This window comes from Nelusetta ayraudi, unplaced genomic scaffold (genome assembly GCF_046127955.1).
Source record: "Nelusetta ayraudi isolate G7.1 ecotype Tasmania unplaced genomic scaffold, CSIRO-AGI_Nayr_v1 ptg000059l, whole genome shotgun sequence".
Taxonomy (NCBI): Eukaryota; Metazoa; Chordata; class Actinopteri; order Tetraodontiformes; family Monacanthidae; genus Nelusetta; species Nelusetta ayraudi.
Window position 1 is genome coordinate 452,897 of NW_027466109.1, and position 107,104 is coordinate 560,000.

The 107,104-nt window shown below is 46.3% G+C and overlaps 11 protein-coding genes across 28 annotated transcripts; 6 read left to right on the plus strand and 5 right to left on the minus strand.

The window, feature by feature from the left end:
* Positions 1-761: 761 nt before the first annotated feature.
* Positions 762-4,852, minus strand: nmu (neuromedin U). Its single transcript, XM_076039399.1, has 8 exons — positions 4,579-4,852; positions 3,995-4,050; positions 3,874-3,921; positions 3,718-3,771; positions 3,516-3,545; positions 2,039-2,092; positions 1,906-1,948; positions 762-1,290 (listed from the first exon to the last, which is right to left on the minus strand). The coding sequence occupies exons 1-7, from the start codon at positions 4,718-4,720 to the stop codon at positions 1,913-1,915; spliced, it is 420 nt and encodes a 139-aa protein (XP_075895514.1). The 5' UTR covers positions 4,721-4,852; the 3' UTR covers positions 762-1,290; positions 1,906-1,912.
* A 4,862-nt stretch (positions 4,853-9,714) lies between these two features.
* Positions 9,715-18,694, plus strand: exoc1 (exocyst complex component 1). 6 transcript variants are annotated; one of them, XM_076039590.1, is made up of 21 exons: positions 9,715-9,817; positions 10,515-10,646; positions 10,735-10,865; positions 11,226-11,385; positions 11,659-11,676; positions 12,213-12,400; positions 12,499-12,726; positions 13,306-13,438; positions 13,559-13,668; positions 13,984-14,052; positions 14,556-14,705; positions 14,809-14,917; positions 15,454-15,498; positions 15,803-15,966; positions 16,060-16,173; positions 16,485-16,564; positions 16,680-16,908; positions 16,994-17,177; positions 17,276-17,475; positions 17,950-18,144; positions 18,245-18,694. In XM_076039590.1, the coding sequence occupies exons 2-21, from the start codon at positions 10,523-10,525 to the stop codon at positions 18,395-18,397; spliced, it is 2,784 nt and encodes a 927-aa protein (XP_075895705.1). In that variant the 5' UTR covers positions 9,715-9,817; positions 10,515-10,522; the 3' UTR covers positions 18,398-18,694. The 6 variants fall into 6 exon arrangements, with proteins under 6 accessions (XP_075895705.1, XP_075895707.1, XP_075895708.1 ...); XM_076039592.1 differs by lacking the exon at positions 15,454-15,498; XM_076039593.1 differs by lacking the exon at positions 13,984-14,052.
* A 181-nt stretch (positions 18,695-18,875) lies between these two features.
* On the plus strand, positions 18,876-26,869 carry cep135 (centrosomal protein 135). The gene is made up of 26 exons (XM_076039598.1): positions 18,876-19,096; positions 19,417-19,549; positions 19,651-19,841; positions 19,936-20,103; positions 20,252-20,393; positions 20,507-20,591; positions 20,690-20,818; positions 20,924-21,139; positions 21,224-21,289; positions 21,405-21,555; positions 21,648-21,881; positions 21,975-22,126; positions 22,213-22,350; positions 23,371-23,448; positions 23,549-23,700; positions 23,793-23,908; positions 23,984-24,138; positions 24,257-24,312; positions 24,413-24,581; positions 24,796-24,906; positions 24,989-25,174; positions 25,258-25,467; positions 25,555-25,757; positions 25,868-25,972; positions 26,308-26,463; positions 26,594-26,869. The coding sequence occupies exons 2-26, from the start codon at positions 19,440-19,442 to the stop codon at positions 26,613-26,615; spliced, it is 3,501 nt and encodes a 1,166-aa protein (XP_075895713.1). The 5' UTR covers positions 18,876-19,096; positions 19,417-19,439; the 3' UTR covers positions 26,616-26,869.
* Positions 26,870-26,961: 92 nt separating this feature from the next.
* Positions 26,962-29,540, minus strand: chst14 (carbohydrate (N-acetylgalactosamine 4-0) sulfotransferase 14). Its single transcript, XM_076039596.1, has 2 exons — positions 29,073-29,540; positions 26,962-28,267 (listed from the first exon to the last, which is right to left on the minus strand). Exons 1-2 carry the CDS (start codon positions 29,364-29,366, stop codon positions 27,440-27,442), a joined length of 1,122 nt encoding a protein of 373 aa, XP_075895711.1. The 5' UTR covers positions 29,367-29,540; the 3' UTR covers positions 26,962-27,439.
* Positions 29,541-32,473: 2,933 nt separating this feature from the next.
* On the plus strand, positions 32,474-47,938 carry cracd (capping protein inhibiting regulator of actin dynamics). 5 transcript variants are annotated; one of them, XM_076039220.1, is made up of 9 exons: positions 32,474-32,682; positions 40,899-41,058; positions 41,283-41,409; positions 41,561-41,716; positions 42,098-42,313; positions 42,391-44,644; positions 45,264-45,454; positions 45,554-45,716; positions 46,123-47,938. In XM_076039220.1, the coding sequence occupies exons 3-9, from the start codon at positions 41,368-41,370 to the stop codon at positions 46,281-46,283; spliced, it is 3,183 nt and encodes a 1,060-aa protein (XP_075895335.1). In that variant the 5' UTR covers positions 32,474-32,682; positions 40,899-41,058; positions 41,283-41,367; the 3' UTR covers positions 46,284-47,938. The 5 variants fall into 5 exon arrangements, with proteins under 5 accessions (XP_075895335.1, XP_075895337.1, XP_075895332.1 ...); XM_076039222.1 differs by having other exon boundaries at positions 32,475-32,682; positions 42,101-42,313; XM_076039217.1 differs by lacking the exon at positions 32,474-32,682 and adding an exon at positions 35,785-36,631 and having other exon boundaries at positions 40,896-41,058.
* A 91-nt stretch (positions 47,939-48,029) lies between these two features.
* Positions 48,030-54,925, minus strand: aasdh (aminoadipate-semialdehyde dehydrogenase). 2 transcript variants are annotated; one of them, XM_076039216.1, is made up of 14 exons: positions 54,406-54,923; positions 54,217-54,337; positions 53,742-54,025; positions 53,462-53,654; positions 53,134-53,375; positions 52,639-52,745; positions 52,362-52,534; positions 51,398-51,674; positions 51,211-51,323; positions 49,985-50,642; positions 49,720-49,883; positions 49,123-49,248; positions 48,877-49,008; positions 48,030-48,449 (listed from the first exon to the last, which is right to left on the minus strand). In XM_076039216.1, the coding sequence occupies exons 1-14, from the start codon at positions 54,642-54,644 to the stop codon at positions 48,045-48,047; spliced, it is 3,234 nt and encodes a 1,077-aa protein (XP_075895331.1). In that variant the 5' UTR covers positions 54,645-54,923; the 3' UTR covers positions 48,030-48,044. The 2 variants fall into 2 exon arrangements, 1 of the variants encoding a protein (XP_075895331.1); XR_012928425.1 differs by having other exon boundaries at positions 48,311-48,449; positions 48,782-49,008; positions 54,406-54,925.
* Positions 54,926-55,448: 523 nt separating this feature from the next.
* On the plus strand, positions 55,449-58,227 carry LOC142897244 (uncharacterized). Its single transcript, XM_076039409.1, has 7 exons — positions 55,449-55,627; positions 55,761-55,863; positions 55,976-56,007; positions 56,079-56,163; positions 56,303-57,767; positions 57,852-57,894; positions 57,984-58,227. Exons 1-6 carry the CDS (start codon positions 55,556-55,558, stop codon positions 57,862-57,864), a joined length of 1,770 nt encoding a protein of 589 aa, XP_075895524.1. The 5' UTR covers positions 55,449-55,555; the 3' UTR covers positions 57,865-57,894; positions 57,984-58,227.
* A 10-nt stretch (positions 58,228-58,237) lies between these two features.
* ppat (phosphoribosyl pyrophosphate amidotransferase) lies at positions 58,238-67,790 on the minus strand. Of its 3 annotated transcripts, none has more exons than XM_076039411.1 (12): positions 67,589-67,790; positions 66,892-67,234; positions 62,798-62,864; positions 62,459-62,665; positions 62,220-62,332; positions 61,977-62,122; positions 61,710-61,782; positions 61,457-61,608; positions 60,318-60,445; positions 59,998-60,219; positions 58,953-59,073; positions 58,238-58,874 (listed from the first exon to the last, which is right to left on the minus strand). In XM_076039411.1, exons 2-12 carry the CDS (start codon positions 67,017-67,019, stop codon positions 58,705-58,707), a joined length of 1,527 nt encoding a protein of 508 aa, XP_075895526.1. In that variant the 5' UTR covers positions 67,020-67,234; positions 67,589-67,790; the 3' UTR covers positions 58,238-58,704. The 3 variants fall into 3 exon arrangements, with proteins under 3 accessions (XP_075895526.1, XP_075895527.1, XP_075895525.1); XM_076039412.1 differs by having other exon boundaries at positions 67,660-67,674; XM_076039410.1 differs by lacking the exon at positions 67,589-67,790 and adding an exon at positions 67,335-67,567.
* Positions 63,434-70,811, plus strand: paics (phosphoribosylaminoimidazole carboxylase, phosphoribosylaminoimidazole succinocarboxamide synthetase). 2 transcript variants are annotated; one of them, XM_076039402.1, is made up of 15 exons: positions 63,434-63,872; positions 64,044-64,550; positions 64,658-64,717; positions 64,804-65,415; positions 65,642-65,719; positions 65,936-66,084; positions 67,792-67,834; positions 67,934-68,131; positions 69,014-69,192; positions 69,302-69,481; positions 69,573-69,686; positions 69,782-69,865; positions 69,990-70,170; positions 70,263-70,421; positions 70,511-70,811. In XM_076039402.1, exons 1-15 carry the CDS (start codon positions 63,449-63,451, stop codon positions 70,675-70,677), a joined length of 3,135 nt encoding a protein of 1,044 aa, XP_075895517.1. In that variant the 5' UTR covers positions 63,434-63,448; the 3' UTR covers positions 70,678-70,811. The 2 variants fall into 2 exon arrangements, with proteins under 2 accessions (XP_075895517.1, XP_075895518.1); XM_076039403.1 differs by lacking the exons at positions 63,434-63,872; positions 64,044-64,550; positions 64,658-64,717; ... (1 more) ...; positions 65,642-65,719; positions 65,936-66,084 and adding an exon at positions 67,593-67,667.
* A 437-nt stretch (positions 70,812-71,248) lies between these two features.
* On the minus strand, positions 71,249-89,217 carry osbpl1a (oxysterol binding protein-like 1A). 4 transcript variants are annotated; one of them, XM_076039406.1, is made up of 29 exons: positions 88,881-89,216; positions 87,375-87,504; positions 86,836-86,921; positions 86,685-86,759; positions 86,431-86,542; positions 86,186-86,271; positions 85,460-85,604; positions 84,962-85,029; positions 84,848-84,886; positions 84,027-84,100; positions 83,836-83,899; positions 83,625-83,726; positions 83,154-83,282; positions 82,962-83,043; positions 82,081-82,187; positions 79,555-79,717; positions 78,426-78,615; positions 77,608-77,683; positions 76,714-76,848; positions 76,066-76,163; positions 75,797-75,979; positions 74,876-74,983; positions 74,566-74,655; positions 73,567-73,693; positions 73,298-73,399; positions 73,092-73,215; positions 72,895-72,985; positions 72,196-72,216; positions 71,249-71,896 (listed from the first exon to the last, which is right to left on the minus strand). In XM_076039406.1, the coding sequence occupies exons 2-29, from the start codon at positions 87,496-87,498 to the stop codon at positions 71,794-71,796; spliced, it is 2,904 nt and encodes a 967-aa protein (XP_075895521.1). In that variant the 5' UTR covers positions 87,499-87,504; positions 88,881-89,216; the 3' UTR covers positions 71,249-71,793. The 4 variants fall into 4 exon arrangements, with proteins under 4 accessions (XP_075895521.1, XP_075895522.1, XP_075895520.1 ...); XM_076039407.1 differs by lacking the exon at positions 72,196-72,216; XM_076039405.1 differs by having other exon boundaries at positions 71,769-72,216; positions 88,881-89,217.
* A 239-nt stretch (positions 89,218-89,456) lies between these two features.
* impact (impact RWD domain protein) lies at positions 89,457-106,186 on the plus strand. Of its 2 annotated transcripts, none has more exons than XR_012928435.1 (11): positions 89,457-89,651; positions 90,765-90,893; positions 90,992-91,044; positions 91,170-91,232; positions 91,422-91,507; positions 95,344-95,493; positions 95,798-95,892; positions 96,645-96,718; positions 97,272-97,362; positions 99,098-99,270; positions 99,301-100,054. XR_012928435.1 is itself a non-coding variant. In XM_076039414.1 (11 exons), exons 1-11 carry the CDS (start codon positions 89,604-89,606, stop codon positions 105,682-105,684), a joined length of 987 nt encoding a protein of 328 aa, XP_075895529.1. In that variant the 5' UTR covers positions 89,458-89,603; the 3' UTR covers positions 105,685-106,186. The 2 variants fall into 2 exon arrangements, 1 of the variants encoding a protein (XP_075895529.1); XM_076039414.1 differs by lacking the exons at positions 99,098-99,270; positions 99,301-100,054 and adding exons at positions 103,371-103,505; positions 105,622-106,186 and having other exon boundaries at positions 89,458-89,651.
* Positions 106,187-107,104: the final 918 nt, after the last annotated feature.

Below are 107,104 nucleotides of genomic sequence, written 5' to 3' on the forward strand. Positions count from 1 at the left end.
AAATGTTGATGCCACCATAGCTTAATAGCACTACCCTGGGATTGTTTTGGTGGGAAAGAGGCTTTACTTTGCTGTCATTTACCACTCAGATGTTTCTACATCTGTGGAACTTCAAGGTTTACCCTGTGTTAAATAATAAATGACACCTTTTTTATTAGGGTGTCACAGTGGTGTATAGTGGTCCCAGAAGTGGGTATCTCTTTGATGCCCTTCTTTAAAGCAACGTTGAGAAGTGGGTATATGTAATGCTGACTGAGATAAAAGTGGGTATACATCGTATACCCGTGTACACCCTACACTACCACCACTGGGGTGTCATTTAAATGTGAGGATTATCATACAGTCAGATGTAGAATCTCCCAACCAAAACAATCTGTATAAATATTTGCAGGATTTATCTCTAAATCTACAACAGAGAGACACATAATCAGAACCAATACAAAATAAATAAATATAGGACAAGTGATTGTGGGCTGAAACATGACTGTGTTGCTGTGCTTGTTTCACTATCAATACATTTTAAACTTCCATAGATTATCTCTAGTTTGTAGATCACCTGTTATTCTGCAATACAATGGTGACATCTACTGCTAGGAAGGTTAATTACAAATTCTGTACAAAAATAAAATGTTTCTATCATTTAATTTTTCTATCAAAAACAAAAAAATCTCCATTTATAAGGTGCTGTTTTTAAATTAGCTCTAAAGTTGTATTTCAGTTTCAGAATTCTGTTGTTTTGGGAGGTGGGTACCCATCCCAATATTAAATCTGTTTATAATGAGTTTATAATATAATTGCTGGCCCCAGATTTTTTTTTTTTTTTTAAGGTGTGAGTGATCAGAGACAAAAATGAAGTGGTTTATTTTTTTAACATTCTAATAATATCTGAGAGTGTATGACATGGATGAATGAAAAGTGTTAAAAGTGTTGTGTTAGATTACAGCATGCACATTAAATCAATGTTCAATTTATAATTTAATAAAAAATCAAACCAATATTAGATACTGATGTAGACAAACTGCATTATCTGCATTTATACACGTACATACGTTTGGTGCAAATCAAATGTACACATCTATACTTCACCATTATGCAGCAGTTTTTTTTAATGCAAATGACACATGGAACATAAAATAAAGTCCAGATCCATGGATAGTAATTTAATCATGTTGGGTTACAATGCAGCAGAGGCTATGATTGAGGTTTCCCATCAGGCAGTTGTTGTGCAGCAGCTCCAGTCTCAGGGGTCTATGTGTGTGTCTGTACACTGAGCTTCAAGTGGTGGAGTCTCTAGTAACAGTGGCACATATGATGAAAGGACACATTTTTAAAAAATGCAGTAAACACAACTTCTCATGCTTGCAGTCTATTTATAATAGTGATAACATGTCAGCAGGACAGCAGCAGCAGCACAGTGGACTGCATGAAAATCACCAAAGGGATTTAAATAATAACAATAATAATAATAATAATAATAATAAAAATAAAAATTAATTAATTAATTAATTAATTAATTAATTATTATTATTATTATTATTATTAATAATAATAATAATAATAATAATAATAATAATAATAATAATAATAATAATAATAATAAAGCTGTGATCAATTTTAAATCATTTGAACACCCAGATGCCAACTGATACTGATGCCAAAATGTATAATTATTTAGAATTCAAATGTTTTGGTTTTCAATAATTCCAATCATAGCTACAATTAATTAACCATGTTATGTGTTTATGTTTCAGAAAAAATGTCTTTAAAAGTGCTATTTAAAAAAATACTAATTATATGTAATGGGACAAAGTTTAAATCTAATAAAAGTCACAGCTGAGTTTAATTAGGAGTCACTTAAAACAAGATCAGAGAGGTGTTGCCTTTAAACACCAACATTAGAATTACCTTCACTTTACTCATACTCTAAGGATCGTCTTCCATTTCGTGGCTGTGGGCGAAAAAAAAAAGACTTTAAATGTTTGCGATATTAATTTGAAGAAAGCTTCAATAATATATTTTCAATCAAGCGTTCACACACCCGATAGAGAAAGTAGCCTCTGCTTTGGATTCCCCCAGGTCCTTGAAGTTCCGCCTGTGTAAACACACACACACACACACACACACACACACACACACACACACACACACACACACACACAAAAATAAAATGCAGAATTTTATTGTGATTAAGAATCCCACAGCAGAAACACGAAACACGTCAACACTCCACGTCTCGCACTGCCGTTTCTCTGCATCCACCCGTCAGCCAATCACAGCGCATCATAGTAATGGCGAGTTCACCTGTCAGCCGCTCTAATTTTAGCCTGTAATTGCCAGCAGCTCGAAAGAAAATAACAAATGTGCATGGGATTGCTGCAGTGTTGAAAGGAACAGCAGAGTTATTGACTTGTGAAACATGTAAAGACTTTTACTAAATAAAAAAAAACAAAGAACAACAACCATACTATTTTGCGCTGTAACTTGCTTCATCATGTGGATGTTGGCTCCAACAGCCAAAAAAAAACAAAAAACAAAAACAAAAAAAACACACCTTGCAAAGCAAACAAACACTCTAAAAAGTGTGGAGAGGATTGCAGTTGATTGTTGTTCCTCAGCTCATGAACGCACAGCAACAAGCCACACAAACATAACACTTAAAGCTTATTTTTCCTCATGGAGGATATTTCTCCCTGGCAGCCAAACACATTTCATTCTCGTGTTCGCCTCCCAGCAGCAGAGAGAGACACACAGAACGGCCTCATATGTCATCACAGAAAGAAATCTGTGGGTTGTTTTTTTTTTTGTGCTGAAGTGATTCTGTATTGCGAGGTGCTTTGTGGCGCTGCAGGCAGCTAACTGCACAGAGGGGAAAAAAAATCCAAACATCATATTTAATTCTCACGGCAAATCACTGTGTAACATACAAAATACAGTTTTATTAATGAAATATGCTTTAATATGACACTTCCCTCTTGGAAACATTAAATTCCTTTCGGAAAAGAACCTATTAGGAGGGAATCTACACTGAAATGTTAAAACAAGTTTGGAAGTCTTCAGAGCAAGTTGCTATATTGGAACCAAACATGATGCAACTGGTGCAACTGAGACAAGGGGCTGGCTGCAGGGTTACACCTCGCCATCCTGCACAGTTTTTCACTGCAGCTAATTTTGCATGGAACTGACAGGCGACGGAAGGGCACAGTGGGCCGAATATTTTTATAGTTGTTGATGAGTGCTGTGTCAATGTGAACCTCTGCTGTGCACCTGCACGGACTCAAGTGAGGGGTTTAAAAGTGGTCGGTCGGTTTGTAAGACAGAACGAAGGGAGGAAAGAAATTGCCGTTTGAGTTCTTATTTTAGGAAAAACATGGATGCAACAGATACACAATTGGTCACTAAATGTTGTCCTCAGTTGTGCTGCTGCAGCTCTAGTTTAAGTAGTAGTAGTAATAATAATAATAATAATAATAATAATAATAATAATAATAATAATGATAATAATAGTTTGCACTTACCCTTTTACTGTTTTCTCGCACTTTTACCTCCTGAGAAGACGAGGGGACTCAGTTAATGTCAGCGTCTTCTTTGCGCTGTAAAGCTTTAGCTCAACAGTGAACATTTGCGTGAGCTATTCCATGTCTAGTGTGTGGTGTAAAAGCAAAAACCCCTTGCTGTGACAATTGCCGGGATGTTCGGAGAGACGGTAAAGAATCGTACCTTTGACTTCTGAATGAGCATTAAAACACAGAGTTCTCCCAAAGCATCAGATGTCTGGACAAATTTAGAAAAGAGACTATCACAAAACAATAGTATTATGATTATGAAATGTGCCAGATTAAGTGAAAACAGCAAAAACAAAAATCACTGGCTCACCAAAAACTTTGGGTCTGCAGAGAGGTAGAATGAGCAAACAGTGTCCAGCTGCAAATAGGACAGAGAAGGATAAACTAGTCTGCAGACGGGAGGAGAGAAGGATTAAAACAGAGTTGCCTACCTGGTTGAAGACCTGCGTCTGATCTCTTGTGGCTTTCTGAACTTCTGTTGGAGCACCTTTTTATTCCACACAGAGCAAAATCTAGTCAATAAAACAGAATCTTGTAGATGAAGTTAAAGGCAACTGGACTGGTCCAAGATACCAAAAACCAGTCTGGTTGCCTTTCACGTCATCTTCCAGACTATGATGACCTGGTCTACAAAAGACTACGGCAGACTGTGCGACTTTTCAATGACACACTAAAAAATGAACCTGTGAGAGAGAAGAGCTGAACTCCAATTATCTGTTCATGGGGTAAAAGCCTCGACGTGGAGAACAGAGGCAGTAAATGGTACCGTTAAATGATGGAATATTGCCGGTCAGTGGAGGTCTACGTTTTTGCACGTCTTTTTCAGAAAGACAAAGACAAACCCATAAGCAATACAACGTTTAATCAGGCGCAGCAGATGATCAATCTTAGATTGAACACTAGTAAAATATAACAGAACAAATACAACGCATAAAGCATAGATATTTATGCAAAATGTAAAGTGTTTACAAAAAGTTAGATAGATAGATAGATAGATAGATAGATATAGACTTACAGTGGCAGACAGGGATGGTGAGGAGCAGCAGGGCAGCCGCCACAGTGATGCTGCTGCTGCTGCTGCTGCTGCTGCTGAGGCTGCTGAGGCTGCTGGAGGCTTCCCGCTGCGCGCCTTGACTTTGGCTCCTGAAGTTTCTCATCTCTTTTGCTCGAGCTTTTTTCTTCTTCTTCTGCTTTCTCCGTCTTCTCTCTGCTCCTTGTTCTTCTTTTTTATAACGGTTACTTTGTTCTGAGCGCTCGACCTGTGCTTCTCTTTTGACAGTTTGTCGTCCCCACGTCAGAGGAAAATGAAGGCTGCAAGTGTCAGACGCCCACCTCTCAGCCCCTCTCCCCTGCACGCGGGCTCCACGACGGATGGCGTCATTAGGCGCGCGCAAAAAGTAAGTTTGCGATATGATCACCAGGGGGGGTTGGAGGTGAGTCAAATGTCATTTTGAGCCCGAACATTTTTGTTTTTTTGTTTTTTTTTGTTCATCTTATTTATTAACGGTCTTCCGGTTAGAAACTGTTGATGCGTGAGTTGTTTTTCCCTCAAATGTATAATTTGGAGTGAGTTGAGAATTTGACGGTGACTTCATTGACTCCATCATGCCAACTTTAAGAAGTAAGATCATTCTGACAGTGGGGGGGACAACATATGAAAAATGTTCTTGTTTTGGCGAGGATAAGGTAAAATGAAAAGAAGTATTCCTAATTCCCAGTGTTTGATTTGATCAAACACAATCTTGACTTTTCATCCATTCCCTTGTTGTTCTTTTTGTTTGAGCTGTCTAATTAATAAAAATGAGTTTTTGTGTTGGAAAAAAGACATGAGTGTGTCATGGTTATTTTTGGCACACATTATGACAAAAAGAATGATGTAATATTTTTCATTCATTAAGCCTTTTCAGTGAAAACATCCTGTTCTCACAGTCAGATGGAAAAGGTTATTCCATGGACAAACTTAGCTGTTGCCAAATAACACTGTTCAAAAGTCTACACTATGAAAAACAAATATTTATATAGATTTTGTTGTAATGGTTCTAGAGATATATTGTAATATTTTGAAGATGTAATAGATCATATAGATTGTGGGTTTTTTTGTTGTTGTTTTTAAAAAGAAAAAAAAGAAAAAGAAAACTGGAATACACATCATGTTTCCATGCTCATAGACTGGTTATAAATGACACATCATAACACACAAATCTTTATTTCTTCTGGGTGCAAAAAGTGTTTTTTTTTTTTTTTATTACTATAATATCTCCCCATGTAGTGCTGGTGGCTGGAAAAACACAACATTTGGCTTGAACAACTGGCAACACGTCACAGTTTCTAACTTTTGAAAAACACAGCAATCGCATTAGCAGCAGCAGACTGAGTAATCAATTGGCAATGTACAATTCCACAGAATGGTCACACTCATCCACGCCCATATCCCCCTCCCACACTAATTATCCTTTCCACAGCCTCCTTTGTCACCGGAAGTTAATGTACAGGCACATAACAACAAAACATAAAGAAGTTCTATTTCTCTCCCGTTGTTGTAACTCAACACTCACTGTCAAGTCGTTTGAGTGGCGACAGGGCACCGTGTACCTACACATGGTGTGTCACTTGTTTCCGAAAAGGCTCTTGGGAAATCCTGAAATGTTGTGACCTTTATGGAGGTTTTCGTGAGTGGCATTTACATTTTTTTAATTGGTTTATGTGCAGGAAAGACCAAAGGTATTGAGGGAAGATTACAGTATGCAACTACGACTCTTCAGCTCTCTCACAGCCAGAAATTGTGGCAGATGGTGTGTTCTAAATCAGACACCCATGTAATAACTGTATGTTATAATATGTTATAATCGTAATAATTAGTCTTGTACTATTCACACAGAATGTAACCGTGACGTCATCCGTGAATATCCAGGGAGGGGACATTGAGATGTTGCCGGCTGGGTCTTCATCTGAACAATAGAGGCTGGCTTGGACAGACAATGAAACTGCTGCAGTCTACAGGAAGTGACAGAGCAGTTAAGAATTAAATTAATGGAGAGCCTTCAGTGACAGACTCCTTCACCCAAAGGTCCTTCCTTCCTGCCACAGTCCAACTGGATATTATAATTATTATAATATGCACCCTAAATACTGTTTGATATTGTTTATATTATTACATGAACAGTTTGTGTTTTCTTTTTTTTGCATGCGTTACACCTCTCTGTGTATACTTTTCTCTACTTACTGTACAAACACAAGTGCTCTGTTGCTTTTGCCACAGAAATTGTGGAAATAATTATGTTTCAAGTAGACTGCATGCTGCTGTCATTGTTTTCCTTGTTTCCATCCACACCCAGCCTAATAGAATATTATCCATGAAAGATCCGATCTGAGATGAGGAAAATGTCTGGCAGTGATTAAAAGTTTGGACATGACAAATTTGTTCATTTGTTCTCTCGTCAAGAGTGAGACGTGGTCATATTTTATGAACTTCCTTCAGGTCGCCATCCCTTCCTGTGTTGGTTTTTTGCTCTGCTGGCAACTTCATCCATTTATTTTGTGTCTTCATTTTCACTCCCAACATTTCTGCCTCTGCGTATTCCATAACTCTCTCTGCCTTGCCCTGACCTCGTGAAAAAACAAAAACAAACAGGAAAGTGCTTTTACAAAAGCATGTAGGCACATACATGTGCACATTTTAAACAACATAATTACGTTAAAAGATAATCAACCACCATCTGACGGACAAAAAGGTTCACTTGCCGAGTTGTTCATGTAATAGCAGCTCTGACGCTTGCTTCAGTTTGGAAGGCTGGTCTGTTCTTCCCCGATGTGTAATTTGGCGGTGATGAGGTAAGTCTTCGCCTTTGTTTGGGGTCGCTAATGCGAGCATTCTGTGTTTCTGTGACGTGGCGTATCTACTGATGCTATCAAGTGTCGTGATTATATACTTTTAGAACGGAACTGAGGAAACCATTGCACAGGAATCAAGAGAACTTTTAATGTGCGCTTGGGTCCAAAGGTTTTTATTTCACTACAGTTGCATTACAGAGAAGACTCTGAGACTGAACGCAAAACTTCCCATGTACAGGCTGAAATCTGAACATCTGGGTTTATTATTACATTCTGAAAATGCAACAAAAATGCACCTGAAGGAACACTGACGATGCCTTGTTGAACATAATAAAGGCGCTGCATTTTGCAAAATTGCCCTTACCAGCAATAATGTGCGTCTCTATCCTGCCAGCGAACGCCACAGAAATTAGTGCAGCTCCATCTTGCGCTCCTTATGTTTGCTCTGCTTTTCAATAACCTCTACGTGCTAAAATGCACAGTCAAGTGCATCTTAATTTTATGAAATCACAAAGGGGACAGCTACTCCTCCCTGGTTATTAACACCACCCCCAATCTGGTGTTGGCTCAGCCCTCCAAGACCTGCCTTGTGTTTGTCTCATTCCAAGGATGTGGAAAGTCTAACAAAGCATCAGTTTCCAGCAGGTTTACCAGTTTTATTTTACCTGTTGGCTGTAAACAAAGTGCTAAATATGCTTGGTTTTCGGAGACACTTAGTATTTTGAGGTAAATAACTCAAAACATGGGACCTTTAAAGGCTCGCACTAAATGTCATCCAGATAGCAACTGAAACGCTTTCAGAAACGGGGAGGGGGGGGGGGGACAGTGTGAATGTCAAATGTAGATTACACAGATGTAATCACTGTCCCCCTGGCACTGTGAAAAGCCCTTTTGTTTATGAGTGACATCTGCATGTCATCCTCTGCGTGTCAACGGGAGGCTCCCTCGACAGCAATGACACAGCAGCAGGTTCATCTCATGGGATCACCTCCCACCCACAACAGCCAATTTGCATGCCAGACTTTCATTAATGCACATGCTAACAATAATTCACATTTTTTGCCAAATTATAACAGGCTGCATTTATTTCCATTCCTAGACACCAGGTGATTTTTTTTTTCTCTCTGCCAGCCGCTACCTGTTTGTAGGTGCATCAGCACAATAAAGACCTCTGACATTTACAAAACACATAAGCATTAGATCTCAGAATAGCAGAAATGGTGGGTGAATCATTAAGAAAGCACAGAACTTGGCAAAGCACAGATGTTGAGGGTTCTGTTTATATGACTGTGTTCCATAAAAACATTTTCCTATAAAATAGCAGAGAGAATGAGCAAAACAAATGCTTTTAAAATGGAGCACCATACAATGAAATGAAGACAAAATAATCTGCGTTTTAAATAGACATAGTGAAACAAGTTTATCTGCTGGACCATCAATGTTTGTACAAACGCCAGTAAATTAATTAATTTAATCTTGATGTTTTTTTTGTTTTGTTTTTTCATTGATATGAATGCAATATTATTTGAATATGTGAGTGAGACAATATGACTTTTGTATACCAACTCATTAGTTAGATAAAATATACTGTATACCACATATTTATAATTTGTTCCTCTTGGACCCTTGTGAGCTATGTCACTGGCAGCAGTAAAAATTGAAACATATGAAATATACAAAAGCTATATTGCTCATTTGGGAAAATCATTGTTGTTGCCACAATGATTTAAGGCCAGCTGGGATATATCGAAGACCTATTTCAACTTGTTTTTCAGATGCTTTGCCACAATGTTGATAATCTGTATCAATAAAATCTTTTGGCTTTGATGGTCTAGTACATTGTCACATAAAAAACATGAAAACACAAGGCACCAGTTTCAACACGAAGAACTCAAATACGGATTAAAAAAAAAAAAAGCTAGGGGGATTGACTGTAACTTTAAAATGGAGAAACAGCGTCCCCTTCTGCCCAATAAAAGACTAACAATTGCCTCACGTTCAATCAACATGTTACTGGAAATACTGTTTGATTTGATTTTTTTTTTTTTTTTAATGCATGTTAGAACAAAATATTAAAAAATATATATACAATGAGGGTAAATTACAAAATATTGAGCTATTCTTGCTGTTTTCAAATAAATAAATAAAAAGACTGGGCAAATAAATATTTTAAAGAAAATTACTTCTTTGTAAACTGATATACATACACACACACACACACACACACACACACACACACACACACACACACACACACACACACACACACACACACACACAGTAGACACGTTTGAGGTTGAGGTATATTTGATGAGTTTTTTTTGACGCGGTTGACGACGTTGCTTTCACATGACATCCTGCTCTGTGGACCCGGAAGTGAGAGGGCGGTGCTTTGCATCCGGCAGTTGGACTGCTAAAACAAGGTAACCTGTGTCTAATGTTAATCTTCCTGTAACGAGGACATTACTCAAAGTGTTTTGATCAGAGTGCATCACAGGTGGATCGGGTCAGTGCGATCAGCTGTGCTAACGCTTCAGCTATCAAAATAGCGATCTGAAGTTAGCTCTATTGAGCTAGCTAGCTAGCAACATAGCTAGAAGACAGATAACAACAGATGCCTGAGTGAATTATAGAGCATAGTATAAGGGCTCCTGGTCGCCTTTTTACTGACTCGGAATTTGAAAACTATTGTCACGACTCCTGGGATAAATCCGAACCTTTTTGAATAATAATAATAATAATAAAAAAAAACACCCTGTGAGGTAGGCAGTATTCTTACCCAATGCGAAACTCACGAATGTAAATACAACGGAAAACACCTCATAGCGTGAAATCCCGTACGATAACGGCAAAAGAAAACGTTCGTATTGGCATGTTCCCATATAACGCGGTGTTGTTAGATCGCTTACCTTTAATTGCCGACAACCTAATGTGGCATGTTTATTGTTTTTGTTTTTTTGTTTTTTTTGGTATTTAATGACTTGGGTCTGCGTCACTGGAGCCTTGGATGACAGACATATTTGAAAAATGGGCTTAATATCTGAGCACAAATTAAAATTTGTTGCTCGGCATTGTTTTTGCCGTTGGATCCCTGCTGAATTCCTGATGTACCGTCCACAGCATCCACCATGACAGCCATCAAGCACGCTCTCCAGAGAGACATCTTCACGCCCAACGATGAGCGTCTCCTTTGCATCGTTAATGTCTGCAAGGCTGGGAAGAAGAAGAAGAACTGTTTCCTCTGTGCCACAGGTAGGCAGGCGCGCAGCGGCCTTAGACGAATATTAGCAGCAATCAAACAAGGCTGTGTGTGTGAAATTGTCTTGCCTTTCTGTCTAAGTCACCACGGAGAGACCTGTCCAGGTGAAAGTGGTGAAGGTAAAGAAGTCTGACAAGGGGGATTTCTACAAACGGCAGCAGACGTGGGAGCTCCGAGATCTCACAGAAGTGGATGCCAAAGATGCCAGCAAGGTGAGAACAATGACATGTCTGTACTTTGTCACATTAGACCTCAGCGTCCTCGGGCTGCTCCAGGCCGAGGGTGCAGCCTCACGTCCTTTGCAAAAAAGTTTTTTTTTTTAATTTGTTGCACCATGCTAACTTATTTCCTTTACCTGGTTTGAAACCAAATCTCCTCTATGCCAAGTTTCAACAGGTGTAAATACAGATTTCACATGTAGGTTACTTTTTAAAGTAGGTGAAGGCCGGCAGTCACAAAAAAGGCAATAAAACAAAAGTGGGCATCAAGAGCTGCATTCTAAACTCAGTCGAAATCTGGTCTGCCTCCCTCATTCACGTCTCCTTTGTTGTTCTTTATCACTCGTCATTTAGGAAAACCCTGAATTTGACCTTCACTTTGAGAAGGTGTACCGCTGGGTTGCCAGCAGCACTGCAGAGAAGAACTCCTTCATCTCCTGCATCTGGAAGCTCAACCAGCGTTACATGAGGAAGAAGCTGGAGTTTGTGAACGTTAGTTCTCAACTGCTGGAAGGTAAGAGAGCTGCTGCATCTTTTTCACTTTTCCACGTTGGATTATTGCATTGACATAAAAGGCCTGTCTCTCTCTGAAGCCTGTAAGCCTTCGATCTGATTCAGCCCGAAGCTCTGCTGGTTTCTGCTGAATTCTGTCCTTTTTTTTTTAACGGCATGTTTTTTCGAATGACGTATTTGAGCTCCGCTGCTCTGTGTCTTGATTTGTGGTTTGGCTTTCTGTGTTAAATTCCTCTTTATTCTTGCTCTTCTCTCTGAAAACTTCTTTGGCCAGAACTTCCTAAAGCGGAAGGTTGGTAGGACTTAACTCCCCCCCCCCCCCCCCCAACCCCTCACCCCTCCCTGTCTGATGTAATCTCATAAACGTTCAACCATCATTGTCATTAGTGACTCTCACCTCCTCGCAACTCCTTATAAATTGTTTCAACCTAAATATGGACGGGCATGATCCATTTTTTTCATCTTAACACATTTATTTTTCACTTATATATGTCACATATGTCAGTCAGAGTACTAGCTGACGTTCTAAATGTCTGTGCTCTACATCTAATCCAAAAGGTGTGATGCATTGTAGTAAACATTGCCTCAGAGCACAGTACTGTTAAAATGTCATTTAATTTAGCCAAATTGATGTTATTTGTTTCCCAATGCACAGTGAGCGATTGAGAAAGTAGTTTCAAATGGTTGCACAATCCATCGTTGTAACAGCCATTCCTTAATCCATGTGGAGCGTAGTGTAAACGTCAGTGTTGGTGTGCCTGGGTTCGTCCCGCGGTGGCTGCAACCATGTCGCCCTGACGCGTTTTCCTCTTTTGTTTGTGGCACCAGAGTCGGTACCGAGCGGAGAAAGCCAGAGCGTCGCGGGAGGCGACGAGGACGCTCTGGATGACTACCAGGAGCTGAGCACCCGCGAGGAGCAGGACATCGAGGGCATGATGGAGATGTGCGAGTTCGCCATCTCCAATGCCGAGGCTTTCGCGGAGCAGCTCTCCAGGGAGCTGCAGGTTCTCGACGGGGTGAGCGCAGCTGCGTATATGCTGAGCACAGTTGACCCCTGTGAGATCGATGAAAGCCGACTGGTATGAACCCTTCCTGCTGTTTCCCCGCTCCCAAGGCGAACATCCAGTCCATCATGGCTTCGGAGAAGCAGGTGAACATCCTGATGCAGCTGCTGGACGAGTCGCTCGGGGAGGTGGACAACATCGAGGGCAAGCTGAGCAGCTACGAGGAGATGCTGCAGAGTGTCAAGGAGCAGATGGACCAGATCTCGCAGAGCAACCGCCTCATCCAGATCAGCAACACCAACAACGGCAAGCTGCTGGATGAGATCCAGTTCTTGGTGGTGAGCGACGCACAACGCGCTACGTGACTTGTGATTTCAAGGGGACGTGCCATAAACTGATTTATGTATTATTTATTTTTTTGCTCCAAATTTTTTTTATTGATTTTTCTACACAGAAGCAAAATTGAGCAGAAATATTACAAATATAAGCATCACAAAACCCCCTTGCTCCAACAGATTAAATAGCCTTACAAATATACAAATATTACAAATATAATAAATATGTATTTATACATACAAATTTATAAATACATAATAGTTTTAATATATAGAAAAAATTATTAAGTAAAGAAATAAAATAATAATAGTTAAAACAGTATTTTACTTAAGTGAATAAAACAAAGATCAAAAAACAACCCCCCCAAAAAAAGGAAAAAAGACAATCAAAAATGGTCTTTATGAGTTTCAAAATATACACAATACAGGATCAGTCACATAAACCATCAATATTAGTGATACCTAATTTTCTCTACATAGTTTAAGAAAGGTTTCCATGTCGTATAAAATTTTTGAACACATCCTTTGGTAGAATTACAAAAGGATTTATTTGATGATGCCAGTCTTCCGTTCCTCTCCTAGAATTACATGGACTTGTCCAAAGGACACATCAGAGCCCTGCAGGAGGGAGACCTGACTTCTCCCAAAGGCATCGAGGCCTGCATCAACGCCTCAGAGGCCCTCCTGCAATGCATGAACGTGGCTCTGCGGCCAGGTGAGCTGACATCCCTGCACTTGGTTAAGGAAACGACTTCAATCTGATCGCGGGATCGTGTTTTATGTGCACGTCCGGTATTTGCCTTTGCCAATCGTGTGTGTCGCTCTTCACGCGTAGGACACGAAAAACTGATGGCTGTGACGCAGCAGCAGCTGCTGTTTGCTGAACTGAGAGACTTTTTTGCCCGCCGCCTCACCAATCACCTCAACAATGTTTTTGTTCACCAGGTAACACACACACACACACACACACACACACATATGCATAGTCATGGGCTAGTTACTGCTTTCAATGCGGATTTAAAAAGGTCACATTTTGTCGAAACGTTCAATCCAGCAGCCAGGCTTCTATTCCGGTCTCTTCTCTTCCTGTCCCGCCCACTTCACACTTCCTTTTCAAGCTCGACACTTTTCCCCAGGTTTCCTCGTGTCACTTCCTTCCGGCTGTCTCCCCACCTTGTTCTCAACTCTCTTCCGCTTTTTTTCCTGCCTGTGCGGCTCGAGCCGAACCATCCTCACTCTGCTCTTTGTCCTTCGTCTCAGTTCAACCACTTCAGTCACTTCAAAATGACCCTCCCTCAGTTTTATAGGTCCTCCCGTCTGTCGCTGCCAGTGAGTACAGCCACACTGCTCTGCTACCCGCCCACCTAGTCGCCTCCTCGCTAACGTTTGAGCTCCCAGATGTCAACCCCAACTCACCTCTCATTGCGTCAGAGGCTCTTTTAACGGCTTGCATCGGACATGCAGTGTATAAACCGCTGAGGGGACAGAGCCTGTTGTTCTCCTCCCCTCATCATGTAACAGCTCAATGCTATTTACGAGGTTCTGCAGCTAATATGAAACTCTGTGCTTGTGTGCTTGGACCGCATGTCTAACAGGCAATGGAAACTTAACATGGTATCACAACAAGAAGCATTTCAATTAGGCTTTGCCCGGGAAAGGAGTGGGTTAAATTTGAATTAGTCATGCATTATTTAAAAATGAGGCGTCCAAAAGTTGAGGTGACATATCATCGTTGAAATTAAAAGAGTCATACGTGCCGTGTGCGTTCAGGTGAAGCCAAGGGTTTGTCTGTGCTAAAAACCTGCACTGCTTCCCCTCGCCGTGTTGCTCAGGGCCACGACCAGAGCGCCACGCTGTCGCAGCACACCGCTGACCTGTCCCTGCCCAAACACAGCCCACTGCACCGGGACCTGCTGCGCTACGCCAAGCTCATGGAGTGGCTGAAGAACACCCACCGGGAGAAATACGAGGGCCTCTCCAGGGTCGGTGGCGTTACAGGAAACACTTGTGACAATAACTTATCCTGTTTGTCTGCTGAGACGAGAAGACAGATGTTGTTTGTCCTCTCCTTGTCCTCCTCCTCAGACGTACGTGGACTACATGAGCAGGTTGTACGAACGAGAAATCAAAGAATTCTTTGACGTGGCCAAGGTAAAGATGGCAGGAACGAGCAAGGAGGCCAAGGGGAAGTTCGGTAAGGGCAGACTCTCAGGGAGCATTGCAGTGCTGACTTTGACCTCGGTGTGTGTCTCTGCCTCGTCCTTGTCCTTCCTTCCTTTTTAAATTTAACTCAAAGGCAAACGTGTGTAAACATTTTTATCCACTTTTTATGGCACCACCACTTGGAGCTGAATGGCTTTCTAACTTACAATAACGGGAAACAGTTTTTATATTTTGTTACATATTGGCTGGGGGGGGGGGAAACTGCACGTTATTGTTAATGTTTAGTATGTGGCGGTGTTTCTTGGTCAAGATTCTGCTCCTGTGGAATCTTCTGCTTTCATCGTTCTGTAAAAGCTTTTTTCCTTGCTGAAAACAACAACAGCAAAAAAAATAACAACAACGAGCGTTTGTTGCCCAAGTTGTCATGTTGAGCCTCTGCGGTGCACCTCGGCATATGTGTAACTACATCTAACGGCCTAAGCTTCTGTCCCCTATACCCATGCTGCATGTTTTTTTAAGCTTAACCTGTCTCTGTCTCTGATGCCTGCCTCTTTTAACTGGCTGCAGCCACGCTTCCGCGGAAAGAGAGTGCACTCAAACAGGAAACGGAAAGTAAGTACCACATTTAGATGGAGCCGTTCTACCGATAATTGTCCGCTCGGTACCTTCCATAGATGCACTTAGAGGAATCCTTTGCTGAAAATCGCCACGCTGCATTTCATATGGACCTCACTGTGCTCACCGTGCATCCGGGCACTTTGCTCTGGACTTTCCCTTTATGGCAGAATGCGTCGCAGAACATTTTCCCTTTCTTTTTGTTTTGTAAGAATAATAATTTAAAAAAAAAGCTAACCTCTGACTGGCGTGATGAGTCCACGCCTGGCTCGTGATGCTACGTGTGCCGTGTCACTTGCAGGCCTCCACGGCAGCTCTGGGAAGCTGACAGGCTCCACCTCCAGCCTGAACAAGCTGACGGTGCAGGGCTCCAACAGCCGGCGCTCCCAGTCGTCCTCGCTGCTGGACATGGGCAACATGTCCGCCTCTGACCTGGACGTGGCCGACAGGACCAAGTTTGACAAGGTGACAGAGCCAGAAATAAATGAGTTGCTCAAGCTCAAAACGCATTGATGTCGCGCAGAAAAGATTCACCGAGGTTCTCCTTTCTTCTTGCAGATATTCGAGCAGGTCCTCAGCGAACTGGAACCCTTGTGCCTTGCGGAGCAGGACTTCATCAGCAAGTTCTTCAAGCTGCAGCAGCCCCTGGCAGTTCAGCCTCCACTCGCCCAGGTAGACGATTGAGTTTGAATGTGATTCATGTGGTTCCATAGATGTGACGCCTGCATTCCTAAGATCAGGTTGGAGTTGGAGGGACTTTGACTTTGAAGAAAAGCTGCCCGTCATGCAGTTTGTCTCCCTAAAGATGTTCAAATCACTTTGCCAACCTGGCTGACATTTCGACCATCATGCCAGAATAAATGAAGCACATCGTTATTTTACTTTACAAGACAAGTTCGACAAAGGGAATGTTGTGTTGGCCTGAAAGTGTGATATGAGACAGTTGGAGAGACTGAAAGTCCGGATGTTTCATGTATTCTCAGCCTGAAACGGAGGACCCAGACGGCAGCACGACATCAAGAGCGCCTCCCCAGTCTGAGCACAGACACTCTTTATCATCGGAGTGAGTTGGATTATTGCCACTATCCATATCTTCCCTGACAGGCTCTGTTCTTTTCGGCTTCCCCCTGCGGTGACCTTATTGTGTTTTTCCTTTTCGCCACTCTCCATGACTCAAGGAAAGACATGGTGCGCGTCATGATGAATAAAATCTTCCAGTGCATCGAGACGGAGCTCAACAGCCTCATCGCTCTAGGAGACAAGATTGACAGCTTCAACTCGCTCTACATGCTGGTGAAGATGAGTCACCATGTATGGACGGCGGAGAATGTTGACCCCGCCTCCTACCTCAGCACCACTCTGGGGAACGTGTTGGTCACAGTCAAGAGGAACTTCGACAAATGCATCGTGAGTAGAAGAGAATTTGAGTTTTCGGACACATTTAACATTGATTGGAAAATGTTATGGTATTCAACCCCCCCCCCCTTTGCAGTCTGGACAGATTCGACAGATGGAAGAGGTGAAGATTTCCAAGAAAAGCAAAGTTGGCATCCTGCCTTTTGTTGTTGGCTTTGAGGACTTTGCTGAGCTGGCAGAAACAATCTTCCGTAACGCAGAGCGCCGGGGGGACTTGGATAAAGCTTACGTCAAACTTATCAATGCCGTTTTCATGAATGGTGAGACCAAACAAAGGCTGCTTAGTAACTTTACTGTTGATTAACATGTGTGCGATGCCTCAAATCTACTAAAAAAAAACTGCTTTGTCCTTAACTAGTGGAAAAGGTGGCCAGTGAAAGCCAGAAGACGCCGCGGGACGTAGTGATGATGGAGAACTTCCACCACATCTTCTCCACGTTGTCACGTCTAAAGATCTCCTGCCTGGAAAAGGAGCGGCGAGACGCAAAGTACAAGTACACAGACCACCTGCAGTGCTACGTCATCAACTCGCTGGGCCAGCCTCTGGAGAAACTCAATGTAACTCCACAAATTGTGTTCTTGGATATAAAGTTCCCATATGCAAATTTCCCTTACTGTTAAACTAACGCTAAAACCTAGCTATCCTCTAAACCTGTCTTGACTAGAAATGAGAAACGCCCATCGTTCAGCTCTTGTGCTTTCACCAATTTATGGAAATATTGTGCTAAAAGACACAGTTATGGAAGTAAGTCTTTTGTGATGGCACGCGCTAAAACCACCTTCAGGATAGTGGCAACACTTCCAGTCAATTGTCCAACAAAGCATCAAATTAGCTAGAAGCTAAAACCTAGCATTTTAGCTGGAGGATGCAGACAGACGGCTAAATTTGCTGTTTCAAGAGAGCAATGGGTTTGTTTTCTACTCAGAAATATACAATACTTTATTAAAAGTACAATATGGAATCTTTTATATGAAAATGTAACCTTGTTCACTTGATTATGTTTTAGTGACACTGTTCTGTCCATCCTGCAGCATTTCTTTGAAGGCGTTGAGGCCCGCGTAGCGCAAGGTGTCCGCGAGGAGGAAGTGAGCTACCAGTTGGCCTTCAACAAACAAGAGCTGCGTAAAGTCATCAAAGAGTATCCTGGCAAGGAGGTGAAGAAGGGACTGGAGAACCTGTACAGGAAAGTGGACAAACACCTGTGTGAGGAGGAAAGTCTGCTGCAGGTGAAGGAAGAAGACAAAATTCATCTCATCCTCTCATCACGAGTGTCACGTTTGTCTTCTCGATCTCTGACCACTCGCACTGTCACTTTTGCTCCACCAGGTGGTGTGGCACTCTATGCAAGACGAGTTCATCCGTCAGTACAAGCACTTTGAAGACCTGATCGGCAGATGCTACCCCGGATCTGGAATCACCATGGAGTTTACCATCCAGGACATGCTGGAGTATTTCTCCAGCATTGCTCATTCTCACTAGTCCAGCCTCAATGCACTTTTTTTTTTTTTTTTTTTTTTTTTAATATATATATATGTATACAATTTAAGCATGCTGTTCATGACTGATGTTCTCACAGCCGATGCCCTTTTGATGGAATGTTAATGAATATTTCCTCTGTGTGTCTGTCAAAAGAGATTTGTACAGTGGCGAGCGGGCCAGAGGTGTCTGTGCCTGTTTTCTTGAAATCAACAAACTCTACACTAAAATACTGAGTTTTTTGTTTGATCCTATTATGCTTTATGTACATAATAAACTGCTGGTTGCTCACCCGTCCAATTTTTTGTTTTTTGCCTTTTGTGTGCACCGCATCGTGGAGCGTCCTTTTTTTTGCTGCTTGAGCTTGTTGCTTAGTGAAGCGCAAACTCCGCCCTCCGCTGACTCTTAACGGACGGAGCCGGCGGACAAAGCACGCCTACCCTGGTGCTGCTCCTCCGCGGTGTCGACTACCATGGTGACCAATACAAACCGGCGCTCTTTTCAAACGCCTTTGCCGCGGAAACATGTTCTTGTAACTTCGCCGACCGTCTAAAAAGAACTCAACGCCGAAAACAGCGTCGCGGTCTTAAGGATGGCTTCATCGCACAAGTTGATGCTTTATGCGGGGATGTTTGTTTCGGTGATGTAGAACCGAACTGACGTTAGGAGCGCCATCTGTCAAGGCGAGCGGGTCCAAGAAACGTAAGCTGAGGGGAAAATCTTTCTGGGCTGTAACTGAGGCCAGGTGCCTCGTTAGTGATACGAAATTTGTGTAAACTACAACACAAAAATGTATTAAGACCCCAGCCAGCGCAGTGAGCGAGGAGTTCCCACGGCAATGCTAATGTTTGGTCTAGCCTGCATGCTAACTGTTAGCCAACAGAACTTTACTAGGAAGTTAGTCCGGAGGGGTTTGTGACGTTGCCCTCGTAACCGTGTAAACAATGGGGTCGTTTGTAGTAAATAATAATAATACTATCCCACAAACAATTATTCGTCGTTTTGTATTGTTTGTATCGCAGCGACACACCGCCGAATCAAAGCGATGAATGGCGCCGAGAGGAAGTTCGTCAACTTGCGGAAGCGTCTGGATCAGCTGGGCTACAGACAGCTGCTGGACATCGAGTCACTGCCTCTGGTGGAGAGGCTGTTCAGGTGAGCCCTTCAGCCTCGCTGCTACCTGCTGTCCCTTCGTGTGAGTCAGTGCTACTACCTCTGATGCACGTCGGTCACATCATACTCATTTGTCATTTCAGTGACCTGGTCCACACTACCGAGAGTCTGCGCAATGCCAAGCTATCCGCGGGCAAACCTGAAGCAGGCGGCGAGAACCACGACTCCCTTCTGGAGCCGTACAGGGCAGAAAATGCTCGGCTGGTCAGGGAGAATAATGAGCTCCATCTTGAGCTTCTCCGGGCGAAAGAAGAGAAGGAGCGTGCCACCAGAGGTGAGCAAGTCTTCACTTTCCTGCATCTGCAGGATGGAGTCCCTCGTGTTCTGAAAGCTGCTCTGCTGACTTGCACATCCCCGCCCTGTTTCAGAGCTCAAGAGCCAAATCAGGAAGCTGGACCATGAGACCTCTGACCTGAAGTTTTTAAATAATCAGTATGTGCACAAACTTCGCAGCCTGGAGAAGGACGGCAAAACCAAATCTGAGCGCATCCAGCAGCTTCAGGAGAAGAACCTGCAAGCTGTGGTGCAAACGCCAGGTAGGCAGCTCCTGATCAGAGCTGTAGAATGTTTAATGGACTTGAGTGGTTTTACTCAAATATTCAATCATCTCATCTAAGGAACACGGTCGCCTTTCTAACGCTGACGACGGCTTGAAAGTGTTTTTTCTGTTTATTCCTCAAAAAGGTGGAAAGAAGCACAGCTTTCCTTTCAGACGTCAGAAAATGCAGATCGATGAGCTTGTGCCCCCACCGTGTACGTCAGGTTACCCTGTGTCACAGCCGGATGATCCATATGTGGCCGACCTGTTGCAGCTAGCAGACGGAAGGTTTGTTTTCCCCTGTGACTGAAGAGCTGAGTCGCTGGCAGGGCTGTGACCTCTTTATGAATGCTTGCATTGTAAGTGTTAAGGTTCAGCACTTTTGTTTGTCTTTCCTGAAGGATCCACGAGCTACAGGAGGACATCATAAAGGTCAGACTTGAACTGGAAAATGCTCAAGAATGCATAAAACATCTAAACTCCCAGGTAGGAAAGGAAGAAAGTGGATCGTTTTTAGTCTTGAGTGTTATGAAGGTCTCTGCACAGATGATGAGTTGTGCGCCTGTTTACTTTGCTTCTTTGAGGTGGGGCTGAGAGACAAAGAGGTCGAGCGTCTGAATCACGCACTGCAGGGAGGGCGACCTCAGGATGTGATTTCCCTCGAGGCTCAGAACGTCAGCCACGAGAAGATGATCACAAATCTCAATCTCCAGGCATGTGCAACAGTTTCAATATGGTCAATGTGGCCCGAGAGTTTAAGACCTCATCCACTCGTATGTGGGTGTTTGATTTATCAGCTTCTGCTTTGTCTCTTACAGTTAGAGTATCTGCAGGAGACCAACAGGACTCTGGAGGAGAAGGTCCAGGGCTTGCAGCAGAAGAAGAAGCACGTCTCCACAGAGGTGGCCAATCTGTCGTTGAAGAACCTGGAGCTGTGCGAGGAGCTCACCCACATAGACCACCTGGCCAAGCAGATGGAGATAGACAAGGACCGTGTGCTTGAAACTGCAGACATGGAGCTGCAAGATGCCAAAGTAAGACGGGAGGACGGGAAGCATTAATGAGAGTAAAAGTTTGATTTGAGACTTTGCGAAATGTTGCGCATCTTTGCCTGACAGAAAGAAATTCAGAGGCTGCAGAAGATCATTGAAGACTTGGAGGACGTCATCACTACAGTCAGACGGGTGCACATTCATCTTTTTCCTTTATATCAGTCTAAATTTGCCAAAAATCATTTAGATTCTTCCAATGGAGCGGATCTGTATTTTTACACGTTCTGTGGTGATCAATTAAACACAGGAGCAATCCGAAGGCAACTTTGAAAGGGACCGTCTAAGAGACCAGTTGATGGACCTGAAGGAGCGGAATGAGAAAACGGAGGGGCTGGTGAATTATCTGGAGGACGAGAAGAGCCGGCTGCAGGACAAAGTCGAGCAAATGATGGCTGACGGTAGGTTCACCCCCTTCTGGTGGAACGCTGTCCCTGCAGAAGCTCCTCGCCGCTGATGCTAACATCTCCTGATCTGTCACCCGCCTCCAAAGACAAAGACCTGGTGCTGGAGTTGGAGTCCATGCGGGAAAAACACGGCGTGTGCAGACGGGAACGCTCCCCGTCACGCCTGGATGCGTTTGTCAAGAGTTTAGAGGAGGAGAGGGATTTCTACCGGCAGGAGGCCGAGCGCTACAAGAGAGGCTGCGGTTTCGGCGACCAGGATCTGAGCTTCTGCCGTAGTCCTCACTGGGGCAGGAGTCCTCGAACCAAAGCCCCAAAGGCAAGTGACGGCACCTCTGACATTCTAAAAATGTGTAAAATTGTCTGTTAAATTCCATGTATGGAATTGCAACCATATTTTTTTTCTCTCCAGGGAGGCCTTCCAGATGGGGATCTCGTCCACGTGGTTAGGGAACGAGACGAGCTGAAGGACGCGCTGCTGGACATTGAGAAGCACATGGAAGACATCCAGGACAACGTGAAAACCCTCAGCGCAGAGAGAGACGAGTTCAAAGCCCTGTTCAAACAAGTGAGGCTCCAGTGTGTCGTCTCGCCTACCAGTCCGCCCGCCTTGTCTGACGCTTCTGACGGCTAAAATGTCCCCATCCACCGAAGGCACAAGAGGACCTAAAGCTGGCTCGCAACCTCGACGCGTCGTCCGATGTGGTGAAGCTGAAGGAGGAGATCAGACGAATAGAGTTCAGACTCCAGCAGATGGGCATCGAGAGAGACGGGCTGATGGACAAGCTGAAGGTCTGTCCCGCTGTCGTGTGATCGTTCTTATTTCCATGCTCCAAAATTGATCCTGTGGTTTGTCTCGGTACAAGCTAAATCAAGTAATAATAATAATAATATTAATAATGATAATAATAATTAGGGCTGTCAGCGATTAGTTAAATACAATCCATAACCCGTTACATTATGTGGTTAAAAGTGCCTTGAAATGCAAAATAACTGAATTTTATACATGCAATTCAAAACGCGATTAATCGCAGTTAACTATGAAGATTCTGCGGTTAATCACGATTAAAAAAACGTAAACGTTTGACAGCCCAAATAACAACTCATTTTATTTATATAGAGCATATCAATAACCCAAAGTTGCTTTATAGAATATAACAACACATAGGGTACAGGATACAGACAAAAACAAGCAACAGCAGTACCACAACATACAAACAACAGTACATGTAGAGTGTTAGGGGTAGGGAAGGTCAAAGGTTTGGGCAAACAGGTAGGTTTTTACACGGGATTTGACAGTGGAGGAGGATCGGGGGATGAGGAGTTCAGATAGGCAGGGGGGCACCAGGCTGTGTACGACTGTGTTGGTGAGGAGGAGTACTTTGAAGATGATGCGTTGTTGGACAGGGGAGCCAGTTGAGAGTGAAGGACAGGAGCGATGTGCTCAGAGAACCAGGTGTGGGTGAGCGGGCGGGCAGCTGAGTTCTGAACAGTCTGAAGTCTATGGAGGGAGCGAGCAGAGATGCCAGCGAGGAGGGAGTTGCAGTAGTCGAGGCGGGAGGAGATGAATGCGTGGATGGGAGATTCAGTAGCAGGCGGGCGTGAGGCAGTGTTCGATTTTGGCAATGTTGCAGAGGTGAAAGTAGGAGGTTTTGACAACGGGGTCAACATGAGGAGCAAGGGAAGTAACAGCACAATGTTTCAGTTTTTCATTACTTTCTTGAAATCAAAGGTCATCTTTATTTCAGTGGTTGAAAGCGTTGCCGTTAGAATGAAAATAAACATTTTCTACGTATGTCCGTCTCTCTGCAGGCCGCTCAGACATCTGCGCTCTCAGACAGACAAGTGGAGCAGAGACGGATTCTGGAGCTCGACAATGCCGTGAAGACTGTGAGTGAAGACACTCATCCATTAACTTGTTGTCAAAGAGCGTTTCGGCCGCAGCGTTTTCACCTGCCGCCTGTTGCCTGTGTTTCGTCCCCGGCTGTAGTTGGAGCGCGAGCGGCAGGACCTGCGCTCTCAGGTGCGCCTGCTGAAGGAGTGCGGCGACGCCGCGAAGGAGGAGCTGAACGCTCGCTCTGCCGCTCAGATCCACACCGCTGAGGAGGTCGCCCAGAAGAGGGCAGAGTCCAGCGCCTTGAGGTTTGTGTGGACCTGATTTTCATTCCGTTTCGCTGATGGGCGGTTGCCAGGTGTGTGATGAATACTCTCCGTCCACCCCCGTCTTTCTGCAGGCTGCTACACGACCAGATGGAAAAGTCACTGTCGGACGCCCAGCGCAGGCTGTCTGTGAAGATGAAGGAGCTGCAGGCTGCGCGCGAGCAGATCGAGAGCCTGGAGGTCAGAATGGGTGAGTGTCTGCTGCACAGCACCACAGTGTTTTTTGTGTGTACTTCTGTTTTGACGTTTGTTTCCCCTCCAACAGGCGAGCTGAGTCAGCACGGCACCAGAAACAAAGATGAGGTGGCCTCTCTCCACAAGTCCATCGCCGCCCTGGACAGAGAGAAGGACGCTCTGCAGGATGAGGTGGACCACAAGACTGAGAAGGTGGTCGCACTGCAGGAGGAGAACTGCAAGAAGGTACACGAAGCTCAAGACCTGCAACACCGTGTTCACTTCTGCTGATTTAACTTTGAAGTAAGATCTGCAGCCATTTCTCTCAGTAAAAACCAGTGTTTGCATTTTGTCTCTCAATCAGGAACAGACCCTTGCAGAAGTGAGGCTCACAATCACAAACATGGAGAACTCGTTAATGTGAGTAATGTGCCAAAAGGTTCAAAATGTTAAATTATAAAAATTATATCTGCTGCCGCTGAGTTTTGTTACGGTTCACGTCACAATGCGATCCTCACAGTCAACTGCAGGGGGCGCTGAACAGCCGGGAGAGGGAGATCGTTAGCCTGAGGAGGCAGCTGGACGCAGGGCAGAATGAGCTGACTGCTCTCCAAAGAGACAAAGACGTCGCCATCAGAGAGAACCGCAGGCTGCAGGACGACCTGGCGACAATGACGAGAGAGGCCCAAGTAGGTTATGAATCCAAGTTCAGAGGTTTTTGGTTTTTTTTTGGTTTCATTTGGTTTTTTGGTTAATTAATCATGCGAGGCTGCCCCGCAACAGTCCAGGATGCAACACAAAGATCAAACAATGGGGAGAATATGGAACCTTTGGAAAGAAAAAAAAGAAACATAACCGTGGCAAAGTATACACTTAATATTTGTTGTTTCTCTGTGAATGTAGGCTGTGCATTTAGAGATGGAGCAGGCCCTGAACGACAAGGATGAACTGAAGATGAGGGTCCACTCCTACATCAGCGAAGTGTCCAGAATAGAGAAGCTCATGGCTGCAAAGGTAAAAGGAAGACTGCTGGTTCTCACATTAGATTCTCATTAGTTGATGCTGACACCCAGGACTCCCCCTCCTCCCATCTCAGGAGCAGGAGAACCGGGACCTGCTGGAGCGCTTCAGGATGGCCTACACCAAGTCCGAGGAGCAGGAGCAGCAGCTGGCAGAGGTCGAAGGCTTCAACAGCTCCATCCGCCTGGAGCTGCTCTCCTCAGACACGGAGCGACGGCGACTCCGGGAGTGCGTCAGTAACCAGGAGAGAGAGATCCAGCAGGTAGGGCGTCACCGGCCGATTGACGGGAACCTCGCGCAAAATGGAACTCCTTAGCGACCGGCGTACCCGCTGTTTTCTGAAAGCACGTGCAGGCGCAGCAGGCCTATGAGTCTCGGGTGTCGTCGCTGGTCAGCGGCATGTCCCGACTCGAGCAGGAGCTTCACGGCGCCCAGGAGGAGAAGGCGGCGCTGCTGTCCGACCTGGCCTCCGTCAGGGAGCTCTGCGTCAAGCTGGACTCGGGCAAAGAACTCACAGCGCGACAACTCACGTCCAAGAGCATGGATCTGGAGCGGGTGAGCCGACCCACCAAGGCTACCACAAGGCTGAAGCAGCAGCAGCAGTCATTTTACACATCTTTTTGCACAAATGTGCACACGTAGGTCACAGGGGAGCTGGAGGACGTGCACTCAGAGGCCGACCTGATCAAGAAACAGCTTGCCAGCGAGAGGCTGACCGTCCGCAACCTGGAGACGCTCCTGTCCTCCAACCGGCAGAAGGAGTTCCAGACCCACCTGTCGGCCAGCGAGAGGGAGTCGGAGCTGAAGGTGCTGCGGGATCGGCTCAGCCTGGCCGACAGCAAAACGTGAGTGGCAGTCGACGAAGACGCCACTGGAGCTCAAGTCGTGTCCGTTTCTCCTAAAAGGTTCAATTTTGAATTATTTATTTATTTATTTATTTTTTTTGAACGTTCAGAGCGGAACACACCAGGGAGGTATCACAGCTCCGCAACAGACTCTCTCAGCTGCAAACGGAGATGGACGTCCTGAAAAGACAGCTGACCACGGAACGCTTTGAGCGGTGAGCTGAAGACACGCTGCGCTCAAACCCCAAAGTTCATTAAAATTAAGTCCATGGCCATTTTAACCTTCCACCAGTGCCATTCTGGCTTTGTGGATATAGTGTAAACCAACATCATTACATCTCACAACCAATTTAGTTGTGTTGAAGTTTTGCATTAATCCAAACTAAACAAGAAAAACTTGTAGCTCAAACTAAAAATTTATTTTTCTCTATCATTGAAAAAAATGTCCAGTTTCAGCAGTTGTTTCCTATTTTATATTGCTGCAGTCTCCACATTGACATTCGAACTTTGACTAATGTAGCTTGATGGTCTTCTCTCTGTACGCCCTCAGCGAGAGGGCGGTGCAGGAGATGCGGAGACAGGGCGTGTCCTTCTCCCCCCTGCAGAGCTCGCTGAACCGCACCGCCTCTTCTCCAACACATCACATCTCGCCTGAACGCTCCATCCTCCGAACTCTAAACCGCACAATTGACAAGCCTGGAGACAGGTGAGACACCAGGCATGGAACTAGTTGTCAGTTTCTTGGCGCTTCCTGTTAGGAAGACGCATCTTTTGGATTGATTCCTCATCCGCGTTTAGCCACGAGCTTAAAAAAAAAATTCTCTCGCTGTTTTCAGAAGTGTGAGCTTCAAGGATTGACAAGAAGCGAGATGGATGAATGGAGTCGTTGTGTGAATCAGTCGCTGAATGAAGTCTGAGTTGGACATGAACAGTGTAAAGGACTTTACAAGCCGACAGCCTGCAGCATCCGTCCAGCTGACAACCTCCGGGATGAAATTTGGTCGACTCCTCACAGTATTGAGAAATCCAGAACCAAAACAACAACAACAAAAAAAAGGAAGAAAATGTTGGCTACTGTCAATCCACATTTTGTGTATATTTTAATAGTCTGTTTATTTTTTTGTTTTGTTTTTTTAATTATTGTCATAACCTTAACTTATTTTTCACAATAAAGCACAACAAGAAAACAAAAATAGCGATGATGTGCATTAAGAGTTGATGTTTTATTACAAAGTATATAAAGGCGAGGCCGTGTTATAAAAAAGAAAATACGCTTGATTCAAAACACTGAAACCCTGCAAGCACAGTTTGTGTTTTAGCCTGCTAAACCACTAAAAGACCTCTGGAACCGGTCACCCTTTACATTCACATAAATGAAATATAATAAGAAACAAAAATACGTTTATATCTACACTTGCATACTAAAATGGTTCCTGTTTCCAGTGCCCGGCAGCAACATGGCAGGGATGAAATTGGCCTTCCATGGCTGATTTCAAGCTTTAGTGGTTTTTGAACTTCAAACACTGTCTCTGACAATAACGAGCATTTTGAAATGGTGCCCAAAACACCACAAGTAAAAAAGTGCAACAGCTGCTGAAATGCTGTTAACCCCCATGAATAAAATAATAGTACAAATGATTCTTTGTAACACATACACCCTCAATACATGAAACATTGCACGTTTAGTGTCGACAGTGCTCAGTGGTTGTGTTGGGGAGAGGATAAGTGAAGAGGGAAAAGTCCAGGATATATTTGGGAAGGAGTTCCCTCATCAGCTTCTGCGGCAGGCTGCATAGGTAATAATGTAACGTTTCAGCGGTGACCGGCTTGTACCACGTTTGCCTCTGTGGGAAGTGAACGTCGGGGGGCGCTCCAACGCGCTGCAGCACAAACTCGGCGTCGCTTTCCAGGTTCTCGTGGTAGCCGATGAAGTCGTAGTTCACGGCGCAGGGCTGGCAAAGGTTGTAGACCGGCATCCAGTGCTCGTTCATGCGCTCCACGTCCCCGTCCAACAAGTAGCGCACAAACTCGGCGAAGGTCACGTCATCCCCCGCGACGGACGAATCCTTGGCGAAGCCTTTGCGGTACCTCTTGATAATCTCCACGCCATACTTCTTCTGGTAGGACTGGATCTCTCCGAACTTGTTCCTGTACGCCGACAGCAGCCGCTCCATGGGCTCCCGCACAAACATGAACTTGAAGTAGTGCTTGAGGCGGTAGCGGATGTCCTCGGGCTTAAAGGAGGAGAGGAACTTCAGGTCGCTCATATGGTTCATCTTGATGTTGACGTTGACGTTCTCCAGAGCGCCACTCAGCACCTTCAGCACCCTCTTCCAGTTGGAGCAGGCCACTTTGGGCACGTAGCAGTAGAGGAACTGGTACCGGTCGTTCACCAGGATGTGCTGCAGCACCGTCTTCCTCTGCAGAGGGTTCAGTGTCCAGATGCTGCGTGGCATGTTCTTCTGGCCGCACATGTTCCGGAGCGTCCGGTTACGGATTTCCTGGAGGATCTAAATGAAAGTCACACGCTTTTCAGATGGCCCAAATTAAAGCTCAAGCATCCAAGTCCTAAACGTTTTGCAGAATATCGATTCTAATAAGATTTTTTGGGGGAAATAACCTTGACTATAATCTTAACTTTCTCTCATCTCTAGAGCAGGATGTCTTAGCAAGAAATCACCTTATCAACATCTCCTAACATAGACTCTGTCACTAACCTCTTGGTGAACTCCCCAGAAATGAAATAAGCCCATTTGTCACTTGTTTTTCTTGCTCCCTTGCTGTCTTTATAACCACTACAGCAACTGATACCTTGTTTAGACCAAACAAGGCTATTTTTGCTGAAGGCTACTGACAAAAAGGGTAAATAAAACATTTTGTGCAGATTGAGAGTTTCACTGATAACTTCGTGTGAAGCTCTTCGCCTGGAATGTAAACTAGGGATCTAATAAAAAAATAAATAAAACACGGGGCCTATGTGAGCACTGTGATGCAGTCAGACAGTTTTTCTTAGCACATTCAGTTCAGTAATAGTTAGATTCACTGGAAGTGCAGCCCCCAACACATCATGAGATTGCCACATTGAACCTTTCTTTCAGATAGTACCTCGCTTTCACAGATGTAAAAAGGAGGGGGGGGACTTGGTCTACATTTGTGACGACCCATGAAATAGTCAAACTGCACCCAGTTGGTGACTGGTTCACGGTTGAAGTGAAACAACCAGTCGCTTTGTGACAGGAAAGAAATAGGCACTATGACAGGTCTAAAACACCAGCGTGGCGTCACCGGTGACCCGGAGGACGGATGCTGCTCTACCTGGGTCTCCACGTCCGCAGCAGCCGAGCCGTGCCTCGCAGCCTGCGCGGCGAGGTCGAACCGTCTGCCGCTGCCCCGGGGTGGAGGCGTCTCCATGCTGTTGAGCATTCCTTTCTCTATCATGAGCAGCAGGCCTCCGGACGCCACAAGGACCAGGAACGTGAGCACCGACGGCAGGACGGCGGAGCTGCGGCGGACCGAGCCCGAGCTGACGGCGTTGCGAAAGTTGACGACTGAGCTCGTCCGCGTCCCGCCGCTCTTCTTCGAGCCGTAGTCGTGCCTCCGAGGAACCATGGTGTGTGGGTCGACTCGAAAGCCGCTATCCTCTATCTACACCGTTATAAAGATAGCTAAACTTACTACTTAGTGAGGAGAGAAAGCGGTACGTTACCTAGCACGTATCCATAGTTAACTTCTCCTTAAGACTGTCAGTCGAGCTACCAGCAAGGGTACTTCCGCCAAAACCGTCAAAGTAAAGGTTTTAAAGCATATTAGCGAATAACGCGAATTCGATGTTTAGTCCTGACTAGATGAGTGAGCTTCACACTTTGTCACGTAAAAAAGTAGGATTATATTTAAAAGTGAAAATTAATGTGTGGAGACAGACGGTTTTTGTTTCCAAAATTAAACAACGCTTTACTGGCGTGTTTGCCAAACTAAAAGGCATTGTAAAGGTCCCATGCAAGTGATTTTCATATTTTTCTTGTCCTATAGTAGAGCAGCCTTGCGTTTAAATGTAAAACTCTGTAGCTGCCTTTGGGGGGAAAAAAAGAAGGATGTTAGGTTTAGGTCTGTCTTGAAGGCATTTTGCGAGTTATAACGCGCAGTTTGGTCAATTCTTGTGCTTGTGCCTCCGGTGTTTGGCGTTATTCATGCTTTATCCAGTACAATCCAGTAGTTTGCGATTTATTAATATTATTAATGATGATGATAATAATAATAATAATAATAATAATAATAATAATAATAATAATAATAATAATAATAATAACTCCAAAAAGACGTAAACTAATGTCGCATATGTCCATATATCCATTTATTTGTATCATCAAATTTATAGTCTATTTAAAAACTAAAAACAAACATTAAAATAAAATTATCCCAGACTGAAACCAAACCGAAAAAAGCCGTCTCTCGTCTTCACGGTCGTAAACATTGCGCCACACCTGTTCCAAATTAGCCCTCCCTCTAAAGTAGGTAATCATGGCTCCGTACGCGCGCACACCCACCACCTGCAGGCAGTTGTCACTCATTATGACGTGGCATGGGGACGAAATAATAATAATAAAGCGACATGAATCAAAACAGTAGCTTCTGCCACGATCATTCCTGTCCATGAAGGTAAAAATGTGAAAGAAAACAAGAAATAGCACCAAAACCAAATAATATATTTGGGCTTGAAAATCGCTTTAAAAGCGAGTCAGGAATGAGCATCTGGTGTTCATGAACCTGACAGAGTTGTCAGTGCCTTTTATGACGTCAAAAGAATTTGCAGATATGGCTGACCACACATTTATTTTATTTAACTTAGTTTGCATATTTTTAACAAGTAAAACATGAAAACGCTTTACAAGTACATGAGTAGTGAAATTTACAGAAGGAATCCATTCCCAGCATCTGCCTACTGTAACAAGAAATTCAGCCAATATTTCTGTAACATATACAATTGCTCAAAGTCTGTGTCAGCTGCATTTCCGGGCTGTACGTTTGCGATAAAGTTTAGCATTTAGTGTGTAAAGCCTATTACCATAAAACTGAAAGTAGCAGATATTAATCCTTTGCACTCGTCCTGGAACAGATGGGTTTGCCCCTACATTGCAGAGTAAGCTGTTGAAAAATGTTCTTAATCTTGCCCTGTATTATACTGTTCTAATCAGCGTTTAAAAGAGGCTATTTCATGCTTCTATGTTCTGTCTTTTAATACAGAGCCAACAGGATGAAACATAGTTCTTACTTCATACTCTTGAGGTTTAGTAGCTTAAAAGAACCCAAGCATTTTAGAGATTATCCTTCAAGAAACCTGATTTATCCTTTTCACACAGATGCTTTCGTTTGGATCCTGATAGAGAAGGCGTTCAATCACTGGGCAAAATTGTTTTAAAAAGTGTTTTCTTTACTTTTGCACATTCTGCAGAAGTGCAAAATGTGCACTTCCAGTTGACCAATTCCAGTTGACCTTACTGACAGGTCAACTGGAATTGGTTTTATTCAAAATTGTGTTTGTCCCATGATGAGTCACATTTTCACATTGAAGTAAACAGTGGTACTGTGTGACACTGCCAAATTACCTTCCAGTTTGATACCAAATACATTCAAGGGTGGTGCAGCCTATGCACATTTATTACTGATGAAACAACAACAACAACAACAACAACAACAACAACAACAACAACAGGAAAAGGAATTTGTCTTGATAAACACTCATAGCCCAAACAACAACCAACACCTAGAAAAAGAAGAAAACATTGCTATACTTGCTCCTCAGAGAAAATGATCCATATCTAGGAATTCAACCAGTAGGACCTCCTAGCTCTGAGCCAACAGCGACTAATAAATAAATAATACAATCAAATTAAAAAACAAAACAAAAACACACCACTGTAAAACATGCTCTTTTTGGAAATGTGTAATCTTTCAAGTTTGTGTGTCCATCAATATACCACCATCACAGGGGTGATGCAGCTGTCTAGTCCAGCTGTCTTAGGGTGAAGAGGGGGGAGGGGAGGGGTGCGCCCTGGGATTTGAATTAATGTTATTGCTAATTTAGCGTGACAGTGGGGTGTCATGGTGGTGTACATGGTGCTGCACTGGTTAGTACTGTCATCTCACAACAAGAGGACCTTCCTGTGAGGAGTTTGTGGTAGAAGATGGATTGGACAGACAGTGTTGACTGGACAACAAAGGCTGACGTAGCTCCTGGGTCACTGGGCGTGCCCATGATCTCAATTCTGCCGATAGGGCCCCTGGGAGGCCTTGAGAGGAAGTGGGCTACCATTAGTCATAAGCTGAGAAAACTGGGGGGGAAATATTTGGTATCATGCACACAGTATTTAGACGTTTCACAGCATTTCATTTTATTTGTCTTTGCGTCATCATCACGGGGCCGCGGGCAAATTAGCCGATAGGAAGCCGCTAATTGATGGTAAATAGAAACAGTGATGGCTATAAATAGACCCACGGCACACGCACGCGCCATACATCCCAATAGGACGTGTAAGCGGCGTCACGACGACGACCACGACGCGTGCTCTCTCAACCCGGTGGCAAATATAAGCGTTTCCTGTCCGCGTTACCAGCACCGTTACCAGTTTCAGTGGGCACGCGCTGACGTTACACCGAATCGTACTCATACGTTTTGTGACCCCCGCCCCTCTCTCTCTTCTCTCTCTGGCAGCCACACCCTCCCATCTCTCTCTCTCTCTCTCTCTCTCTGAATCGCACGCGTGCAGCTGTGCGGAGCTGACTGACTGTGCGTGCGTCCGTCCGTCCGTCCGTGCGTGTGTGCGTCTTGGCCGTCGGGCACCCGCAGCAGCAGCAGCAGCAGCAGCAGCACAAAAGCAGGAGTCGGCGCGGCTTACGGCAGGAGGCACCGCAACGCGAGACGGGAGAGGTGATGGCATTGTTCTTCTTCTTCTTCTTCTCTCCCCCCCCCCCCTTCTCCCCACCTCCTCCGCGCATGTTGTTTTTAGCGCTATTCGTCTTTGTTGTTGTCCGGTCGCTGATGACCTTGTCAGCACATCATCACCATCGCCGCACCTCTCATTTCGCGTCGACTCTTCTCCATCCTTGGCAGATGCGCGCGCGCGTGTACGTGCGCCAAAAATGGGCTGCGACTTGCGATTTGATCTGACTTGAAATGCGCAGATGATGGCAACACCCCTCCCCTCTACCTCCCCTCGCACCCCCCAAAAGAAATCAAAATTATTATTATTATTATTTTTTACCTCGAATGATTTGATACATAAGGTGACGCTCATCTGTACGCTGACATCCGGGGCTGATCTGTGCCAATGTGTGTGAGAGAGGGGGTGAAAACATAGCAAAGGCCAGATTCTTTGTTCTCCGTACGCCTTTTACTCTGCAATTAATAGACCGTAATCCCTTTGCGGCAGCGTCCCCCTAATCTGCCATTAACGGTGACGTATCGATCCTGTGCCTTGAGGGTTATCAGCACATGGATCCGTGTCTGTCATCAAACAATGTAAAAGCCCAAAGCAGGAGAAATGTCAAGGTGTGTTAATAGTTGATTCAGCTGTGAGAGCGTGCAGGGCCATATGGTGCAGGCCTGCAATGAGGGAGAGGAGGGAGATTAGAATATTATGGATTTGTTGTTTTTCTAGGTGTTTTTCTTTGTCAGTCATTTATGGTGTGAGGGGTTGATGGGTGTTCCTCTGGTCATGAGTGTGTGGAGAAATTAGTGGCACTCAGCCAGGAGATGAATTCACAGGCTGCTGGTGTCGGACTGGTCTCATTTTCTCCACACAGGGCTGGTGTATATTAGCATCTGGTTGCTACACATCGGTTGTTATTTTTTAACGACAAATAGTTTTTTTGGGGAGCTTGTGAGTGACGTGCCATTATAATCGGTGTCACCGTCGCTGTCCGAGAGGCTGTTGCTCCTGACGAACCGCAGCTTTGCACCCCCGAGGCTCGGCGCCCGCACACCCGAGCGGCACAGTAAACAATCATGGGAGTGAGGCGGTGACTGGTCAGCGTCCTCTCAGAGACATCTGCCGAGTGTCTCTCAGCGCCGCAGACAGCTTCCTCTGTGATTTGAGTCATTTCATCAACAGTTTGACCCGCCACTGTGGATTCGATGCAAAGCGCTGCAGGGCAGGCGAAGACAGACCTGCTTTCTGTTTTTCAGCGTGCTTTGAGAGCTAACACAGACAGACACATCAGCAGAGCCGCATATAACCTGTTTTCTGTGCAATGGCATTTTTCCCTGCAAATTTTTTTTTTTTTTTTAAAGGCATTGTTTTGAAAGATCATTTTGATCCTCAACTATACAACGAATCCAGTGCAGTGCAAATTCTTCAATTTATATCAAACCCTCCAAATAGCATTAGGTGTCTGCAGCGCATCTATCCTTGCTGCCTTTATTCAAAGCACACAACAATAATTACAGTCTTCTTCTCTTGCGAGGCCTGCCCTAATTATTTAGTGTGGCCCAAGTTGTCGTCAACTCCTTTGATTCCTGTTGCAGGATCTCGGCTTGCACTGTACTATGTCATCTACTGTTAATACTGGCAGGCGCACAAACACATGGACATGTCGCTGCAAGTGTGAAAACAGCAGCACGGCGTGCACACAAAGAGTGTTACCGTGTCTCTGCGAAAGAAAAAAACAAAATACAAAAAATGGGATTTCTGCCTTTCAGATTCATTTTTTTACATCATGCAGTTGTTTTTTTTTGGTTTTGTTAGGCTGCGTAGAGTGAATTCAACATGTTTAGGCGTTTTTAATCCATGTATTCATTTCGGTGAGAACTCTTGATGATGGGTTTACAGCGTGTCAAGTGCAGTGGGTGTGCCGAGGGGAGCGGCAAGGTGCTGGATTCTCCTTCACACATGAAGTGGATTCCTTCAGATGAGGGTGCTTCTGCTTCTTTACCCGGCAAGGTTGTATAGATTTTTACTTGTGTGTGGGTTGGGATGGGGGGTAGGGGTGGGCGGGTGTTCTATTTCTGCACAAAGTCAGCCGGAGAGCAGCAGCGTGTCTTTGATGTGCCGTGCTGCTGTAATATAGGCTGCGTTGACGTCGGGGCGAAGCCCTCATCGTTACCGTTTCCCCCGTGTGACTGCAGCTGGATGCTGCCAAGGATGCGCAGAGAGACGGGGAGTTGGCCTCATTACACACTGACACTGAATGGAGCCGATCGGCTCGGCTATTAGGCCTCCTGATTGGAATAATGGAATCAGGAAATGAGGATCTTTGTTCATTTTTTTTTTTTGAGTGGAGGCAACAGCATCAGGGAGCTGGACCTCTGTTTTGCCTTGTTAACCATTTAGATTTGCTGCGTGGGTCACCGGCTCCACAGAACAAAGGTTTAATATTGGTCTGTGAACCTCCAACATTCTTCTTCTTCTCCTTGGTAGTAGTAGTTGTATTGTTGTTGTTGTTGTTGTCGTCCCCCGCTTTCTACCTACCACTGCGTTGACCGTGGTTCTGATGACATTTTCTCAGCAATCCATCAACTTTTATTTATAAAAGCACTAAATCGCTTCCAAAGGCGTCTCGAAGTGCTTTACACTATCAAAGAGAAACCAGCTGATTCCTCCAGGGCGAGCTCAAAGCGACAGTGGCCAGGAAAAGCTCCCCAAAGGGGAAGAAACACTCATGCACATAACCATTCTGGAGTTTCACAGTGGGAAAGAACTCCCTCTGCAAAGCCAATAGCAATAGAAATCGATGAAACTTTTTTTTTTTACGTCTCATTGCTGTGGTTGTGTTGTTTTTTTGTTTTTTTACTAAATTTGTTTTACATTAGGTTTTATGTCTTTTTTTTATGTCAACTTGCTTGGGTTGTGTTTTTTTTTTTTTCTTTTTTTTTTTTTACTAATTATGTCTTACATCAGGTTTTATGTTTTATGTCTCTTTGCTTTTTATCTATATTAGGTTTTATGCTTCTTGTAGCACTTTGAGATTTCTTGATGTAAAGTGCAATATAAATAAAATTCATTATTATTTTTATTATTATGTTTGCCATTTACTCAAAAACAAAGCAAAAGTGAGTGTGAGATGACTAAAAACATGGGGTTAACTACCCTAAGGATATCATTGTGGTACCATGCAAGCTAAGGCGCGGTACTCTCTCCTACTATACCGGCCTCGACTGTGGGCTTTGATGGAAATTCCTTCTTTCTGCTAACACTCCAGAATGGTTACGTGGTTACAGATTAGAAACTGTCCCCAGAGCCTCCACCAACTAAGCTGTAAAAACGGAAAATGGGTCGACTATCAATTATTGGGGGGCGAACGATCCCTTTAGACTGTTGTGGTATCCCGCATTACAAAGCCTTCTGATCACACATATGCATGCTGGATTGCTGCGAAGCCACAACGAAGGCCTTTGTGCACGCGCGCGAGTTCGGCATCGGCGATGAAAGCCACTCTGTTCTCCCGCGCCGGCTATCTGAGGCGAGGGGGCGAGACAAAGTGTCACTTTGTGCCTCCTCAGCACAGCCGCGTTGGCGCACACAGGAGAACGGCCCCGTGTCTCTCAGAGCGCCCCGATCCCCTCTGACACCGACTGACCCCCTCCTCTCCGGCTGAACATGCGTTTTTTCGCCTTAGCCGCCGCCGCCGCTCATCTTCGCCCGTCAGCACTGCGGGATGGCAGGTGAAAAAAAACAAAACAAAACATAAATATGAAGGAATCTTCCTCTCATCACACACACACACACTCCAGCACACACACATACCCACATGCACACGCACGAGTCCCCGCTCTGTCTGACACCTGACTCCAGGTAATGCCCTAGATCCACAGTGACAGCAGGCAGGTGGAACGGCCGCACGCTAAAAGATACCCAGGCACGCAGAGCGGCTGCACGACGGTAAGACGGAATTCTTGTGCAGGAAAGTTAAGCCAAATGTTTTTTGTGAAAGTCTCGGGTGTTGTTTCACGTTTTGCACTGTGACTTCCATTTCTTATGTACTTTTTTTTCTTTCACTGTTCTTCTTCTGGCGGCCCTTATTGCTTTTCTGAACGATATAGACGATATAGAAATTGTTGCCTTCCTTTAAATGCCAAGATTAATGCGTGACGCATTTGGAGAAAACAGAGGGAAAGATGTTCCTTTTTCTGTTTGTTTGTTTGTTTGCCCGACACTTTGGGGTCTGTCAGTGAACCATCGGCTAATGTGGAAAATGTAACTGCGGTCATGTGATACGTGTCCCCGTGTCACCGTGAAAATCCATTGTTCCTCCACATGCGCCCTGTGGAAATCTGGAGCGCAGACAAATGCCAAGAACACCTTGCAGCCGAATATTTTGAACCCAAAACAAACAAAGCATTATGTAATTCGCAGAAAAAAAGAGAAAAGGAAAATGTGTTCGCGGAGGGTCTGTTGAACAGGAGTCGTCCAATAATAAACTGGTCTGCACGGCTGCCAAAAAAAAAAAATGAAATGTTGGATGGACGTTCAGAGGCGCCGCGGGATGAATTCTTTTCATATCCCGTCCCCACAATATGTCGAGTTCTGACTTTGCCAGAGGTGTCTTTTGTTGTGACTGTTAAATGGCACATGCTAGCATGCCCGCAGCTGAGACGGTGAGCGTGGCGGACAGCGTGCCTACGGCCGGCGTGGCTCTCGGGGTCAGAGGTGGGATTGAGCAACTTTGCAGCCGGTTCACCAAGTTTCCCAAGGTGAAAACTTGTCCAGTCGTATTTTGTGTTTTCGACAGTCGTTCCTCAAACGGACCCCTGAAACTGGCCTTCAAAAGGTTTCCGATACGGTCGACTACATTAGTTACACATCAACAAATGGCAAATGTCATCTGCAGCACTGAAATTCTATTTTCTCTTTCTGTTTCCTCCACTATTCATTTATTTATTTCACCCCAAACCCGCTGGCAGCAACGTCCATCTGGGTAAAAGAAAAGAAAAAAGCTCAACGCTCCCGAAGGTTTTACTGCAGCAGTGCGCAGTCACTTCGAGCTGCGCAGCCGGAGTAGGTAACCAGTGACACCACTCTGTCACATCCGTCCATCTGTCCGTTTGGGTGCCGCTGGCACTGTGTTTCACCACCACTGTACGTCCTAAAGGGGCGCTGTGCCCGCTCCGAGCGCACACATTTCTGATCCTCGTGCTAGCGTCCTGCCATCCCGTCACCTGCTGCCGTCTGTCCCAGTCTGTCCTGGACGGCAACTGGGGGAGGGGAGGCAACAAAACAAAAAAGCGTGAAGGGACAAAATAAACATCGTCTGTCTTGACACAAGCAGGCACAGTAGTCCCGGACAGTCCCCCTCGTTGTCGTCCATGTGTGCGTTTGCAGACAAACACGCTTGTTAGCCGGGACAAAGACGCGTCTCTGAGAGAGTCTGTCCGGCTCTATCAGCGTCAGGAAGGAAGGCCGCTGCCCGCAGAGAGGCAGACAGAGGGCTCCTCTCTGAGCCGCCTGCCAGTGCATCACTCTTAACTCTGACTCTCAGACTGCTGGTGGGTTGTTTTTGTTTATCTACTTTTTTTTTGTTTTGTTTTGTTTATTTATTTATTTATTCTTTTGCACAGCGCACATTTGAGCAGCGCAGCCGGAAAAGCACTGTCTCGGCTACATCATGCAGGTGCTGCGAGACTTAAGGAAGCACTCAGAGCTCTGTGGCTTCGACTTCCTGGTAGACGCAAACAAGAAGTGGCTCCTGCGGTCTGCCAGACTGCTTCTGCTGCGACTCCCTACTTATTAGTGACGGCAAGCGGTCTACCTTCCCTAGACTGTGGTTTTCTGTGCTTCTTGCTGCTGAGGTTTGTTCTTTTACACCTACTGTAAGCTGTCTTTTTTTGCCACTTGCACAGCAACAAGCTGCAGGCTTGGCTTCCCAGAAGCCTCACTTTGCTTTCGGATTTGGGAGGCTTGGTTGTATGAAATCTGAGGTTCACTGCTGAAACTCAGAGAGCACCGTTCACACTCACTGTGCATTCTTGCCTGCCTGATCTTTACACACGTGCACGTCATTATCTCTTCCCTCAATTAAAGAGCTCACACTTCCCCCTGGCATTCAGGTCCTCAGCATCCTCGCGCTCATCTCCTCCTTCTCCCATCACAGCCTCGGTGTGCAGCGACCATGGCAACAGACGCCACAGAGACCAAGCATGACATAAATCTAGAGGTAACCGAGTCGAAAGGCCCAGGTAAAAAGAACGCAAGTCTCTCGCGAAAAGGCGTGTTGGTGTGTGCGTGTCTTAAAGAGACGGTGCATGTGCGCACGTGTTCCGCGCTGTCACTTTAAGAATTGCATGTATGCGGTGGGTTTGCTGTGCCGTGTCTCTTCTTTCTTATTTATTGGACTGCCTCAGACTGTCTTAGATGTCTGGACGTTAGCAAAGAGTAGATGAGTAACAATAGCGACATGAATGTGTATGTAATGAATTATAGACATCTAAGATGGACTTTGATGGTAGGCGCAGAAACAACCTTCAGCTAATATTGTAACTATTTTTATGACCCTACGTTTATGTTTATGGCCTTACTATGGAACCATGTAATATAGAAAGTGAAGTGATCCCTCTAGCTTGCAGATTAGCAATCATCAACCAGCTAATTTTTTTTTTTTTTTTTTTTTGCCAAGAGTCAAGTTGTCAGTTTCAGTGATGGATAAAACGTTTGATTTCCGTTTGATAAATTGCTGTCTGTCTTTCCCATCTGTTTGCTGTTTACAAAGTAGCCCTAGAAGTAGAAATGGTGGCCGTGGATTGCTTCCAAGCTGCTAGCTGTATAGCAGGCCACCGCGGTCAGCGCACACGGCAGCACAAAGACTGTTGGGAGGCAGCGAGCTAAGACCAGCGCGAGGTCTGAGCCGCAGCTCAGACGTCTCGGCCGCTGAAACGTGTCCTTTCTTGTTTCACGCATGGGTGTGTGAGCGTGCCCAGGGCAGTGCATTATGGGCTTTGTACCAGAGCAGCGGGGAGAGCACGCTGCAGGGAATCACAATCGGCGTCGCACAATAATATCAGCGGCCGCGCACACGCAGAAAAATGACACGCATGTTCTAAAATCTTTGCCCCTTATGTAAACTGTGCTTTTGTAACGAAAAGGAGGGCAGAAAAGAAGACAGTGAAATCACAGCGGAAAGTTCACACTTAATAAAAGCACAATGTTAGCACACCATTTAGACCCTCCCACGCTAAGGAGACACACCTCAGAGTTCACGGCCCCCGACGGGGGGAAAATTAGTCTGCTGTTTCATTTCCCGTGATGGCCCCGGTGTTGTGAGCTGCATCCGAGGCGAAATCCCACACCAGTTGCTACTTATAGCCCTGAAAGGGATACCCGGCGAGGCCTGAGCACGCCTGTCTGCACGGCGGTGTAGAGTGGCGCTCCGCCTCTGTAACCTCACCCACCAAGTTTTATCCGCGGGAGCTCATCTTTTAATTTTCAAATCAAGCATTTGTCCGTTACCTATCAAAGTCCACCCTGTTTTTCTTTTTATAGTTTTACGACTCCCAGGCAAAGATGAACTACAAACAATAGCGTAAACAGTAAAGTCAAGAAGCTAAAGTTCACCTGGCGTGTAATCTTCAAAAGCCGAAAAGCAGCTGGTGTGTTTATTACGTGAGTCATCACATTACCAACACATTAGAAGTATAAAAAAAAAATCTGATTTGCTTGTGCCAGTGTGATTATCGCCACGTAATAATCACAATTATTATCGCAATAAGTGTGGAAGACCAGATGGGAAACAATTGGACAAGCTGATACGTTGGGACATGTTTGCACACTGTCATTCTTTTCATTTGCTTTTCCTTGTTTTCTCTTAACTACCCAGAGATTTTTTGTTTTTGTCGTGCTGTGGGTCTCTGCACTGCCTATTTATATGCGTTGTTTATCTTTTCGACTTCCTGTAAATGCAAGTCAGTGTAAACAAACGAGCCGAGGTTTTCCTCCCTTTCTCGTCCCTCCGCTATGAATCAAGTTCTCACCCTCAATCGATGGCATTTCATTATCTTGTCACATGTGCGCGCGGAGGTTTGCACCACCACCACCACCGCTTCCAATCTGATCAGCAGCTGCAGAGGTTGACATCGATCGTCCAATCGCATACATTTATCAGTGTCATTTATTAATTTTTTGTTGTTGTTTTTTTGCTTTGTTTATCTCCCAGCAGAGAGGAGACAACAAGGCAAATTCCAGCCTTTCAGGCGACTCTTTGGGAAGAAGAAGAAGAAGAAGAGGGAGGCCAAAGCTGAGCTTGAATCCAGTCTTTCCAGTGGGCAGGTGTGCAATGGAGTCGTGTCTGACGATGACGAGCTCAAGCAAAATCTGAGGTAACTGGCGTTGCGTCACATATAAGGAAAATGGTCTTTGCTCTCTTTTATTACAGCCAATAAAATGCGCAGCCTCGTGTCGCTGGCGTTGCCGCCAACATTATGTGAAATGAAAAATGAAAGGAAAGGCAGACTTGTTGCTTGCTGAAAGGATTTACCGAGCGACTTTCTTGATCACTTGTGTGTCGCGCAGCAACGTCGAACTTCCTTTTGCCTCCTTGCAGGGAGTTGAATCCGGTCGGATCTCGAGCTCTCTCGCACGACAGCATCTTCATCCCCGAGGAGGCCGAACCCTGCCGAGATCACAGCATGTCGCAGGAGAACGTCTCGGACAAAGTCAGGAATCTGCAGGTGAGCCTCGTGTCTGCACTCACTGGCTGGTTGGCCCACTGGCTGGCTGGCTGACTTGTGCTCCTACATTTATTCATGAATGCATGAATGTAGGAGGAGTTTATTCATTCAGTCGTGAACCAATTAATTCATTTTTCTTTATTCTGAGCAGAAGCAGATAGCACAAGGTATTAAGTTTGGCCAAAGACCTGCTTCACTGAGGAAAAGTGAAGAAGATGAGGGAAGTTCGGATGAGGAGGAGGTCCCGCGGAGTCCCATGAAGGTGTTGGCCCAGGTTGAAGCTGAACCAGCAGACACAGAGCCCAAGGTAAAGAAGCAGAATTTTATTTTACTTTTTTTTTACTTTTAAGGAGCGTTCTTACCTGGCAGGTTATAAATGGAACATTTGCTAAATGGTCTGGATGGACGTAAGAGTCTTGGAAGAGACTTGGAAAAGAGGACTGAAGATAGTAACAGCCAAGAGCATAAAAGATCCATGTGGCCTTTAAACCTGAATGTCACCACATTCAGCACCATCCGCTTCCTCTGTTTATGGTTTTAATGTTGTACAACAGGACTTGTTTTATGTGTGCATGGTGAATGGCAGTGAGGAAGGAGGGCTCGTGTTGATGATAAAAACAATGTCTGCTCCCTGCGTCGACTCGGTTTGTCGAGCACTAAGACGCTGTGTTGTCGCAAAATATGAAAGCAGGTCCCGCCGCCGCAGCAAGCCAAAGCACACGGTACCCCGGTGAAGTCGCCCCGGTCCAAACGTGTTCTTCCACCCGCTGGCACCATCGAGTCCATCAACCTGGACGCGGTCCCGCAGTCTGGCCCTCGACTGGACAACACGGCCGCTAAGCACAAACTGTCAGTCAAGCCCAAGAACCAGCGGATCGCACGCAAACACCGGCGGTATACACAGGTGAGCCAAAATAAAAGTCACTTCACATGTATTTAGAGGTCATACGTTTGGGAAATGACCACATTCCACTTTTCCAGGACCTCCAGGAGATTTCTATTCCCGATGCGGTGCAAGAAGACCTGGCGGCCGCCGGCCCCTCCTCGTACGTGCAGCGCAGAGCGTCAGCCGACTCCCTGGAAACCCTGCGGAAGCAGCGGCTGGATGAGGAGGAGCGGTGCAAAGCCAGGAGGAAGATGGAGCTGGAGGAGCAGCGGCTGAGGCAGGAGGAGGAGGAGAGGAGGAGGAGGGCAGCGGAGGAGCTGCGGCTGCGCGAACTGGAGGAGCAGAGGGAGCGAAAGCAGAGGGAGGAGGTGGAGAGGAGGAGGAGGGAGGAGGAGGAGAGGAGGCGGCGGCAGGAGGAGGAGGAGAGGCGGAGGCGCAGGGAGGAGGAGGAGGAGGAGCAGGAGCGCAGAAAACAGGAGGAGGAGGCGAGGAAAAGACTGGAGGAGCAGAGACAGAGAGAGGAGGAGGAAAGACGAAAGAGGGAGGAGGAGGAAGAACGAGTGCGGAGGCAGCTGGAGCTCGACGCTGCGAAGAAGAGGAAGCAAAGGGAGGAAGAGGAGGAACAGAAGAAAAAGGAGGAGGCAGAGAAGAGGGTGCGGAGGCAGGAGGAGGAGGAACAGAGGAGGCTGCGTCAGGCTGAAAGCTCCGACGCACAGGAGGCCAAGAGGAGGGCGGAGGAGCTGCGCTGGAGGGAGATGGAGGAGAGGCAGCGGCCGTTTTCTTTCAAAGTCTCCTCTGGAGAGAAGCAGATTCTCTTCCAGAAGGTCAATCTATCACCCGTCACCCCAGCTGCCGGCCACCAGGGCGGCGCTGCGGGCGAGCCGCAGCGGGACGCCGCCGGCAGGGCCTCGTCGTCCTCGGACGGTCCGGACTCACCCAACCTGCCGACGTCTCCCTACGTCCCGCACACAGCCATCCTGGTGACGGGCGCCCAGCTGTGCGGCACCGCGGTCGACTTGGACCAGATCAAGGACACGGCCTGCAAGTCGCTGCTGGGCCTCGGGGACGACCGGAGGGCGTTGGGAACGCCCACCAAGAGCAAAACCTCGCCGGAGCGCAAGTCTGCAAAAACCAAGTCCCTCAGCGAGGCCTCGCAGTCCTCGCTGGACCAGTCGGGCGCCGGCGTGCTGGCCGAGTGGGCCAGTATCCGCTCCAAGATCTTCAAGGGGGTGGAGGACGGCAAGTACGACGAGTACCCGGACCAGGGCAGGAGCCAGGCTCCGCCCGGCGGGGAAGAGCTGCCGCCGCCGGCGTTCGGCCACACCAACCTCAGGAAGACCATGTCGGCCAGCGCCAAGTTCTCCATCACGCCCGCCAAGAAGAAGTTCGGCGACTCCAACAGGAACTCCGAGGTGTTCGGGGCAGACGAGGCGGAGGCCAGGGAGGAGGCCCCTCGGTCGGACAGCCCGGGCGGGGCGGCCTCCTCGCCGGGCAGCAGACCCCAGAGCCGGGCCGGCAAGACGGTCCGCATCGCGGAGCGAAGCTCGGAGGAGTGCATGTTTGCCAAGGACCTGCCGTCCTTCCTGGTGCCGCGGCCGGAGGCTCTGGAGCTGAAGGGCCGGGCTCACAGCGAGTCGGCGGCGGGCGATGGCGGCGAGAACCGCGGCGGCGAGGATCAGCCCTCGCCCTTCGGCATCAAGCTGCGGAGGACCAACTACTCGCTCCGCTTCCACAGCGAGCAGTCGACCGAGAAGAGGAAGAAGCGCTACAGCGCCGGCGACAGCTTCGACGGCGTCCCCTCGCCCCTCACCCCCATGGAGCCCGGGGATGGCGACGCCTCCTCCGTCTTCTCCGACCGATCGTCACCCGTCTCCCCGCAGAACGAGGGTGCGGTTGGCAGGTACGTGCACGCCACCGCCGCTGCCGCGTCCCCGGCGACGCCTCGCAGCAAGGCGGCAGCGAAGCCTTCCAGCCCCGAGATCGAGAAGTCGCCTCACAAGCCGTCGCCGTACCGAAGGCCCGCCGCGTCCCCCAAACTGGCTGGGGCCGGGGGAGGGGCGGGACCGACTCCGCCCCCGTCTCCGCTGCCCAAGGCGGCGCTCGGCTCTCAAGGCGACAGGACGGGAGCCGCAGAGTCGTCCGGCCTGCAGCAGCAGCAGCAGCAGCAGCAGCAGCAGCAGCAGCAGCACTACCACCACCAGGCCGGCCGTGGCTCCGAAGAGCCCTCGGCAGCCGGACACTCGCAGGCCCAGGTGGAAGAGGAGCCCAAGGAGAAGAGGTCCTTCTTCCCCTCCATCAACATCCCCTGGAGAGAGAAGGCGGACCGGAAGACGGAGCTCATGAGGAGAGGTGGGTCCGCTGGCTGTGTGGGTCAATAGCTTTGCGAAGGAATTCTAATTCAGTGAGTCCTAATAAAAAAGTAGTAGCTGATCGTCATTGGCTGACGGTCATTCAAACTGGTGGTCTGAAAAAAATTGGCCAATCAAGTTCCACAAGATTTCATTTATTATTCAGAAGTATGATTGAGATGAACGTCATCAGTTAAAAGGGGTAAAAAACCTTTAATAGACTAATGTCCTAAATTTTGTGGCACCTTATTGGCTGTGACTCTTTTTCAAAATGACTTGTGGTCTGAAAATAGGTAAATCAAAAGGACAAATCAGGTGCTGCAAGATTTAGTATATTGTTTTTTTTGTTGGTTTTTTTTGCTTTCTTGTTTATTAAGCTCTGACATAATAGGACAGCTGGGGGCCAGCTTTTTGCTTGACTTGGTGGCAACCCAAATGTGGTTTGCGTCATTATATTCATGCTTCATTATGCTCTATTAAAATGCCACTGCCACATCCCCTCTTACCCCCATTTACACTTAAATGCAATGCAGATATGCAGAAAAATACCGCGGCTGCGTTTTAATGGATGTGTTCGTTTTGTTTTTTATTTTATTTATCTATTTTTTTAATCCCTGCAGAAAAACCTTCACTGCAAAGCCGACACTCACTGGACAGTTCCAGGGTCCAGGATAAGGAGTCGGGGCCCTTGTGGATCACGCTGGCCCTGCAGAAGCAGAAGGGCTTCAGGGAGCAGCAGCAGAACCGGGATGAGCGTCGCAGCCTGAGGGAGACCAAGCTGGCGGAGAAGCATGCTCGAGACAGAGAAAGCGTAATTATCCTCAACCCAGACTCTCTCTCTGACATGGCTTTTGCATGTTTTCCACGGCACTCCCTCCTGCCACGTAACAAACACCGTCCCTTCGTGCAGGTTACACAACCGAGCCCCACGGACGGTAAAGAAAGTGGCAGCGCCAGTCCCTCCTCCAAACCTCAGACCCCAGAGGAGCCCAAGAGGCCCGACAGCCTGCTGGGACGGTTCGAGCGCAGAGAGCACCTGAAGAAGGCCAACACCTTGCCCAGCTCTGTCACTGGTAAGATCCAGCACTAGCATAGAAATGCGTTGGAGCAAGATGAATGAAACATCAAGTGTCGACCACATGAAAAATTAAGAATGAAACTAATATAAATCACTTACAATATTATTGGTCTTTTAAGAAATGCCAGCATTTAATTCAATTCTTGCTTTGGCATAATCTAAATATCTCTGCTTCTTTTTTCCAATAAACTTCATTCATTCTGGTTAATTGAGAACTTTTATTATCTAATTTTAAGTTTATGGCGATCCAAGGACACAGAAAAAAATGTTTTGTTGCCTGAGTTTGAAATGTATTTTTGCTTGATGAACTGTGTTCAATGATACTAGGTATCATTAACATGGTAGAAATAATCATTTCAAACCATATGTAACACACTTCCTCTCCCCGTTTGTTCCCCCAGTGGAGATCGCAGACTCCACGCCGTCGCCCCCCTCAGTCAAGGAGGTGTCAAAGCGCTTCCCCGCCAGTGACTCTCAGCAGGTTTCCACGGAGCCCGCCTGGCTGGCCCTGGCTAAGAGAAAGGCCAAGGCCTGGAGTGACTGTCCGCAGATTATCAAATAACAGCCCGCCCCTGTTTTTCCCATCAGGCACTGCACACCGTCCCTGGGCGGTCCAGCAGCTCTGGAGCAATCACCTGCCCCTCCCTCCCCTCATCTAAACTCACCTCTCTGACTGTGATGTAACTCCCCTCACCTCTCTCTGTCCACACACACACACACACACACACACACACACACACACACACACACACACACACACACACACACACACACACACACACAGGCTGGTACTATAAACATGTTAAAGTGTGTTACCCTCTCCATTGCTCTGATGCAAATGCACTAACGTATGTAAACAGTTGCTGCCCGCATGCACATAACGTATGCAAAACACACTTACTGTATATTCCCCACAATGACACATGACCAACAGCAGCCAATCACAGCCATAGCTGGCCAGCAATTTTTTTTTTCTTCTTCTTTTTCTTCCAATTTGTTTTCTAGCCAACCGTGTCACCGTGGTTGTAAATATTTAATTTGCCCAACACAAAAACTAACAAGTCGCTCTGCATGACTGGGGTAGTCCACCTGAAATTAAAATTTCAGATATTCACTTCTTATCCTTATGCTGACGTCTCTGGTGGCATTATTTTTTAGTCCATGTAACCGTACTGAAATTTTTACAGCAGGGTAGAAAACTACCTATTTGGGTGCCGTTCATTTGGGGTGAATTCTCTCTTTATAAGCAGCAAAGCTCTGACCGATGGCAGTGTTTGAATTGTGCTCCAAGGGCTACCAGGAACAATAACTTCACTCCCTTCACCTGCTTCTGGACGGCAGATGGTGGCGCTACAGTTCTCCGCTCTGGCTGTTACCTGTTTTTGTTTTTTTTCTTGCTTTGTTTTGGGTTTTTTTGCACAGTAAATTTGACCTCGTTAAAACAAAATGTCATGTGTCCTCTGAGCCTTGTTCATTACCTGATTAAGGGGGGAAAAGACGCCCTTTAAAACAGAAAGACAAAACGAAACAACAGCACTCTCTGCATTAACAATCGTGTCCGGTTCGACTGTGACGGCTTTCCCGAGAGACTCTCACGCTTCCTTTTCTTGAACTGCACTCGTCCATCTGCTGCCGCCCGACTGCACCTGAACACAGCACTTAAACCCGCAGGTGATACGGTCATGGACTGCACGCTGCTCTCACAACCAGCCGCGAGGGGGCGCTGACAGAGACAAGACGACGTCTGTTCGCGGCAGCACACTTTTTATTTTCTTTTTATTTATTTTTTTAATAGCCATCCCCTCCACCCCGTCACACACTCGTGTCTGTGATCTTTCGCCGTCACTTCCTTGTAAATGTTACTCGGTCTCACATGATGACGTAAGGCTCTCCTGTAAACAAAACAAAACAAAAAATAGAAAGAAAGAAAGAGGAAAGAAACCCTTCTGCCTGTCACTCAATGATCTGTATGTATGTATGTATGTAAGTAGTGTACGGACCGGGAGGAATCGCTTTTTGTTTTTTTTTTCAGTTTCTAACATCGGCCGTGCACAATAGTGTCGTGTACGCAGTGTTAAATGTTATGAGGGAAAAAAATGTTTGGTATTATTTGCACTTTTTTGTCCCACTTACGAGATATTCATGAGGAAAAAAAAGTTCTTAAAGAGGTACAAAATGGTATGAAAAATGTAAAAAATTAAATACTGATGTCTGAACTGAGAGAAACTGCTGGAGTCGTTTTTTTCTCCTGAAATATACAATTTATTTGAAGCTATTTACACTCATTCATCTTATTTATTTAAAAAAAAAACAACCCATCTGTTTATTTATTCTTCATCTTTCCCTTATCAGCCAGCTCCAAACAATAAACATAGTCATTGCGGCAGCCGATGACGAGCGAGCGGCCCCACACCACCGGGGACGAGAACAGCTCCCCCACCAGAGTGACCGAGGCCAGAGCCCGTCCGTCACCGCCGTCCAGGATCCACAGTGAGCCATCCGTCGAGGCCGCGGCCACCAGAAGTCCCGTCCCGCCCACGGCCGAGGCGTCAAAGGTGCACGGACTGGAGTAGACCTTCCCCGACGTCTGGAACGTCCACGCCGGGGAGCCGTCGGCCGCGTTGAGGCAGTACAGGCGGCCGTCGTGTGACCCGCACAGGACGGAGCGCCAGTCCGGAGTGACGCACGGGGAGGAGAAGACGGGTCCCTCCGTTAAGAACTGCCACAACTGCAGGGAGACACCACGGCCAGTATATCAGACCTCCTTCTACACCAAAATAAACTGGGTGCAATGCTGGTGCAGTTGCGTCACCCTCTGGTCGAATTCTCCTTCCACATTTTTTTCCTTTTTAATTATTTTCTGTGTGTGTGTGTGTGTGTGTGTGTGTGTGTGTGTGTGTGTGTGAGAGAGAAAGTAAGAGAGAAAAAGAGAGAGTGTGTGTGTGTGTTAATATCATTTTGGAAGAGGAGGCTAGAAACGCCTCTGAGCCTCTGCCGGTGTGTATGGTTCCATTGACTTCAAGAGGTTTTTTTTTTTTTTAAAAAAAGCGAATAATTCACCTTGCGAATTCGCTGCCGGTGTTTAAGGACCTTTACACTCCCTCACAGCACAGAGTGGAGTCCACACACTATGAACAGTCCGAACCATCTCTCACCACTTCTCCTGAGGTGCTGAGGCAGCTGACGTTTCCGTCCACGGAGCCGACGAGCACGAGGCCGGAGGCGGCGTTTGGTGACGAGAAGAACGGGACGCCGGCGCAGTGCGTCCACAGGACCTCGCCGCTGTCCTGGGAGAGGAGAGATCATCTGTCAGAAGCCTTTCAGCATTACCTGCAGAAGAGTGTGTGTGTGTGTGTGTGTGTGTGTGTGGGCGTGTGTCATGGTCCAGCGAGTGAACTCACAGGGTGGAGGCAGAGCAGTCGACCCCCGAGAGAGGCGACGTACAGCTGGCGGAGCGACGGGTGGAAGGAGGGGGAGGAGAAAACAGCGCCGCCACCGCAGTGACGCCTCCATACGCACTGCTGCTTCTGTGAAATACACAAGGGGTCGACATTTAAAACACAATGTTTCCGACAACAGTAAAAAATAAGAAGGAAACTAAAATAAACCATTGACAATATTATTGTTGGACTTTCAAGTATTACAGGCATTTAATTGCATTGACCCATTGCATTGGCAAAATTTAAAATAGCTCGGCCTCTATTTTCCAATAAACTTCATTCATTCTGGTTAATTGAGAACTTATTTATTTAATTTGAAATTTGTGGCGCTCCAAAGACAGGAAAAAAATGTTTTCTTGCTTATGTTTGGAAAGAAATCTGCTTGATGAAATGGTAGAAATAATAATTTCAAACTGTCTTCTTACAATTTTTAATCGCTGTAAAAAAAAAAAGAAGGTATGAAATGAAATGAAAAACGGACATGATCCACTGTTTTTGCAATGCAAATGGAAAAAAACTAATTCTCATTATAAGGGGCTTTGCATGTATTGTTCTCACCTCCGGGTTCAGGGCGTAAACATGTCCGTCATGTGACCCCACGATCACCAGGCCTGAGAGGGGATCCACAGCTGGACAGCTCTTCACTGCATCTCCTGTCTGAAAGGTCCACTGGGTCTCCCCAGATGTTGTGCACAGGAAATACACGCAGCCGTCGTAGCAACCTGGTGAAAATAAAAGACAAATAGAAACCAGGGCTTCTGAAGACCAGTTACGTACAAAGAAAGAAAAAAAAAAAGTCCCCCCTTGAAGAGGCCATGCTGACCTACGACCACGAGGCTCCCGCAGAGAGACACAGCAGCCGAGGACTCGATCCTGTCCCCGAGGACTCGCTCCCACAGGCAGCTGCCGCTGCTCAGGTCCAAAGCCTGAAACCTGTGCGAGTGCGAGCCGATGAACACCGTCGCTCTGCCCGTTCTGCCGTGGACCAGAAGCACCGGGGAGGCGTCCACGCACCTGCCAGTGTCTGAGGACCAGCTCTGCCGCAGGGCGAGACTCACCTCTGCAGGCTTTTCACCAGAATCTGCTACCTGAAAACGGCCATTTGTCCCTTGACCGCCGCTCTTCAAGTCCGTCACCTCGCCTGCCCGCCGTACAACTTTCCCCACCCGGGTCTGCTCTGCTGCTGAGGACCGTTCACATTCCCGTTTGGCCGGCACTGCTGCAGGAACGTCCGCAGGACGTTTTTTCCCCAGCGTTGGGGGGGCGTTCTCCAACGGCGGCGCCATGGTCACTCTTGCTACGTGGTGCAGCACGTCAGCGAAGCTCCTGTCCAGTAAAACCTCCAGCAGCTCTGGCGAGGAAGCCCCCACGGCGGCGAGGACGTCTTCGCAGAGGTGCAGCGCCTTCAGGGAATCTCCCCCGCTCAGCAGGAAGTTGGATTTCTCATTGACGGCCAGGTCGGCGGGGAGGCCCAGAGATTCCTGTCGATTGGGTGGAGGTGAGTCAGACGGGAAGGGAGGGAGTGGGAGTGAGGAGGAGGAGGAAGAAGAGTAATTTAACGGCAGATCAAGGGCCATTATGGACTCTTGCCCTCCCAAACACAGACAAACACATTCTACATGGACAGCGGCTTGTCCACCCCACCACTGAACATTTAAACCTATTTAAATTTTAGAATGGTTTGATGTATACAACACAACATCTGTTTATTTACATATTTGAATTATTTATTCTTATATAGCTAAATCTATATTGTTAACACTGCAACTCCACTCTGGCCTGTCTGCCACTCTGACTACTTCTGCTTCTTCTACTTCTGCTTCTCTCCTCTACTTATTTTTTGTGTTTTCCTTTTCACCCCAACTGGTCATAGGCAGATGATGGCCCTCCGGAGTCTGGATCTGCTCTTTTAGTTTACTAAATCTAATAAATGAATAAATAAATGTACTCCACCCCTTTTATAACATTGTACAAAGTGTTTTGAGACGTCTTTGGATTGGATTTGATTTAGCGCTGTACAAATAAAAGCTGATTGATTGATTGAAATACCTGCCACAGCCTCTGAAGAGTTTGCCTTAGTCCATCCACGTCACAAGGCCCCTCCGTCAGACAACGCCTCTGTCTGTGGTAAATGCTCAGGAGCGCGTCCGTGTCCACTTTCCCTACGACGTAACAGACGTCAGTTCACCGCCGGCTGGATTCCCCCTGAGGTCTGGCGGAGGCTGGGACTTCTCACCATGAGGCGTTTGGCACAGCGCCGGGACGACGACCAGCGTGTCGGGGACGCTGTGAGACGGCAGCAGCAGAGACAGCTGCCTCAGCACGAGCCTGCTCGGGTCTCCGCCTGCACCGCCCGTCGCCTCCACAGGGAGCCCCGTCTGGTCCTCGCGTTGCTGGAGAGGAGAGGCTGCTGCCTGGTCTGCGAGCGGGGACGGCACGACGAAGGCCAGCAGACGCGAGCGTCGGTGCAGAAGCACGACGCAGGCCTCCACCTGCGGCAAAGCTGAAATCAGCTGCAGGAAGGAAACCAAAAAAGTGCCTTGTTATTTGCATCTTCAGGTCTTTCATAGACAAGTGTTTTTGGGATTACTCTATGAAAGTAATCCAACTACTGATTAGTCCTTAAAAAGTAATCTGATACTTTAACTACTTTGTTTCGTAAGTAATCCATTATTTTAGTTAAAAAAAAAGATAAAGTAACAGTTGAGAACGTCTTGTTTCCTGCACATAACGCACAACGAACCACAATATTCTTTCATTTAGACGAGATGAACTCAAAATCCTGTTTGTATTTCCAGCTATGAAATACAACCGCTGTTTTTTTCTTTTCCTGCTGCAATGCTTGCTTTAGTGCGTCGTTGCATATCTATGACATTGCATGCGCGGCTGCATCCTCAATCTGTGACATCGTTGTTTCCGGTTGTTTTTCTAAACTTCAGACATTTTAGCTTGCAAAATATTTCAGAAAAGTAATGGAATCGTTACTTGATAAAGTAACCATGATATAATTACCAGTTTTGCCAGAGTAATCCAGTTACATTACTCTGTTACTAAAGAAAAGTAGTTTAATTACAGTAGTGGATTACTTAATAATAGATTACTAGCCTGGTACAGCCTCATGAGCTTAACTGTGTAAAAACAAAAACGACAGATTTACAGAAAATAATGAACGACGAAACATGAAATAGAAAGAATCTAACTTGCTGCACGCTGTCCAAGTTGACCCGCTTCCCGTGGCGTTTGATCCGCCGGTCTCTGCGTCCCAGGAAGCACAGCTGTGCGTCTCTGACGTCCACCCAGTCCCCCGTCGCTCTCATGGTTCCAGGGACAACCGTGTCCTCGTGGTCGAGGAGACACACCCGCTCCTCGCCACCTGCCACATCCAAGGACATGATCCACGTCAGGTAGGTAAATTACCATAAGGTTTTTGCATGCGTGTTTGTGCCAGTTGGGGGGGGGGGGGGGGGGGTGTCCCACCTATGAATACCTGGCCTTCTCCCTCTGTGACAATGTAGCCGTCTTCATCTCTGACTTCCACCCTTGTGTCCATCAGAGGAGGGCCGAGAGGGACGAATGACGCCGTCCTGAAAGGAAAAGTAGTTTAAACATGTTCCATTGGCTTTCAAAGGTTGTGTACTACACACATGACATGCTTCTATGACATCCTGGACTAAACAGGAGCAGCCTTACGTGATAACTTATCTACAAAATCTACAGAGCTCCAGAAAACCGAAAATTTAGCCTTTGGCCAAAAGTCTGGTTTTAAACTTCTTGCTGAAACATGTTTGGACAGAAGGCCCGAACACCTGGCTGGGGGTGTTGTAACCGAACTGGGACTAATCTCCAAGCCCCATGTGACATCACTCAGGGCTAATTTCCAGAACCTTTTGAAAAGTGGAGCAGGCAGCAGAGCATTTTGGATCATTTGAGACCTTTATCACCAAACAATTATTTGTCTGAGTACGCACTCACTGGTCATCGGTTTGCAGCAGGGACTCTGGTATCTTGTAGCAGCAGGCCCAGCAGGACACCTCAGTGATGCCGTAGATGTTGTAAATGCTGGTCTTGTTGTCCTGATGCCTCCAGGCTCTGAGCAGAGCCGGCGGGGGGCAGGCCTCTCCGCCCAGAGCCAGCACTCGCAGCGACGAAGCAGGTGACAGCACTTCCTGTTTCAAGACGCCATGCCCAAATCGGACGAGCAGTGTTGGTGTGACCTGTGGGGGGGAAAAAATTCATAATAGTACTGTGACAGTGTTCCAGCGTCTTCCCAACGGGGAATGAAAACCCTTCAGACATTTACTTGGAGGACTGTCGTCTTGTGATCGTCAAACAGCAGGCGAGCCAGTCGTCTGGGCATCTTCTTGATCACAGAGGGGATGATGAGGACCTGAGCTCCAGACGACAACGCCAAGAACAGGTCCACCACAGAGGGGTCAAAGGTCAGAGGCGAGGCAAGGAACACCACATCATCCGCTTGCATCTGAAACAAAGACCTGATTCCAGGGGAGATTTGTGTTGCTGTCACAAACTTGCGACGTGGGAGAGATGCTTTACTGCACAGGTGTAAGTGTAATGCTCACCTCAGGTGCAGTATGTTGGGAAGGATACACTTGTGCGGCACCCTGACAGTCTTTGGAAGGCCAGTTGTTCCAGATGTGTGGAGCACATAAGCCAAGTCCGTGTGTCTAGCCCGAAGCGCGTCACCACGATTGGCGCCACCTGCTGTCTGAGCTCCACTTTGCTCTGCTCCCTCTTTGCTGTGGCTGACCAGCAGCCGCCTGAGTTGCACGATGACAAGTTTGAATTTAGGCAACACCGTGTGGACCTCCGTGGCGAAGTGTTCAGCAAGAGACGTCTGGAATTGCTTCAGCGGAGGAACACATGAAAAAAAAAAGCAAATCAGGAAACAAACAAACAAAAAAAATAAATCATAAAAAATACTATTATCAGGGAAACATAGACGAACAAGTGAAGTGCACCTTATGTGTAAACTATACTGTTTTTGTTGTTATTTCTGCATTGACAATAAAGCTACTGTCTTCTATCCCATACTACCTGCAGGAGGTCAGTCTTCACAGCGCAGTACTGAAGGCCACACTGCTTCATGACTCCGGCACAGAGGAGTCCTGGAGCCTCGGGATCCAGCGGTACGTAGGCAGCAGGCGTCTGTAGGATGCTGTTCAAAGAGCAACAACATCAGTGTCCCTCATTACGCACCTTCACCTCTGGGTTTCCCTCACTCACCCGAGGATCCACACGGGTATTAGCAAGTCATCAGTGCAGTACAGGCCAATCACTCCGTCATCGGGAGTGCACGTCAGGCGCAGTGTTTGAGACAGTTCACCGGACAGTTCGATCACGTCCCGGTACCGTAAGGACTCCGGTCTTTTCGACGGTGTCCCGCCGTCATACGTGACTGCTACTCGGTCTGCGTGCACAGCGGCAGCGGCGGCTACGAGCTCCTGCAGCGTCCGAGCAGCCATGATGACAAATAATTCATAGACCGCTAACCCACGATATGTGGGCGCTGGTTCTGGACACTTGTAACTTAATTCATGGACAGTTTAATTCACGAGAAGAAGGCTTTTTAATGCTCTGCTGCTCGAGATGAAACTTCCGGGAGCGAGAGGCATTATTATTATTTTTTTTCTACAACAGAGTTTGCACACCTCTTCTGGCTTCTGATTTGCCACTAGTCCTAGACCCACCCCCTACCCTACCACCGTAAGCGAATCACAGTTAAAGTCTTTGCTGAACTCGGTTGCAGGGGGGGGGGAAATAACGCAGTCGACATGCTGCTTGTCCCAGGAAGATGACGACACAGACAATTATGACGTCCCACTCACAGCTGCTTCATGTGCGTCTTTTGTGCTCGTTTATTTCGACAGTAAACGCCCTCGATTGCGTTTATCGTGAACAAAATTCACAAACAAAACATCACATGCCCTATATCGGACTTAGTAAACTAATTCATATAAATGTGAATGCATAATACGTTTGTTTTGTGTAGAAGTATGATTGTAGAAGTGTAGAAGTGTGTGTGACAGCTCCTTTGTACGGGAAGCCTCCGGCGCGCATTTAACAATCCTCTCTGATAAAATACTTTCCACTTACAATTTATAGATTTTTGAATTTTCTATGTATTCCTCTCGCTTTAGCGACACGTTGAAAAACAATTTAGCTTCCGTTGGAAGGGTTATTTCCCGTGAAACTGAAGGCACCATACTCTCAAATCTTGAAACTGAAGTAAGAGAAAGTGACCAGTAGAGGGCAGTAGCTCGCGTCGCGGTGGTTAAGCTGTCCGAAGAAAAGTGGTAGAAGAATAATTTGAAAATCTACCGCGGTTTAGTCGTCCGTCAGCACCGCGTAACATCAACAAAACGACACCGTGGATATGGATTTCACCGCTCAAATGAATAAGAACATTCTCAACTACAAAAGTTCGTTGGAGCGAATCATAGAAAAGGTTTGTTGAGAAACAGTTTGGCCGCAACTGAATCGATGGCACGGAGCGAAGCAAGCGTTAGTAGGGGCTATCTTTGAACGCACAATGTAATGTGAATTGAGATTGAATTACTTTTTTTTTTTGTTTTCCACAGTATTCAAAGCTTGAGTACCAAGATGGAATAGAGGTCGACTTAAACGACGTAGACATCGAAAGGCTTCAGAACTTCCCAGATTTAGCAGACGTGTCTCTGAGATGTGAGTTTCCAATCTCCCTTAACTTTAAAATCAGTGTTAAAATTTACCAAGCTCAAACAAAACAAAAGTGTTTGCTGCTATTCATTCTGATTACTTCAAAAAAATTTCTCAGCTGGACGCCAGGATAGCACAAGAAACTCTCAGGTGAGATTAGTAACATCCCTCCCTGTATAGTATCTCTATTGAATTAAACTAATAACAGTGGATTTCTATAGTTGGACCTCACGCTTCAGGATGGTGGAGCCAATGACACGTGTGTTTCTAGTGTTTCCACACAATTCTTATCGGAGGATGACGATGGTAAGAACAAGAAAGCTCTCGGCGACACGTTTGAAAACAACACACTTTTTTTATTACTGTCAGGTGACCTCTCTCTCTCTCTCTCTCTCTCTCTCTCTCTCTCTCTCTCTCTCTCTCCGTCTCGCCCTCTCCTGTGCAGGGCTGATCGCCAGAGGGGACGCCAGTCAGCTCAGCCTGAGCCTGTTGGATAAAAGCAGCCAAAACTCGTCGCTGCTGGGGCTCCAGCCCGAAGACGTGGATGAGGACTTGAACATGACTTTCAGGAGCCGCGGCTGTCCACTGGCGGATCTCTACCCCGGCATGGTCGACCGAGTAAAGCAGGCCTGGAGTCGGCAGCACACGACGGAGGCGGCCGACTCGGTGCTGAGGAGGTACCGCAGGTGGAGGCAGCAGCCCAGTCGGAGCAGTTTCAACAACTCCCTCTCTGCTCCGCTGAGACACGTCCATCACAAGCAGATGGCCAGGAGGGAGCATTTGGGTCGCTCTCTGAAAAACTGCGACGTCCCTCGGTCACCTTCGAAGGCAGCGACCAATCAGCAGGCTTGGTCAGCTCCAGAGCATTCTCCAGGGAGGGGGAGAAGACCGCAGCCTCAGCCCGTCTTCGTCATGGATCTCTCTGGTGTTTCTGAGACCTGTAAACCAATGAAGGTCTCTCTAAACGAGACCTTTGACGTGCCTGAGCCAAAGCTGCCCTCGAATTTTCATTTCAGTCCTTCACGATCAAGAGAATCCCCGGACCTGTCTCTCAGGTCGAAAAGACTCTCTCTGGCTGCACACTCGGTGCAGGCTGATGGAAATTGTACGTGTGTCAGAGACAGACCATGCGACTACCGGTCTCCAGTAAGGCATAGTCCCTTGAGGACCAAAATGGCGACGATTCTCAGCAGATCACCACATGCCCCTTGTAGAGGCCCCGGAGCCCCCTCAATGGAGGGCTTCTCTCGAGAGCCAAAGAGGCGCAGATCGATGTCCGAATCCCTCACGTCCACTACAAACGTCTCTCTGAGGGCGTTCTACCCTCAAGACTCTCATCTGTCCTTCCAGCCGCAGCCTTCGCCAACACGCTCAGCTTCGACCTCAAGACCCCGTCCCCCCAGGCGCCACCTTTCCTATGACTCCTCCCTGCCAGCGGGCGGCTCATCGTGGTCGTCGGAGCAGCTGGATGATGAATTCATTAAGTTCTACCACAGGTTCGTCTGCCAGAGCGGAAGGTCTTTCCACCCCGGGCCTCCGTGCCGTTTCTGTGCGCGGAGCTCTGAGGTTGGCAGAGGTCACCCCGTCTCCACCTCTTTCTCCTCCCCCTCCTCTTCCTCGGCCCTGGCCGCGCTCGCCCTGTCGCCCCACCGCCCCCTGCTGAGGAAACGCCACCGGGATGCGAGCTGGGACCCTCACCCCCAGTCCAAACGCCTCCGTGACGAATGCTACGTGTCATCGCCGGGCTCCAAACGCCACCTGAAGGAGATCCTGAGGCGCCGTCTGTCTCCGTTCAAGCCCGAGCAGTCATGCGACAGGATCTCCTTCAGTCCCAGGAGCTCCAACTTGCTGTCGAGGTTCAACAACCATCCGCATAAACATCAAGACACCTGGATGAGTCAGAGTAGCAGGTGAGTTTTGATGCCTGGGTGATCACTGTCCATGGAGGAGGTCATTGATCCCTTTTATCCATATTTGCTGTGTTCATTCAACAGGATGTTCTACTGAGAGCAGCATGGCAATGGGATATTCTCCCAGGTAATGACAGAGAATCAACACATTCATGATGCTTTGTCTTACTTTGCAGTATTGGTGCCACAACCAGCCTTTCTGCTTCTTATATACAGGAATAAAAGGTGATTATGGAAACAGGAGCGCCCCCTGAAGTATCTCCAAAGTAACTAAATAAGTGAACTACGTAATAATGAATGGATGCAAGTTTGTCTTTTTTTGTTTTAACCTCATGAATATTCCAGTTTTATTCTAATGTGAAAAATGTTCTATGACTCTCACTTTGTTAATGTTCTAATCTGCTGTTACTATAAACAGCTTTGTTCTTTCTTATTAAAATAAATTTGAAATTGAATGTCACCAGACAACCTTGCAGTAATCCTCGTTTTTATTGTTACACTCTTTCGTGTCACAAATGAAACAGACAATGGAAAATGATGACAGTTAATAGAAAGAAAAGGTAGAAAAGTTACACTGGTATAGAAAACAAGACACTTTTTGGTCACTAGCCTTGTGCGTTCCTCAGAAGAATAAAGGCCCTAATGTTATTTCTGTGTAGTTGATGATTGGAACGATTTATTTTAATGCTGCATGGCTAAGTGTGCACCTGTGAACACTTCTGAATGTCTCAAAAGTGGCAAAACATTCAGGTATAAAGCAGCGATGTAGAGAGACGACCACTAGAGGTCCTCAAAGGCAAGATGGCAAGAAACGGGGATCTAGACGGTTCTTGGCACGTGGCCATCTTACCCAGGCAATATTTTAAACGGGTGTGTGTCTATTAGTCATCAGAGCTTGTAGAAAATCCACAGTACTGCTGCTGTGTCTGCACACGAGCTACCACTCCAGCTCCACTGGATACTTCCCAGTCAGGCAGGCGACGCAGTGGCCGCTTCGCTTGCTGGACATGTTGGAGCCGATGACCTTCTCACTCTGCATGGAGCCGATACCCTCCTGCACGGCCGACACCAGGCCCTCCACACTCAGGTACTGAACACTGTCGGCCCCTGCAAAGAGAGCTCAGGTGCTCACACAGCTGTGCAAAACCGGCAAGATAAAACAAATACAGTTGCGATTGCACTCACCGATGTATCCGGCAATGTTCTGAAACTCTGGCTTGTTGGCAATGAGTTCCTCCTTGGTAGGTATGTTAATGCCCATGTAACAGGGGAATTTTATGGGTGGAGAGGCAACCCTGATGTGGACCTGTCAGAAAGAGCAGCTTAATCATTGAACTGACATTACAATCACTTTTTGTCACCGCTGAACTACAACATTCTGATTTGAAACCATTCATGACACAATTCCCTAATCTGCCCTCCGTGTTCTACATCCACAGAGCTTTATTTGTGGACTTGTGATTAAAATTAGCACAGTCAACATGTGTATGTAACCAAGTGGGTGGCGGGCACCCTGGGTCCAGTCAGGGGAGGCGCGAAACATGAGGTGGGGTTTGCTGTTATTTGCACAACATAAATGATTTAAACAGGTGAAAGGAATGCTGATTTTTTTTTTTTTTTTTTAATAAATATTGTTTCAATGAAGCCGAAAACAGCTTATTTTGTGGGGGTGGGGGGGGATCAAATGTTTCTTCCTCCAAAGGGAGCCATGACAGAAAGTTTGAGAACCACTGATGTAACCACTGGCAGGTTTGATCTTCTGCTAACAGAGACCCGACTGCTGCAAGTTGGCCAGAAATTCACATTTAAGTTGTACTACCACCTTCTTTTGGACTCAGTTTTTCTATTTTGGAACCACTCCTTTTCTTGCAGGATGAGACCTGCTGTGTTTTAACTCGTGCAACACTGGCAACCTCTTGACAAGATAATAATGTCAGAAACCAGCCCCAAAGGCTTCCCCAGTTTTTGTTCAAATTGAATCTTGTTTATTCTTTGGCAGGTTGTGCAACAGGTTCAGCCATCCATCACCAGCGGCCCCTGCAGGGGTAAATGGCATGCTGCACTGCTCTGAACTGTGTGACAATCCCCTTGTCTTGAGTGAAAGACCTGAGACGTCAACCTCTGTCCAGCTGTCGTGTTGATTTTTGGAGAAAAAAAAAGTGATTCCTTTGCTGGGCAACTCATCCTGTCACCATGTAATCTATCACATCTAGAGAGTCAACTGACAGACCTCGGTTGCCCCGGCTTCCTTCAGCAGTTTTATAATGGGGGAGATGGTGTTTCCTCTGACGATGGAGTCGTCGATCAGCACCACCCGTTTGCCGGCAAAGTTGTCCGTCAAGGCCCCGAACTTCTTGGCGACCCCCAGCTGCCTGAGGCGGGTGTTGGGCTGAATGAAAGTCCTTCCCACGTAGCGGTTCTTGCACAGAACCTCGATGTACGGCAGCCCTGACTGCGAGTCGGAGGAGAGAGCAGACCTTTTGAGGACATGGCTCCACCACCAGGGGGTGAGCCGGCAGGTTGCTGTGCAGGATTCTGATTGGCCCAAACCTGCTGAGCGTAGCCCAACGCGGCCGGAGTTGCAGACTCGGGCACGGTGCTGACCACGTCCGCGTCCGTTGGAGCCTCGATGGCCAGCTGCCGCCCACAGCGCTGCCTCACAGTGTAGACCATCTGCCCTGCGGTGAAGTGGGGTGAGATACCAGACATGTACATTGACCATGATTGTTGACTGACGGTCACTTTGGAGAGTTGAGACAAAGTTGTAGGCAACTGGACTGCGTTCATTGCTATTCGAAGCCCTTCATCTAAGGAGCCTCCACAGTTCTCTGCTTGAGGACCTTTCACTCATTGAATCTACACTCACCTATAATATTCCATTCTGGTTCAACTTCCTCACCACCTCTACCAAAATAAAACTCTCCCTGCATAATGAAACAGGCCAGGAAAATAACCAGAACAGCCCAACTACCTCTGACAGAACTTTACAGGCGCTCAGTGGTGAGGAACACCACCCTCATCACGGAGGAGCCCCTTCACCACTCCTTCCACTGGCACGGAAAAACAAATCATTCATCCCCTCTTCAATAACTGTTCTGAACAGCAAAAATAATCTGCACTCTTTTATCTGTGTGAATGTGTTTGAGTGCATTGTTTAATTTTGTAAATTTTTAAAGCTGTGTCTAAGGCAAATCTCTTTTAATGAAAAACAGACAAAGTTTCTATCTATCCAACAAAACAACAAAATAAGAAAAAAGATACACCTAGGTCCCTTGTGTTGCCAGAATTTTACAAGAACACAAGACGTAGCAATTAACAGCCAGCCCTGAGGTTCCACCCCAGGTGATTTAACCCCACTTTGCACCGTAACATCGACAGTGGGTCGTTGGGGAAACAACTGATGGGCAGGTTTCACCCCATCAACATAACAAAACCACTCATTTGTTGATCGGGTGGACAAGTGTGTTTGCCGCACCCGCGATGTTGGCGCTGAGGTTAATCACACGGGGGCTCCCTGGACTGCCTTTTTAACTGAACAGGCCTTTTGAATGAAAGACTTTGAATAACAATGAGAAAACAAAGCCCAGCTCTCAACAACTCAACTGACATTATTATGCAGGAGGCGCAATACAGACTGATGAAGAAAATAATAAAAAATAATAATAATGATGATAAAAATGTGTTCCAACCTTCAAAGATAGAGTCTGGTCTTGCAAAATAAACATATTCAAATATACAAAAGGCAGCGGGGTCTCCCTCAGGACGAGGGACAATACTCAGGGACTGGACTCCATGCCTGGAGATTTGAACTATCTCCCCTGGTAAGACTTCTCTGTAGTACCTGAGGATTAGAAAGGACACAGAAACAAAACAACATAAAAACAGAGTGATCCAAACGGGGCCTTCAACGTAGATTGTATCTTACTAGTGATAACCACTGACCGTGCACCGATAGACTGGAAACTGCAGGACTCCGATGACACAACCCAGCCCTCGGTGTCCTCCTCCCCAGAGCCTGAGCACACAAGCCAAGGGTCAGGTTAATTATCCGCCAGCGTGACACAACTCACCCCTGACAAAATCAAATGTTGCCGTGTGACCTATAACACACACGCACACAAAAAAAGAACCATCTGGTATCTTGTGGTGCCTGGCGTTATCAGCAGGTCCAGGGTGAGTTCAGGTGAGGGCAAACGTTCCAGGGGGTACCTGAGTTGTGCAGCTTGGAGATGGGGACGATGCGCCCGATGCAGAGCGGTCGGTTTCCGTAGGGGTCGCGCACGGCGTAGATGACGTCCTTGAACATCACCAGCAGTGAGTACGAGGTGGGCGTTTCGCTCATCAGGTTCTTTATTCTTCAACAGAGAACACATGACCGGGGACAAGTATTACTGACGAACAGAAAGTGAAAGAGAAAGATAAGAATTCAAGTCTGACAGCGTCGAGGCTGACCTGGCAACCCAGTCGGGGGCACCGAGCTCTTCCATGGGCGGAGTCAGAGCCAGCAGCTGAATGATGAGCTCGCTGTCCGAGCTGGTGGAGAGGCCGACGCCGTGGCGCATGACCTGTGCGGGGCATTCAACAAGCTCTTAATAAAACCCAACAGGTTTAATGAGTCACATCGTGCAGCTCCTGCTCCGATCACGTGCTAAAAAGACCACACGGCACATTAGCGAGGCCGCGCGGCTGACCTTTTTCCGCAGAGCGTCGGCGTTGATCAGCTCGCCGTTGTGCGCCACGGCCACCTTGCCGTGCATGGTGTCCACCACAAAGGGCTGGCAGTTCTGCAGCTCCGAGACCCCCGTGGTGGAGTAGCGCGTGTGACATATACCGAGGGCCCCGTGACGCAGCTTCTGAAGAGCCTCGGGAGGGAAGGCGATGCTCACTAATCCCATTCCCTGCAGCCAAAACAAAAATGAAATGAAAGACCAGCGCGGTGCTAGGATTAAACTGTGTGAAAAATACAGAGACTAGAGGATCTTGAAGGGGGAGTTGTGCTGCTTTGTGATCGTCAACCAGCGTGATGTTACCTTGTGGGCTGTGTACGTGGGTGGATCGGCTCCATTACATGTGACAATCCCCGCGCTCTCCTGGCCCCTTAGCGGACACAAATGATCACCCGTGAATTCGACCAGTCAGAGATTAAAAAAAAAAAAAAGGGACAAAAACCTTTTTTCACCCAGGAGGAAAATCACATGGCAGATATCGCAAAATCTAAAATGCTAAATGGACAGTACATTCTTCCTGCACCTTTCACAGTTTCCCAAAGTGCTTTATTACAAAACCACTGACTCTGGTCTTCTCTGCAAGACTGAACACGAACACACTTGATTTCCCCTGGTGTGAGCCTTTGGGCAAAACAAACAGGTTTGATTCACGAGGAGGCGGCAATGAAAACTGACAGCAAAGAAAAACAGAAAATAAAAAAAAAGAGATAACAGAGCCGTCTGTTTCTCCGCTTCTATTGTTCAGGGAGGTGGGGGTGTGGGGGGAATCGCCCTGCTGCAGTTTCAGCCTATTTACCAAGCTGCTTCTCAGATTACACTTGGTCCCGCCCCCTCAGCACACAGCTTAAGCCAGTGGTGAGGCTGCTTTTCAGCACGGAGGCGTTGCTCTCAGGCTTAACCGCCTGGTTGCCTAGGGAACTGGGCAAAAGAAAGCGTTTCCAGGTCAGCTCAAACATGGAGGGAAGAGCAGCGAGACAAAGAGGAGGTGATAGGGAGGTGGTGGAGGAGCGGGGCTCGGCGGAGAGGCAGTGGGGGGAGGACGAGGCGCTGGCTCTGCTGTCCGTGTGGGACGAGGTGGGAGCCGAGCACGTAGCCGAGAGCAGAGCCACATTCGAGTTGATCTCTGAGCGGCTGAGGAGGCTCAGTGTCGTGCGCAGCTGGTGGGAGTGTCAGGCCAAATGCAGGAGCCTGGGACTTCAGCAGAGCAGGAAGCGTGACGCAGCGGCGGCAGCAGCGGCGGCGGCAGCAGCAGGAGGTGCCTCAGCGAGCTACAGCCCTGGAGTGGAGGGGGGGCCACAGGACGTCTGGCAGGAAGAGGCGAGGGAGGAGCCAAGTCACACAGCAATCCACGGCTCCGTCACTGTTCCAGGGCAGGAAGGTAAATAAATGTGGCTCTACAAAACAAAATGCTGATCACTTTAAAAGAAAAACAAAATGAAATCACAAATGAATTTTTTTGATTTGCAAAACACAAGTTTTTTTTCAAACTTCTCCACGCACTTTCAAGCCAAAATTAATTTTAATTAAGTTTATTTTTGTCCGTGTGCAGGCATCAAGAGTCGAATGCACCCGATCCAATCGATCCGACCTCGGCCGTACAGCATGAGCGTGGCCGAGGAGGGCGGGCGCCACTGGACGGACGACGAGGTGCGAGCGTTGCTGTGCATCTGGGGCGACCGCAAGATACGGGAGCGGCTCAAGAGCACGCTGCGCAACAAGTCCATCTTCCAGGAAATGGCCCGCCAGATGCTGAGGAAGTTCGGGGTGGTGCGCAACTGGAAGCAGTGCCGGACAAAGTACAAGAACCTCAAGTACGACTACAAGACGGCCAAGAGTGCTCACGCGGCGGGGGGCGCCGGCGCCGGAGGCCCCGGGAAGTACATGAAGTTCTTTGACGAGGTGGAGACCATCCTACTGGACCAGGAGCTGAAGAACGGGATGGCGGAGATAGAGAAGAAGCTGTACGAGGTGGAAATGGGAGGAGGGCAAGTAGCGGTGCAAGCCCCGGCGCTGAAGGCGGCCTCGGAGAGCGAGATCGTCATTGAAATTGACGATGGTACGTATTCCTGATGCCTCATGTGCTTGTGCTACCATGGTAACAATCTAGTTGGTACAAAAAAATAAAAGCTATGTTCTCCTCAATTTTTTTTTTTTCATTTTCAGACGACAACAGTGACGATTATGACATGGACGCAGACCTGGACGTTAAATGGACAGAAACAGGTGAAAGTGAAAACGCCAGGTGAAGGTCACAGAAGGTCAAAATCTTTTTCCTGACAGTTTGGTTTTTTTTTTAAATGCAACTCCAGACGGCGGTTTGGTCATCGCCGACCCATCCGGCTCGGACCAGTTCCACGTGGTCACCGTGCAAGACACGGGCCGCAACTGGAGCGACGAGGAGGTGCGAGCGCTGGTGGAGGTCTGGTCGGACGAACGCGTGTGCAAGCAGCTGGAGAACTCGACCAGGAAGCGGGACATCTTTGTCCAGATCTCCAGCCGGTTGATGCAGCAGGGCATCGAGCGGGACTGGAAGCAGTGCCACACCAAGTACAAGAACCTCAAGTACCTCTACCGCTCGCTGCAGAAAGGGAAGTACGAGGAAACGGACCCGCGGCGCCTCATGAGGTTCTACGACGAGGTGGACGCCATCATGAGTCGGGCCTCGAATCACGACTACAGGTCCAGGCGGACGGAGGGCAACCAGGCAGACCCGGACGAGGAGGACTGCGAGGAGAGCAACCAGGTGGAGATGAGTTTACCAAAGATGAACACACTGAGCAGGACAGCCGGGGTGGCGGAGGAAAGATCTCCCAGCTCCTGCTCCGCTTCCTCTGTGAGCTTAGAGCCTCGGCTAAACAACGAGGAGCGGACGCTGCACGCGGTGCAGGAGCGTCGCTCGGACCAGCCGCACAAACTACAGAGTGAGTCCAAGAAAATTAAAAAAAAAAAATCACAAGCCATTTATGCAGAAAATTAATGCAGGAAAAAATTATTTAATTGTATTTTTTTTTTTAATCAAAAGACAACATTTTCAACTAATGAAACAATATAGTCTAGTAATTACATTTGAAATGTTCCTTTGTCTTCCAGTGTGGTCATGAGTTCCCATTCTAATCTTTTTTTTAATATTGTATCTACTGTTTGCAGGCTCCCCTGAGACCAAGATGAAAAAAGAGGACACCTACACAGTGAACAAGGGACGGAAGCGAAAAGCCTCGGATCAAGGTCTGAAATTTGTCTCCATCGGTCATCACTTTGCACATCACATGAACTGACTGAAGGCCTTTGTCTTTCATTTCTGACCCAGTCCCGTGATTTGTCGGCAGATAATGGATTAGGGTCTCTGTGTCACATGACTAAGATCCACCATACTTTAAAGTTGTTGTTGTTTTTTTTTTTTTTTTAATGACCACATAGTAATAGTCATTTTACTTTTTTCAGACCTCAACCCTCACGTGGCGGTAAAGAAACTCACCTATGACATGGCTGATAAGGCGATGCAGTGCAAAGAGGAGAACGATCCCATCCCGATAATAAAGATCAATTCTGTTTGTTCAATGGCCTCCCCTGGATCATCCCCGCAAACAGAGGTAAGGCCAACCCACCATCTCATGCCCCGGTTATGCAAAACATGGCACAAATTCACTATTTGGATTGTTTAGGGACCTGGTTTGGGTTTCGGGCCAGATCATCAAATCAAACCGGCAGTGTTGGGATTCTTCGGTTGTGGGATGTCAGCTCATTTGTCCACCAAAATACGCTTAGACAACAAGACCGAATTGCTGACATATTTGAGGAAGCAATGAACAATTGATCATTTATGGAAGTGACATCTGACTTTCAACACTGCAATGTTGATCAGATGGTAATTCTAACATCTACAGCACAGGAATTCTAAAACGTTTAAGTTAAGAGTTTGAAGTTATTTGTTAAAAGTTGATGATTTCTTGTTTCATGTCAACTTAGCTTTAGTGACAAAACAACGCTGTACGTGACAGGATTTGGGTGTTTTTTTTCTTCTTCTTCAACCGACAAAATCTTTGACATTTAGAATAAGCAGAAATAAAAACAACCATCGCTTTAGCTCTAGACACACTTGAGCCACGCGTTAAGCAGCATTCATCACGGACTCGGTGAAAAGTGATGAGAAAACTCAGTAGCTTAAACTAAGCAGGGTTAAGTTGCGGTGATGAAGACATTTTCTCCTCTTCAAGACCGCAAGAACAAAACCAAGCCCTCCCAACTTCAGCCTTCTACTTTAAGATGACCTGGATGGCTGAGTGAGAACCTTCACAGACAACTTGGTAGCTTCATCCCGTTGTTATAGCAGCAGCAGCAGCAGCAGCAGCAGCAGCTAACTTTAAGCAGTGCACCGTTCCCCTCTCCACGAGCTTTACCTGTGCTGTAGAGCCACGAGTCCCAGGCTGAGTATCTGCGCCACCTCCAGCTGAGTGGGCCACTCTCCCGCGGCGACGCAGCCGAAAATGCCGCACTCCTCCCCGATGCCGGACTCCTCGAACTCCATCTCCTTCCTCCGCGGTGAAGCAGACGGACCGCAGCGTCTCGAGTCCGAGTAGCTGTCAGCAGCGCGTGCGTGCGTGCGTACCTGGACCTGGACGGGACGGACACGCTCTCCGGCGCGAGTTGGGAGCGGTGTGGGCAGCACGTGCCGCGCTGATTTGAGGCACCGCGTGGCTCGTTAGAAACAAACAACCTCAGCTGACCTCCCTTTCAGAGAACCTGGAAAATGGACGGAAAATCAACTTTTAACGAAGCAAAAGGAGAGAGACGGACGCTTGCTGTCGAGTTATCATATATGACACAACGGAAATTTACACACCCAGTTGATAATAGGGGAAAACGCGTTGTTCTTTTTCCCGTTCAGATGAACACCTGGTTTTTATTATTTTGTTGATTTATCGATTCTTTTACGCGCCTACGCTGCGTGTTCCGCCATCGAGTCAGAGCAAGTCAATTCTCTTATAGGCACAAAAGTTGGCAATGTCGTTAATTTGTTGGACAAAAAGACAGGAAAGCACCCCTCCAAAAAAGTTTGGCTCCCATCAAACGTTTGATGCGCGAACGGGTCTTCACCAGCTCATGTGACATCGGAATGCGTGGTTCTGATTGGCTCCCGAGTGGTACGGGAGGACGCGATTGGTTACCAGAGCACGTAAGACAGGCTCCACTTCCCTCTTGTGCAGCGCCGCACGCCTCCCGCAGTCTCTTCGTCCCGCAACTTATCAAAGTTGTGCAGCTGCACTTTGACTCGTTTCTTGTGCTCTGTCTCTTTTTAGCACCGTTCGTCGTCCAGAAACGACACTATGGCCTCTTCTCCAGGTACAGCATGCATTTTTTTTTAACTTTAATTTTAAGGCAGCTGCGCATCGTTTAATTCACAGTCGCCAGTCATCACTGCGTTGTGCGTTTGTTTTGCAGAATCAAAAATCGGCCAGAAGCTGAACGAGGGCAAGACGAAGCAAATCTTCGAGCTCATGGACCAACCCGGACTGGTTTTGGTTCAGTCCAAAGACCAGATCACTGCCGGGAATGCCGTGAGGAAAGACCAGATGGAGGGCAAGGCTGCCATCGCCAACAAAACCACGAGCTGCGTGTTCAGGCTCCTGCAGGAATCCGGTGAGGGCACGTGAAAAGTCGTCGCGGGTGTCACCCTGTGATTCACTCTCTGTCTGACGCAACTTTCCCGAATCATTGTTGAGAATTGAACGTGCTATTGGCAAGTGTGACGTGTGAATCTAGAACTAAAGGGTGGGGGAGATAAAACGTGTCAAAGGTGGAATGACCAGGTCTGTTGACCCTGTTACCTCATCAACTCCAAAACTGCTGCAGTCCACATGTAATGAATCAGATCTTTACTAAATCTTTTTTTTTTTTTTTTTAGTGCGAACTGTGGTTGAATATATTCAGTTGATCTGTGATGATATACACAATACGCATGCCCGAAGTTGATAAGACAGCCAAATGGCTCCACCCTCAAATAATGACGGACATGAGCATTGACGGCACTAATGCCAGTCCATACTCTGAAATCACTCTCCATCTTGGTTCAATTTAAAACATATTGGCTAAGTGTTTCTCACATGCCACTCATGAGTGTGGATGAGTGAGCCAAACTGTCTTGTGACACGAATTGGCAACATTTTCTAATTAAAGCAGAACGTGACCACCCACATCGGCGTCATCTACTCTTAATTATTGCAGGATCTAACTTATTGGACTTCTGTCTGTAATTTAAAAGTCCCACATCGAGATAAAATTCCCTTTTAGAAAAACAAAACAAACTGTCTCTGCTCCTGCTGGTGATTTCCCTAGAAATAATAAATGAGATTAACAGTAGTCCAACCTGAAAAATACAGATTTTAAAAATGTGTAGAATTTAAAGCCATCTTGAATGAATGTAAAATAATAAAATCAGACTGCCTGAAGGCTGTATCAAATTTGAGGCTGATTCCCCCCCCCCCGCCCTCCTTCTCTCCTCTGCACCCACCTTGCAACCAGGCATCAAGACGGCCTTTGTGAAGCAGCACTCGGACACGGCGTTCATCGCGGCCCATTGCGAGATGATTCCCATCGAGTGGGTGTGCCGAAGGGTGGCAACCGGATCTTTCCTGAAGAGGAACCCGGGAGTGAAGGAGGGCTACCGCTTCACACCGCTGAAGATGGAGATGTTCTTCAAAGTGAGTCGGATTTCACGTTCTCTGCAGCCTCACTTCAGTTGGGGAAAATGAAAGTGGAAATAAATGGTCCTCTCATTCCCTTTTTCTTTTCTTTTTTTTACCCCCCTAGGATGATGCCAACAACGACCCCCAGTGGTCAGAGGAGCAGCTGCTGGCAGCCAAGTTCTGTCTGGCTGGGCTCAACATTGGCCAGTGCGAGGTTGACATCATGAATCGCAGCACGGTGGCCATCTTTGAGATCCTAGAGAAGGCCTGGGCCACACAGAACTGCACGCTGGTGGATATGAAGGTATGTGCTGCCCCCTTCTGGTTGGATTGAATGAAACTGCGTTATTTGATTTATTTATTTATTTAACCTCCTGAATCCTCCCTGCTTCCAGATTGAGTTTGGTGTCAATGTGAAGACCAAAGAGGTGGTGCTGGCTGACGTGATTGACAACGATTCGTGGAGGCTGTGGCCAGCAGGAGATCGAAGCCAACAGAAGGATAAGCAGGTCAGGCCTTTTCCATTGTATACATTGATTAATGTTTTGTTTTTTCAAAAGTTGCATTAAAATTAATCTACAATGTTCCTGCCTCCACTTTCTAGGTGTACCGAGACCTTAAAGAAGTCACCCCTGAGGCCATGCAAATGGTGAAGAGGAACTTTGAGTGGGTGTCTGAGAAGGTTCAGGTAAAAGACACTTTTCTACCACTACATTTCATCATTAAATCTGGTAAATCATCAACGAAGGACGACTTCATCATCGTAATAACCAGAACAGGCAGGAATAAGGCTGATGTGTTGTTTTGTCCAGTTGCTCCTGGAGTCGTCGGCCAGTGGCAGAGTGGTGGTTTTAATGGGCTCCACCTCTGACATGGCTCACTGTGAAAAAATCAAGAAGGCGTGCTCCTCCTACGGCATCCCCTGCTTCCTGAGAGTCACCTCGGCACACAAGGGTCCAGACGAGACTCTCCGCATCAAGGGAGAATATGAAGGTGAGTATTTCTTTGTGATAGTTGATCTGTATCCTGCCCCCACCTTTGTATCATAAGACCTATTGTCATTTTCATCTTCTTATTCACCTCAGGTGACGGCGTGCCCACTGTTTTTGTGGCGGTGGCCGGCAGAAGTAACGGCCTCGGCCCAGTCATGTCCGGAAACACGGCGTATCCCGTCATCAACTGCCCTCCTCTCACTCCAGACTGGGGTGCCCAAGACGTCTGGTCTTCCCTGCGTATGCCAAGCGGTGAGCTCAGCGCCCCCCCCCCCCCGCTATGTGTGTTTTTGTTAAGTTTAACATACACGGTTGTGACTGAGCCTCCTTCCCTCTGGCAGGTCTCGGCTGCTCCACCATCCTCTCCCCTGACGGTGCTGCCCAGTTTGCGGCGCAGATATTCGGGCTGAACGACCACCTGGTTTGGGGGAAGCTGAGGGCCTCCATGCTCAACACCTGGACATCTCTCAAGCTGGCTGACCAGAAGTTGCAGGCGTGCAGCCTCTAAAAGATGCTGAGACCTGTCGGGAGCCCAGTTGTCTCAGCTAGGGTTCCGTTAACTATCAGTGTCTTTGCTCACGATGAAAATCTACTAATGTACTTTTCCAACTCAATCATTCCATTAAAAAAACAGAAAATAAATCAGTGTTTGCTTGTTTTAATGGTGGCGCTCTTATTTTTCTGTCGACATACTCCTTTTAAAACCCATTATTCCAAAGCCTCAACTAAGAAATGACTTAGAATTTTATTTTCTCTGTAATGACTCACACTTAAAGCAACAAAAAACTTGTTTTGTCCTAAATTGTTATTGATACACACTATATTTACCTACCAGAAGGCATATTGTGCAGATTGCAGTCCTGCTAATAACTCAATCTGTATTACTACTACCTTAAATTAAATCAAGCTGTTTGTAAGCGAATTTATTTTTTATTGTAATAAACAATTTTTAACAGTTTCTTAATTGATCATAACACTGCCAGGTCTGAACTGAATTGTTTTATTTTATTTCCAGGAAAGTTTCTAAAATGTCTTATGGTGTTAAGACTCTTAAATTCACTGGTTTTGTCATTAAGGCGTCAAAACCAAAACAGATCATATTCTGTTTTAAACGGCACAGTTCAAGACACACAAATTCTCAGAAGATCAGAGTTTTTCAATGGAATACTGAATGAAATGAGGAAAAATATTATCAACATGAAACAAGTACTGTCAAAGAAAAACTATCAAAGTACAAAGTTGAAACAGTTTTTTTTTTAGAGTAAAAACACAAAAAATTGCCTGCTGATAGTTTTGCAAACTTGATGTCTAGAGGAGTGATGAGGTCTCTGAAGGCTGAGTGTGTGTGAAGATTATGTACAGATATACAATTGGAGTCAAAATTATATATTATGAACATCTAAAGGAATGTAAAACTAAAATAACAAAGCTCTGCTTGTCAACTCCACAGGGATAAAAGGTCCGTTAAGAAAACGCTGCCTCGTTTTCAATCCAGGCGCACAATTTTACAGCAACTTTACATTTTTTTTGCAAAGATTTCCTACACCGTTCTATCATCTTTAATTGGGAGTAAGGCCACCATGCAGTTTAAGGACACTGTTCTGCTTGACGATGAAAGCGTTGCTCAATAAATGTCCAGCAGCTGGCTGTAGTTCCGGTCCCAGTATCCGCCGGTGAAGAGCCAGTCCTGGGAGCTGGTGTGGGGGTTCTGCCCCTGCTGAAACCACCTGGAAGCAGCACAGCAGATCAGCGTTCAGCCAGCCCATTCCTCATTTTCAGCAAAACAGTCACGGAAACAAGTGTTGAGAAGGCAGGCTTTCTGCTGCGTCTCAGTCATTCCATTCACTGTCAACAGATGGAGCTACAATGCAGACAGAACCTGGAACTATGTTAGCTCTATATTAGAGACGTTATCGTCACTGACTCAAGACAGACACGGAGACAGAGATAAGATTTGGGGGAAACTAAAAACTGGCAAGGGGAAAAAAGGGGGAGGTGACACACGGACACACTGAGCAGCTCTGACCTTGGACCCAGGGCCGGAGTCCTTCATATCACAGCATGGAAAACAAGGCAGACGGGAGAGTTAGCGAAAAAAATAGCCAGTGTCTCGAGCCTGTCAGTAACCTCCCTGCAGGTGAGGCAACCGCCTATTTTCTTCTTTTGTTCGCAACACTTTTTCCCTCAAAAAAGACTGTGCTTTTTCATAATGCCTCAATTCCACCAAGGTTTTGGTACCTCATTGCAATGATTCAAGCAGAGAGCTATACATCCAGCATGGATTTTTCATAAATAAATAAATTGCCTCAATGGAGTAACCTCAACTACAGTACAGAAAGAAAAAATACCTGAAAAAATTGATCTGTACAGCTATTGTAGTTATGCTGGTAGATTCTGATGAATCATGCATAAGGGTTCGACCTCAGAGATTATGAAATACAGGCAAAACATCTATCTATCTATCTATCTATCTATCTATCTATCTATCTATCTATCCTTTATTCTTTATTTTAGATCCCCATTAGTGCCTCAGCAGCAACTATTCTTCCTGGTGTCCAACAATATAATATTCATATTCATAAATCTGTTATGTTGATACAACTAAAATAAAAATGTATGCATATCTATCTATATATATGTGATATATAGATCTATCTATCTATCTATCTATCTAACCATCCAGCCATTAGTCAGCCAGTGAAAGAGACTGAGGAAGAGATCTCACCTCGCCTTCCACTCTTCGCCACACTTAGCCATAGTTTTGCGCGTGGCTCTCTGCTTCTCCTCGAGCCTCTTCTTCTCTTGGCTGGCGAGGTCTGTTTGAAGGGCGACAAGCGGTCATGCGACGCAGCCACCTCCGACATTCACATCCCTTTACCTCTCGCAAAGAAAAAAAAAGACCACGACGATGGCGCTCCTCACCGATGTCACCGTTCTCCATGGCCCGTATGTCCGGCCTTAGCCTGCAGTCCGTCTGAGGGATGGCGCCCTCCATCTCCTTGTGCAGCTCGTTAAGCTGCATGGCGAAGGACGTGAAGCTGTACATCTGCAGATAAGGAGAGACAAAAGGCTGTAACTAGCAGGGCCGTGGCCACTGAGGCCTGGGTGAGGCTGCGCCGAGTGGGAACCTGGGCTGAGTTGGCAGGTCTGGGTGAGATCCTCCACAGCAGCTGGCTGCCGGGAATCACCTCCACGCTGTCTGCCGCAGGAGCGGGAGCCTCACTGGCACCCTGGGACAGAGAAACAGAGCGAGGCGCGCTGTGAAGGTGACGTCATCATCATCGCTGCAGGCCTGATGGTTTCCATCCCAATTAGGGTCCCAGCGTGAGGCGGATGGCCGCCTCTGGGGCTTTTCTGCTGACCGACAGTCACAAACTGAGCAGAAAGAGTACCATACCTCTTTATTGACTATTTTCTCCTCTGCCACTTTCTTGCTGTTTTTCTTTCGGGCCTCAAAGGCAGCGGGATCGACGGCGTACAGACACTCTGTCCACTTCCCGTAGAGAGCGCACTGCTTCTTTTTGCTGCACCAAAGACAAAATCCAGATGTGCGATTGGGAAATAAATTGAGACGATGTCGACAACTACCTTAGGGCTATAACATGAAAAGAAGAAAATATATCTGGGCTTTGGATGAAAAAAAAAAAAAAAGCTTGTGCGGCCACTTTGAGTGGAGTCGCCTCTCTGCAAACCCCAGTCGACTTGAACATCCCAGTCCGACTCGGAGTTGAAAGGCCGGGCTGACGCGCTGAGGCGAGCAGCAGCAGACGTCCTGCTGGGCACCAGCTCTCAGTTCTCTGTTGGATATCGACTTTTGTGGTCGACGCCGAACTTCTCTCTCAGATCTGCGTATCTGCACATCTCCTTGAATTTCCTGCGCGTCTTCTTGTCACATGCAAGTTTTCACTTCTGTACACTCTTTTTTTCCCCCCCTTTTCTTTTTTTTAGAATAGCTTTTAAGTTCAACACTGGATTTATGATTGATTTCAGAAAAAGCTCTTGTTATTTTCTATGATTGCAAGTTGCCGATGCTCTTGGATTTTTTCCCCACTGTCTTCTATTTGCCATAAAAGCCCACAGCTATGAGTCTCTGCTCAGCACTGATTTACCAGTGGAGCGTGTCTAAACTACTCATTTAATGATATTTGTTCCAAACCCAAGAGGAATTTAGCTGCCTACAGCCTTGGATAAATGTGTTTTTTGACACTGAAAGCACTCAATAAGAACTTCAGGCGTCACAATTTAGGTTTTGTTGTGTGTTTTTCTTTCCTCCAGGGATTATTAGGAACGCCAGCCTAATGCTTTCACGCTTACCTCCAGCTTTCTGACATTTCTGACAAGCCTTTGGAGCAAAAATCAACTCTATTTATACCATGCGCGTGACTCATGTGTGTACCTCCTATCCAGGATGTATCCTTCAACCTTGTGCAGTTCTTTCCCGAAAAGGCCGCACGGTTTAAAATTCAGGAAGCACCGATCGCCAGTTCTAGTGAGAGCGGGAGGAGGGGAGAAAAAGAGAGGGGAAATGTCAGAAGTGCATTTCACTCACTGCTCACTGAGTCATGCATGACTTCCTCATTATCTCCTTTCTTTCAGCTTGCAACTTCCCCTGAGAAGCCCTGCAAAATCCTCAGTCATCATACAGTAGTCACATCCATCCGTCCTGTGCTGTGTTGTGCTGTTTTTTTTTGTTATGGTCTGCCTACCTGTGGTTGACCACTTCCATGTTGCCGTACTGCTCGATCCAGAGCTGCCCCACAATTATGTTGTGAACGCAGCACGTCGGATTTGTCCATGTGTAGGCTTCGTCGTGGCTGCAGACAAAACAACAGCACACATGGTTTCATTCTAGCAACATAATCACCAACCAAAACTATAAATTAAATTCTTTATCACATAATATTCAATGAATACCAGCTGTAACCAGTTTAAATTTACAGTTTAAAGTACACATATTATGCCAATAGACAACCAATAGTTTGTGCCTGCCCCATTCAAAAAGTTTGTATGAACACACACAGCTCATGTTGCCAGCCATTTGTGATGTCACAAAGGGCACTTACACCCCTCCCAGTTTGTTGTTAATGTGCCCTCTTGTTTTTGTCTTCTTCAAAATATGTAGAAAGCTCCAATCAGAGGGCTAAATATGCTGTTTCCTGGAGATCTACAAACTTTTATCAATGGATGGAATACAAAAAAAAAATAAAAGAGAAGAAAAGTAATGATCTGAAGTGATCGGCAGAAAGAAAAGAGCCAAACAATATTTTTCTCTCAGTGTTGCTCGAACTTGCAGGTGCATAGCAGTGGAAGCGGGATTCCTCCGGCTCCGTGAAAACAACTGATACCTGCAGAGTGATCAAGTCACTCGCCAAGCCGGGATGAGGAGCCACTCTGGAAGAACAGTACGGAGGTAATGCGAGGAGGCCGAGCACCGACAAAGAGCCTCATGAATAAATTAAAGGCCAGACTCTGGTCACGCCTCGGAGAAATAGATCGCGCTCGGCCTCATCGCTCAGCTCGGCGTGATGAGTTTGATCTTCATCGCCCCCAATGAATTTTGCAGCGGCGACTTTGAGAGGGAACGCCGTCGATTTTTTAAAACTTTCAAACCCCCATTGGACGCTTACTTGGGCAGCTCCAGCGTGATGACACCTTTGGGCTCCGCCTCCACGCTCTTCCCCCAGAACTTGAGTTTGGGGTAGATGGATCCGTGGAAGACAAATTCCCGTTTGAGGCCCTCGGCGTGAAAGGCGCTGACCGGCGGGTGGTGGCTCACCTGCTCCGATATGAGCCTGAAGCCCAGGTCCTCTCTGGGACACACGGGGACGATGCACGACACTTTATTATTATCTCATGTATTCGTGTCACAGCGTCATGCCGCGCAGTTCCAGCCTACCTGACCAGCTCGTAGGTTTCTCCCAGCAGCGGGTTGAACGGTTTCCCCGTCCGCTCCCACTGGGAGGCCACGGCGGACACGGCGAACGCAGCCACACACTGCAAGCAGCAGAAAGATCACATTTAGATTCAGAGAGTTAAAGGTCCAGTGCTTAAAATCTTGAAGGAAGCCAGTCTGACAGTCAGGCAGGCTTCCTTAAAATATGGCAGCACAAGATGGCAGCTAACCCTTGATCTATGTATATTCTTATTACATTAGTATATTCTTATTTATAGTTTTTTTTTTAATATACTTTTTATTTAGAATTTTTAATGTAGGGGGAAACAAGTTGACAACAGTGTGTTAAGGCAAAAACACAAACAAAAAAAAGGCGGGGGGAAGAACATGGGGGCTCCTTTAGTACTGCTACTACATTAAATGTCTGTTGTCTTCAGTCATTAATGAGCAGCGTCCTTCTTATTTATAGTTTTATATATATGAGAAGCACTCTAAGCGTAGGAAAACCAAATACATGACTTTTATTCATGTATTTATGGGCTATATTCTAAGCTTTCACCAACAGAAAAATCAGAAATCAAGCCAAATTTTACACAGTGGACCTTTAAAGACCAGCGTCCAGACAGGAGCACATTGAAGAGGTGGCCTAACCTTCATTCTCTCTGTGGAGTCTGAGAAGGTGTTGGCCTGGTGGAGGAGGGAGGTGTGCTCCATGTACTCGGTAAGGCGCTGCAGGAAGCTGAGCGGCTCATTGAAAATGACTGGCATTGTGATCTTGGACAGCTCCTGAGAAAGACATTTTGTGGTGAGATAATGACAGGCAGGGGAGGATCGCCTATTCAGGATGCCGTTCTAAATGCTTAACAATTGCTGGAAGTTTTTTTAATCCGCTTTAAAATTGAACCGATTTGCATTTTTTTCCCCCAAGGCTTTCAAACTACGGGCAATTGAAAGGATAGTTTGTTCCAAATTGAAATTCCGCACACGTTTTAGTCGACACTAATTGTCGATGGAGAATCTGGTGACATTTCCTAATCCACACACAGTTGATGGAGACTCTGGTGACATTTTGTAATCCACACAGTTGGACTCATTTGACATGCGTTCGCATCGCTGCTGTCCAGGAAGCCACATCGGATGCTTTGGCTGTGGACACGGCACCGGCGTCGGCTTTTCAAATTAAATTGGAGCCGGAAAAAGTGGATGCTCGGCGCATGAGCAATTTTTAGACATGTTCTGTTGTTTATGCGAGTCCTTGGCCAAAAATCCCTGCTGCTGGCTACAAATCAAACCGGCCTCTGGGGATAATAAAATTACCTTGAACCACGAATAAGTGAAATTTTGGGAGAAAGTATGCCTTTAAAGTGCTTTTTCCTCCTAGTTATTTGAACCACTGGCATCAACTGGCCTATTTTTCACTTTGAAGATAATTGGAAAGCTGGTAGGCTTATATAGATAGATAGATAGATAGATAGATAGATAGATAGATAGATAGATAGATACATAGATACATAGATGGATAGATATGGAACTCCTCATTCTCACCATTCCGATGCAATTCCTCAGGATGCTCCAGATACTGAAGTCGTTTCTTGAAAACATGGGCGCGGGCAAGCTGGTCCTGAAAACGAAACACGCACGCAGACACACAAAGATGTGAACACAATGCCGTGAATAGCGCGTACGCCGCATCCACTTAGCCGTAGCGCATTCCCTTCACCACAGTGAATGCTTTCCACATATAACAGCGGCAGGCCGCGGCAGGTCTTTATGGACTGAATGCAGCCGGAGGAGGCCCGGCGTGCGCCACTACGCGACAATCGACACTGATACAAAAGCGGTGATCATCCTCACAATTATCCCGCAGGAGGACGAGGCGTGCTTCCAACCCGTCCGACTGAAATCCCACCAGCCCCCCGCCTTTTTAAAAATATGTTTTAATAATAAAACACATCCTGAATCTTGAGAGAAGGGCTCTGTAACCTGCAAAGTAATAAACTGCATTTAAAAAAGCAGGAAGCCTAAAAGGTGCCTGGGGGGACTCAGCAGACGCGGAACAATACTGCAGACGGCTTATCGCGTTGCACGTTGACCTTATCAATATTCAGCAGCTCCAAAGCGCAGTGCGCTTCTTTCAATACCACTCTTTCCTTCTCTTTTATCAAGCCGGGCACAACTCTGAATTATTCACGCTACCAAGTGGAAATACCTGCGGGGGGAGAGCGACAAATAAAGTTTTACAGACGGGCGGTGAGCCGCGTGACGAACTCAAGGTTAAAACAGTAGGGAGAAGAAAAAAAATGCAGAAAGGCCTTTTAGTTGGTTTGACGCCGTTCTTGTCCGACTGGAGCCTCAGACCTGACCTGTGCTCCGTGATTCCGTTGGACTGAGCCGCGTCGCCGCCGAGCGGCTGCTCCTCCTGCAACATGCTGGTGGGGCTGCCGTACGGGACGCTGAACAGGAAGCGGTCTTCGTCGTCCTCCTCGTCCTCCTCGTCGAAAGAGTGGCTGGCCACCGTCTCGAAGCCGCTCAGAGAGAGATCCGAGTCTGAATCTGCCCGGAGGAAAATGTTTTGGTTCGAAAGTTCAAAATTCTGCAGTTTTTTTTTTTCCCTCCACATTTTTTTTTTACATTTTTTCTTTTTACTAAAGAAAGAAAGAAGAGCTGGGTAATGAAAAATATATGTTTCACCTGCAGTAATTTATCAATAATAGCTCTCTATCTTCCCACAGTAACATTTCTTCTCAGTCTCATGATCTGTGTAATAATATGAAATCGACATGCCAAGGTTGCGGAAGACAAGACAAATTCCATTTATCAAACGAACAGACCACGAGAAAAAGAAGCCAGAACTAGTTTTTGATCATGAAAACGTGAAACCTCATGATGCGTAATTAGTTTTTTTCCTCTCTGTTCTCAATCAGCAAATGCTGAAAATGTCAAATCAAGCAGCCATCGGGGCAGCGGGTCGACCTTTTGCTGTCAAACTGGGCCAAATGACCTCGTTATCACGCCGCGCAACCACATTTAGGGGGAGAAAAAACATTATTGCTCAAACAGAGATTATCCAGATTTGGCAAGTGTGCTTTGTAAAAAGTGTGAGCTGGTTAATAAAGAGAACACAAAATAGAAAACTGTGTTATTCACAATCCAGCTCAGTTGCATGCGATTTACTCAGTCAAACACATCTGTTAAACAGGCGACGAAGACGCCACGACATCGAAATTCCATCGAGAAACCCTCTGCTTGGTTTTGAATGACAGGTTTCACGTCCACACCAAAGAAACTCAGTCGCCGTCATAACAACAATAATGATCCTCAAAGCTTCTCTTCTCATGTACAACACAACCAGGCCAACATGCTGCTCTTACGTCACCCGCCGGGACTTTTCTTTTGTCCGAATGCTCCCCAATCCTACAGGTCGGGCGACAGAGAACCGGTCACGGTCGCGTCTCCCGGCATCTCCCGCCTCCTCTGCCCCCCCACACTCACCGGACACGGCATCGTGGAACTCGTCCTCGCTGAGGGCGCTGCGCCGCGACGGCCCCTTCGCCACCGACAGCTCCAGCTCGTGGTGCTCGGTGGCCAGCGTCTGCAGCGCCGTGGAGAGGATCTTGTTCTTCTCCACCTCATGCTCCAATTTCACACTGCGCACCTGAGATCATGGCGCGCACACACACACACACACACACACACACACAAAAAAAACACACACACACACACCTGTTATTGTGGCTGGATAACAGGCAAGCAAACAAGTGTTTGAAGCCGCCCAGGCTTCACTCTGCCACATTATTAGGGACCATGTTTAATATGTTTGTCAACACAAATAGCTGACCAGCCAATCACACGGCAGCTGGATAACACATTCAGGCGTGAAGACTCAGTGAGGCAAACTTTTTGTTTTTCGGTCGTTTGACTACTGCTGCTGATCTACCAGTGTGACGCCAACCGCCGTGTCCCCACCACTCGAAACCAAGCAACGGACCTGGGGAGACAGAGCCTCCTCAATCGCCGCTCCCACCCTCTGGAACTCTCTCCCCAAACACATCCATGACTGCTCAGACCTTCAAACCTTCCAAACCCATCTCAAAACGCACCTTTATGTTTTATATTTTTATGTAAAGTGTCTTTGAATTTCTTCAAAAGCGCTATTAAAATAAAACTACTACTTCTTCTTCTTCTTCTTTAACCGCTGGTAATAAGCGGGTCTGCAGAATAGCATCCCTGCAGGCGAACGCACAGCAAGTCTTTAAAGTACCTGCTACGAGAAAAAAGCCGCAAAGAAAGTTGCCAGTGTGTGTGTGTGTGTGTATGTGTGTGCGTGATGATGATGATGACAACGCCGACGACGAGTGCAGCAGTGAAGGCAGCATAATGGCTGTGCACACAAACACACCGACAGCTCTTCCCTCAGCGCTGTCGGAGCCGCAGAGTGAGTGAAAGAGACAAACCTGAGAGGGCCGAGCCTGTGTTTATCTGGAACGAGGACGCCGAGCTCTCAAATGGCCTTATGGGAAACCTGATTCTCTGCTCAGCGAGGGGATCGGATGAGAGCCCACAGACTCACTCGTATACCGACCACTCAAGCCCCCCCCCCTTGAACGTGGAGTTGAGGGTTTACTCGTTTAAAAACAAGCACATTAATTAAGGTCCACTTTGGCTGATTACAATGTTTTTAAAGCAATTACACCTATTTATAGATCATAATCTTTATTTATTTATTTATTTTTTTACCCCAGACTGCAGTGGAGCAACCTTTCATGGTTAATTACTAAAGAGAAGCTGTAAAAAGCAGATTTCACCCCTGTGTTAACAGCCGCCTACTACAATCGATGCTTTGTTTGACCTTCAACTTGTTTGGAAGGAGAGAAAAACAAGGCATAGTCAACACCTAAATGCTGGTGTTGTTACTGGGAGAAGCATCAGGAGTGCCCGTTGTGACATCACAAGGAGAACCCCCAGAACTTTTTTGTTTGACTACAAACTTAGTGGACAGTCGTACAAACACAGGAGGTAAAGCAAGAGGTCACGCTGAGGAGCCCACCCGCTGCAGGTTATCGCTGGAGAACATCAGGAAATACAATTTTATGGCAAAGATTTCTACAGGACGCCGACGCCGCCGCCTGGAGCAGATGAGGTGAATGAGGATAGATTCAATTGTTGCGTCAGACTTCTTGTTTAAATTATGATGAAATGAAGCTCAGTCCGGGATTTTTGCGCCTTTAAGCTCAACACAGATGGCAAAATACCCAAAAACAAACAAAGGAGGCGCTGGAAGTGAATCAGCGCCCAAGTGAAAAAATTTGGATGCTCCACTTTTGACGGCATCCCATCATCCAATACAGTGCTTCGTATTCCTTTTGAGACCGGGCCTATTCACGGGGAAACGAGATTCGAATCCAGTTGGCTTTTCATGGTGGAGCCTATCCAAGAAAAACGAAGAAGAAAAAAAAATCTACACAGCTGAGCGACCGCAGCTCAGAAGAGAAAGCGCTGTCAAACATTTGCATTGTTTCTGGTGCACAAGGAGCCTGTTTGAAGGTGTACACTGAAATGCACTATGCTACCTGTGAGACAAAGCTCTGTGGCTGAAGGGAGTAGTTGTAAATGAAAAAAATGGCCAGCCCATGTAAAATTTTACTTTAATTCGTTCTTCTATAATCTAAAATTTGCTAGAATTGTCAGTAACACCAGTGCATGTCTGTCACTGCAAATAACTTGCAATCAACCACATGACATCCTGTGTCTGTTTTCACCAATGTGGACAGTCACTGCAGCATAAACCAAATCGGAGTCAATAGTCCAAAATACATTTTGTCAGCCTAATAGCATAGTTGCCCAAGTTTTCGGAAAACAAGAAAAAACTTTTTTTTTAGCAAGCACATTGGTAAAGTTAGGCAGATATTACAATTTGGCCAAAATATGACTTAGGCAATTATGCTATTAGGCAAACGATTTTAAGATCTTTATGGTCAACAACAAGCATGCGTAAACAAATTAAAAGTAGAGACTCACCCCTTCCCGCCTGGAGAAAAGGCTGAGACAGACCTTCAGACTGGAACTGGTCTCACTGGAGAGCTCACAGATATCCTGCATTTTCTGCAATAAAGGCGATGGAAGCCCTGAAAGGACAAACGAGTGGATGAGCGTCCATCTGCGCAGAGGCTTAAAGCCAGTATAAACTGCTGAAGGGATCAACTAGAGTTGTTTGAGATTTCTTTGTGCCAAGCGCTGGCTTCATTTTACAGTTTTTTACAATTAAATTTTTAATGGTAGCTATAATAATAATAATAATAATAATAATAATAATAATAATAATATATGAATTCCCATTTATACATAATTTACAAATTTATTTGTGGTCAATTTTCTGCGAGGAGAATCAATTTCATAATAATGAAAATGTACTCTTTTCTTTCTCCCACTAATCAAAAACACAGAAGATTTTAAAGGGCCAGTTTGTAATATTTAGTAGCACCTAGTGGTACGGCTGTATATTGCTAACCAGTGAATACTTTAAACCATGTATAATGCCCATGTTATTGACCAGAGTGGAAACAGGGACCTGCAAACAAATATGAATTGTTATTCTCTGGTACTACGCTGCTACAACACACACACACACACTAGTTAAAAATGTGCCTTGAACTCTCTAGAATTCTGCTTTGACAAGTCAAAAAAAAAAAAAGTCCATCAGCGAATATCAGGATTAAAGCCCCGGAATAACAAATGTTTGGAGCTGTCATAGCGGCAGAACAACCGACAATGAAGGATTTATTGCAAATTGTTAGTTCTGTACTGACAGTTCACGTCACCGTGTGAAAAATGGAATGGAAACAAAAACGCCTCAGTCACTGTTGTGAGCACATCGGATAAAGTCAGATGAAATGTTTTACTCTCTGCCAGCCCATCGTTTCTCAGCATGGACAGAAAGTCCGCCGTCTCTTCCTCCAGTTTCCTGTGGCTCGCCTCCGCTGCCTGGTTTGGGGACATGAGCGAAGAATTAAGGAGATGAAGCTAAAGCGGAGGACCGAGGAGCTGAACAATGACCACCCTCTGTGTCGCTGCCGTTCCGTGTTCGCAGTCACCTGCAGAGATTCTCTCAGGCCCTCCAGGGACGCGCCTTCATCCTCCTCCTCCTCCTCCTCGCTGCCTTGCTCCTGGGAGCAGTAGTGTGTGCTGAAGGCGGAGTGAGCCCCCAGTGCCTCCATCCACGCCTGGAGGATTCACAAGAGAGTTCAGTCGCAAACGTGGACAACGCAGCACGCCGACGCACCCGTCTGTGCATCTGTGCAAGCTGTAACTTAAATATAGCAAAATATCAAAATTTTTCCAGAGTGCACTGGAGTGGCCTTGCACCAAAATCACTAAAGCGTTCCTCCAGAAAACAGCTAATTTAGCCCTTTGTTTGCAGCCTTTTCAAAAGATCCTTTCCGTCTTGCTGGGTTGGTGTAAAGACTAACTATCATATCAAATGTCAGTTTTGTATTTTCTCCAGCGAGGCTCAGCCAGCACCTTGACCTTCATCGGGGACTGTTTAATGGCGGAGGTGGACGCACCTTCCTCGTCGCCTCCGGGTCATCCTCAGGTGACACTTTGAAGTGATGCACGCTGCCGTCGGAGCACTTGAGGGTAAAGAGGCAGCTGTCTTTGGCTCGGCTCTGCAGGGGCGAGAACGGGTAGAACTCTCTTGCGCAAAAATGTGGTGCTAATCCCAAATGCAACGCTTTTCGCCCAAACACAGAGTCGTATTTTCAAAGGCGGTCTTACCGAACAGTGAGCGTGCTCCAGGGACTTGCAGCCCTGCCTTCTGATGTTTGCAGCTGCGTCCGACCTGCGCGTAAGAAAGAAGGGGATCTGATTGAATTGTTTTTTTTTTAAGATCTTTTTTATGCTATTAAAGGCCATGCAGGGAAGAAAAGGTGGAAATCAAGAAGTACAAATTATAAGATTGCACCTACTGTTTTGAGTACCAGGATAAAACCCCATCTTGCAGGGAGACCCAGTAGGAGCGCCAACCAAAAAATCTCAAGCTCTGCAGGACACCAGCAGAAAACCTTTTTTTAATTTAATTATTTTATGATGTGACAATAAAATTCTCGTCAGATAATTCCTCTCCCCTCGTGGGCATTTGCCTAATTTTGTTGTTAGTTCCAGCCGGGCGCTGTCATGGACTGCAGCGCTGCGGCGTTCTTGGATAAACATTTGCATAATGAGTGACAGCTGGGCTCCCCGGGGAAGGAGATCGTCATGCTGCGACTCTCACGGGTCATTGTTAAACACTGTTTACACTTCCGACGGTTTCATCGGTTGCACTTTTCTCCAGTGACGAGTCATGACGCTGGCGGTGCAACCACTCCACTGGGTCTAAATGAGATTTAAGGCCCAGTGGCTGAGCAGGAGGCTTTCAAACTTCAGCATCAGAGTGCCAGGACCTGCACTCCTTTTTTTGCATACAAATGGCAAAGCGGTTCCATTAAACAGCAAATTGTGAGCCTATTTTTTTTCCCATCTTTGTAGGAAAAAGCACAGCTGTGATTATTACACTGATTATGATTGAAGCTGCTGAGTCCTCATCAGGGTTATTAGCCGCACCTGGTCCGGCCTCGCTCAAATTTGTATGTTTAGAGTGAATAAATCAGCACTTATTTTCCACAGGGTTGATCAGCAGTTTTATAATACTTTTTTTTTCATATTTTAAACGCACACACACACGCACGCATCTGAGTGATATCTGAGTGTGTTTCTTAATTGTCCGGGGGTGGGTGGGGCGGTTCGTCACCTTGAGGAGGAGTCCCTCGTACTTCCGGACAGCAACACCCTGATTGGTACACAGACAGGAGAGGTGAGGGAACAGAAACAACGGCTTTGTAAATCCCTGAGGTGGGCACCTTACTCTGTGCTCGCCGCCTTGGAGGACCTGCTTCATCGCAGCGTCACTCGCCAGGTCAAACACTGTCTGGTCTATGAGGTTAGAAACACATTAGAAAAGACACAATAGGGATGTTTCGCAGTCATAGAAAATGCAGGATTCTGAGAGTCTTTGAGGACAGTTTCTTTTTCTGGTGTCTTCAGATCATGACAGACCTCCCCATGGTCAGGGGTAAGGGAAAAAAAAGAGGGAAAAGTTAATTTGCCTCTATGGGGACAAAATGACAAACAGAGTCTATTCTCTGCTTGGTTGCTTGGAATGGTGACCCAGTGGTAATAGTGACAAACTACGTGAGAATTACACATGCAAAAAAAAAAAAAAAGAAAAGTAGTGGAGCCCATTGTGGATATATGACAGCAGCATCTCCACTCCTGGTGTTTAAAATGGAACCAGAAAAAAAAGCACCCTGTGGAAAAACACCTGTGCGAACCCAACAGAAACCAAGCGACAGATGTTCCCTACCATTCTTGTTCTTGATGTCTGGCCGGGCTCCACTTCTGAGCAGCTTCTGGGCGCACTGCTTCTGGCCGCGGTAGGCGGCAGAGTGCAGCGGAGTGTTTCCCAGCAGGTCCGTGCAGTTGATGTCTGGAGGCTTTTTCCTGCTGAGCTGCGGTAAACAGAGAGGTCAGGCACAGATGCACGTGGATGTCAGAGCCAATCTGTCCTGCATAAGCCCCAGGGAATGTTTTTGGATTTTTGATTATTAACTTTTATGCCCTTTGGCCACGTTGTGCGGGTTTCCCATCTCTACTGCCTCGGGCGATTTGCTTTAAAAATGAGATGAGGGCAGATAAATTTGCAAATAGGTAACAGCAGGAAGCAAGTGAGCTGTAGACCAACAGCAATCCTACAAGGTACTTTCCAGGTCAATAGCACAGTCTGTTATTCCCCTTATAGCATGAAGAATAATTTTTCCCACAGGTGGGGATTCGCAAGACCCCCAATCCCTTCTCAAATGCCAAACTCGAGGTGCCAGCGCAGGAAAATTGAGAAGATTCTGAGCATCCTCAGTGGATGCTGAGCACCAAAAGAAGAATTTGCTCATGATTTCTGGGAGATTGAAAGATTTCCTTTTTCCCAGTACAACATAGTAATTCATCTCATTTTGTAGGAAACATCACACATTCATCAAACGCTGCCATGGCTTGATGATTTTTGGTCTGATCAATAAATCCAATTGGTACTAACCAGCCGCGTTAAAGCTGAGAGGTCTCCTTCTCGAGCTGCATCCAAGAGCTCCTCCTCCAGTTTCCTCTCCTCCGTCCTCTCCGCCGCTGGTGTCCAAGACAGCAGGCAAAACGACGCATGAATAGAATGGTTTAGACGTTGAATGAGTAGCTCGGATGGAAAAATTGAGGACTAACACGTCAACTGTGCAGGCTGAGAGCTAAACATTCCCGTTAAAAAATTAGTGGAGAGCGAGTGTCTCTCACCTTCGAGCATGCTTCTGATCTCAGGATTTTGAGTGACATCTTTGGGAGTCTGTGCTGTCCCATTGATGACAGTAGCACATGCATCATAGTGCAGCAGCAGCATGACAACCTCCTGATCAATATTTAATTGATTGGTTTGATTGATTGACGTACGCCATGGATGAATGAATGCGCGCAAGAAAAAAAAAAGAAGCACACAGTCAGGAAAAAGAGATGAGAAGAGCAGAGAGAGAAGATGAGACGCGTTCAGGTACCTTCCTGCCGGTGAAGGCGGCTTTGTGCAGCGACGTGTCTCCAATGTTATTGGATAGGTTAACGTCTGCGCCCGCCTGCAGGGTGCGCACACTCGTGTCAGCTCGGTTGTCCTGTGGTCAATCCTTTAATTGTGAAACACCTCAGCCCTACCTTTAACAATTCCTCCACGACATCTCTGTGTCCAAAGTAACTGGCCAAGTGAAGCGGCGTCCAGCCCAGGTTGGACTTCTTCTTTCCTGAGAAATAACAGACAACGTTGAAGGGCCCCGATGATGGAACATTCACTCCAAACCAACCCTGGAGTCAGTGATGAGAAAGCGTTCATCCTCTGTTTCTGCTGCTTCCTCCATTTCTCAGAAAGTGTATGAAAAAAACTGAGAATTGGATATCCGCCTTTGTGACACTATTAAAGGTGAGTGAGCACACGCCTCCAGCCCAATGCCTTGTTTTTGTCCCTTTCCATATATGTGGCAGTGTCAACAAAGTATCTGTTGTAAATGGAGGGTAAAAGCCAAAGTTTTAGCAGGAGGCTGCAAAGAAAGGGCTAAATATGCTGCTTTTTTTTTATTATTAATCATTCAAAATTGGTCATCTGCAATATGGCAGAACAATAATGAAACATAGGCGACCTTTATTACACACACAGTGATTCATCTTATCTGTATCTTTCATCAAAGTAACTTAACTACCTTTGCAGTTTATGTTGATGTGCGTCTCTTCCTTGATCTTGGACATGAGGAGACCACGAATTCCTGCCAGATCTCCATTTCGAGCAAACTGCAGGAACCTTTCTTCTGGGTCCAGTTCCTCCATGAACCCCTGCAGAGGACACGCAGCTATAAACAGCTAAAATGGAAGTCCACTTAAGTGAGCAAAATAAAAAATGTTTTATTTTAAGGCCCCTGCATAGTGTTCAGTCAGTTCAGTTCCTTTACTGAAATTACTGTGGACTGCAATTTTTAAATAATGAGTAACTGCTTGCAGGCAGGCAACTGCTTGCTGCTTCTTGCTCAAGAAGCCATCATCAGTTATTGTTGAAGAGGGGGAAAAAAAAGTCACAAGACTGACAAGGGGGTGGAGACAGAGAGAGAAAGAGAGAGAAGGAGAGAGAAAAAAAAACAACCGTTGCTGGAAAGAGACAATAAAATGTGACTGATTACAAAAGGTGGCAACAGTCACCAGACGAGCTTGACAGGAAAGAAGCACGTCCATTCCCCTTAGTACAGCACAAGTTCACATGACGCTCTCCATAGCGGCGAGCCACACACGCACGCACCCACACTCCCACAAGACAGGAAAGCTCAAAGGCATCCCACGGCAAGTCACATGGCAGTGACGGGGAATTCGTAAACGCCCTTGACAGTGGATGACAAATCAGAGGAGCGCTGAGCAACGAGAGCAGAGCTGATCCCCGTCTGAACCTGAAACACCGGGCCACTGAACGGAATGTGACAGTAACCGTCACAGAGCAGGTCTTTGTACTCCGCCTAATGCTGCATAAAGGATTACCTCGTGAAACTCCAGTTCCACACAAAAACATCACAACTCGCCCACTCAATGCTGCTTTGGCGTTGAAACACTCCACAGCCCCCAGTGGATTTATGGTGGTCTGTGTGGTGACCTCTCTGTGTGGTTGCCCGCATAGTCTCTGACACAAAGAACACCTATAAAACTACACACTGTTTATTGAGGATGATAAAAACTATTATTTCTCCTCTTCTGAGCATCGTTCCTCTTCATCCACTCTTCCTTTTCAATATGATCTCATCTTCCAGGGTAAGTCAGTTAAAGTTAAGTGAATGCAGGCTTTCATAAGCAGTGAATGCTGTGATCATGGTTTATGACCACCATAAGTGATCAATTTAGTCAAATATAACTGCAAACTATAAACATCTTTGTGAATTGGCCGTCAACAATGATATGCCACTCTAATGGTGATCAACCTCGCAGTACCATCTACTGTTTGCTGCCACCGTTTCTTATCACATCTGAAGGATCTGACTCCATCTTCCACCACTGTTGTCCTGTTTGTTTTGCTCACAGCCAATGCATTCTTGCATTCTTGGCGGATTAGAATCTGTCAGCAAGAGACCAGCAAATACGCACGATTCCACCGAAAGCAGCTGTGACAGGACAACAGAAAGAAAGAAAAAAGAAAGAAAGAAATAGGAGGAGGAGAAAGTCTTTCTGCTCACAGTTACTGCTTTCACCGGCCCTGCACTGCGAGGTCAGTCCCGGGGTGTTCAGCTCTCACACGGACAATCGCTGTATTGGGCTGCATGTGACGTCCTAAGCCCCCCTGAGCCGTTTCCTGGTTTCCCCGCTGCTCCTCTGCAACACGGGCGGCGACATAAAGGCGCGGGGTGCCGTCACACACAAACTGAGCAAAGTCCCGTCAGACTCCTGCTGGCTGTGGGGACACGCGGCTTCCTCTGTTTCAGCCTCGCACAAACTCACAACTCGACACACAGACACTCACAGTTGCGCCGACACGCCTCTGTTGTCTGTTTACACTGGCATCAGCTGATATTTGACATACGGAACTTGTCCGAGCAGCACCCTGATGCCTTTCACAATAAAAGTCCCATACTTTTATTTCACGAGGAAAACCTTGAGTGTGCCGCTGACAGACTTTGATTTATCACACCAAACAAGAAAATGTATATATGTCCTCATTTCAGAGGCAAGAATTGTAGCTTACGACCCTTAGCATTGAGCGCTTTAGGCACCTCGTCTTTACTTATTGAAAACCAACATGGCCTGACCCGGAAGTAGAAAAACTAGCTGCACTAGGAGCAGCTGACGTTCAGAATTATATCAACGTGTTGCGAGGTGCTTCGTTTCGCGAGTAACATGCGATTTAAAATATCAATTCTGCGTCTTTGTAGGTGACCGTTAGATGTTGGCGAATCTATCAAATGGCAGATGACATAAATCCGGAAAATGAGGGAGATCTTCAGTCTCAGGTGAACTGGACTTTGACAGGACGGCTGATAAAGTTGGTTCATGTCAAGTTTGTCAAGTGCGACGTTTGACTAGTTTTTTGTGATTATTATAAATGTGTTATTGGGTTTTTCAGGTGCCACCAAACCAAGTTTCTCGCAAAAATTTCATCAGTGCACTTGGCAATAAGAACACGATTAATTTGGATGATTTCTCGGAGGGAAATCTGCTTTGTCTGTTAGTCTCAACAGTTTTAGAAACACACAGCACTCTTGCGCTTTATTATGTACAAGAACAAGTGTTACAATTTGGGTTTCAACAGACTTCATGTGAAGTGACTTTTGATTAGAACCTATTATTGATACAGAGGATGAACATACAAAAGAGAAAAAAAAAGAAAAACAGCATAATTGATATTCCAATCAAACAGCACTTCTCGCATTGTGTATTTTGTGACAGTCACTGCCAGCATATTATGTGTTAAATTGCAAAATGAGTATTTCAGAAGTGAATTGACCACTTGTGTAATGGAAGTGGGTATAGCAGAGCCATGCCCTTTTATAATGCAACATTGAGAAATGGGTTTACTCCATGTATGCATATGTCCTGCACAACAGACAGGCACATGACTTAAAGCTTTTTTTTATTTTTATTTTTTTTATGTCTATATAGCCCACATTATACCAATTTCTTGGGTCTTTATTGTTTTCATCCTGGAGGCCAGTGGAGCAGCCTTCACGCTTGCTTATCAAAAGAAATGTGTACATCTTCAGTAAACAGCCGAATGAGCTCCGTCTTTCCAGCTTTCTGCTAATTTGTTGACCTAAATTTTAATGCAACAAGTGATGCTTTCCAAGATTTAACCAACACCAAACTGAGGATTCGGTGAGTTAGTGGAGCCCTTTGTCATGTCACAAAGGGTGTAACTTCAGAACTGGGTGTTTTAGCACATAGTTTCTGAAAAATGAGGAGCAAGCTCATAGAAGAAAATGATAGACCTGTCATGTCTGGGGTGTGAATTTATCTTAAATAACACAAAATCAAAAGGACAGGAAGGCAGTAGATTGTGCCCCAGGACACACTGAAGTGTGCTCATGATGGATGTTTATGTTGTGTTCTTGCTTCCCCTCTGTCAGATTGAAGAGGTTGAGGCCCTGTCCTCCATCTACGGGGATGAGTGGTGCGTTATAGATGAAGCCTCCAGGATATTTTGCATTAAAATATCCATTGATCTGGAAGAGCCAAAACTGACAGCGTGTTTGCAGGTAGGGGGGGAAAAAACAAAACCTTGCATGTTATTCACAAGCCTCTAGCGTTATTGTGTTGGTGCCATGTGCCTTACACTCCCCTCCCTATTGATCAGATAATTTTGCCTCCTGATTATCCGAGCGCTTCGCCCCCCATCTACCAGATCAAGTAAGTCCATTTGCCTTTCAAATTCATCCTCGTGCTGATGTGCTGAATTGATAGAACAACATCCCCACTCAAAGGCCCACTTGTCGCTCCACTCAAATCCTTTATTTGTTTTTTGGCTTCTGCAGCGCAGCATGGTTGCGGGGCTCAGAGAGAGCCAAATTGGCAAACAGCCTGGAAGACCTCTACGTGTGAGTGCTCCTTCTCATTTCTGACTTTGCAAGTAAGCTGTGGAGAGGCTCTGCTATAATAGAAAGAGAGAGAGGGAGACGGAGAAGAAAAAAAAAAACTCTTTCATTTTTTTTTTCCCACTGCCGAGTTTTTTGTGGTCCGAGTCTCAAAGAGAATGCGGCTTGATATGAAATATTCCAATTTATCAGGGAGAACATGGGGGAGAGCATCCTCTACCTGTGGGTGGAAAAGATTCGTGAATTCCTGGTGGAGAAATCGCGGAGCACAGACGCAGGTGAGGCTCGGAGAATGAATGGTTGACAGACGTTTACTTTATCAAGCTGTTGTGACTCAGGGTTGAATTTTTATTGACTTGTGCTTTTACCGATTAGTCCCGAACCAGTGAGAGCAGGAGGCTGATGATGGCTGGCACTGAGCTTCATCTCTTTTTAATAGAACAACTCTTACATGTCAGAGCATAATCTAGCCCCATGTGACATATATCATTAATTTCTTTACTAATGCAGAATGCAAAGGCAGACACTGTTCTGCAAGAAAAAAAGAAAAAAAATTCTTAAAGGTGCCATATTATTCCAATTTTTAAATCTTCCATTGTGTTCTTGAACTCCAGCCCCCACAGTGAATCACCCAAAGAAATGAGAAGGCATTTTCATGTAGGTTGGGAATAGGTTTCACTGTCCTATTTTTTTTTTTAGCTAATTGACAGTAAAACACACATACTTTTATTGTAACAGAGAAGTGATTTTTTTTAATAGGACCTTTAAATCTCCACAGCTGTGCAGCTGGTGTTTACAGAGCACTGGGAAAACTGCCATCTGGGTTGCCTTCTTCTAATCTGAGAAAATATTTATCATTTTCTTTGCAAACAAAAGAATTTTGAATATCCACAAAACAAACATTTATGTCTTTATGCAAAAGTCACAATTAAACAGCGTTTCATGTGTTTCAACAGAAGAACAAAAATTGGAACCTAAAATATGTATGATAAATACAAAAATATTAAACCTAAAGCTGTTGTTTCTTTCACTTCTAAGCTGGTGACAGCTGCAGAGACGGATGTTGTTTCTATGATGCAGATGGTGCATGTTTTCTTTAAAAAAAAAATATCCACCAACAAATTAATATTTTTGTAAATCACTGCAAGCGGTGTACAATCCTTCCTTCTTTTTTTTCTTCTTTCCCCCTGATGTTTGCCTCGCTCTCCTGCTGAGTGTTTGGGGTCAAATCAGGCAGCGTTGCAGGTGGGGGCGTTGCATTAAACCCCAGACTTGCACGCGGTTTGAAACCGTGGGGGGGACTCTCGGCAGGGGGGTGGCAAATTAACCCCCTTCGGCACCACGCACGGCCTCGTGTCAAGTGGTGGATTAACACGCGATGAGCCGAATGCGGAACGCTCCAAATACCGGCGTCATCGCCGGCTGAAGATGCTGCTGCTTCCACACCAGCCGAAGAACATGAGAAAATCCACACCTGATACACTTTATACACCTGTTGCAGGTCAATAGTAATTATGAAGTGATTTTAGACACCTCAAGGATGAAAGCGGTGTTTTTAACGCTGTTGGTTAACAGCCATGACGAGTGAGAGAGGAGTGTGCTCGGTGATGGTCAGTCTGGATAAGAGGAGCACCAAGACTGATAGGCAGGGGTGTTAAAAGACCCTCGCCTGTCTCCAAGTGCCTGCACTGAATTAAGATCCGTATCGAAGTAATGCCTTCTGTTGGCTCGGCGGGGATCTTTTAAGGCGTGAAAAAGAGTCAAAGTCAGCCAATTTAAAGATTTGGACCAGTGTCACCTTGAACGGCTCACCTGCCAGCCCAAAAGTGCCTATTATCAAGTCGGGCCTGCCTCTTTTGACCAACAAGGCTGAAAAATATTACCTGGCCACCCACTATTGTGAAGCGCTGTAAATTGTCCTCTCCCTGTGATTCATGTGGTAATAAGTATAACTGGTCCGAGCACTTCAGCGCAGAAGGGGGAGGACAGAAGTTTTTTTTTTTCTTTCTTTTTGTTCAGTCACGGACACGGTGGGTGGCAGGGAAAAAAGGAGAGCCTGATAACATTTGGGGATGCATATTTCACAGTGAAGGAAATGAAAAGCGGATAAACGTTAGGGCGAGGAAAGTGGATAGAAATATAGAAAAGACGTACAAGGTCTTGTGATAAAGTCCGATTTAACAAAACATAAAATATGAATCGGAATCTGAATGTGAACCTTCTCTTTCCTTTTGATGAACCACTGCCAAAAGCTTCCAAGTACATAAATGTATAATATAAGCATGACAACCTATTGCTGTGGTTTTACAATAATGATAAAAGCGGATAAAATTGCAAAAGCAAAAAAGAGAGGACTTCAGTGAAGGCGACCAAATGATTCTTGCGTTCTAATGAGGCCGTTCTGTATTATACAGGACAGGTGGTCATTTAAAATTCACGCCAGCCTCATTCCAGGGGGAAAGGTCAGTTGGCTGGAAATGCTGCTTTGCGGACAGGTGCAGGTTCCTCCGCTCACAGTTCAGCTGGGGAGTCGGTGGCCTCACGCCGTTTCACATCTCACAAGCTGTTGCTCCGAACCGGCGATGATGCAGTCGCTGGAGCGGAAACAGCCTTCAATCTGGGAGAGAGGGGGTGAAAAATAATTGATGTGAGAGATGCTCGGAACAGAATCCCCACTGGCAGATAAAAGTTGGATCAAAGTGGAGGAAGAGTTTTAGTTTTAGACTCTCAGGGGCCCGAATGTTCCGTGAAGGAGTCGCACCAAGTCTGAGAGGTTTTTGTCGAGCGTTTCGCTGTCAAAATTCTTATCAGGCACATTTACTTCACCAGTTTCTCACAGATCCACAACCAGTACCTGAGCCTACACGGTCCAGGATTCTTTGCACGGTAAAAAAAAGGGGGAGGGTTGAAATCAGCATTTTTTTCCCGCCCAAATGTAGCTGCATGCAAAGTAGTAATTCATTTTTAAAATGTGGTCGATAGACTTTTTGGACCCCTGTTACCATAACAACAGACTCTGGGCCCATTTAGCCAGCAAACATGAGACACTTTTTTTTTCAATAAGACAATTTCAGCACACACACACAGTTTTCCTTTCCTAGTTGATGTGGGGGCAAAAAAATGAAATTAATAATTGTGAAAATCAGAATCTTTCACAGTTCACTGCTGTTTTTCCTGAAGTCTGCTGGTCTATAAAAGCCTGACGGGACTGCAGCACTGCTGGCATTGATGCCATGTACGAACTGGCTCGGAATGTGTCACTTTGATAATGTCACTAAGGAGCTGCCCTCAGGGGTAGATCCACAAAGCATTTGCGCGGCTTTTGCGGCAGAAAATCCGTGTAAATAGCGCCAAACAACGGTGATTCCGCTCCACAGAGGGGACGCAAACGTGAAAATCGCAAGTAGCGGCAGGGTTGTGCCAGACTCATGCAAATGTATTTAAATGAGTCATTGCGCGCAAAATGACACCCCCTTCTATGCAAATATACCTCATTCAAACAGCGGCAGATCCAGAAAGAGTTTGCGCTCGTGTCCGCGTGCAGTTTGACAGATGGAAACACCGCCACCCAAAACCAGGCGCAGCTTCTGTCTGTCCAAGTGTTTCTGGCTTCTGAGTGAAACTTTCCTCTCTGAAAAGCCTGAAATATATATATGGCTCCCCAAATCTTATATATAGATGGGCATAGACTACAGTATATATGCCAATATTTTAGATAGGCTATGAAAAATACAAATGGTACTCAGGTGTTGGTGACTAACGCGTCTTGCGTCTTGACTTTCTTTCCATTATGGCAGCAGTCTTGGTAGACGGAGGAGGCATCGTCATGCCAGGCGCGCACAGGAGCGCCTTTATCCTCGCAGAGTTTCGCTGTCAAACACACGCACTCAGCAACAACCTCTGGCGCAAACTGCTCTCAGGTTGCCAGACCGCAACATTTGCACCCGTTTCAGGTGCCGCGTTTGTGGGCGTGTTTGCGCCTGCATGTCATTAGCGCAAAAACCTTTGTGTATACCCGCTGCGCGCCCTTCTTTGAGGTTCTGCCCCTCAGTGTAATTTCGGTGAGCGGCGTCACCAGGTCGGACTCGGAGCCAATGCCTCTCACCTGTTGCAGCCGACGAGCCGGAGAAGGTGAACCTGACGGCGGAGGAGCAGGTGGATGAAGACGACGACGACGATGAAGATGAAGACTCCGACCTTCCAGACTTCAGCGCTCTTAAAGTGAGCGCCGAAGAGGCTCTTCTCTTCGTGGATCATGCCAACGGTAGGGGGCATTTGGAGTCTCCTTTGAATTTTAGTGAATTGGGACAAGCCTTCGCGCAGTGCTGTGACGCAACTGGCCTTCAGATGCATGCTTCGAAGGAATGTAAAGAGAGAGAATGTTTGTCTTTCTACGTGGGCCTGTGATGAACTGGCAACCTGTCACCCTGCTTTCACCCTTTGAGAGGTGGAGAGGCTCCAGCAGACCCCGGCAACCCTGAGTGCAGGACACAGCGGGTGTTGAAGATGGATGGATGGATGGATGGTTGGTTGTGTGTTTTTTAAATGTAGTCCCCCTCTCCCTGCAGATGAGGAGGTTCCACCGATCCGACACGGAGACGCCATCACTGACCGACGCAGCACCTTCCAGCCTCACTTGGCACCTGTGGTGACTCCCAAACAGGTACCCGCCCACATCTGAAAACCTCAGAGTTAATGATGCCTCTGTTTACGTGCCCAACGCCCAAACACACACACACACACACACACACACATACACACGCACGCGCACACCTGTTGCTTCTAATATCTGTCAAGTGTGTGAAGTGACTCAGTGCAGTTTTTCCCTCTTCGCCAAATCACTCGGGTCAACTCGGGTCATCAAGTGCGGCTGCTTCTCCTCCGCTGTGCCGCGGAGTCCCGCTAAAAGCCTCCACCTGCTGGCAAGGAGCTCTTTCGACGGAAATATTTACAGACTCGGCTGCCCTGCGGGACCAGATAGATCAACATCGACTCGACACCTGTACGCATATGTCAATGTGACAGTCCTGCTGCGGGCGGCTAAGTCAGGGGAAAAGATCTAATTCGGCGGAAAGCAAGTGGAGGAGGCTCAGCAGCAGCAGCAAGCACAACCTTTCGCGGACGCTCTCCGCAGCTCTTGGTATATAACCTTTATACATGCCCTGCGATGAACAGGCGAATTGTCCAGGGTGTCACCCTGCCTTTGCCCTAAGACAGCTGGGAGAGGCTCCAGCAGACCCCCGTGACCCTGAATAGGAATATTATAGAAGATGAATGAATGAATGAATGATTTTTATATATTCTATGATGATCCCCCAAAAAAGAAAAAAAACCCTTCCTGTGTCTGGAGTGGCTGTGTGGTCTGCGCTGGGTGGAAGTGGGGGGAGGTGACTCTTGTCTTGTCTTGTGTCGCAGGTGAAGACGGTCCTGGAGAAGCTGTGCGAAAACAAGAAGATCGCCAGCGCCACTCACAACATTTATGCCTACAGGTTGGTGTGTGTGTGTGTGTGTGTGTGTGTGTGTGTGTGTGTGTGTGTGTGTGTGTGTGTGTGTGTGTGTGTGGGGGGGGGGGATCTGAGGCCCTGCTGTGCGTTGTTACGTAATCCACAGTTACGGTTGAAGTCGGTCTAATTAGTGAAGGGAAGCCGAGATGAAGAACAGACCCGAGGCCTGTGGGCGCATTAGCTCATTAAGAGGTGTTGGTGTGGGTGTGTGTGTAGGTTAATTAACGACTTGTTGATAAGATTGTGTATATATGAACAGATGTGTGTTTGACTTTGCCTGTCAGCGTGTGCTCTTATTTATTTTCCCCGCTGTGTGGTAATGACGCGGGGCCGCTGACGCCCCGGCAGCCTGGTAATTACTCCTGACATTTTGGGCTCACACACTCGGGGACGGTGGGCAGAGAGGACTTTCTCTCTGCTGCAGAGGCTGCCGGTTATCACCTTGTCACGCGGCGCGCCAAACAAAGTGCAGCGGCGGTCACGGCGTAGCGCCCTAACCACCCGGCTGTCCCCCCCCACCCCCCACCCCCCGACGCAGGATCTACCGCCAGGACAAGAACTGCTTCCTGCAGGACTGCGAGGACGACGGCGAGACGGCGGCAGGGGGGAGGCTGCTCCACCTCATGCAGGTTGTGATTTATTCCTCTTCTTTTCTTTTCATTTCAGCAGCATTTGGCCTTAACTCCAAATTAGTGCATCAGAATACAAAATACTGAATTAAAAAAAGAATTGAGGGCAGCACGCCAAAGGTTTCAATCCAAAAGTCTGCAGTCAGAGTTTGCTCTTTCGTCTGCTTCCAGTTTTCAGCCGCATGCTTAATTGGTGTCAGCTCCGAAGTTGTCGTGTCACTTTCAAAGTCTGCATAATGTGGCATCTGCTGCGGCTTTTTAAACCAGGATTATTTTCGCGCCGGGAGCTTGCCACGGGCTCAAATTGGACCGGAAACGAATGATTTCACTCCACAGCTCTCCAGTAAACTTCCTCATCTTTTAGCCCTCTGTTTACAGCTTCCAGCAAAGTTAGTTAGATCAGAGATAAGATGGAGCTCGATAGATAAGATTTAGCATGCGGTTAAAAATAATGCGTTTCACACCTTCTAAGTGTTTGCAAGAAGAAAACTAACAAGGTGGCCTCAGGGGGCAGAGCCAACTCCTAAGCAAGGGGTGTGGTCATTAAACTGGCAGAGGCAGCAATGCCCTCTGTGACGTCACAAAGGACCGCATCTCACAGCAGAAAAGTGGAGCGAGCTTAAGAGGCGGAGGATGCACTTTTCTTCTGTCTGCCGTGTTCAGATTGTGGTTTTAATAGGCAACAACAGTTGAACTCAACCACATTTTCCCGCTAAGTTTAATTGGTGGTTTGACAGTGATGTGTTTTTGATCTGGCTCTGTGTTGTATCGTAATTAATTAAAGATAATTAGCCTTCTGTTAATTTGCAATGTGGAGATGAGTTGTTGTTTATTTTGTTGAGATCAAACATCCGGACTTAATGCTAAAATTACCCCAGCAGCGCCTCTTCTTTTATGTGGATCTCACCAAGAAATGACTTGGAAGCCGACAGTTTATCAGTTGATGTAACTTTGATTAATATGCATGAACCTGCACTTCAAAGAAATGTTTTGCCACCCTAAAAGTTTAGATTTATTTCAAAGACAAATTCATTCTTACGGCCTCGCAAACACTAATCAATCAACTCAATCTACTTCTTTTTTTTATTGTGAGCAGCTATTGCTTTTTAATGGCAAATGGAAATGTCAATATGAATAAAAAGCCATATTGCCAATTCAGATCCTCGCCACAAAGGCATGAAAACGTTTTTGAATTTGCATTTTATTACAGCAGCAGCTCATCTCATTTGACAAATTGAACCCGCTAAACATCTTTTGAATTTTGTTCACAAATTCCCACTCCAGCAGTGGGAATTTATGAACAAAGCTGATTTTCTGAACTGTGCGTTGGTTTGCTCAGCCAGTCCTTGGAACCTTCAGTGTGACTCACCAGAGCTCATCGCAGTTTAGCAAAATGTAGGACTTCACATGTCACGTTGCCCCCGAGAAGCAACACTCGCGATATGATGCGCTAACAGTCGAGCCCGACGCTAATTAGGGTCGTTCAGATTCGCTCCCCGCGGATGCTGCGCGAGGAAACGACTGTGCTTGCGCCGCACGCGGCAGTTGTACTTTAGTCTGTGTGTTAATTTCCCCCCGGAGAAGATGAATCAATCTTTGCGTTTCGTATCTCTGAAAGCCACTTGTCGCTTTGTCTCGTGCCGTCAGATGGCAACGTGAGTCACACACACACGCCCACATCTCGCTAGAATGTGCCATTGTCCACGCATTTTTTCCCCCTAACATTTCTTTGCAGTCGTCTCCGTGTGCTGTTGTCTTAAGGCCAGAAGGGTTTCTGCTCTGATCAGAGCTCGGCTGTGACTCGGCCGTCGGATCCATTATCAGCGGGTGCCGAGTCGCGTTATAGCTTTTGGGGAAGACACCCGTGACTGATGTCAAACGCTCGCGCTCTTTGCCTTGACACTGGCGGTAATCTGCGGCTGCCTGGTCCTGTCGGAGAGATACCGCAGCATGAAGCCGTTCATTCGGGGCGTAGATTTGGTATGTGCGTGTCAAAAAAAATCGGATAAGACCGGCTTTGATCTGAACTGCATTAAAAACAACACCGTGCTCTGATTTTATTTTATTTTCTTCGCTTTAATTGCCTTCTGGAGAAATGGAAAGACAGCTCCGGACGTGTGCAGCGCATCCTAATTACCCGACTCGTGTAAACATCTCAAGGCTGGTGGGGTAAAAAAAACCTAAAATTTGTCAAGACTTCATGAATGACAGCTGATGACAGCTGGGCGATAATTGAAATTTCAGACGTTCGCTTCTCGTCGCGTGTCGATTTTCTGATCCATGCAACCACTCTGCGGTTAATCATGCTCAACGTGCTACAATATGGAGGGAACATGCAGTTTGATCTCATTTTATCGTTGTTATTGGAGTGGATTTCCATCTGTCTGTGAAACCCCAGAATGGTTACTCGGATTCGGAGCCGTCGGCAGAATTCCCATCAGTGTCATCAACGTCATGTCCTGCTGAGGTCACAACACCAGTGACAGGCTGATGGTATTCCAGGTGTTCTCCGCCAGCCATGGGATCATCATACAATATATAAATAACCGTCAAAGTAATTTTTTCTCTTCTCCTAATGTTGTCGTTTCCTCGTGCCCTGTCATTAGTCAGCATTGCAACCAGTTTGCCGCCTCATTCCTCCCGTCTCAGTCGATTAGATTTATTCAATTGACATGTTCCAACTTCTGTTAACAAAGGTATTTTGTCAATTCAGATACAAGATATTAAGGATTCATTGAACTACTTTGTTTGGTTAGTTTTTTTTGTTAATAAATCTAAAAAGTTTAAGCCCGTTTCTCTTTAAAAGATTGCAGTTACATTTTATGCATTATTGTCTTCATATCAGACATACAGGGCCATGAACCTGCAAACACCACACATAAATAAAAATGTAAATACGACGGATCTACCGATACGCCCCCGGTCTTTTCTCCGTCTCGGTCTGTCTTGATAGAGGCTGACTTCTGGCCGATCCCGTCACCTTCACCGAGGAGGATTTAGTTGCCGTTCAAGGAAAATAACAGCTGCTGTGCTGTTGTGGTGTTGCACAGCCCACTGAGTGCACCACTGAGTGTTTATTCTGCTGTTATTACCTACAGCTGTTATTCCAAGGTAACTGGCTTCGCAAAATGTGACGCACCGACGTGTGACAGACACAGTCATAAGCTGCAGATAGGGACCACGGAGACAAACATGGCAGCTGATATCAATACAGTATATATAAATGGGGGAGAAAAAAATAGGATGTCAAAGGTTGAATTTTGTAGGATAAACACAGGAAATTGTTTGCTAACAGCTTCGCCACTTTAGCTTGAAAGACTCAAGTGCGTCATTTTATTGGTTTGCAATAGTTTTGATGAACTTTAGATGTCGCTAGATCTGACACACTGGGCCTTTAAAAGAACAGAACCTAAAGTGAGAGCTCAACTGTTATTCGTGACTGGCTTGTTTACCGTGGGATGCTGCTAAATCTTCTGCAGCAGTCGTCATGAGTGTAGATGGTTGATTTTATCCATCTGCGTGGCCCTGTAATGAACTGATGACTTTGCCCGATGGACCACCTGGACCCACCATCACTCTCTAAGGCAGCTGGGACGGAGTCCAGCACACCTGTGACACTCTGACGGGTTGCTAAATGGTGCTAGAAAATGGATTGACTAATGATTCAAACATGGTTTACCACAGCTCTCAGCTGTTCTTTTTTTTTTTTCTAAATACAGTACAATAAAGATAACCAGTAAGTACATTAACTGCAACGGCTAAATGTCAAGTCCATTTCACATTGGCCTCACTTGACCTGAGCGGCTGTACAGCGATAAAAGCGAGTCCCGCTGGCTGACCCTCCCTCCGTACGAGGCCTGATAGCATCTCAACCACCGTCTGTCTTCCTGCTGGCAGCGCAGCGATTCATTTTGCACACGTCCCCTTCCGAGCACGTTAGGCAATTCACATCAAGAGCCTTTCTCTTACACACCGTTCTCTTCTAATCTTGGTTCCTCCCCTCCGCCGCCACCCGCCCACCTTCTCTCCGTCTCCTCATTTGGATTTGCGCCTTCTTGCGAGTGAATTGCGGCAGCGTGAGGCGATGAATGGGGAGCGGCTCTGATTGATGGCGCCGCCGCCAGATGTGCTCGCGCCTTCTCCTTTAAGTGGCACGTTCACTTGTGCGGCTTGTCAAATAGCATTCCACGTGTCTCTCTCCAGCGTGGTGAAGGTAACAGGTGTCTGTTTAACAAGGGCAAAAATTGTTGTTTTTGCTCAGGAATCGAAATTGGGTTTTTGGAGGCTGTGTTATTTTTTTGTTCACTTTTTCCTTTCCAGGTAACGTTTTAGCATGAGGGAATGAAAGATGGGATAATAGAGACGTGCCTTTGAGAGTAATTTTAGCCAAAGCACTTTCAGCGGAAAAGGACGTCTTGCTCGCAACTTTTGAAGGTCTTTTATCCCAGTTTAATGCTGTTTTCTTTTCTTTTTTTTCTTTTTTTTTTAAATCATTTCTTTTTCATGAATTTAATATCATGCCCTTACTTATCCCCCTCGAGATGAGAATGTTGTGATCTAATATGTGGACGAATAAATGGAACCTTTGCTTTGACATTGAACCAGAGAGATAAAAGTGAAATTCAGTATGTATATTTTTATCCATCCCTGTGGGGGGGCATTAAAATGGGGAAAAATATCCCCCCTACATATTAATGCTCAGGCCAACTTGACTTTATATGATTATTGATGCTCTGAACCACAGACGCTGAATGCAAGATTCAGTCGCAGTGCATCTGGTGCCGCAGTGGTGGACTGGTTGATGGCGCTTATTAGCAAACCGTATATCGTGCACATGGCTAACATGGCTAAAACCTGCCATGAGGCTAGTTTGACTTCAAATCCGTCATCAACTGAACAAGGTGATAAAAAAAACAAACTAATTAAAACATTTTTTACTAGGTGAGAACGTATCAAATAGTAAAAAAAGCTAAATTAAAAAAGAATATATTGCCAGGAAATCATGCTGTGTATTTTATCCGTGGTATTGATGAAAAAAGGGAAGACGGTGAAAATAAAACAACATTTTTCTTAAAGGTTACAATAATACGTTTTTGAAAAAAATAAATAAAAAAGAACTGTTGTATTCAGGATTCCAGGCTAAACCTTAATGTAACACTTATTTGTTTGTTAAATCCATTGCGGAAGTGCACAGCCCATCAGCGCTGGGGATGACGGGTACTGGCTAATGTATTCTTAAACCCCCCCCCGCAAAAACAACAACAACAAAGTCTTATTGTGTGGACATTATTATCCGTGGACAATGCAGTACAGTACGTCTCTCAATTCAAGGAGTAAATATTCTATCTCGTTGTTTGACAATGTAAAAAATACTAAGTTACTACTATTACTCAGTTACAGTTTATGACATTTCCTTCATCCTCCATCAATTGTTCTCATCCTGGATGGGATGGATTTATTGGTATTTCTCCAGAGTCTCGAGGTCATGGATCGACATGCATTGTGGGAGATGTAGTTTGTGACCACTGCACACCTGTAACGCGGCATAGAACTTTAATTTCAAGACGATGGATCAGTTTTTGAACTTGCGCAGGCCTTGAATTGAACACGTGGTTTACTGCACTGGCAGAGACTTAAAAGGATGTCAATGATATTTTGAGTGTATTTTTTTTTTTTTGTCGTAAGGCAGCAGGTGATATAAGGTCACATCATATGCACCCAGTAATCGTACACCACTAGTATTCATCATAGTATGTTTTCAGGTCATATAACCAATACAAAACATGGATAGCATATGTTGAAGGATAACGGCGCCAATAAACCTCTGCAACATATTCACACACAGTTGGCGCTCCTCTTGATTGTGGGGGTGTGTCTGCTGCCATTTTCAGGCAGAGTGACTTTTCTGCTGCAAAATCCACTCTGTCCACTCCGTCCCTCTCGCCTGGAAGTCGAAAAAAAAAAAAGCCCAAATTGACTGTCTTCCCTTCGCTCCTCCTCTCCCGCAGATTCTGGACGTCCGCAACGTCATGGTGGTCGTGTCTCGCTGGTACGGCGGGATTCAGCTGGGCCCCGATCGCTTCAAGCACATCAACAACTGTGCCAGAAACATCCTGGTGGAGGAGGGCTACGCTGCCTCCACGGTGAGACTCTCGCCAGGCCTCTTATGAATCACTCTGTCATCTTCCACTGACACATCATCAGTCAAACTTGGCCGAGCTGTCAGTAGCCCAGTGGCGGGCAAACACCTGCTGTATTGTCTCGTCTGTGATTAGCTGAAAGCCAATTTGGGGTTTCCTTTTTTCCAAAAATGCATTTTGACTACCGGGCCCGGACGGGGAGCTTTGTGTTCTCAGTGTTACTCCTCAGCGGCTCCTGCACGTTAGGGATATTGCTTCATTTGAAGTGAGCCAGCCGGCGCACTTTGCGGGGATCAAACGCTCTGCGGCGGATCACGGCTGCCAGAAGTTAGGTCCGGTCCACTTTGAAGTCGTCTGTGTGTTTTTGTAAACTTATTCCATTGAAACTGCTATTGAACGTTGAGCCCCTGTCTGCTGCTGCTGCTGCTGCTGCTGCTGCTGCTGCTCCCACACGTAGATTAAAGGTATGGCGTGGCCGCTCCTACAGGTGCTCCACTTCAAAAGGCCATCAACGCACTGTAAAAAAAAAAAAAGAGAAAAGAAAAAAAAAGATCATTTGATTCCCGGTCCACCCACCCACCCACCCACTGGCCCTGCTCTCTCTGGACTCTGTTGAAACTAATTAAAGGGTGCCGTCTGTGTGTGACGGGGCTCAAATCCTCCACAGTGTTGCCGTCTCATTCATGAGATCGTTTGTGAGACGCGGACAAAATTTTTGCAACCTGACACGACAAATAGATTTTTTTTTTTTAGTTTAGTTTTGTTTTGTTTTGTTTTTTTTACATACAAATGTGATACAAGTCAAAACGAATTGCAACGGTTTGGAAAGACCCTTTTTAAAAGGCGGGATGCGGGTTACATTACATTCAGTCTCATTATTGAACTAAACGCTGTCAGCCCAGGTGTAATACCAACTTGTACCTCTCGGGGCTCAAGGCTGCAAGGCTTAATTGAGCTTGGCTTCTTTCTGACGGCCTCTCTGCTTATTTTCTCCAAAACCCACTGGAGACTGACCGCAGCGGTTTTGCAATTTTTGTAACTATGGTTACAACCAGTTTAACCTGGTTACACAAGTAATACTGAGTGAAAGCCAAAAGGTGTTCCTTTATATAGGCTGCACTGTAAGGTTCGTGACCAGAAAAGCAGCAGCGTGTGTGTGACTTGTGTGTATTTGCACTGTGTATGTAAACCACAAACAGCCTGCAAAGGAAAAAGGAGAGGAGTAAGATTTATTTAGTGTTACACTACGTTTTGACTCAACTGGCCTGAACCCAGCCTGAATCTAACACGTCGAGCCTGCTCCGTCTGGATATCAACAAAATAAAGAAACAAAACTATGACAACAAATACGGAATTCCTTCTATTTTGTTTTGTTTGTTTTGTTTAGGAAATTATTTATTTATTTGTTTATTTATTTATCTATCTAGTTATGACTAATACTTTGTGGGGATTTATTTTTATTTTAAATTTTTTTAGGTTTCACACCTCAAATTCAAAATGCACTAAATATAAAATTGCGTCAGCACACCCATTGGAAAGCAAGATGAGTCTGCAGTAATAACCTGCTAAACTGTCGCCCACTCAGGGTGTTAAAAACCGACGTTTTGGCACATCCCTCTGTGTCTCACTAGTGTTCGCTCGTCTGGAAAAAATATCTTTGAATTGCTTTCCAAGTGAGAAGCAGAGCACTTTAGGTCATTTCCGACAATATTACAATATTAGAAGAGCAAAGAGGTTACTTCCAGACCCTCGGAGAGAGAGGGGACATTTTTAATTGGAGTTGGGAGAAGAAACAAAGGACGGCAGTTTGTGGGGATTTTCTGGTTGTCCTCTCTGGTGCGGCTGCATGAATATTAATATTGTTGTATTGTATAAAGTTGTTTGCCAGCTATTAACGTGCACGGACATTTGTAGTGTCAGAGCATTTCATTAAACACATGCAAAAAAAAATTAAAAATTGTTTGAATATTGGAATGCATTTTAAAATGGACTGGAGTGTGCCAAGCAGGACTTCTGCACACAAAGGAGTTGAAATGCAGCAGTGGCGGCAGACGGCAAGCCCAAGAAATACAATATTGAGCCTGTTCATCCTCTCAGTAATTTTCTTTTGTTTCACTAGGATGACGCCGCCACCAAGACGGGAGGAAAGACCAGAAAAGCCAAAAGCAAGAAGACAAAATGAGCTTTCAGAGAAAATCATGGACTTTAATCCGACACGTAGTTTTATCCGGTTCACCGGTGTGTCAGTGCAACTTCACACAACGTCAACACTGATTTTATTTCACTTGCAAACAACTGATTCCTTGAAGATGAGAACTCTGCCTTCTGAATCTGTTCAGGTGCTTTTTTTTAAAGGTCCAGTGTGTAAGATTGCGACACCTAGAGGTCAGAGAGGGTATGAAATTCTGATTCGGATTCTTTAATCCAATGTTTATTATGTTGATAATTGTTTTCTGATGCTCCACCCAGACTGAAAATCATGTGGATCTATGAAGCAAACGTGGCTAGCCTGTTAGCAAACGGTTTCCTCTGCTTCCTATTTATTTTCAGTGAATGTGCCTGAATAAAAAATGCACACGCACATTCATGCATATCAATATATTTTTTTCAACCCAGTGGATTCATTTTATTCTATGTACTGGAAACTTTATCACAGCTTGGAAGTAACCAGTCATCAGTTTCAAGAAAAACAGTTTTTGTTTTTTTAAATAAATAAAACAGTTGACTGAATGGTCTCGCCCACTTTTCATTGGAGTAGCTCCCGAGCGACACGGGTAAATCTATGGCGTGTGGCGTCGCTTTGATCCTTTCCTCTCCGCAAAAGTGACCTCAGCTTTGAGCAGAATCGGCATGTGCATGAATTTCACAACCAAACTTGATCTGAGGACCCCGAAAATATGAGACATTGCCACTTGAGACCAATCGAACTTTATTGATATTCATTGGCACGAAATTCCGTGCTGCTCGTTTGCATTTTCCAACAACAATAGAGAATTCCTTCCACTGCACGGCTGCTGAAATTCCCTCTATGAAGGTTTTTTTTTCTCTTCCACATTGGCCAAGGTAACATTTCTCCCCTTTTTTCCCTTTTTCATTTTTTCTTTTTTTGAAGAGACACTCGATCCCTGCAAGGACATGATCTGCATATTAACCACTCCAGGGCTGGATTTAGGCAGCCGAAGCTTGCTTTCTAAAAATACCTGTGGATCATCTATGCTGTTGTCAGTCTGGATTTTGCCACCACCTGCCGAAGGTGTTTGACATAAACGAACAGTTTATCTGCTCCTGTCAGGAATTTCTTCAGAATTTTTTTTTTTCCCCCCCTTTTCTCTTTTTGTGAGTGTGAATGCTAATGACTCAGAACTGTGTGAAATTTCAGCAATTTCCTCCTCCTCGTCTACAAAGCTGCCTGCCCAATTTAACCATTGAGATTAATTACAGCTAATTCACTTAGCGGAGTCTTTTTTTTTTTTTTTTCGGTCTCCCCCTCCCCTCCCTGAAAAGCTCATACTGCCTTTTTTTTTCTTTCTCTCTCCCCCTCTCCTTCCTGACAATCTCACACTGAACTCATCATCTCAGACCTCAATCATTTTATTCAGTGA

Coding starts and splice junctions, on each gene's coding strand:
- nmu (XM_076039399.1), bottom strand. CDS start 4,720: ATGAGAAACTTCAGGAGCCAAAGTCAAGGCGCGCAGCGGGAAGCCTCC. Junction 3,772..3,873: donor CTGCAGACCCAAAGTTTTTG/GTGAGCCAGTGA, acceptor AAATTTGTCCAG/ACATCTGATGCTTTGGGAGA. Junction 1,949..2,038: donor GAGGCTACTTTCTCTATCGG/GTGTGTGAACGC, acceptor TTTCGCCCACAG/CCACGAAATGGAAGACGATC.
- exoc1 (XM_076039590.1), top strand. CDS start 10,523: ATGACAGCCATCAAGCACGCTCTCCAGAGAGACATCTTCACGCCCAAC. Junction 15,499..15,802: donor ACTCAAACAGGAAACGGAAA/GTAAGTACCACA, acceptor TGTCACTTGCAG/GCCTCCACGGCAGCTCTGGG. Junction 15,967..16,059: donor ACAGGACCAAGTTTGACAAG/GTGACAGAGCCA, acceptor TTCTTCTTGCAG/ATATTCGAGCAGGTCCTCAG.
- cep135 (XM_076039598.1), top strand. CDS start 19,440: ATGAATGGCGCCGAGAGGAAGTTCGTCAACTTGCGGAAGCGTCTGGAT. Junction 24,313..24,412: donor AACATGGAGAACTCGTTAAT/GTGAGTAATGTG, acceptor CGATCCTCACAG/TCAACTGCAGGGGGCGCTGA. Junction 25,175..25,257: donor AGGAGAGAGAGATCCAGCAG/GTAGGGCGTCAC, acceptor GTTTTCTGAAAG/CACGTGCAGGCGCAGCAGGC.
- chst14 (XM_076039596.1), bottom strand. CDS start 29,366: ATGGTTCCTCGGAGGCACGACTACGGCTCGAAGAAGAGCGGCGGGACG. Junction 28,268..29,072: donor CTGCGGACGTGGAGACCCAG/GTAGAGCAGCAT, acceptor ACTTTCATTTAG/ATCCTCCAGGAAATCCGTAA.
- cracd (XM_076039220.1), top strand. CDS start 41,368: ATGTCGCAGGAGAACGTCTCGGACAAAGTCAGGAATCTGCAG. Junction 41,410..41,560: donor ACAAAGTCAGGAATCTGCAG/GTGAGCCTCGTG, acceptor TATTCTGAGCAG/AAGCAGATAGCACAAGGTAT. Junction 44,645..45,263: donor GACGGAGCTCATGAGGAGAG/GTGGGTCCGCTG, acceptor TAATCCCTGCAG/AAAAACCTTCACTGCAAAGC.
- aasdh (XM_076039216.1), bottom strand. CDS start 54,644: ATGGCTGCTCGGACGCTGCAGGAGCTCGTAGCCGCCGCTGCCGCTGTG. Junction 53,655..53,741: donor CCCAACATACTGCACCTGAG/GTGAGCATTACA, acceptor CCCTGGAATCAG/GTCTTTGTTTCAGATGCAAG. Junction 49,009..49,122: donor GACTGCTCTGCCTCCACCCT/GTGAGTTCACTC, acceptor CTCCTCTCCCAG/GACAGCGGCGAGGTCCTGTG.
- LOC142897244 (XM_076039409.1), top strand. CDS start 55,556: ATGGATTTCACCGCTCAAATGAATAAGAACATTCTCAACTACAAAAGT. Junction 55,628..55,760: donor TGGAGCGAATCATAGAAAAG/GTTTGTTGAGAA, acceptor TGTTTTCCACAG/TATTCAAAGCTTGAGTACCA. Junction 55,864..55,975: donor AGCAGACGTGTCTCTGAGAT/GTGAGTTTCCAA, acceptor AAAATTTCTCAG/CTGGACGCCAGGATAGCACA.
- paics (XM_076039402.1), top strand. CDS start 63,449: ATGGAGGGAAGAGCAGCGAGACAAAGAGGAGGTGATAGGGAGGTGGTG. Junction 66,085..67,791: donor GATCATCCCCGCAAACAGAG/GTAAGGCCAACC, acceptor GTCTCTTTTTAG/CACCGTTCGTCGTCCAGAAA. Junction 70,171..70,262: donor CATCAAGGGAGAATATGAAG/GTGAGTATTTCT, acceptor TATTCACCTCAG/GTGACGGCGTGCCCACTGTT.
- ppat (XM_076039411.1), bottom strand. CDS start 67,019: ATGGAGTTCGAGGAGTCCGGCATCGGGGAGGAGTGCGGCATTTTCGGC. Junction 62,666..62,797: donor CCACGTACACAGCCCACAAG/GTAACATCACGC, acceptor TTTTGGCTGCAG/GGAATGGGATTAGTGAGCAT. Junction 60,446..61,456: donor ACCAGACTCTATCTTTGAAG/GTTGGAACACAT, acceptor ACTTCACCGCAG/GGCAGATGGTCTACACTGTG.
- osbpl1a (XM_076039405.1), bottom strand. CDS start 87,498: ATGGAGGAACTGGACCCAGAAGAAAGGTTCCTGCAGTTTGCTCGAAAT. Junction 86,922..87,374: donor CATCAACATAAACTGCAAAG/GTAGTTAAGTTA, acceptor GTTATTTCTCAG/GAAAGAAGAAGTCCAACCTG. Junction 83,044..83,153: donor GCCTGAGAGAATCTCTGCAG/GTGACTGCGAAC, acceptor TCCCCAAACCAG/GCAGCGGAGGCGAGCCACAG.
- impact (XM_076039414.1), top strand. CDS start 89,604: ATGGCAGATGACATAAATCCGGAAAATGAGGGAGATCTTCAGTCTCAG. Junction 89,652..90,764: donor AGGGAGATCTTCAGTCTCAG/GTGAACTGGACT, acceptor CCCCTCTGTCAG/ATTGAAGAGGTTGAGGCCCT. Junction 91,508..95,343: donor ATCGCGGAGCACAGACGCAG/GTGAGGCTCGGA, acceptor CACCTGTTGCAG/CCGACGAGCCGGAGAAGGTG.